Source organism: Phyllostomus discolor, chromosome 5, assembly GCF_004126475.2.
Source record: "Phyllostomus discolor isolate MPI-MPIP mPhyDis1 chromosome 5, mPhyDis1.pri.v3, whole genome shotgun sequence".
Classification (NCBI taxonomy): Eukaryota; Metazoa; Chordata; class Mammalia; order Chiroptera; family Phyllostomidae; genus Phyllostomus; species Phyllostomus discolor.
The window spans coordinates 15,521,576-15,662,248 of NC_040907.2; the positions used below are offsets into that span (position 1 = coordinate 15,521,576).

Sequence of the window (140,673 nt, forward strand, 5' to 3'; positions counted from 1 at the left end):
GAGAATCACCATACAGCTTTAGCAGAGAACTGCCACTCGGCATTGGTAGAGTGGCAACCCCCCACCCTTGCAGCCATTGCTCAGGGGGAGAAGCATGCAGCTTTGGCAGAGTGGGGACTCCCGGGGCCCTGGGAGAGAGGACGACGTGCCTTTGCCAGAGCGGGGACCCCCGAAGCTTTAGAAGGGGGAACCGCCACCCGGCTTTAGCAGAAATCCCAGTGACACAGCTGATGGTGCCGGGAACCGAGGGAGGCCTATCAGCCAAGACAGATTAATGAGAAGAACTGGGGGCTGCCTGAGCCACGGACTTCCATTTCTTTTCCTGAGATACGGTACCCCAGACTGGGCAAATTGGGAAGGAAGGACTGTGTCTGTTTGTGGGTGTTTTAAGAGACTTTGGGATTTTGATGAAGACATTAGGTCACTACGTTAAGTTTGTGTAGCATTAAATAAACATTTCCTTTCCTTTTCATGAATCTCTGGCATTGAGAGATATCTTTCCTACAGGCGGCGGACATAATGGACCTGGGGGTTTCTTTCAGTAATAGCATATCGTCCCAGGTCCCCCTTGTTTGTTCTGTAACAGTACTTCAACCCAAAGGGAAATGAACCCAGACAGAAGTCTAGAACTGGGAGGAAGAATGAAGAGCATTGTAAAGGGTGAATATGTATGTAAGCAAATACAAAATAAACTTAAACAATAATGTCTTGAAGGCATACTCCTTTATAAAATATACAATGCAGAATTTATATGAGTGGTAGAGGGCGAAGGAAAATAAATCAAGTACTTGTATGATCCTTATGTTATTTGGCAAGTAAAAGTACTAATTTAAGAAAACCATAATACTTCCGGCCAAGATGGAGGTATAGGCGGACAGGCTGTGCCTCCTCGCACAACCAAAAATTAAGGACAACAAAATTGAGAAACAAAAAAACAACCAGAACAGACAGAAAATTAAACTGTACCGAAGTCCCAACAACCATTCATCCAGACCCGTAAGAGAGGTGGAGTCGGCGGCCAGTGGAGAGGTGTCCTGGCAGGAAAAAGTTGTGGCTGGCAGACCCCGGGCACAGGGAGGCAACGAGCAGACCCAGTGAGGTGCGCAAGGCAGCTGGCTGTCCAAAGTCACACATTCGTGCACATTTAAACCAGGTGAAAACAGGCAGTGAGACAGACCGTGCAACTCAGAGCCACAGCGATGAGAAATAAAGCCTAAAAGCACTGATTGAAAACACCTATGCGGATTGAGGTGCTGGGAGAGACTCCTGGCCTCACAGGAGAGTTGATTGGAGAGACCCACAGGGTCCTAGAACGTACACAAGCCCACCCACCTGGGAACCAGCACCAGAAGGGCCCAATTTGCTTGTGGGAAGCAGCAGAGGGGACTGAAATCCGGCAGAGAATGGAGCAAGTGCCATTGTTCCCTCTCTGACTCCGCCCCCACATATAGTGTCACAACCTGGCAACTGGGTTGCCTCGCCCTGGTGAACACCTAAGGCTTGATCAGCGCCCCCCCCCCCCCAAAATGACTCAAACAGAACAAATCAAAGCTCCAGAGCCAATACTTTTAAGCAACCGAGAGCCAGACTATCAGATGCACAGTTCAAAGCACTGGTAATCAGGATGCTCACAGAATTGGTTGATTTTGGTTGCAAATTAGATGAAAAAATGAAGGCTACGCTAAGTGAAATGAAGAAAAATGCACAGGGAATCAAAGAAAGAAAAGATGGAAAGAAAAATGGGTCTCAAATCAATGGAGTGGACCAGAAGGAAAAAAAAAACATACAATCAAAAAAGAATGAAAAAATAAGAATTCAGAAAAATGAGAAGCTTAGGAACCTCCAGGACATCTTTAAATGTTCCAACATCCAAATTATAGGGGTACCAGAAGGAGAAGAGGAAGAACAACAAGTAGAAAACTTGTTTGAACAAATAATAAAGGAGAACTTCCCCAATCTGGCAAAGGAAATAGACTTCCAGGAAGTCCAGGAAGCTCAGAGAGTCCCAAAGAAGTTGGACCCAAGGAGGAACACACCAAGGCACATCATAATTACATTACCCAAGATTAAAATGGAGAGAATTCTAGAAGCAGCAAGAGATAAGGGGACAGTCACCTCAAAAGGAGTTCTCATCAGACTGTCAGCTGATTTCTCAGAAGAGACCTTGCAGGCAAGAAGGGGCTGGAAAGAAGTATTCCAAGTCATGAAAGGCAAGGACCTACATCCCAGATTACCCTATCCAGCAAAGCTTTCATTTAGAATGGAAAAGCAGATAAAGAGCTTCTCAGATAAGGTCAAGTTAAAGGAGTTCATCATCACCAAACCCTTATTATATGAAATGTTAAAGGGACTTATCTAAGAAAAAGAAGATAAAAAATATGAACAGTAAAAAGACAGCAAACTCACAGTTATTAACAACCACACCCAAAACAAAAGCAAACTAAGCAAACAACTAGAGCAGGAACAGAACCACAGAAACAGAGATCACATGGAGGGATAGCAACAGGGGAGTGGGAGGAGGAGAGAGGGGGAAAAGGTGCAGAGAATAAGTAGCATAGACGGTAGGGAGAAAATAGACAGGGGAAGGACAAGAATAGTACGGAAAATGTAGAAGCTAAAGAACTTATGACACATGGACATGAACTAAAGGGGGGAAACATGGGTGGGAGAGGGGGTGCAGGGAGGAGGGGAATGAAGGGGGGAAATGGGACAACTATACTAGCATAGTCAATAAAATATATTAAAAAAGATAAAACATAAAAAAGAAAATCATAATAAACCATAGGTAAATATTATAATTCTAGGATAACTACTAAGATAATTACAAAAATAAATAACTTTAAAAATCTAAGATTCAAGGGGAAAATGGAATTTTACAAAATATCTAGTGACTTCAAAAGAAAGGGCTAGGGGACTAGGTGAGCAAAGGACAGAACAAGCTGGAGAAGGGGCGGCAGGTTCTTTATGGCCCTGCGTCATCAGTCATCAGTAGTCACGTGAGCGGAAGTGGACTGACCAATGCGACGACAAATCAGAGAGCGTCGAACTGGATTTTAAGGAAGCTAAGCCCAACATGTGACATTCATAAGAAACAAACTTTGTAAGTGTTACAGAACACAACAAGGGGGGCCTGGGATGATATACTATTATTGAAAGAAGCCCCCAGGTCCGTTATGTCCGCCGCCAGAGGAAAGACATCTCTCAATGCCAGAGATTTGTGAAAAGGAAAGGAAATGTTTATTTAATGCTATACTAACTTAAAGTAGTGACCTAATGTCTTCACCAAAATCCCAAAGTCCCTTAAAACACCCACAAACAGACACAGTCCTTCCTTCCTTCCCCCTTTGCCCAGTCCAGAGTACCGTATCTCAGGAAAGGAAATAGAAGTCCATGGCTCAGGCAGTCCTCTGGTTCCTCCCAGTTAGTACTCCATCTTGACTGGGAGACCTCCCTGGGTTCCCAGCACCCTCAGCTGAGGCGCTGGGATTTTTGCTAAAACCAGGTGGTGGGTTCCCTTCTAAAGCTGTAGGGGTCCCCACTCTGTCAGGCCGCGTGGTTCTCCCTCTCTCAGGGCTGCGGGAGTCTTCACTCTGCTAAAGCTGTATGGCTCTCTCTCTAATGGCCGTGATCCTCTCTGCACCTCCACAGCCACATGGTTCTCTCTCTCTCAGGGCTGCGCATGGCTCTCCTCCCTAAAGCAGCAGGGTTCTCCCTCCTAAAGCAGCATGGTTCTCTCTCTCTGGGATGCGCATGGTTCTCCCCCAATGGCTGCACATGGCTCTTCTTCTCAGGACTCCGCATGGCTCTCCTCTTCAATGGCCGCCAAATCTGGGTTTTAAATCCCCGCAACCAATCTTCCTCTGCAGCCTCATTTCCGACTCCTCCCACACTCGGCTTCACATGCCAGAACTGGTGTCCTTCCAGCTTTACTGGGCTGCCATCATGAGTTTGGGCAGGCGTGGCCCCGTGTCCTGGAGCCAATCCTCTCTGAGCTCCCACGCAGGCGCTGTAACTCAGGGGACCCGCCCCCCCAGTTACATCTGGGTGGGGAAGTTACTTCCATTCCCCCGGCTTAGAGCTGATCACAGCTACTTAACATATCTATGCAACCAGTCAAAGGTTATAGATATGCCAAACGACCACGCCAGAGCTTAGCTGCAAGGCTGTTGCTATGCTAAACAGCTCTCAATGGACCTGCTCCATTTGTCCCTTCCCCCAACCCACACCCTGGGGGGGGGGGGATGGAGACATCCCAAAACCTCCTGGACACCTTAAGTTCTGGACCCCATTTCAAATGCCTATTTGGGCCCCCCCCCCTTGGCTGCACCCTGTAACATAAGGACATGTAAGGTTGAAATGAAAGGTTGGAGTAGTCCATCCTTTGGCAGAAAAAAAAAGAAAGCAGATGTAACCATTTCTTCTACAAAGCGGGCTTTGAGGCCAAAAGTGTTACTGAAGATGAAGAAGGGCATTATATAGTACATGTATAATGTCCCTTTATAATGATGAAAGCTTTCTTCACGAGGAAGATGATAGCTCTAAATTTATGTGCATCTAATAACCTTGAATACATACAGCAAAAGTTAAGCTAAAGGAGAATTAGACAAATACGTGATCATAACTGGAGATTTAAAAAAATATTTTCACTGTATTTTTTTCTAGTTTTCTCCTTTTATTTATTTTATTTATTTATTTTTAGAGAGGGAAGGGAGGGAGAAAGAAAGAGAGAGAGAGAAATATCAATGTGCGGTTGCTGGGGGCCGTGGTCTGCAACCCAGGCATGTGCCCTGACTGGGAATGGAACCTATGATGCTTTGGTTCTCAGTCTGCGCTCAATCCACTGAGCTACACCAGCCAGGCCATAACTGGAGATTTTAACACAGTTCTCTCAGTAACTGCTCCAACAGGCACAACCCTCGCCACCCCCTCCCCTGCCCCCCTCACACATCCAGTCAGGAGTAGCAGATCTGGATAACAGAGTTAACCAGTTTGACTTCATTGACACTGGAACACCATATGCTACTGCAGCAGAACGCACACCCTTTTTTTCAAGTGCCATGGAAGTGTCAGCAAGTAGACCATGTGCTGGCCCATATAGCAAGCATCAACGAGGTTTAAAGGAATGAAATCATACAAAGTATTGAGTTGGCCAAAGTATCCATTTAATTTTTTCTGTAAAATAAAAGATACATTTTTTCATTTTCACCAATAACTTTACAGTTTGGGGTATTTTGAGTATGTCGGCCATCTCCTGCTGTTGGTTTCTAGTGGGTAGAGGCCCAAGGTGCTGCTAAACATCTTCCAATCTGTAAGACCAGCCCACAGCAAAGAATTATTTGGCAAAAATGTCAACAGTACCAAGAAACTTTGAAAAAGTTTGCCAAACTTTGCCAAAAATGGCAAACCATTTTTGACACACCCCATCAGTCATAGCATCTTCCCCATACACTGCATAAATCAATCTTCCTTCCTTCCTTCCTTCCTTCCTTCCTTCCTTCCTTCCTTCCTTCCTTCCTTCTTCTTTCTTTCTTTCTCTCTAAGATTTTATTTATTTAAATAAATAAAAGGGAGGGGTAGGGAGGGAGAAAGAGGAGAAAAACAACTAATGTATGCTTGTCTCTTGCATGCTCCCTACTGGGGACCTGGCCCACAAACCTGGCGTGTGTCCTGACTGGGAATTGAACTGGCAACCCTTTGGTTTGCAGGCTGACACTCACTCCACTGAGCCACACCAGCCAGGGTTGCACAAATCTTTTCTTGTGTTTCAGGTGCACTTTTACCTTTCTTGAAATAATAAAGCATAATATGCCAAAAATGTTGTGTATCTTCTTCCATCTTCAGTATTAAAATGGCTGCACAAAAATTCAGCAATTTTGATGTTTTTTTAATAAATCTTTTTTAAAGATTTTTATTTATTTATTTTTAGAGAGGGAAGGGAGAGAGAAAGAGAGAGAGAGAGAAACATCAATGTGCAGTTGCTGGGGGCCGTGGCCTGCAACCCAGGCATGTGCCCTGACTGGGAATTGAACCTGCGATGCTTTGATTTGAAGCCTGCGCTTAATCCACTGAGCTACGCCAGCCAGGGCTAATATTTTGTTTTTTTTTTAAATGCACTCTGATATTGACATGACCACCAGCCGGCAGTGAGCGCGGAACGCTGCAGATGGCTCGTCGAAACTCAAGAAAAACATACACAGAGACAACCAGGTCCTATGGGGAAGTAGGAATGGAATGGCCACTCTCTCTGGTGGGGAGAGCGCCCCATTCCCCCGCCGAAGAGGCTTTCTATTGGTTTTGTTTGCATAAGAATTCAGGTAAAGCTCATTACTCATTCCTAGGAAGGATCAAACAATAGATAACGAGGAAGTCTGAGGGCCTATTTTGAGTCAGGGTCAAAGAGCTGTAAAAACTTTGAGGAACAAACTCACTTCTTCCCTGGACCCTCATCATTCAACTGAGAGCATTCTAAACAAAGCAGGTTTCACAGGATTTTACATACTCTTTCTTAGGCCTGATCACCTGGGGAACCCGCCCTTTTCAGCACAGGGCTGCACCACCCTCTGTCATTGTTTCAGGCTTAGGTGGAGCAAGAGAACTAAGGCAACCAAGAAATAAGGAGATTTTCTCCCAGATGATGAGGACTCAGGCTATGTCAAAGCCGAGGGGCGAGGGTCCATCATCCCCTTTTGCTGTAGCCCCCCAAGGTCCTTCCTTGGGGGCCTCCCGTGTGATCATGCCAGTCTTAGGTCATTCCCTCCTTGGGGAACCTTACCCGTCATTGGCTAACCAACCAAGCATTGGGGGCCAGTCAGGGTGAAGTAAAAGGAGCAGAAGTGGTGCTCCTGCCAGGGAGATAAGCTTTTGTCTCCTTGCTGGCTTATGGTCCAACGTCATTCATTCAGCCTTAGCCTTGGCTGGGGTTACAGCTTCTGATATCAGGCAGGGCGGTTCCCAACATGATATGACAGCTATCACAATACAATCTAACAAAACTGTTCCGAATGAAATTCGAGACAACTAAGCACTACTAGAGCCATTGTACGGAAAAAACTAAGTGAACATTTTGGCCAATGTGTTTTCTGATCACAGTGGAATTAAACTAGAAATATATGACTGAAAGACAGCAAGAAAATCCCCAGAATAAGGAACCAGTTACAGTCATTGCAACAAGCCCACGACCTAAACTGAAATTAAAAAATTTTAATGTAACAAACATGTGCAAAACCCAGAAACTATTCTTGGCACTTTCCATAGAACTCAGTCTCTAACGAGCTTGCAATAGAGATTCTGATTCTCATTTTATGGATGAAGAAACCCAGGGATACGAAATTTATTTGCTCAAGGTCACACTGCTAGTGATGGAATCAAAATAAGAGCCCTGTAGCAACACGCAGATCATGCTCTGCCATCTTTGGAAGTGCTTCTGTTTTCCTCATTTGGGTGGACTTGGCTCCCTGAGCCCTGATCGCCCAAGTGTGGATTGCCCAGTAAGCAGAGCTCCGGCTGGAGCAAAAACATCTTTGTGTTTGTCCTCCGGGGCAGGCCCTGTTGCACGGAGCGGAGGGCAGAGGCCCCGGGCACCCAAGCGTGGCGGCCCCCAGGCCGGCTTATACCACCTTCTGCGGCAGGCGGCGTTAGCGTGCCCTTGTCCCTACAGCCAGTGCTCGCTTTCAGTTCACCAGATGGGTGTGGCTCTGCAATGACCAGCAGGGGGGCAAGCGCCCCTCCTTTCGCCCGGGGTTGCAAACTTGCCGGTGACAGCTGCAGGGCCTCGTCAGTTTGGGGAGCTGTCAGCTCGGTTCCGCCGCGTCGCGGGTTTCCTTCCTCTTTATCAGATCGGTCAGGGCTGCTGCGCGATGCGAAGGCACCTCCGGCCTCCTTCCCTCCTTCCTGTGCAGAACCGACGCTCCCCGGCGCAGCCACTGATCGACACCTTCGCTCGCCGCTTGCCAAGAGCTGGACCAGCCCCCTCCCCGACCCAGCTCGCACCTTTTGGGGGCGGGGCGGGACCCCGCTTTGGCTTCCACCGGCCCAGGGCCGGGGTGCGCCCGATGCGTGCAGACCTTTATAGTACTTCTGCCCTCCCTTAGTTCTCGTCGGCCCGCAAGGCAGCTGGGGGAGGCAAAACTACCAGGTGCGGGTGGCAGTTGGGTCGAGGGAGAGCGAGGGGTGTGGTGCTGTTAGTCCCGAGGCTCCTCCCGCTCCTCCCGGGCTCCGCGAGCGCAAAGGCCTCTGAACGCCCCTGCGACTGAAGGCCAGTGCCCAGGAGCTGCGGCGCGCCACCACCGCCCAGGTTCTGGGTCGCGGGGCTCCGGCAGGTAGACCACGCCACCGACGCCCAGCAGGTCAATGCAGAGCAAGATCAGGAGCCACCTGGGACATCAGCCAGGCCGGGAAAGCCTCTCTCGGAAGAGGGGCCCTGCGCTACGGGTTGCATGGTGACACCATCTCCAGGGAACAAGTCCGCTCTGCAGACTTCCCCGGGGGGAGGAGTGGCGTCGAGGAAGCCGAGCTGGTGCCGGGGGTCCTCTCGTGAAAACAAGGGAGAAAGCCAGTGATGTATTTCGGACCCAGCTCGGATCTACTTCAGTGTCTTCAAATGCTCCCTCTTTCTCCGATTGCCTCAGCCAAATAAGAATGAACCATTTTCATTAAACACTATGTGCCAGTTAGCGTACTGAACTTGTATGCATATATTATAAATACATTTTTAAAATGTGTGTTTCAAATCTTTTAATCTTGTCAACAATCTATTGAGGTGGGGATGATTATTAACCCCTCCCCTTTTTTTAGATAAGGACATTGAAGCGTAGAGAGGTTCAGTAATCTGGCTCCAGAGCTTAACCACCAGGACACTTGGGTTCCGTGCTGATGCTGTCCCCTTCCCTATGCGGGGAGCAGCTCAGGTGGGGTTCGGGAAGGCTGATCTCTGGGCCCAGCAGTGGAGCAGCCCGGAGGTCCCCAAGAAGACTGTTTCTAGCGGAAAGCTCAAGGGGTTCGCGGCTGTGCCTGCCCAGCTCCAGCCTCCAAAGCACGCAGAGCGGGGGCAATGCAAAACAGGGCTGGAGGATCCAAGGCGCCAAGTGCACTGGTGTGCCATTTCTGTGTAAAAGGGGTGTGTTTGGGGGCGTGGGAGGGGGGGATCCTGTCTGGTGAGAGCGGATCCTGGGAGGCGGGCAGAGCAGGAGGGGCCTCTCCTCCGCGGCAGCTTGGAGACAGCTGTGCGTCTCCCGGTAGTCTGCAGAGGTCACTGTAAGCCAGCGCTGGGTGAACTGGAAGTTTCCAGATCGCGGAAGGAGCAGAAGTCCAGGTCCCTCTCCATTTCCTTCCTTCACGGGAAATGGTCATTTCCACGATGTCATCTCATGCTCTTAAGTAGTTTACCGCCAAGGCATTGCTCCTGATCTTTCCTAATGCTTCAAGGATTCTGTGCCAGAATCTCAAGGTTGCCGATTTTAATTATTTTTTAAAACCGGGGATAAAGACAAAAATGGAAATAAAGGGAATGGGAGTCCAATTAACTGGTGCGCCGTGTTGATTTGATTATCAATAGAGTTTTTTAAAAATATTCTGCAATGTTCTAAAGACACCTTTCAACATAATATTCTAAACCAACTTTCTCTCTCAGATGCTTTTTAGAAATCCTGGTGACGGCTAGCTAGAAATGCTCCAGCATCTTCGCTCATCAGTGAAGGAACTGAGGGTGAGCGACTCGCCCCAGGCCCCGGAAGGAGCTAGCTGCAGGAAGGGGCCTCCTCCAGGACAGAGTTCTCGGGACTGGACAGCAGATTTGGCCTAAACCTGTGAAGACCACCCGATAGGGGCAGAGTTGCAGCTGGAACTGCATGGTGATCCCCTCTCCTTGGTGTTCAGGGAGTTCCCTGACCTCAGAGAGAGTGGGTTTAACAATCCTCGGCACCCAGAGTCTTTATCTGGTGTGTAAAATATCTATCTCATGTTAAAACGCTCTTAACCAAATGAGATGCCCAGTTCATTATCAACAACCCAGTTGAGCAGCCTCCTGGGTGCAAGGCACTGGCTGGGTGTGAATAAATGGGGACGCGTGGTTTCTGCCTTCCAGGAGCTTCCAGGGTCGCCAGGGAGAAGAGACATCAACACCAATCACCAGGCGATAAAAGCAGAAGGTCAGAAACAATTCACAAAAGACTAAAAAGCCCTGTGTGTCACTGACTCATGGGTGTGACAGAGCCTACCTGTTGCCAACTCACAGAGGGGACAGTGGCTTGGGCTTGTCCCCAGGGGTATCAACAGTGCACCAAGGAGGATGATTTTTTCACAGTTTTTAAGCAGCTGTTTATCGAAGTAATTCTGCTCATTGTAGAAGCTTTGGAAAGTACAGAAAAGGGTAAAGAAGCACACACACAAACTCCCCCCCAAATTCACCACCCAAGAGGCAACCCATTTGTGTTCTTCAGCCTATTGGCTAGGATTTTTTTTTCTTTAAGAATTTTAGCTCAGTGGATTGAGCGCGGGCTGGGAACCAAAGTGTCCCAGGTTCGATTCCCAGCCAGGGTACATTCCTGGGTTGCAGGCCATAACCCCCAGCAACCACACATTGATGTGTGTGTGTGTGTGTGTGTGTGTGTGTGTGTCTCTCTCTCTCCCTCCCTCCCTAAAGGTAAATAAATAAAATCTTAAAAAAAAAAGATTAAAAAAAAAGAATTTTAGGGCTGACTTTCCATCACAAATTCATTATATCATAAGCATTTTTCCTCATCATCTGGAGTTCTTCATTATTACGGGCCGATTATTACCCCACGCTGTCGGTCACATGCACGCATCGACATGGGCTCGCCCCTCCCCCAGCTGCGGGGCGTTTAGGTTGTTTCCAGCTTTTCGTTATTACTCACTTCCACTGCGGCGGGCACCTCCGTGCAGGCGTGCAGACGTCCGCAGCTGGAGCTCAGCCTCCGGGCGGCGGAGGAAACCATCAGCAACGGGGGCCGAAAGTATGAACGTCTTAAGCAGATTGATAAGTATCATCAAATTATTTGCCAGAAAGTTTTGAAGGAAACGTTTTTATAAAAATAGATGGACAAAAAGTAGGAACATTGTTCAGGCTTCTGCCAAATGTCATTAAGTGGCTCGTCGGGCGTGTCTCCCCGGAGGACACCCCCGGCCCCCCCCCCCCCCCCCCCCCCCCCCCCCCCGCCCCGTGTGGCCGCCACCTCTCTGTGTGGCAGCCAGCAGCGAGCGGTGTCTCTGCCGACCTAATGCTGCCCGATTGCTGTTTGCATTTCTCTGGCCCTTGGAGAGACTGGACACTCTTTGCTTTCCCCCAAATGTGTATTGACACTTATATTTGCTTTTTATTATGTCCTTTGCCCTTTCATCCATTGTCTCTTTGTGTGTATGTTTTTTTTTTTAAATTGATTTATGTGGGTTCTTTATCAATTAAGGGTTCTAACCAGCTGTCTGTGGCATTAGCTACAAACATTTTTTTTTTTACGGTTGTCTTTTAATTTTGCTTGCATTTTTTTAATCACACCAGAATTTTTTGTTTTTGTGTAGCACGGGTCTGGTCAAGCATTTCCTTTGTGGTTTCTTCCCCAGCTCTGAAGCTTAGAAAGCCCTGCGCCGTGTGAGGACCACTCGGCGAACAGAGTTCCCAGGTGAGGGATGCCCTGGGACCTTGGTCTGGAGGCCAGAGGTGGCCCAGTCTCAGGTGCATGGATTGCCTTGTAGTTTGGGGACAGATCAGGGATGCCTTTTAAGGCTATACGTGGAGGGTGACAGGTTGGGGAGCCACTGACAGGTTCTGCCACTGACACGTGGGAGGGGCTGCAGGTAGACCGTGTTCAGGACACTGCCTACGTATTGGAATGCGTCAGTTCTTTGGAGAACACTGGGGCAGCTATCCCAGAAAGCAATTGTGGGAAACCCAACGTTCAGAGTTCAGGGAAACTTGAAGATTTCTCCACGTCCTTCTGAGACTGCACCCATTTGGGGATTTGGGGGAGATGCTTCTGTTCTGATTCTGTGACTGTCAGTGACTGCGTTACCGTCAGGACCGGAGAGGACCCTCTGTGCCACACACTTCCTTCTCCCCTCACAGCAAAGTGATACTTACCGCCCTGTTCGCCCGCCGTGCCGCCGACACCTTCTCGCCCTGCCGGGCACGGTGTCACTGCAGCCCAGCCGGGCTGCGAACCCCGGGGGCAGGCCTCCACTTTTCTGCTTTCATGAAAACGGTAGTTTCAGTCACCGATTCTGCAAGAGAAACCACGCCTGAGCAATTTGGAAAATCTCTGGCAAGGAGTTATTCTGGGTGGCCACATTTTTAGTGCATAAAAAGATCCCTCCTTAGAGGACTGTGTTCTCGTTTCTGGTTAGACACCCTGTGGAACCGTAGGACGCCTCTGGGCTTTTGTTTTCTTCATTCTCCTTGACGAGGCAGTCTAATACATTCTTAAAGGAAATACGTGAAGACTTTAAGATGACCTGGGCTCCTTGCTCCACAACACAGACGTCTCAGTTCTCTCCATCTCGCCTCCCCCAGGGGTGGGCACTCCACAGGCCAGCCCACCATCCCGCAGGCTCCCCTGAGGTTGGGCCCTGTTCGGGGACTGCAGCTGGGTCACCGGTGTCAGGAGCTCCTGCTGTGCCCACAAAGTCGTTGTTTTCAAACATGTTTGTGTTGAAATATGGTGCACATACAGACTAGCGCACCGACCACACGTGCTCAGCTCGATGACCTTTTGCAAACGAAGCACGCACGTGACCAGCAGCCTGCAGACCCGGCGGCAGAGGCTGGGAATGCCCGGGGCCCAGCAGCTGGCTCCCAGCCCCTCACTCCCCCTGCCCCAAGGTGCCCCGATGGCACAGGTTCATGCTGAGTGTTCAGCTTTGGAATCAATAAAAAGTCACCAAAAATGTCCCTTTGCTTCATTCACATGGTCACGGTGAAGTTCACCCAGGTTGTTGAGAGTAACAGCAGTTTATTCACGTTCAGCGCTGTGTGGTATCCACGCACTGTTGGGGCGTCGGTTCTTGGCTGCGGGGCCGATCACCCCGACACCTAGGGACCCAAAGCAGCACCACTGGCTGTCCCTCAGCGATCCTGTGCGGGGCAAGACCTTCAGGAGCAGCTCGGCTGGGCTCCTCCTGAGGTGGTGCGCGGCATGTCAGGCAGGGCTGCCGTCCTCCGAAAGCTTGGCTGGGGCTTGTGAGTGTCTGTCCCCAGGAGGACACACACGCACGTGGCCAAGGGCGGCAGACTCCAGCCCCCACCCCCACCCTGACGTGGGCCTCTCCGTAGCACGGCTCCGGTTTTCTCAGGACATGGCGGCCGCCTTGCCCCAGAACGAAGGATGGAGAGACCAAGGTGGAAAATGCTTATGGCCTCTCCTTGGAAGTCACACGTGGTCACCGTGACCACATCCTGTAGCTCCCCGAGTCAGCCCTAGCCAGCGCTGAGAGGGGACGTCATAAGGGCGTGACCGTCCGGAGGCGAAGTGCATGGGGGCGTCTTGGAGACCGGCTGCCACGTCCGGACAAACTGCCCGCTGTTGCAAGGTCACTGGTCGCAGCACCTCGCACCACGTGGTTGGATTATAAATGGCTCGCCGTTGTAGTTCCTGCTGCCACGAATGGCTTTACGCACGTGGCTTTCTGTTCCTGCTGAAGGAAGTCGTTCTCAGAAGTGGATCCCTGGAAACGGAACTCCTGAGTCGAAAGCGTTCGACCTGTTCACAGCTCTTGTCCACCGTCCCCTGCTGCTTCCGAAGGACTGTACCACCTCCAGTGCTCCCGGCCACCAGATGGTGGACTGAGACCGCCTCACCTTTATCTGCATGAGGCATTAACGCCACCAGACAAACCTTTGTATACATGAAACATAGAACAACCCTCTGTCATTAAAAAAAAAAAATGACACGCAATAGTCATCGGTCACTGTTCTGGGCCACAGTACAGCAGTGACTGGAGGGGCAGCTGTGTCGTGAAGAACCAGTGACCCCTCCCTAAGAGGCCCTGGGTAATAGGTCCTCTGGATGTTTTTAAAACACACTGGTTTTGAAATTGCACTTTCTGCCACCTCATGGGAAGGTGCATGGGGAGTGGATAAAGCTAGGCACTTTCCCTCTGCCTGCCTCAGTATCCTGGTCTGTAAAGTGGGCACTGCGGCGCTGCACCCCCAGGGTGGTCGTCGGGACGGAAGAGATCACGGGTGTAGCGTCCCTAGCACCAGACTTGCCGCAGAAGTGAGCGCCCAGCAAATGCTGGTTTCCCCTCTCTCCTTCTCCCATTTCCTCTTCTTGGTTTAACGAGGGCCACACAGTTTACTCTCACTGGCTGAAATACTTCCTGTGACACGTCTTTGTTTTCTCCTCAAGAAAAAAAGAAGTACATTACTTTTTTTCTAATTGCAATAGCCAGGCATGATCACTGAATAAAAATTTGGAAACTGTGGGAAAGTACAAAGAAGGAAATAAAAATTGCCCACAATTTCACGCCCCTGAGCTGCCACTGCTAACATCTGGGTGTGTCTCCTTAAGAGTCTAGTGCCGCTTCTCATTCTCAGAATTATAAGGTGCGGCTCTGGGACAGCGCGGCAACTCTGTCCAGGCCCCCACGATCCTGGGGATGGGGTGAGCCCTGGAACCGTCAAGGCCCAGCTGGGACCGGGGTCTTCGGGCTGGACCCTCCTTTTCCTGCACGTGTGAAGCAGGTAGGATTTCAAGACTCAGTCCTCATTGCCTGCAAACAGCAGGACCAGGAGCCCCACCGATGACAGGACGGGCCTTGACTCTTCCCCTCTCCCCCACCGGTCCCTGGCCAAACTCATCCACACTCTGTCTCTGGGCCTCTACGTGATATAATGGAGTTGCTACAGCACTGTTGGTAGAGAGGGACTGCCCAGGTCCTACCCCTACCTCCGCCACTTACTGGCTCTGTGGCCTTGGGCAAGTTACTTAACTGTTCTGGGCCTCACTCATCTCTAACTGGGAAAGACGGTAATAATGTGTGAATTAAATTATGTTGATCAAATGAGCCAATATGCACGAAGAATTTACAATAGTTCATAGCACATAGTAGGTGCTTTGTGAGCATTAGGTAGCATTAGATTGTCTGACATGTAGCAAGAGCTCTGAGGTATGCGCCATTCAGAATTGTAAAACAGATTCCAACAACGCACAGGCGTTCAACACGAAAAGTGAAAGTTTCTCTTTGTCTTCACCCGCCACATGTGACCTCTGGGAAGAGTGCAGTGGGCCACCTTCCAGATCTTTCTCTAGAAACACACAATGATCTTCTAGATCTGGTGTTTTCTTCTGAAAACATATTATACAAATTTCTCTGCGATTGGCTCGTTCACTCAGATTAGCACGGACACAGCTTTACGTCAGAATGTGAAGATAGACAGCTGTTCAATGTACGCCCCCAACCCCCCACCGATGGACAGTTAGGTTATTTCCATTTGTATTACACAACCTACAGCAGGGGACATCTTTCTCTAGAACTTCTCACCCTGAAAGGAGTAACTTGAGAGCGAGAAGGTGATGGGGACGTGAGCTCCTTGTCCCTGTTCTGGAGGGTGATGGCCCAGCCTTCTCAGGTCACTGGTTTCTGAGTGGCCCTCGTGTGTCCCCCTGGGAGGAACCCCCACTGTTGCGGCTACTGGCTGGCAGTGACCGTGGAACACTGTGGATGGCTCGTCGACACACGAGAAAAACATACACAGAGACAGCCAGGTCCTGTGGAGAAGTAGGAATGGAATGGCCACTCTCTCTAGTGGGGAGCACCCCCTTCCCCCTCCAGAGAGGCTTTCTATTGGTTTCGTTTGCATAAGAATTCAGGTAAAGCTTATTACTCATTCCTAGGAAGTAAGGATCAAACAATAGATAACAAGGAAGTCTGAGGGCCTATTTTGAGTCAGGGCCAAACAGCTGTAAAAAACTTTAAGGAACAAGCTCACTTCTTCCCTGGACACTTATCATTCAACTGAGAGCATTCTAAACAAAGCAGGTTTCACAGGATTTTACATATTCTTTCTTAGGCCTGATCACCTGGGGAACCCGCCCTTTCCAGAACATGACTACACCACCCTGTCATTGTTTCAGGCTTAGGTGGAGCAAGGGAACTAAGGCAACCAAGAGATAAGGGGATTTTCTCCCAGATGATGAGGACTCAGGCTATGTCAAAGCCGAGGGGGGAGGGTCCATCACCCCCTTTTGCTGTAGCCCCCAAAGTCCTTCCTTGGGGGCCTCCCATGTGATCGTATCTGTCTTAGGTCGTTCCCCCCTTGGGGAACCTTACCCGTCATTGGCTAACTGACCAAGCATTGGGGGCCAGTCAGGGTGAAGTAAAAGGAGCAGAAGCGGTGCTCCTGCCAGGGAGATAAGCTTTTGTCTCCTTGGTGGCTTACAGTTCCAAGGTCATATTCTCAGCCTTAGCCTTGGCGGGGGTTACAGCTTCTGATACCAGGCAGGGCGGTCCCCAACACCCCACTCCCACAGGAGGCCAGGGTCTACCCAGGAGGGTCCCTCCAGGGAGCAGAGACAGAGCACAGGTTGGGAGAAAACAAAGTGACTGCACGTAGCCCCAGAACCCTCTCCCCCATTTCCTTTTTAAAAATTATTATTTCAATGTTTTTACTGTGAAAAAGATGCAAGAATAGCCCAACACATACCTGCATACCACCTGTCTCAATGTGACATTGGTGACACTGGGGCATATTTCTTTTACTTTCCTATATTAGATCTGTAGCTCATCTTATCTATATTTTGGCTGAAACATTTCAAAAATAAGTTGTAAACACCATGACACAGCTCCCTAAATAATCCATCTTCTAAGAATATGGATTCTTTTATATAACCAGTGCCTAAGGATCTTAACGATCATTTTCTTATACCATCTAATAATAAACTGGTTTTCAGATTTCCCCAGTTGTCTTCCCAATTTGTACATTACACACAGTTTCACGATCCTAGCGGATCACCATTTTCTTCTCTCCCTAGCTGAGCCTGCTCCTGCAACCCCCATTGGTGACAGTGACCGTGTCGGGCAGAGACAGCGAAGTCTCCACAGCCTGCGTGCCCCGTGGAGGTGGGGCTGTGGGGCAGGGCTGGGGACAGGCAGGTTCCTGCCAGGGAGGGGCTGGGAGCCAGACACTGGCCACCGCCTCCTCAGATGGGCTGAGCTAGGGCTGGCGCACAGTGCTGGGCACACGTGGACCCGGAGCCCTTGATCGGCAGCAGCTGGGGCAAGCTGGGCCCAGGCTCCTGAACTCCGGTCATTCCCTGTACGGTGCTTTGGGGCAGATTAGGAAACTTGCCCCTCGGCCACATGGCCACAGCAGTGCTGCTTCTGGCGTCTGCTGGGCATTCGTTTCACGCCCTGCCCTGAATGTTGTCCCCAATTTCTCCTAGCTTCTCAGTGCCATCTGTAGGGGAAGTGCCAGTATTATCCCCTCTTCAGGGATGAGAACAGAAGCTTAGAGAGGTTTGATTATTTGTTCAAGGCTGCACAGCTCATAATGTGCCAAACCAGGGCTCCATCCTGGGAGTTGTGGCTCCTGGGACTGCGCCCCACAGTCAGGGGCACAGCTGTCAGGGGCCTGGGAGTCCGACTCAGGGCCAGGGCCCTGGGGATCCTGCACACTAGGTCTGGGGGGGGAGCTGACGCCGAGTTCAAACAGGTGCCTCCCACCCCACTGGGTGACCTTGACATGTCCCCATCCTGGCTAAGAACCACTCGGTACAACAGCACACGAGAATCCAAGGCCCCTGACCTCTCTCAGCCACCGTCACTGTTGAGCGCTATGTACAGACCTTTAGGTCCCCAAGGAGCAGTGTGTCACCTGGAGGTGAAGGGGGGCCAGCATCAGGTGAAGGGCAGAGTTGGGGGGAAGGAGGCGAGGTCGGGTGTGTCCCACACAGCACCCAGCCACCCCAGCTACCCCGGTGAGAGGAGCAGTCCTGGATGGTTGGGGAGCAAGACTTGCCCTGGGCCCCCCTAGAAAATGGGGGTGATATCTCTGGCCCTCAGCCTGGGCCTGTGGGGCTGTGCGGGTTGGTGGCGGATGTTGTTGAGGATTCTGGAAGCCTCCAGCTCACATTCCCTAAAGGGGCAGGGGGTTCGGGCTAGGGGCAGATTCTGAGGCCACTGGCCCTGGTGACGGTCCCCCCCCCCAGTCCGTCCTTCAGACGGTGGCTCATGTTGCTGCGGGCCCAGACCCGCACTTCCTTCTGGGGGAACATGCTATTCACTCTGGCAGGCTCCCTGCAGGGGCCCGGCGGTCCAGATGGGCTGGGGTGCACCCTGAATAGTTTGGGGTCTGCACTCGCCAGTCTGGGACCGGCCTGATCACCTGTGCTCCTGAACACAGGTCCCGCTGCAGCTGCACCGGAGCTCGGCACGGCGCCTCAACGGCCGCACGTGGTCAGGTGGTGCGCCTCTGGGCCTGAAAGCGATCAGGCAGGGCTCAAAGGAGATCGGGCGGCAGGACCAACAGACACTTCGACTGTGACTCCTGCTTGTTTGTTTTGGAAGGAGAGGCCGTTAGCAGAAATTGTTGGCTGTTGCCCCCGTTATGGAAGGAGGCTCTGAGGAGAGGAGGGGCGGCCATGGGTGAAGCGAGGCAGTCAGAAACGTCAGACGGAGCCACAGACCTGTGGGGAGATGGGACCCCCAGACTCCCAGGGAGGAAACTGAGGAGCAGAGGGTTCGGCAGTGAGCCCACAGTCACACAGTTGGAGGCAAAGCTTCTGCGCATGACTGCGTGGACACTGGGCATCTTTCCAAGCCACCCCGACCCCTCCTTCTGGAGATGGAACCTGCAGTTTCCACTCCCACGCTCAGCAGCGAGTGCACGGTCCCCGTGGCCCCCTCCGTCCTTGCTCTTGCCCACATCCAGCTTCCCGTCTGACTGCCAGTCTGGGCGAGCTGAGCCGCTCCAGGCCCGCACCCCTCCCTCCGCTGCAGGAGGCCGACCCTGTAGCAGACCCTCCCTCCTGGCCCCTCAGGCCGCACCTGCATCTCTGCGGGACCCTGTTCTGCTCTCCCTCCCTGAGCACTCCTGCTCGGGCTTCCTCTGTCCCTTTTGTGCCCCCCCCCCCCCCAACACACACACAGGCCCTCCCGAGGTCCCTGTTGACGATAATATCATGACATGAAAAGTAACGCAGCCCATTTGCCAGGACTCTGCAGCGGGCACAGTGCTTGGTGCTTACAAGCATCATCGGCCCGCCTACAACGCCAGGTGTGTGTGGCAGGGGGTGGGGTTTGGGGGGAGCATCTAAGCGTCTCCTCCTGCAGCCCGGAGCTGGGGACCAGCAACTTTGGAAACAAAGAGGACCTTTGGATGGTTTGGATGGTTGGCCAAGATGCCCTCCACCCAGAGGAAAAGAAGTTGAAGTGGGGGTGTGTGTGCAGGGGTTGGGGGCGGGGGGACTAGGCCTTGCACCAGGTTCAGCTCCCAGGCCCTGCGGGAGGGGGAGGGGAGGACAAGGAAGTGAGACTCTGGTGCTCCCCACGGGTGGCTGCACCCTGGGGAGTTTTCTGGGGCTGAGCTGAGCCTCTGACAGTGGCCACCTCTCCTTCGCTGCCCGCGGCCCCTGACCATGGGACGTTCTAAACCAAGGGACTCTTCTTGGGGTGGTTCCTCGAAGAGCCTGTTTTCTCCCCCGACTCCTTTTGTGTGTCAGTGCGCCTCTGTGTGTGTGAGTGTGGGTGACTGTGTGTAAGTGTGTGCGTGCTTGTGGGTATGCGTGCATGTGTGAGGTGTGCAAGTATGTGAATGTGCTTGTGAGTGTGAGAGTGGATATGTGTGAGAGTGTACATGTGTGTACATCTGTGAGAGTGTGTGCGGGCACATGTGCATTTTTGGCCACTTTAACCGATTTCCTGCAGCTCCCCTGACTCAGTTCCCCAGACTTTCCGGAGTCTTCCTCGTTAGCGGGCCGTGAGACTCGCTGTGTGGGGCATTTAGTGTTGCTCGTAAAACACCACTTCACGCTGTTTTCTTTTTTCCCCTTTTTCTCTCGGCCCCTCCGCTGTGCAGCCTGGGTTTCTCCCCTCCGTTTGGCCAGATACATAAAATAAATACATCCACTGCAGGAGGAAATGACCTCTGGGTTTCAGGGGCCTTTTTAATGGCCTGAGCTGCTGACAGTTCCCCGCTTCCCTTTTACCACTTCATGACCTGAGATGTCACCTGGGAGCCGGTGTCTTAGATCCTGGGGGTTTGGGGCCCCTCACTAAGCCCTGAGTCACCCAGTCTCCCATTTGGCTTTACCTGGCCGGCTGTGCCGCTGTCTCTGGACTTCCATTGGCTTTGTGTTTTTTTATCTTTTTAGTAACAAAAGAAATGCATGTTTGTCTCTAAAACTATAAACAGTGCAGACATGAAGATGCCCGTGGCGTCTCCTCTCCCCTGCTTGCTGGAATCTCTCTCCCCACAGGAAGGACGTGACTGGCACTGTCCTGGGAGCAGCTATAGGTTTCTCAACCCCCTTCTGGAATGTCAGTTGCTCCGGGCCAGTTTTAAACTCTACCGGAGCAGGAGGCCCCAGCCGCTGGCAGGCCCCCGGCAAAGGCTGCGTGAATGGATGAAGGAACGAATGGAGGAAACTGGGCCGAGCGGTCAGTCCCTGAGTGGGCCGTTCACCCCAGAGGACATGTCTTCAGCCGTCACCGAGTCAAAGATCCTGCTTTGGGATGTGGTTCCACCCCTTCCTTCTGCATGACCTCGGACAGCTGTCATTTACTCTTTGGAACTTCAGTTTTTCCACCTGCAAAGTGGAGATACTACCTGCCAGCTCTCATCGCAGACGGGCGAAGGTCAGAGTGGAAGGCAGGAGGGAACACAGGGGCATCTCTGAGACAGGCGGAGCGGGAAGATCGAGTTAACCCCACATGCAATGGGATGGTGGTGCTCCCCTCTTGCTCCCCTTCTCTCTCCAGACGAGGAGGAAAAGATCTGGAAATCGTCAAACCGACCATGGTTGCCAGGAACTCTTCAGCTTTGCTTGCAATGTTTTTATTTTGTATAACGAGAACGTACCGAGGTTCTACTTTCGTGTTGGAACTATTTTAACAGATATGTACATAAGTAAAATAACAATGATAGTCTCTGTTCACTGAACTCCGACTCAGTTGGAGGCTGTGTGGATGACGATAATCCCCAATCTACAGATGAAAACACCGAAGCCCAGAGAGGCGAGGCAAGGCAGACGTAGGTAGACCCTGAATGAATGCCCTGTGGGGAATTGTCAACTGGAACCCGTGTCGGCGACAGCAGCTGCTGGGGGACTGCACAGGGGTTCACGCCAAGGGAGGAACAGCTCAAAGAATGGGCCAACAGGGACAGGATTTATGACGTTGAAGAACAAGAGATATGTCAGAAAGACATGGGATCACGTCTCAGTGCTGCCACTTCTTGGATTTGTGATGTCAGGCAAGTCTCCTCGCCGCTCTGGGGTTCACTTTACTCATTGTCAAAAGCAGGGGGCGGTGGTGAGAAACCACCAGCCCTTAGAGGCTCGTGTGGACTGAGTGTGTTGTAGGCAGGACAAGACTCTGCAAACTGTGAAGAGCTGCTTACTCATTTCTGAAACGAGTATGTATGCCACCCTCTTCTCTCAGACCTGGGGGTGCAGCAGCAGACACGACAGATGCTGAACCCCAGGTCCTGGTGGTCCTGGTCCCCGGAGATGACTTTCCCTCGATCAGGGCCAGACAACCAGCTGGGAAACCAGTGAGACAGTGTGGGGACGGGGATGAGGGTGAGGCAAAGGAGGAGAGGAGCTGGAGCCCCAAGAAAAGGGAGAGCTGGTGTGGGTGAGGGACAGAGAAGACCAGGGCGTTTCCTGCTGGCAAAGGAGCCTGGGAAACGCAGCCCGAAGACACAAGTCCCTGCAACACAGAGAGGGCACGTATTCGAGGCAGGAGGCGGCAGTCTGTGAGCGCCTCTGGACCTGGGGAGCTCACTCGGCAACTCGAGAGGGGGGAGCAGCAGCCTGTCTCACTGCCAGCTGAGCAGCAGCGTGGGCTCGGAATAAGGAAGAACGCTGGTTTCCCTGGAACTCCTGACCCAGGGGTTCGTCTTTGGAGCACGAGCCCTGTGAGTAGGACGGTTGGTTGCGACATGCCTCCGGGCTCTGCTCCTGCAGTCACATCCCCAGGAATGCCCTTCCCGCCCTCCATCGTGCACATCGCGCAGCTAACCTTTACCCATTGTCTGATGCGATGCAGCTCTTCCAGGAAGCCCTCCAGCATCCCTGCTCGGGGCAGCAGTGCCCGATGCCCTTCCGCAGCACTTGGTGCTTCCCTCTCTGTGTAGCACAAACCAGGTCACATGGGATGTGATTTTCCCTGTTGGTTCCACCGATTTTTCGGGGGTGTGGAGCATGGTGGACTTGACTTTGTCTTCCCAGTGCTGGAACCACGTTACAGGGATGTTCCCCGAGGCCCCTACTGTGTGTGCCTGACAGACATCATCTGATTTAATCCTCCCGACGGCCCTGAAAGTAGGTTTTTACCGTCCCTGTTTCTCAGCAGGGGAATCTGAGGTGCAAAGAGGAGAGTAGTCAAGGTCCCAGGGCCAGTGGGGGGCAGAGCTGGGCCTCTGACTGTGGAAGACCCTGTCCTTAGCCCGGGGGCCACGTGGTCCGGCCACAGCAACAGCTGCGCGTGGAGGGGGGGCGGGGCCGCAGGGGGGGCCTCTCTGGGAGCGCTTTCAGTTCGGCTTCGGGCGCCCCTCCCTGACCCTCTGCCCGAGCCTCCACGTCAGCCCTTTACAGACGAAGAGGCTGTTCCCATGGCCACTTCTCCATTCCGGAACGGCCAGGAGGCCAGGCTGGGACAGCAGGTCTGACCACGGACCGACAGATGTTCCCAAGAGTGGAAGTGGGGTTTCGGCCTCGATGCGTGTTTTCGCGGTTCCCTTTTCACTTTTTCCCTTGGGCGGCGGGTCCGGTCCGGGCCTTGTCGCCCTGGTGTGTTTCGCGTCCGTTGCCCACAGCCTGCAGGCTGCTCCTGACAACGCCTTCCGCGAGCAGAGCACCTTCCCGTTTGCAGGACGTTTTCACCAGCTCAGTGGGCTTTCCCAGCAAGCCTGGGGCTTGGGGCCATTGGACAGAGGGAGACTCGGAGAGTCTGGCGGCAACAGCGACAACGTGCAGCCGCTTCTGTTGAGCTCTCAGTGTGCTCTGCCTCTATTGTGATGGCAACTGCACACCATGCTTCCCGCAGTCTTCCAAGCAGCTACATGAGACTAACAGTATTATGATTATCCCTACTTCAGAGGTAGAGCAAAGGAAGCTGAGAGAGGGTAACTGACTTGCCCAAGGTCACACGGCAGCAAATCCAGACCTAGAACTCATCTGTTGATTCTTGGTTCAGTGTTCTAAGCAACTCTTGAGAATAGTCATAACCTCCCCCCGCCAATTACTATATTTCAATAAATCCACACCACCATTGAATATGGACATGCCGCTATCTTATACGCCACCGGAAGTAAAAGTCCTGTCAAATAAACTAAGACAATACTTTCTTATCACTTAGAATTTTTTATTAATAAAAGAGCTCTTTTATTAAACTAAGATGCCTATCATATATGTGTGTATTTATATATCACTCTTGTGCATACATAAAAGGAATATTTATATGAAATAAAATGAAACCTATATGAAAATAACCTTTACATGTAGAATCCTGCTTTGACCCAGCGTGCTCATGCTTTTCCTAGTCTTGTCTTCTGGGCCCGCAAGTGTCGGCCACTCAGACTCCTCTCTCTGTTTTCAGCAACAGCCAGCTCAAGCTGACGTGTAACGCAGCGCACACATTAGTGCCTCTGATGAGTCTTCATCCATGTCCGAGCCCCTCTGTGATCCGTGGCGTGCTGATTGTTAAACATTCAGGAGTTCTGCAAACCATCTTTAAACTGTCAGTCACCCCAAATCAGCCCCTCTGGGAAGACTGACACCATGGGAATCGGCAAATGCTACGATACAGAGCTTTTTGTCCCCTTCCATGGCACACCCCTGGCTCTAACTGGGGCTGGGTCCAACTCCCCCAGAAGCTCCTTTGTGCCCTCCTCTCGCCCTCTGCACCACGGGGACGGCTCGGAAGCCCACTTCTGAGAAGAACGCAGAGCAGGGCCGGGAGCCAGGGCGCTGGGCCGTGACCCGGCTGTGCCAGCATGCGGCGGAGCCCCCCGCTCTGCCCCCCACGGGAGGAATGCTGCCGAACACGTCTGCTTCCCCACCTCCCCACCCTGCGCCCACAGCCATGGCTCCTCTCAGCTAGAAGAACACTCCTCTATTGTCTCCAGGATTCTCTTCTGAGCCGCAGAAACCCACACCACACCACAGCGACGCTTGGCCTGAGCTGGAAATGACAGCTGCATCCAGAGGCTCCTCCTGGCCAGCGGCCGTGGTACAGACACACCCCAGTTTCAGAGATACTAAAGTGAAAATGGTAGCTCTTAGAGTCGCCGGGATGCAGCGCATTGCTGCCTGCCCTCTTGAACACCGTCCCTTGCTGAATGGTTTCCTCAGCAAAGCAGCGTGTCTTGATGATTAAGTCCCTGGGCCTGGTCTCCTCACGTCAGCAGCCTCACAGGCCAGCTTGTTCCCACACAGCTGGCGTCCTGCTCATTTTTTCTGGGGTCAGCCAGGTGCCACTACCTCTGGACCCGACCTGGAAAGAGGACCAGGATGCTGTGGCAAACCCCTGGTCCTTGGGCTGCTTCGGGACAGTCCTTCTGGGTGCCCACCAAGCCTGGGCCTGTGCCCTCTGGGGACTGATGGTTCAAGCTGTTCTTTATGGGGTCACACCTTGGACACACCCCTGGATGACTGTGTCAGGGTCAGGGTCGCTTTCCCAACCTGGCTGTGACCTTGTGCAACTGGGTTTTAATCACTTTTGTGTTCCCTTAAAGCCCAGCACAGCCCTGGCCTGGAGCAAGTGCCCAGGAGGCAGGTGAATGAACTGAGCCCACCACAGACCCCCTGCCCTGACAAAGCCGCTTCTCTGTAACACTGACAACAGCAATGAGATGACGTGCAAAGTGGCTCCCCATGAGCTCTGAGGGCCTCACTGGGAGTGTGTTACACGGCTCCTTTGGAAACCTGGGGCCTGCCCCTCCCCTTCCTTCTGTGACTGTTTAGGCTGCCTCCCCACCACAACCCTGCCTGCCAGGGCCCAGGCCTGGGTCTGGGGAGGGGCAGGGAGTGGCAGGGAGTGGCAAGGAGGACCGGGCTGGGACTTGCTCCAGGGCTGGGAAGGGGGTGGCAGGAAGTGGTGTCCCCAGTGAAATGGATCCAGAGTGGCAGGTTCAGATAACACCTCAGAGCGCCAGGGAGATGGCAGGGCGTGTGCTGGGAGGGCAGGGAGTGTGCTGGGAGGGCAGGGGAGGGAACGGGAGGGCGGGAGCGCAGGTGTCTGGAACGGGCCTCACCCGACCTGTGCTTCAGAGGGCGTGGGAATTTGGAGGGAAGTGTGCTGGCTCCCCGCCAGGGAAGAGTCTTCAGCCTGGACCAGGATCCCTGGGTGCAAGTCCCACCCCTGCCACCTCCAGTCCCGACGACTCCATGACTGCTTTCTCTGGGCCTCAGTTTCCCCAACTGAAAAACCAAGATAATAACACTGGTCTGGCAAACCTCCCAGTTCCGGATGTGGGGATAATGAAATTGTGCTCAGGCGATGCCGAGGCCTTGGTGGGGGCCAGACACAGAGCACATCACGTGACCTCCTCCAGCAGTTCTCAGAGTGGGGTCCAGCAGGGCCCTGACCCCTCGGGAACTTGTTGGCAATGCCAATTCCTGGGCTCCTGCTAAATGGGAGACCCTGGGCGTGTGGCCAGCCGCTTGAATTCTAACAAGCTCTCTTGGGGACTCTGCTGAAACCTAGAATTTGAGGGTCACGGCGTTACTCTGAGGCGCGTCCCGTTACCATGGAGAGTAAATGCCTCCGTCATGCCAGTGGGTCCCCGTCTCTCCAGACCTGAAAGCAGGTTTCTTAAAAAAAGATACGATTCGTATACCACACAATAAGCCCTTTTGCAAAATATACAATTCAGGGGTTTTTAGTATATTCACAAGGTTATGCAACCGTAACAACTAATTCCAGAATATTCTCATCATCCCTCCCTCCAAATTATACTCTCCAGCCGTCATTCCGCTTCGCTTCCCCCTTTCCCCCAGCCCTTGTCAATCACTAGTCTGCTTTCTGTCCTTACGGATTTGTTCATTCTGGACATTTCGTATAAATGGATTCATAGAATATGCAGCCTGTTGTTTCATGTAGCCTAACGCTTTCGAGGTTCATCCATGTTGTGGCACAAGTCAGTACTTCACGCACTTTCGTCGCAGCAGAACCGTCTGCTGTACAGATGCACCCCAGGTTCTTTACCCGCTCACCCACTGATGGACGTTTGGGTTGCTTCTACCTTTGGGCTGTTGTGAATAGTGCTGCTGTAAATATTTGTGAACAATTACTTGCTTGAATACCTATTTTCTTTTCTTTTTTAAAACATTTTATTTATTTATTTTTAGAGGGGGGGGAAGGGAAAGAGAAAGAGAAGGAGAGAAACATCAATGTGTGGTTGCCTGTTGCACGTCTTCTACTGGGGAGCTGGCCTGCAACCCAGGTTTGTGCCCTGACTGGGAATTGAACCGGTGACCCTTTGGTTTGCTGGCCAGCACTCAGTCCACTGAGCCTCAACAGCCGAGGCTGAATACCTACTTCCTTTCTTCTGGGCATACATCTAGGAGCAGAACTGCTGGGTCATGTGGTCACTTTGTGTATAACTTTTTGAGGAGCTGCCAGGCTGTTTTCCAAAGGGGCTGCACCATTTCATGGTGGGAACTGTCCTGCCTGGTATCAGAAGCTGTAATCCCCGTTGAGGCTAAGGCTGAGGGAACGACCTTGGAACTGTAAGCTACCAAGGAGACAAAAGCTTATCTCCCTGGCAGGAGCACTGCTTCTGCTGCTTCATTCATAACTGGCCCCCAATGCTTGGTCAGTTAGCCAATGATGGGTAAGATTCCTTAAGGGGGGAACCATCTAAGACAGGCACGATCATGTGGGAGGCCCCCAAGGAAGGACTTTGGGGGCTACAGCAAAAGGGGGTGATGGACCCTTGCCCCTCGGCTTTGACATAGCCTGAGTCCTCATCGTCTAGGAGAGAATCTCCTTATCTCTTGGCTGCATTACTTCCCTTGCTCCACCTAAGCCTGAAACAATGATAGAGGGTGGTGCAGCCCTGTGCTGGAAAGGGCTGGTTCCCCGAGTGATCAGGCCTAAGAAAGAGTATGTAGAATCCTGTGAAACCTGCTTTGTGTAGAATGCTCTCAGTTGAATGATAGGGAAGGAGTGAGTTTGTTCCTCAAAGTTTTTTACAGTTGTTTGACCCTGACTCAAAATAGGCCCTCAGACCTTCTTGTTACCTATTGTTTGATCCTTACTTCCTAGCAATGAGTAATGAGCTTTACCTGAATTCTTATGCAAACGAAACCAATAGAAAGCCTCTCTGGAGGGGGAAGGGGGTGCTCCCCACTAGAGAGAGTGGCCATCCCATTCCTACTTCCCCACAGGACCTGGTTGTCTCTGTGTATGTTTTTCTCGTGTGTCGACGAGCCATCCGCAGTGTTCCGCGGTCACTGCCTGTGGGTGGCTGCATCAATTTCACATCTTCGCAAGCCAGGTATGAGGCTTCTGATTTCTTCCTTTCCACCAATGCTTGCTATTTTCTTTTTTTCTATAATTCTAGCCATTCTAGTGGATGTGAGGTGGTTTCCCGTTACAGTTGTGATCTGCACTTCCCCAGTGATTAGTATTGTCCAGCATCTTTTCATGTGCGACAGTCCCAGAAGGCCTCTCCCTTCGCTACCACAGTGGCTTTGCACGCATGCACGCACACACATGTATACACACGTGCACACACAGCCACTTTCATAACTTGTCTGGAGAAATGTTCATTTAAGTCCTTTGCTCATTTTTGCATCAGGGTGTTTATCTAATTGTCGCTGAGTTTTAGGAATTCTCTATACATTCTGGGATCCCTCATCAGATATGAAATTCACACATATGTTTTCTCAGTCTGCAGATAGTCTTTTTGCTTGGTCAATAGTGTTCGTTGATGCTCCAATTTTTTTAATCTTGATGAAGTCCAATTTACCTATTTTTTTGTTGTTGGTTGTGCTTTGGTGTCATATTTAAGAATTTTTTTTTTTTTTTTTTTTTGCCAGATTCAAGGTCATGAAGATTTAACTCCTATGTTATCTTCTGGGAGTCTTACAGCTCCAGGCCCTTGCTGCAGTTTGAGCTGATTTTTCTGTACGATGTGAGGTAGGGGTCCAACCTCATTCTTCTGCATGTGGTATGTCAAGTTGTTGAAGAGACTAGAAAGAGGCAACATTTTAAACAAAAATGTTGAGGAAAACACGAGTTCACTGACACGGGCCAGGTAAGGCAAGAAGTGAGAAGATGGTACTTGAGTGAGCGAAGCTGGGGAGACACCATTCCTAGTGGATCCTTGCTCTTTGAGGGTTTCCTCTGGCCTGGGAGACACTCCGTTCAATAAAAGGTAACAGAATGGAGGTGATAGGGCTGCCGGTGTCCCACCCAGGGGGACAACTTGGCAAGACCCCTCTCTGCTCTCCCTCCATCTACATTCATGAGCAAGGGGCCTCTGGGAGCAAAGGGCAGAGACCCCGCCCTTGACTAGTCACCTGGTGCCCAGCTGCTCCCTCCTCGTCCCCCACCTGGGCCTTGGCCCAGCCGCCAAGCCCGACGCCTCTCCCATCCGGCCAGATGTGGTTCCAAAAACAACCTCGGGAGCACTGGGGTACGTTCCCCAGCCTTACCTACTGGCACTGCCTGGACCCAGCTTCCTGTGGGGGGGAGAGGCAGCTCCTTGCCCCCTGGAAGGTAGTGGAAGTGTGTGGTTTTTCCTTCTCTCATTCTGGAACGTAAGAATCTCCCTGAGCCCCTGCGGCCGAATGATGACGTGCAGGCCCGTCGGTCTCCCTGGCAGAGCTCAGTGGCTCCCAGTGCTGTCTCTGTTACCTGTCACCTAGGTGGTCCAGGAATATTCATTTCCTGGAGCTGCCATAAAAACACGCCACACACCGGGTGACTTAAAACAGCAGAAATGTATTCTCTCGTAGTTTTGAAGGCTGGAAATTTGAAATCAAAGTGTTGGAAGAGCTGGTTCCTTTGGAGGCTGTGAGGGAAAATCTGTCCCGGGCCTCCCTTCTGGCTTCTGGCGGCCACTGGCAGTCGCGGTGTCCCCTGACCTGTAGGTACATCACTCCAGTTTCTGCCTCTTTCTTCGCCTGACCCCTTCTTCCCGTGGCTTCATGAATTCTGCGTCTCCTCTCCTCTCACAAGGACGCCAGTCTCAGCGGACTAAAAGCCCGCCCGACTCCAGCATGCCCTCATCTTACCCGAGCTGCATCAGCAGTGACCCTATACACAAGTAAGGTGACACTGAGAAGGACAGGAATTTCAGAGGGGACACTCTGCCACCCAGGGCAGCAGGAAGCGTGGAGGGCGTACCTGGGGAGGAGGCTGGAGCTGACACCCATTTCTGTGAGCCCCTCCTTTGCTCCTAACAACCTGCACCTGTGACTGTCTTTGGAGGCCTCCCCTCAAGCTCCCAGAACTGCTTTGCACCCACGCACACAGCAGCCAGAAGTGCCTGGGCGTTTGGGTCCCCTGGGGCTGCCTTCGCATGATAATGACCGGCCAGCGTGCAGGCAGGAGTATGAGAGCCCAGAGCACTGAGGGGTCTCCCACGCATCCGGCAGGCCTCCCCCAACCTCAACCCCTAAGATCGTCTAATCCTGTTTTCCACGCTGCTGACCGACCAGCCGGGAGTCAATGCTGGTGTGTCTCCCTCCTTCCACCACATGAAGGGATGACCACACCTTTTGTTCACCATCCTGTGTGCCAGCCCACGAACCGGACCTGTGTCCTTTACCCCTCTGACAGCTGACCATTCGGGACTGTGACCGAGAGGCTACACGTGTGTTGCTGAGGGATGGGCATCGAGGCAACAGAAGTAGGTGGTGACAGGGGCACCTGGCACCTCTTCGTGGGACCTACTTGAATTCCTGGGACTTGCCCTGTCCTGATTCCAAACGCGTCACTTCCGTCTGTAACGGTTGCTGTAGCGCCCCCCACTCCCCCAAGACGCCCTGCTGGCTCTGATAATACCCAGCCACGATGGAAGCTCAGGAAGGATGGCTGCTTGGTGCCGCGTGGGCAGGCGCTGTCTCTGTTACGATCCAGTTGCTCGCCGAGGTTGTTTCTCAAAGGGGGGATAGTTCTTTGCTGCAGAAAATCCCAGGAGTCTTCGCTAGCACTCTCCCACCGGGGTTTGCTGAAGACTCCGCCCAGTATTCCTGGCCATCTGTCTTCTCGGTCACGTGGCTTAAAGAGCAAGGAAGCTTGCCCTGAAGCTTGGACCTCTTTCTTTGTCTCAAAACTGGTAGCGTTGTGCGGCTGTGTGGGTGAAGGCATGGAGAAACTGGAACCCTCGTGCACTGAGCGTGGGAGTGTCAGTGGTCCAGCCACCGTGGAAAACAGCATGGTGGCACCTCGAAAATTAAAAATAGAAAGAGTGTATAACTCAGCAATTCCACTTCGGGGTATATAACCCAAAAGAATGGAAAACGAGGTTCTGAAGAGACACTTTACACCCCTGTTTATAGTAATGTTACTTAAAATAGATGGATAAGCCCTGGCTGGCGTGGCTCAGTGGATGGAGTGCCGGCCTGCGAACCAGAGGGTAGGGCCAGGTCTCCAGTGACAGGGTGCTGGAGAGGCAACCACAAACTGATGCTTCTTTCCCTCTCATTCTCTCTCCCTTCCTCTCTCTCTAAAAATAAATAAATAAAACCTTTAATAAAACAAAATAAAATAGGATAAGCAAAATGTTGTGCATCTGTACAATGACATGTTCTTCAGCCTTAGAATACGAGGAGATCCTGTCACATGCCACAGCACGGGTGAACCTTGAGGGCATTATGTTACATGAAATCCACCCGTCACAAAAAGACAGCGCTGTCTGATTCCACCGTATGGGACAGAGTCATCAACGTCACCAAACAGAATACAGCACGATGGCTGCCAGGGGCAGGGGAGAGGGGGATGGGGGTTCCTGTTCCATGAGCCCAGCGTCCCGGCTGTGTAAGATGTGAGGGAATGGATGGTGGTGGGCACATAACAGCGTGAATGGATTTAACACCCCTGAACCGAGCACTTGGTCAGTGGGGATGGTAAGTTTCCTGTTGTGTGTATTTTAACACAATGAAAAATTGACAGCTTGATGATCTCCCAATAAACAGGTTGGAAGAGTGTGGCATGCGCCGCTCCAAAGCTCAGAGAGGCCCAAGGGGTGGCTTAGAACAACAGAGGTGCGTTCTCCCCCAGTGCTGGGGGGTCAGAAGTCCGACATCAAGATACTGGTTCTGGACTCTGCCTCTGTGGTCACTTCGTATCCTCTTCGTCCTGTGTGTCTCTTATATGGACATTTGTCATTAGATCTGGGACCTGCCTGGGTCATGCCCATCTCGAGAGCTCAAACCTAATCACACCTGTCAAGACCCATTTTCCAAATCAGGTGAAATTCATGGGTTTCAGGGATTAGAACACCGACATTTTATTGGGGGGGGTACTTTTTTTGTCACTTGCAGTAACTCATCTCTTATCTTGGAGGCAATGGCTCGGTGTGGGGGTCATTTTCCAGCAGCATCTACGACAGTGGCCTTGATCAGCCCGACACCCCACAGACATGGCCCAGGTCCACCACGTGGACACCGCGTGAGTGTTGGCCGCTAACAGCTCGCATCTGCCCCTTCTCTGGAGCACTGATGTCTGCCCAACAGCAGGGATCTTACCAGGGAGGTCACACCCCTGCAGGGGGCCGGCCAACCACTCCGTCTGGCTGACTGCCCTGCGGTGACTGCCCTGGGGGGCAATTCGTGGTGAACTTCATGCCCCAGAGGCCTGGAGAGGCCAGCCCCCAGCCGGAAGACACTGTGGGTCAGCTCTCCTCCCTGCTCCGCCCCACTCTCTGAGGGCCCACCCCGCACACGCAGCGTCCCTGGCAGTGATCCTACGAGCGGGAACAGCGAGCAGAGCCCCCTGGGCAGGGCCGGGAAGGTGCTCACTGCCCCCACCACGGACAGGCACACTGCTCCGTCTCCTCTCTGCTGGTGGACATCGCGAAGAAAATCTTTGCCAAAACCAGTAGCGGCTCCCCAAATTCCGGACGCCCTGCTGACCTGCCCCAGGTAAGGACCCCACGTCCAGCGCAGTGGCTGAGACCCGGCCGTCCTGGCTGCATGGGCAGCCTGCGGTCCCCTCGGAGAGGGACGGCTCTGACCACCTTACCTGACGTCACCCGCCCCCACCCCCGCCGGCTTCCTCCGTTGCATCCTCCCGTTTCATCGTCCGCAGCCCTGACTGCCGTCTGGACTCGTGTTGCACCTGCCTTTGTTCGTCCGTCTGACTGTGGCCTCCGTGCCCTGGGGGGGCGTTGACCGATGCACGGCTGCGCCCCAAGCACCCGGCACCGCAGGAGGTGCTTCACCAGCGCAGGGCGCACGGGTGGAAGAGCAGGCCCACGTCCCTCCACGGGAAGCGGACGGAAAGGGAGAAAGAGAGTTTTCTGCGGAGACTTGAAAGCGGAGGCCGTTTCCGAGGGTCACTGGGTGGGCCAAGGCAGGTCGGGTGGTGAAATCCCCTCGGCCCCCACCAGCCCCTCCCCGGCCGGTCTTTCTGTTGGGTCTGGCGCAGACCTCAAGGAAACACAACATTTTTAATAAAACCTCAGAGTCAATAAAGCCGAATGGTCTCGAGTGACCCTCCTGCCGGCCCCGGCTGTTGACTTTAGAAGTCAAGAGGTTGGGGTGTTGCCCAGCGCCCGTGCAGTTCGGGGAGATATAAGCTGGAAGGGCCTGGCCTGTTTTACATGAAAAAAAGAAAAAGAAAAAAAACACAAAGCAAAACAAAACTCACCGGGTCCTGGAAAGATTCCACCGCCAGCCAGAATCAAAGGTGCATTCAGAGCGACAGAACTCTTCACATTCGCTGCTAATGAAAACCAAATTTCGCGTCCCTCCGAGCATTTCCCGGGGCTGCAACTGGAAGGGCTGCCGCGCGGCTCCCGGCCGCCCCGGCCGCCGCCGAGAGGGCCCCACGGTGTTAAAATAGTTTTATGATAATATGGGCCTCGTATTTTTCTAATTTCAGGCGTCGGTGATTTAGGACTGAGCTGTTTCCATGGAAAAAGAAATGGAACTTGTGTGAGATGAGGGGAAAGGCTGCCGCCTCGGCCGATTCTCCCACCGTGCGCAGACCCAGGCGGAGGGGGCCGGGGCGTCGCACGCAGGGCATCCCCTTGAGTGGGGCAGGACGGGTGGGCGTCACCGCAGGGTCCAGGCACGGTGAGCTCTGTATTTGGACTTCAAAAGTTGTGGAATCTTAGCATCCCAACTCCGAGAGGCAGACACAATCACTGTCAGAAGCAGAGAAAGGGCTATAAAGACTGTGTCCTTTCTGCTTCCGTTTTTTTTTTTTTTAAAGGCATTTTCTCATTTCTCTTTCCTTTCTTCTTCCCCTTGGTGATCAGTCTTTGTAGCCAGTCTACATCGTGGTGCACAGACTCAGGGGTGCAGGAAACATCATGTGTTTTGTGACGTTAATTTAACCCCTCCTTTGGGTCTCCAATAACCTTCAGCTGATGGGAAACTTAAATCGGACCTTTTCAGGTATTGCTCTGCCCTTGTTAGGGTGGAGAGGGGAGTCTGTCCTGATTCCTCAGTTTTCTCATCTGTAAAACAGGGGTAATGGTGGTATATGCCTTAACAGGCTGAGCTAGAAATGGTAAAATATTCCTACAGTGCCTGGCATGCAGTGTTTGTTGTTATTCTAAAGACAAATGTACAGAGAAGGCACTGAACCCAGCATGGGCTTATCAGGGAAGGCTGCCTGGAAGAGGTGACACATCAGCTAATGTCAAATGAGTTGGTCCAAGCACGCTCTTGAGTTCTTCTGCTTGGATATTTATTGAGGTGTAGAAGTTAAAGTTAAATACACTATACCTTTAACAAATGTGCTCAATTCAGAAAACTTGGAAAACACCAAAAAATAGCCCTGGCTAGTGTGATTCAATAGATTGAGTGCCGGCCTGTGAACCAAAGGGTTGCCAGTTCGATTCCCAGTCAGGGTACATGCCTGGGTTGCAGGCCAGGTCCCCAGTAGGGAGCGTGCGAGAGGCAACCACACATTGATGTTTCTCTCCCTCTCTCCCTCCTTTCTCCTCTCTCTAAAAAGAAATAAATAAAATCTTTAAAAAAAACCCACCCAAAACATAAAGGACAAAACAACTATAACCCTATCTTTCAGGTGATTTCATTCTACATTACTTTTATTTTATTTTTAAATTACCTTAATTGATATACTGTGTATGCATTGCGTATCTGGCTAGAAAAATGTTTATTCCTATGAAAGCATTTACATATTTATAGAAAATAAAGATCTGAATGGGAAGAAAAATGCTGAAATATTAACAATGGTTATCTTTGAAGGGGATTATGAATAATTTTTCTTGTGTTCTTGTTGGCAATCTATAATATCTTTCTCTCCCATAATTATGTATTATTTAGTGTAATTTTTAAATGTGACTTTATCGAATTTTTAAAAAGATTTTATTTATTTATTTTTAGAGAGAAGAGAAGGGAAGGAGAAAGAGAGGGAGAGAAACATCACTGTGTGGTTGCCTCTCGCACGCCCCCTACTGGGGACCTGGTTTGCAACCCAGGCATGTGCCCCGACTGGGAATCGAACCAGTCACCTTCTGGTTTGCAGGCTAGCACTCAGTTCACTGAACCACACCAGCCAGGGCTAAAATGTGATTTTAAAATGTGATACATAGAACTTGGGAACCTCAGACTCAGGGTCTTACAGTCATTGCACCTTTGGGCTACAGATGGAGAGCAGTTGGGTGACTGGACCGGAGTCTGAGCCCTGGACCTTTTAGAAAAGTGGCTGCATGTGGCCCCAGGTGTGGTCAGGCAGTTGTCACGAAGCAGGACATGAAACTTCACTAAAAACCTGGGGGTGGGGGAGTCAGGGGGAGGGTAGGGCTGGTGGTACTGCACAGTTGGCAATGACAGAAACTATTACTACAGAACCGTGTCCGCAGTGGTTCCATCAAATGCCACGGCCCCGAGGAACCGAGAGACACTGAAACCTGAGGGTGGGGGCACGGGGTCCTTCCTGTCACTTCAGTGCTAAAGATGCCTTGGGGACACTCAGCTCCCCTGCATGCCGCTTTGCACAAGCCTCACCCTCCTTCGCCTGGACTATTGCAGCAGCCCGTGGACAGGTCTCAGCACCCCCACGCAGCACACGCTCCACACTGCCGTGGCACTCCCCTCTCACGAACCCACCAGAACACACCACGGCACCTCACCTGGGCTTCCCAGTGCCCCCAGGACCAAACCCGAGTCCCTCAGCTTGGCCTCAGCGCCCGTGACCTGGCCCCGCTCACCTTCCCCTCCCATTGCTGTCACTGCACCTCCCCCACGGTCCTCTTAGCTCAGCCACACTCCCGTCCTCCAGGCCGCGTGGTTCCTTCTGCTCAGAAGGCCTTCCTGCTGCCTCTCTGGAATGTCTACTCATCTCCCCGCATTGTCTCACCCCCCAAGCATCCCATGGGGTTGCACTATCTTCCTGTCTCTCTGCCCTATGAGCTCCTCGAGGGCACGGCTGTGACTTGTGTGCCTTTTCTTCTTGCTGCCTGGCACCTGGGGGTGGGGTGCGGCTTGGGTCTATGTTTGGTGAGTGAGGGAATGAGCCCTGGCCAAGGCCTCGCAGACACCAGGCCCACAGTGCCGAGTAGGGTGGCGCGGCCCAAACAGCTGCCACCCATTAGGACACCCACGAGGCCACGCTGTTTCCAGCGGTCGGCGTGGGCACAAAGGAAGGGTGGCCCCAGAAAGCTGGCTCGAGGGCTGCTCCCCGCCCTTCCGCAAGAGGGCTTCCTACGAGCCGGCCCAGGGCAGGCCCTCTCTGCGGGTGAATATAAATATATAAAACAAACAGCACGCATTTAGCTGCAAAACTAAAAATAGGAAGCCTGGAATCCGGCTCGGGGCTCCTCGAGCCGCCGGACCACACAGTGTGGGTGCGAAGGTTGGGGATACGGCCCCTCACCCGCTTCCAGCTCCCCAGCCCTCATGGGGGGGATTGGGAGCGCTCTGGGTTTCCACAAGGAACAGTTCATTCTTTCACTCTGGCTCCCTCCACCCCCGTCCGTTTGACAGCTCATTTCATTAATGACCCCAAAATGAGCCGACTGCTGAGGCGCATTCCTTGCTCATGTGGTTGAGCAAGGGTGTCTGGTGGGGCTGAGAGCTGGCCCATGGGCCCTGCTGGGGGGACCTGGGTGGCTGCATTTATGGGGCGCAGTCTGGGGCAAGGGAGGAATGAGGCCGGCCAGGGTCTGTGTCCAGCCCGGCATGACACTGGGGCCGGCCCAGCCCAGGGACAGGCCTCCCAGCTGGCTCCTCAGACCCTCAAAATGTCCTCCTTGGGCACACACCGTCCTCTCAGGCCTGCAAAACCCTGCCAGGACTTCCCTTTTTCAGAATAAAAGCCAGAGCCACCCTCGGGTGAGAAGCCTAGCGGTGCAGGGTTGCTCCCCGAGGCCAGGGGGGCAGGCCCACCACTTCACGCCTCAGGAGGTGCCAAGCACAGCCCAGGGTGCAGGAGGTGCCTCTGGGAGCCCCAAGGCCTGCAGCACTCTCCCAGCCCGTGGCCAGCCAGTCCTGGGCTGTGGGGGCTGGGGTGGGGTGCTGGAGAAAATTCCAGCATGGCCCAAGCCAGAGGGACCCCCAGAACCTCTGAAAGTTCTGGGGTCCAAGGGCTCCCGGACTCTGGAACGAGGTGGCCTCCTCACCCTGGACCGGCTGCTTCGTGTCCTAGGCTCCCACTGGTGGCCCCGGGGAGGCGGGAAGGCAAAGCCAGGGCTCCAGGAAGCTGGGGCTGCTGGGCTGTAGGTGTCAATCTTCCTTTCAGACGGGGCAAACCCCTGTCCCAAAGCAGGGCCTCTAGGGACCATGGGACCTGTGATTCTGCCACACACTGGGAGCACAATAGGTGCCCATGTAAGATTTGGGTAAAAAAGAGGCTCAGAGGGCCAGGGGCTCATTTAGCCACATATTGTAGCTAAAGAAGGGGAGAAAACACTTCTTCCACATCAGGACATTTGCCCCACCCTTCCAGGGGCAGACCTCCTGAGGTTAGGAAGTTCTTCCTAATACCTAACCTGAATTCCGGCTGCAATCGAGGCAGGAGAGGAATGTCCACTCTACCCTCCTGCTGCCACCTGCAGGCCACTGTAGTTACTGCAGTGCGTCCCCCAGCAACCTTCAAACTGTGTGACCCCGGGCAAGTCCCCGATTTCCCTGGGCCTCAGTTTTCCCACGAGGAAGCTGGGTGCACTGGTCTGTGTCTGGTGGGGTGAAGGTGATGGAGCTTTGAGTCAGGGGCTCTGGAGCACGCAGTTCCTCCAGCTGTGGCGACAAAGTGTGGCTGGTGGGGAGGGGCTTGAACTGTGGTCACCCGATAATCCCCATCATCCCTACCCCTACAGCGTGGCCCCAGATAAACAAACACTTGTAGGGGAGGAGAGTGTCGGCCTGCAGATGCTGCTTCAGGGCCTGCCCGGCTCACCCAGGCAGATGCAACTGTTCCCCGAGAACCTGCTGCCCCCTCAGGCAGAGCGGGTGCTGGGGGTGGGGGTGGGGCTGGGTTGGGCTGGGGAAATGGAACTTCCTGTTGGGTGTTGGGTTTCAGGCAGACCGACCTAACTGAACGGGGCTAAATCTTGGGATTAGTTTTTGAAGTGGGCACTTTCACCCAAAAATAAGGTCTGTTTTATGAACATTCCCCTCCACAAGATCCAACTAGACAAGCATGGTGGGCCTGGCCTCCTGGCGGGCAGGGTTGGGGCGGGGTGTACTGGCAAGACAGCCCCCCCACACACACCCTCTGTCCCCCCCACCAGGCTGCGGTCCTCGCTCGGCCACAAACAACTCCCGGGACGTGCATAGCCAGATGACACTCCTTCTTTGCACCTCAGTCACTTCGTCTGCAAAACGGGGGAGCTGACAAAGCTGCTGCTTTGCAGTGCTGACTGCTGCTAACCTGCCGCTGTGCGGGCGAGCGCAGGTCCCAGAGGGGCGTGCTCTCGCTGAGGCGGCCTGTGCTCCGCCGGCCTCTCCCTCTCCCCACCTCTGTGCCTGGGGACAAAGTGGAAGAGCTGCACCGTTTCTTCTGTTTACTCGTGAAAAGTCAGAGGCCACTGGTGAGGGGAGAATCGGTGGTGGCACCTTGAAGACCTACCCGCCATTCCTCCGGCGTCCCAGGCGCGGCGGGAGGAGCCCCACTGGCTGCCCTGGCCTGGGTTGGGGTCTGTGGTCATTCCTGACGGAGCCAATGGGGTCAGAGTCGCCACAGCGGTGGGCTTAGTCCAGCTCCTGCCCCGAGACCCTGCCCCCTCCTCCGCGGCCACAGCGTGGGGGGGGGGGCGTCTCCACCCTCCCGCACCTTCCACGCACACAGCCCTAGAAGCCTGGTATTGGACTGGAATCCTTCAACGTGTTTCAGTTATATTAACAAATAAGTCAAAATTCCATTTTACAGTTAAATATTACAAAGGCATAGACCATTTACTGTTCAGGTAATTGTGCATTACAAACAAACACACCAAGCAAATTATAGTGCAAAGCAGTCCCCGCCCTCCCCCACCCTCTTCCCAGCTCCGGGCGGCTCACGAAGCCCTGAGCCCTGCAGGCACCAACACTCAGCATGACAATGTGTCACAATGGACCTGCGCCCACCACCGACGGGCTTGCAGTAGGGTGGTCTCAAACCCCGCGCTTTTTTTTGTGCTTTTCTAACAATCAGTGTGTTTGCCTAGTATAACTTTAAAGTAGCCTTATAAATGAGGACCCATTTCTACAAGCCCAAGCCATCTGCACCCACCATGGGCCTTAAGACAGCATGGCTGCGGTCACTTTGAGTCTGGGGCTGCGGGGAGGGTCCATTTATTTCCTGTCCCTGCCCCTATCAAGGCTCGGATGTCAGGAACAGGCAGAAATCTGGGGTGGGGCTACAAAGTGCTGGGCGCTGGGAACCCGAGGGTGCCTCCCACACAGGCCTGGGCCAGTCCACAACCACAGAGGACAGGAATGAAGACGATACAGGACGATGGGTTTGTAGCTGCTTCCTGAGAAGAGGGGGGAGCCCCCGGGGTGTATGGCGTCAGCGGGACACCCCCGGCAGCTCTTTTGAAGAGATGGAGACAGCTCTTTCCAGTGCGGGCAGGACGGGAAACTGCAGCAGGAAGGGCTTGGATAATGGATGCGATCACCACGTGGACTTGCCAACCTGCCGGTCAGTGGGTACCCGGTGTGAGCATCTGGCTGCTGGTACAGGCTGGGGGCGGAGCGGCAGGCCCAGTGCAATGGCAGACAACCACGAAGGAGCATTCTGTAGGGGAGATTTCCACATCCAGAGGATGTGGCTGAAATAACTGCTAAAAACCACATGCCGTCTACCCCTCGTGAGTTTTGCCCCTTCCTAACATCACCCTTCCCGGAACTGAGGACCTCAGGCTCGGGAATCCGTGCAGCCCGAACCCTCAGGCAAGGCGTGTTTCCCCAGGTGCAAGCTGAAGGGGCGGCGCCTCGCCTCTGAGCACGTGGGGTTGGGGGGAGGGGTGCAGAGCCCTGTCCACCGTTCTGCCGTTACCTGGCCCCTGCTCTGCATGTCCCGCACATGCCACCCACCTGCACCAGGGCACGCAGGGCGTTCTCTCGGACAAGGGTCTGAGAGCCACACACGTGAGATTCCAGCATCCCACCAGCGTTTCCCTCGGCCCCCCTCGGGGCCAGCTGCTGGGGGATGTCGGGGGGATGATGCCAAAGGAATGCGACCAGCGAGGAGGCACCCGGGTCCCAACAACGCCACGCTCGGGCGAGGGAAGGACCTTGTTCATTACGATGGGGCTCCACCTATGAGAGGCTGTGGGTTGGAAAATGTTTGCCTGAAGCTTCTTTGTCTAAAACCAGCTTTAAAAGCTACTTTTTGTCCAGGACGGCTTTGGGACCATAGAGTGGTCCAAAGTGAGAGGCCGGGAGGCGCGCTGAGGGGGGTGCAGAGGTGCACAGCTTGGCTGGGCCTGGGTGGGACAGGTATGCTCACATCAGGCCCCAGCTCTTCCTGCTAGTTCCTGCCTGGTCCCTGTACTCTCTCCAAAAATGGCAGCTTTGAGACCAGCATGGGGTGAGGGGGTCCTTGGCCAACCCCCCGCCCCCCGCTGTGAGAACAGCGGGTGAACGCCTCGGGCTGGTAAAGTGCCTGGAGGCCCGGCTGCTGGTGCCATTCCCGGTTGTAGGGAGCTGCTGCCACAGCCTAGTCTACGCAGGGGCTTGGGGCCCCGGGGGCAGCTAGGTAGGGACAGGGGCTTCGTGGGGGTACGGGGTGGGGGTGCCTTCATCCAATCTCTGCCTGTGGTTTTTTGGAAACTCTGGGTGGGTCCTTTCCCCATGTCTACAACGAGGGAACCCCCTCTCAGGGCGGGGCGGACTTTCCAGTTCGGCCTCAGTTTGTGTAAATGAGGAGGAAGGGCTGGGCCCATGGGTGTCTGAGGAAAGTGGGGGTGGGGAGGTCCTCCCAGGGCCCTGTGGTAAGGAGACAAATCATGTGGGCCCTGTGACAACCCCAGGCCTCACTGGTGACAGCGAGGTCACCAGGGGAGGCGGCAAGGACGATGCTTCGCCCAAGGAAAGTGGGAGGGATGGCTAAGCCGTGGGCCGGGGCCACCCCACTGCTCTGTACAAAGCTGTGGCTGGACTGGATGCTCTCTGAGCCATCGCCAGCTCTGGGCCTGTGACTGCCCCGAGCCTCGCAGCTGGGCCGGCCACTCGCCGGGAAGGTTCCTGGGGTCCCCGCTTCCACTGGGAGCAGTCGCTTTGACCTGGGAGGTCAGTAGGGCCGCCACACGGCCTCGTCCATGCGGCCCGGCGTGCTCAAGGCGGTGGGCGAGTTGCTGTGGCTGCCGTCCGCCTCCACGCCGTCGCTCTGGCCGCCCAGGCTGGGGTTCATGAGGTTGCCGGCGGCCACGGAGGCGGCACTGCTGGTACAGGAGGCCAGCATGCGGGTGGGCGAGCGGTCACCCCCGCCGCTGCTGCCGGCCACCATGGAGAACTGGTAGGAGCCAGAGGATGCGCCGTAGTAGAGGTGGTAAGGGGACGGGTTGGCCTGGAAGGGCCCGCTCTGGTTCTGCGGGGCCCCGGGGTAGGGCGGCGGGAGGTAGGTGTGGTGGAAGCGGCTGGTGGCCGGCATGCTGGCCACGCTGAGGCTGCTGATGCTCGTGCCTGAGGGTGTGGCGCTGTAGGGGAAGGCGGCCGACATGGCCCCCGGGTAATGCATCCTGGGGTCCGGGAAGCGGCTCTCCGTGAGGGTCTGCAGCGCTGGGAAGGAGCGGTCGAACTGGCGGGGATCGGAGAAAGGGTTCAGGTCCGAGGTGCCTGGGGGAGAGCAAGAAGGATGGTCAGTCACAGCTGGATGCCACCCCGGTGGCCTTTTTAAAGAACCACCTCAGTGGACAGGGTCCAGTGCACGGAGACGGGAGGGGGCTGGGCTTCGGGTGCTGAGCACACCATGGAGTATACGGACACTTGAAATCCATGAATCTCGTTACCCAATGTTGCCCCAATAAATTTAATTAAGAGAACGACTGCAGGGTTCTGGTTCACAGGCCGGGGGTAGGGGGATCCCTGGTCCTACATCTGCCTCTGCCCTTACTGCCTCAGCTGCAAGGAGGCGGGGCTGTCCTGACTCTGACACAGCCCTGCCTGGGGAGCGGGAGGGAGCAGGCACCTGGGCCGCAGGTGGCCGTGGGGGCCTCCCTGCGCAGATGGAGGAGCGGGGCCTCCTCTTTACCTCATGGACTGACTCCTCTCCACAACCCAGCAGTGCAGAGGCTGACCAAGGGGTGAAGGTGGGCCCCACCAGGGCTGTTAGGGGTGCGGGGGGCTGACAGGGACAGGGCAGGCCTGGCCTGGAGCTTTTGTCTCCCTCCCTCCCGGTGGAGGGCTGGCAAACATGTGGGTGTGAAGAGTGTTGCCACGGCCCTGCAGAAAGGGATTCGGAGCCTGCTTCTGCAGATAGGGACACTGAGGCCAGAGGAAGATGCATTTTCCAGATGCTGCAGAAAGGACTCAAACTCCTCGTGAGGCCTGTGCTGTCTGCTCTTTGCCGGGGTGCTGTGCACGCCCGCACCTCTCCTTCCTGGGCCCTGTGTCTCCAGGGCTGCCCTGCAGACAGTGATGGGAGGCCACCTTCATTTGCCTCAACAGCAAAGTGAGACAGCAGCCAGAGGGGCTTGGTAGCCTGAACCCTGCCTTTGTCAGGGTGACACTGAGTGTCCAGCCCAGGCCCTGCCCCAGCTCCTCCAGTGTGGCTCCGCACGGGACTCTAAGAGCCCCTGTCCCCTACTTTTGGATTTATTGACCACCAAAACCTCAGCATTCAAAGGGGCTTTGGGATTAAGGCTAACTCCCTCAGTAGCAAAACTGAGGCCCAGAGAGGGTGAGGCACTTGCCTAAGGGTCACACAGCACACTGGACCTGGCGCCAAACCCTAGGGTTCTAGTTCAGAGCCCTGCTGTGGGCCTGACAGGTAGCTGTCCCATCTCTGAGGCAGCACAGCACAAAGGCCAACTGAGGGGTCCCTGCAGCTGGATACTTATCTTGGGTCTGACACTTCCTAGCTGTGTGTCCTTGGGCAAGTCACTTAACCTCTCTGTGCATCAGTCTTCCCTCATGAAATATGGAGACAGGAACCGATCCTAGGAATTACACTAGTTAATTCTTGGAGTGTGCCTAGACTGGGCGGAGAGCAGAGGCCTGTGAGGTCAGTATGGCTGCAGCAGCTGTGACACTTCTTGCTCTGGGTCGCCAGGAGAACCGGCCCACCCAGGGCCCTGCCAAGATGATCCCCTGACCCTGGGCGTTCCTTGTGCCCCGACCCAGGGGCGGGTCTGGCAGCAATGAGGACGTGGATGAGCCCCCAGCAGTGGTACCAGGGGCAAGTCTGTCTCCCCCAACCCCACTGTGTCACCCCACCAAAGAGGGGTCAGGGAGACCAGCCTCCGCCCCTGGGGGGCTCCGGGTCGGCAATGCCCTCTGTGACTGAGGCTTGTCTGAGGACGGAGAGCTGCGGCTGCCCTCGGGCCTCTTGCCTCCCCAGACCTGCCCGAGGTGCTGCGTGACCTCAGGTGAGACTCTCGACTTGTCCAGGCTTTGAGGTCTTCCCGACCCAGTGGGGGGGGTGCTTCCCCGGCAGTGGGCCCCGGTCCTGGCTGTGGATTAGAATGCAGCAATTCTCCTGGGCTCAAGGTGGGGGGCTGTGGGGAGCAAGGGTCCTCCTGGAATGTCTGGTGCCCTCCCTACCAGGTTCCTTGGCTGCTCAGCGCTGCTGTGGAGCCTCAGGGGCCAGGGGTGGCTGGCTGCCCCTCAGAGCAGCAGGGGAGACGGCCTTGTGGCAGTGCCTAGCACCCCAAACACAGCCAGCACGGGGTGGACTCCGCTCTGAGCCCAGGAAGTACGTGTTGCCCACCCGACAGGAACCCCGTTCTCAAAGCAATGGAACCCCAAAGGGCAGTCCAGGATGAGAGAGCTGGGCTGCACCAGGAAACGCGGGCCAGGCAAGGTGTGTGAGGCCGCTGGAGTTCCCATGGGCCACGGGTTCTGAGTGGGCCTGTCCACAGTGCCACTGTCCCCTCCTGCCCCCCTCCCAGGGTGGTGGGGAAGCGTGTGCCCTCAGCACCCCTGAGGCTCCTGCCCCCAGCCCCTCCCAGCCCAGTAGCCCCAGGAAACTGGAGCAGGCCGGCTGTCGAGCCGCCAATCCCAACACTGGAAGGAAATGTTTATTTTCTTCTCCAAATTGCCCCAGCTGCTGCATGGTGGCTGAATGAGGCCTTTGAGCTGTTAGAAGCCCCCATTGTGGGCAGCCGCAGCTGGGGGGGCTAGGGGCTGGGGTATAGAGGGGACGGAGCCTTGGCACTGCTTGCCAGTGACCAAAGCCGGGGGGTCAAAGCTATTAACAGGCACCAAGAGAAGTGGCGGTGGGTGTCCTGAAGGGATCCCCAGGATGGAGTCTGAAGGCAGAGGCTAGTTCCACCAGAAAGGGAGTGGCTGTGACAGGGCCCCAAACCCAGCCTTGCTGATGCTCCTTTGTGGCAGGTATCCCCTTCTTCCCACCTTGCAGATGAGAAAACTAAGGCCCAGAGAAGTGAAGTAACTAGCCTAGGAACACACAGCCAGTGCCTGGCAGGAGCCGAATTCCAAGCCTGGTACGTCTGACTACAGAGTTCATCCTCCTTCCCCGGTCCTGCATGTCCCTCTTGACCCTTCCTCTCACCCCAAAGGGGACCAGCCTGGGATGGGGAGGCCACCTCAGCAGCCTGAGGCCCAGCAGGGAGGGGCTGAGGGTCCTCCCAGGGTGCAGCAGAAGGGGAAGGACTGGGTCAGCCACGCCCTCCCCTCTACTCCAGGCCTCCCCTACCTCTCCTCCCAGCCCCAGAGAGGAGGCAGGGACTTTGCCTGCTGCCTGGCTAGACCCTGTCCTCTGGGACTGGACAGAGGGTGGGCAGCCTGCCTCGGGCTCCCTTAGGGTTGAATCCCCAGCCGTGTCCACACAACTGGGGGAGGGCAGAGGTGGGCTCTCCTTCCCTGAGAACTGCCACCTGCTAGATTCTGGGACTCCCTGGCTGGGGCCCAATACCCCCTGGGAGTATGTCTGCCACCGGCCCCACAGATGCCACCGGCCCCACGGATGCCACCGGCCCCACGGACAACTCATGCCCCAAGGTAACGGGGGCACTATGAGACGAATGCCCCCTCCCGGGGGAGAGGGAGCACCTTCAGGGCAGGGATCGTGCCGGTTCCCGTGGGTGGGTCCTGGGGCCAGGCGCCGGCACGGCACAGGGTGGGTGTGGGTAGACGTTTGCTGTGTGAGTGGATGGCGGGCCTCGCCCAGGCCCGGGCACCGAGCACCCCTCCGGAAACACCGTAGGAGCAGGTGGGCGCGGCTGCCTCCCTTGTAACCCGAGGGCGACGCAGCCAACAACCTCTGGGTGAGCTTTCGGCCTGGAGCACAAGGACCACATCTGGGCCCGCGCCACCCTCCCGCCGCCCCGCCGCCCGCGGCCCCTGCCCTGCTGTACCTTGGATGGGGGTCTGGGCCTGGCTGTTGAAGTGGCTTGTGGTGCTGAGTGAGCCGCGGGGGCTGGGCATGCTGGGTGTCACCCGCATGCGCACCCGTTCCAGGTCCCCGAAGCGGTCGGAGAATGCCTTGGTCTGGTCCTCCAGCTTCTGCCGGTGCCCTGCAGAGCACAGGGAGCCCATCAGCAGCTGGTTTCCAAGCGCTTCAGCGGGGCAGAACTGCCTCGCTCCCAGGGAAGTTCCCCCTGAGGTCTCCCTTAGGCCTTGCAGGAAGAGCCTTACACCAACCTCTGTCCTCAGGTTCTCCAGAGACTTTCTAACAGACCGCAGTCACACATACTGCCCCGGGCCGCCATCGAGGCCCCACCCCTGCCTTCTGGAGCAGGGACACTCTTCCTCACACCCCGAGCCTCCACAGCATGCTGTTGGGCAGGAGTGGGGGACTCCAGCAGGCTCTGGTGGGGAATCAGGGCCAAGATCCAGAAGGGCAGCAACCCTCAGCCTCCCAGCACCCCAGGCCCCGCCCCTCACCCCTGGGAGGCAGCCCTGCAATGGGCTTGCCACCCACCCCCTCCGGCAATGAGTCCCCTGGTACCCACAAGCCTTCTCCTCTCTGGGCCACGGACAGAAGGGAAAGTCACCAGGAAGCCGAGAAAAGGCCCAGGGCACTCACTGAGGGGCTGGACTCCCGGTTCCGACTGGGAGCTGGGGACAGGGGACCAGTGCCCCTGCCTTGGGGCACTGCACCTGGAGAAACCGCCAGCACTTCCCACTGCCCCTCTGCCACGGCCCACACGGGAAGGACCCCAGCCTGCCCCCCAGGCCTAGAGGTGCTGGCGGCACGAGAGCGGCCATGCCCCGGCTTTGTGCAGCTTCGTGAAAGGTATTAGGCTCACAGGGATACCACACACACACACACACACACACACGTGCACACCGCAGTTTCTAATGAATCATTTCACATTTCACAAGCAACGCATGAACATCTGCAAAAATAAAAGCATTACAGGTAAGGCAATGGCCCCTTTGAGCCGCCTAAAGCCCCTTCTGGAAGTCCCCACACGCAGTCTTTCCTTCCAGCCTTTTTTTTGGTTTCACATGCATGGGAAACACAGAGCAAGCTTCTCATGGAACTTTCTGGAATGGTGTCAGCCTGCCTGGATCATTCTATTACTTGCTCTTCCAGCAGCACACCCTGGAGCGCCACCTCAGTTTTCTCATCTGTAAAATGGGGAGGGCGAGCCAGCCCCGTGCAAACAACAGTTCCAGCAAGGAGCCTGCGGAGGACCGCCCCACTCTGCTGGCGGCCTCCCCTCATGCCTGCTGGCCACGTCCACTGGACACTGGGTCTCCTCGGCCATTCTTCTCCAATGGGCACTTAGGCTGTTTCCAAATGTCCCGCATTAGCCCCTCACAGGCGAGACCCCCAGGGACACCCTTCTTCACACCTCCGTGTTCCTGGGGATTTCTCCAGGGCAGACGCTGCCCAGCCCACCTCCAGGCCGGCCCGTTCTGCTCCACCCGACCGTGAGGGAGGTGGCCAGGCAGGCACGCGGCCTTTTCTTACAGGCAAGAGAAACTTTCGAGAGGTGAAGAGGCGTCCCCGAGGTCACCGAGCCAGCGAGAGTGAAGGGTTTCCTGGTTCTGGGGTCTCTTGGAAAAGAGGTGTAGGGAGGGGCTAAGGGACAGGGCAAGGCTGGTTTGAGCCCTTAGGTCTGCAGTGACGTGCGGAATTTTCTAGGACTGACAGGGAGAGAAGAGAGAATTGGTGGGAGGGAAAACAGAACTCCTCACCGGCCTTCCTGGGGCCTTGGAAAGTGCTGACCCCCTCCAGAAATGAGGGGCAGGCAGGAATGGGCCTGATTTCTGGTTTTCACAATGGGATGCAACGGATTCTGGGACCCCCGGGCCCTCACGCTCTCTCCACGCCCCGCCACAAGCTCAGACGGGCATCCCACAGCCCTTAGAAACGGAGCAGGCAGTCCCAGGAGCCGCAGCGGGCTCAGCAAGTCACCAGGAACCGGGAACCCACTCTCTCCTGCAAGGGGCTCCAGGCCGGGAGCCCAGGGGACACCTGGCAGCTGGGGTGAGACCACGAGGCCTCAGCAAGGCCCCCCAGTGCTGCCTCCCAGGATCCGTGGCAACAAAGAGCATGTGAGTTTGGCCGGAGGGAGTGTGGCGGAAAATGCAGATGCCTATGAGGACCAGGCAAGCCAAGTAAATGAGGCACGTGGGATGGGTGGAGACTGGGGCAGACCAGAGACACCGCTCCTTGCTAGAGGGGTAGGTGGCGTCTGGACCAGCTGACTGGTGCTCTGACGGGGGCGGGCCCAGTGTTGCCAGAGCTTCTGGCTGACCAGGAGAGACCATAAACCTGCCGTTACACGAAATCTCCCATATTTTGTATGTTGGCAATTAACCCAAAGACCAAACAACAACAAAAAAAGCCAAACTGATCACTTGGTAGGATGTACCCCGCCCAGGGGCTGGCAGGTTGTAATCTCCAAGTTCAAACTTCATTATCTGGGGAGTTGTGCAACACCAGCCACCGAGAGCTGGCCAGTGGCTGCCCCTCAGGAGGGAGGTGCTCTCCAGGTGGGGGCCGGAAGGCTCGGCCTCAGCCCTGGAGGAAATGCCGCCCTTGCTGCCGAGGCCGCCGAAGATGGCACAGCAGGCAGACAAACTGGGGGCCGACGGATTCAGAGCAATCTCTACAGGCAGGAAGGCGGCGGATGGACCTGGAGACCGCAGGCTGACCTGACAAGCAATGGAGGCACAGAGGGTCGGGGCACCTCAGTCAACCACAGACCTGGAGGGGGCTGGTGGGGCCGCACGAGAGCTGGTGCGAAACCTCAGGCCCCGTGACGATTGTCCCCGGCAAACAAAGTCCCGTTTCTGAGTCACACTGTGTACCGAGCGTTCACAGGTGCTCTTGTGGCCCGGCAGGACGAGGGCGGAGTTCACAGCAGGCTGGGGTTCCAGGATGGGCCCCGCTGCCTGCAGGCTGGTGGCCTCCCTACAGTCACACTCCCCTCCCTGCACCCCAGGCTGCAAGCACCCCCGTCACAGCACCCTCACAGGTGTGGTGCTGGCCAAACAAGGCATGTGCACGCTCCCCACCCACACGGGTCACTGTCATGTTGACTGGACCTGCTACCCCACCTCATTCCAAGGGGGGCAGGCTGGTCATCCTCACTGCAGAGACCAGGGCATGGGGGGGGAGGGCAGGATGGTGCGTCCTGTCTGGGACACGGAGCCAGGGCGGCAGAGCCGGCGCCGTCATCCAGAGCTCCAGAACTAAGGACCACAGACGGGACCACTGAGGCTTCGGGCTGGGGCCCATGCCGAGTGCGTCGTCCAGGACATCAGTCGGGTCCCCAGAGCACAGGCTCCCGCCAGGTGCTGCTCCGCCTTCACGGAGGCAGAGTTTCGGGAGGAGGGAGTTTTAACAGCACGTGGGGAACTGCTCCTGCGCTGCCAGGCAGCTCCTCGTGGCAGGGGTGCCAGAAAGTCTGGGTGCCCTGGGGCCTGCGCCCTCCCCCTGGAGCAGGAGGGAACTTCCTGTGCCCGGGCAAAGAAGATGGGCCTGCAGAAGGGACCTCCTTCATCTGGCCGCCCACGGTGGGAGCGGAGCGGGCATCTCCTGCCGTGCCTCAGTTTCCCCTCTGCACAGGCTGCTCCTTGAAGCCCCTCTAGCTTTGGAAGTCCCTGACTTAAGACTGCAAGGATCGGCAGCTGGCCGGAGAAGGGCCCCAAGGGAAGAAGGTGGGGGGTTGCTTGCTCCGGGGCTCAGCCACCACCGCCTGCCGCTGTTCCCAGGGTTTCTCTGGCATTCTCTGGCTCCCACACTTTGGAGCCACAGCCCAGGTGCAGCTGGGCCAGGAACGCTTTCCTGCCCTCTGGGGGCTCAGCCCGGAGCCTCCCCGCGAGGAGGCCCCCTTCTCCTGGCGCTGAGCCTGCAGCCCCTCTGCAGCCTGAGAGCAGTGGCAGCAGCGGGAGCGGCACGGAACAGCAGCCCCGCTTCCCGGGTGCTTCCTTCGTGCCAGGGTCTGGGCGGGGGTCACCCACTGCCACGTTTCACCCTGCACTGTCCCGCGTGCAAGGTCTTCCTCTGTCCCTGCTTCACAGGTGAGAAACTGCAGCTTGGAGACGGCCAGTGACATGCCTGAGGTCACACAGAAAGCCCCTGGCCCCCTTCTCTGCCTGGAGCCTGTCCCGCAGGGCAGCAGCCTGGGATTTGAAAACCTGGGGCTCCAGACAATGGGTATCGGGGCCCAGCCCAGGCCCAGGGCTGAGAGAGGCCCCCTGCAGGTCCTGGAGGGCGGGCCTGGGGAGAGGATGGCAGGGTCCGAGGGGACCTGGTCAGGGCCCTGCCCAGCTCTGACCCACAGGGCCCCTCTCCTCCTCCGGGCCCCTCCCAGGCCTGTAGGATGCTTAGCATACTGTCAACCCCCTCCCCCCGAGAGTGAGGAGAGCTGAGGACAGACCTCAAGTGTTTAAAAATACAGCATTTTGGCCCTGGCTGGTGTGTCTCAGTGGATTAAGTGCTGGCCTGCGGAGCAAAGGGTCGCTGGTTTGATTCCCAGTCAGGGCACATGCCTGGGTTGCGTTCCAGGTCCCCAGTGATGGGGCATGTGAGAGGCAACCACACATTGATGTTTCTATCCCTCTTTCTCCCTCCCTTCCTTTCTCTCTAAAACTAAATAAAACATTTAACAAAAATACAGCATTTTACGGGGAGGATGGGGAGAACCCTGGCCCACGGGACCTGGCTTAGCCTGCCCGTCAGCCTCCAGCAGCTGGGCTCAGACCCCTGGCGGCCCCTCCAGCATTACCAAGCCCTGCACCAAGTGGCCCAGGCACATTGTATACACAGGCCACAACCCTGTGAGAGGCTGTTACGGTCACCCCTTTTTTACAGATAGGAAGGTGGGGGGTACGTGGTCACGGTCAAACAGAGAAGGGCTGGCACACTGCATGGAGCTTGGCTGCTAAGGTCCTGACTTCCTCAGACCTCCGTGAGAGAGGAGCTGGGCTGCCCGGCGAGGAGGTCTGACTGGCAGGAAGGCAGCTCAGTGTCCGGCCTCAGCTGGGTGGGGGGGCCAGGAGGCCAGCAGGGGCAGAGAGGAGGGCGTGGAGGAGCCAGGCAGGGCCACAGGAACAGAGTTGTCTGGGGAACAATGTGGGCCCCAATTATGGGGCCCCTCGCCCATATGAAGCCACTCAGCTGCCTCCCCGGCTGCCCGGCGCGGCTCTGGTGCGGCCACAACCCAGACACAGCAGCCACTGTCTGCCCAGCCGTGGGGTGGGGCACCCGGGCCCTAGGCCCGCTCTGCGGCCTGTCAGGAGATTTACACCCGACTCTTAACAACCGCGTGGAATCGCGGGCGGGTGCTGGGCCCGGGGTGGTCTGCCGTGAATCGGCCCCCTGTGAGCAGATGAAAGCCGGTCGGGGGCTGGCGGGGGGCCAGCAGGCAGGGAGGCAAGCAGCGCCTTCCCAGGGCTGCAACTGGGGCTTCCAGCGGCCTGGGCTTGATTAGGGGAACCAGGGAGGTCTGAGGTTAACCCCTTCCCTCCTGCTGGGTGCACGCCCCTGGGGATTGTGGGGGGCCAGGAGTGGGTGGCTCTCCTCCCCTGGAGCACCCCTCTGCCCACACCTGGAGCTGGGGACAAAGCTGTGGCGACCGTAGAACCCTCAAGGCCCCGCTGCCGGCGGAGGGTTGCTTTTCCTGCCCAGGCCGCCCGGAGCCTCCAGCAGCCACAAGGGCTGTCTGCTCCCTGCCCTCAGGGCCCTGCTCAGATGTCACCTCTTCAGGAGGTCTGCCCTGTCCCCCACCCTTGCCATGTCCCTTCCCCTACACTGTGGCCCCTTACCCCCAGCTTTGCTTTTTCTCATAGGACTTCACGCGACCTGAAACGGACTAGCTAATCATTTGTTTATTCTGTTTATTCCACAATAGTTACTAAGCACCTACTAAGTGCTCAAGACCGTATCCTGGGGTCCGTGCCAGTGCCTGGCAAGGCAGAGGGAAGAGCCTCCGCCCTGCGGAGTGTATCCAACAGTGGGGGAGAGGAGAAAGGAACAGAATACATGAGCGAAGCGGAGAGCCTCTCAGACGGTACTAAGTGCTTCAGGCAAAATTAAAGCTGGGAAGCGTTAGAGGAAGTGGGGGCACTCCTGTGCGGCTGCGAGCTGAAACAGGGTGGCCAGGAAAGGGCTCACCACAGGGTCTGAGGAAAGACTCCGGGGAGGGATGGAGGGCGCCGTCACCTGGGGGCGTCTGGGGAGGAGTGTTCCAGGGGAGGGGAGCAGAGGGCAGTGCAAAGGCCCTGAGGCAGATCTCAGACCAGCCAGGAGCCCGGGGTGGGGTGGGTGAGGAGGAGGTGGTTGAGAAGAAGAGAGGAGCAAAGGCACAGGTCAGGAGAAGCCTTGTTGCCATGGTGACGACAGAACTGTTTAGCTTCTCTCTCTCCCCCCGGCTTCTAGAACAGTGCCTAACACATGGTAGGTGCCTAGGAAAATATTTGTTGAAATCACTCCTTGTACATTTTTGGGAAGGGCCTCACGCCAGAAGGCGGGGCTGCCCCGCCTCTGCCTCAGGCCGGATTAAGAGCCTGGGTCCTACCCTTTCAGGTACCGCCACCTGCTAGGCCTGGAAGATGTGGGGTGAACAGTCCCCACACTGAGGTCCACGACCGAGTTGCCAGGCCCTGTGCTGCCCCCTGCCCAGCGCCTGGATCCCGCTCAGCCACCTGCTTTGTCACTAGCCCCCAGTGACTGTGAGGGACGCCAGCCTTGAGAACCTCAGAAACCGAGGCCACACAGGCAGGAAGCCACCAAGCCAGCCTTCAAACCCGGCTGGCCACCTGGCTGCGGGTCGGGCATGCTCTGCAGGGCACCGGAGGGGAACAACCCAGCCACAGAACCCACAGCGGCCTCAGGGATCTGCAGGCTCCACTGCTGGGCTCCCTGGACCAGCCCCCACTCCCACCCCACCCCACCCCACCCCACCAAAGGCTCTGCCCTCACACGGGGCTGGAGGTTACAAACCAGGAAAAAGAGCCAGAAAGAAAATCCTATGATAATCCATGAGGGTTCTTGGTGACTTCCTGCAGGCTGGGCAGCTGTATGTTGGTTTAATGCTCACAAGAACTCCCCAGAGAAGATGCTAATGTCATCCCCATTTTACAGATGAGCGCACGGAGGTGAGAAGGCCCTTCCAAGTGGCTCATTTTCCTGAGCCCCAGGCAGGAGCCCTGGGGGCACCGGAGCTCGCCTTCCCCTTTGGACTTGGGCTTCGCCTCTTGGCCTGTTTCCTCCTGGGGCTGCTAAGGATCAGTTGACAGAGACTCTGAATGGGGCCTGGCACTCTGAGAGGGCCCAATGACCAGCAGTGGTTAGGCTGACCTCATATCTCTTATAGGTAGGGAAACTGAGGCCCTGAAAGGGGATGGGTGTGTCTAAGGTCACAGGCCAAAGGCCAGGCTGGGACTGGAGCCCAGGGTGCTAGGGAGACCAGCCCTGAGGGCAGGGTGGGTTGGGGTGGGGCAGGCAGGTCCTTAGGACTGGAGACCTGGAGACCTGCCCGCCTTCCGCTGCTGCTCTTTTCCAAAAACGAGCTTCCGCTAAGCTTTCGTTTGAATGAGCCACTTTAAAAACACTGAGCTGGCCTGTGCTGAGTGAGGCCCAGAGAGGGATGCCATCTGCCTCAGGTCACGCAGCAAGCCTGGCCTCTGACTAGGGCTTATCTCCAGGCCCAGCTTTCCCTTCCTCTTGCTGCCTCTTCCGGTGCCACCCCTCCCCCGCTAGCTCGCTGCAAGAAGGGGTTGCCTCAGGTCTGAGAGACCTCGAGCAAGAAGAGCAGGCAGCGGGGTTAAGTGGGAGCCAAGTCTCCCCCCTTATCCAGGGGCCTCTGTGAGGGCCAGTGGGCAACTCTGGGCTGGACGGGCTGGACATGGAGGGCTCTGGGCCCCGCCTGGCCCCTGGGAACTTTCCTGCCAGGCTCTAATCCGCCCCCTTCCCCACTCCCATGCCTCTCTGCACGGCGGGGGGGGGGGGGGGGTGCTCACTGCTTTGTGGAGTGGCCCCTATGTGCTGCATCATCATACCGAGCCTAACTGTGGCTCCCGTCCATCCCGATTCTGCCCCTGGAGACTCAGAGTAGACTATCACCTCCTTCCACAGAAACTTACACCTCTATTGCCATGCCCTCAGGTTCTCAGCAGCCACCCGAATGGTGGTGGTGGTAGCGGGAGCCCAGGGGGACGGCCAGGTACCAGGGGTAACAGAACACCATCCAGTGACTCACAAGGAGGAGCCTCCCTCTGCTGCAGCCAGAGACTACCCACCTGTGGACACTGGCTGCCAGGCCTGCAGGGTGGGTGGTCTCTCCCTTCGTGGAGGAGGCAGCTGAGGCCCTGAGAGGTCAGCAGCTTGCCCAGGGCAGGCGAGCTGGCTCGGACCCTGCTCTCTGCACAGTGGCCTATGGCTCACAAGGGCTTCTCAGCCATCAGCACCTTGAGACTGCGGGCATCCCTGACCCAGTTCACGGATGACAAAACTGAGGCCAAAAAGGAGATGTGACTTGTCCAGGGCTGTGAAGCCCAAGGCCAAGGCATGGGCACACCCATGTCCAATCCTGGTAGGAATCTGGCCAGAATGGGAGCTGACTGCCCTGGGGCCTGACAAGCACGTGCAGGAGCTCAGGGGAGGCCGAGGGAGGCAGCCCTGAGAGGCGGGACGGAGCACTTCCAGAGCCACCGGGCCCAGCTCTGAGCCTCTCCCAGTAGCCAGATACTGCGGTGGGCCCAGGAAGCAGACAGATGGGCAGCCAGGCCTGCCCGATTCCCAAGAAGGGTCAGGCCTGGGTGGTCTCACTGACCCTGCCCTGGCAGAGGCGCTCTCCTGTTCTGAGCCTCCTGGGCACTGGCAGAGACCACGAGCTTGTCCTGCCCCAGGCCGGCTCCATCCGGAATCAGGATCAAAGGCTGCCTCTGGGACCCTGGACGCCGCCGCCCGCCCCCCCCCCCCCCCCCGCCTCCACTAAGACAGTGTGAGGCCCCAGCCAGGATCTCAATGTCCCCAGGCCTGGATTCTCTCCTCACTGGAATTGGGCGACTCTTTGGCTCTGGCTGTCACGAGGATCCCACATGAGACAGATGATAAATGTGAGAGGGTTTCTGAACTGCAAGGGGCCACAGTTACAAAGAAAGAGAAGGACAGGGCAGCTCTCGGTGCACCAGGCGAACGAACATGCGCGAGCGAGGGACAGCCCGGACCAGAGCTCCGCTCAGAGCTCAGGACGCAGGCAGGCAGTGCGGAGATGGCCCTCTGGTTCTTCGTCTCACTCACCCACTCACCCACCCACTCACTCACTCGCTCGTTCATCCAGGGAGCACCGGCCTCTGGCCCCCCCAACCTGACTCGGCGAACTCCTCCGGCAGGCAGAAGCAATTAAACACCAGCTCTCTCTGATGCTAAAATGCAAAACCAGGGCTCCCTACACTTAGTAGGTGCTTTGTGAACACCTGCAGAATCAAATCTGCATTCCTGCTGGTGAGAGTGTGGGTCCTGGGGTGCAAGTGCCCGGGCTCTGTGAGACCCGAGGAAGTCCCATCCATACCAAGATTCAGAGAAAGACCTTCCGAGGAGGGGTCTGGCCTCCCGCAGCCACTGGCAGAGGCAGCTGGGGTGGAATAGGGCAGGCACGCCTGGTCCAACCTCCAGCCCCAAAACACACACACACACACACACACACTCTCTCTCTCTCCAGCCTTTTCCGGACGCTTCCTTCCCTTAATGATGCAAGACCGTACCCCCCAGCAGGCCCCCAAAGGCAGTCTCCCACCGCAGAGGGGCTCAGCTGATCCTGCTCGCTCCCTGCCCCAGCCTCCTCACCGGCCTCCTCAAGTCTCGGCCAAGCAGAGAGGGCCTGGGGCTTTGCCGGCAGACACACAGTGTGTGGAGGTGCAGGGTGGCGGACCGCAACCCCCCACAGGGGTGCTTCCAGGACCCAGTGCCACCTGTCTGACCTCAGTGGCTGCCCTTCCCCCTCTGGGCCCTCTTCCCCACCCCCACCCCCTCGCCCCAGGGGACTCAGCGGCTCTGGCACTTACGTCTGGGCTCCCGGGGTCCGTCCACAGTCACCTTGATGGCTCGGTGGTAGGTGGCCACTTGGGTGGGGTTGGTGAACACGGTGATGGTCAGTGTGAAACTCTTCCCTGCAGGGAGTGAGGGAAAAGCAGGAGGTTGGTGCCTGGAGCCATTCAAAACACACTGGTCTCCCATCTTCTCTGCCTCCCCAAGAAGCCCCTAACCTTCTAGAAGGGGTAGGTCTCTGTCCTCGGAACCTGGGGAGAAGATGGGGTTCGGGGTCAAGTTCCAGCTGCTGGGGTTGGCATTCAAGGCTCCGGCAGGGCAAGCACCAACTTTACTACCCCCACCTCCCCCGCTGCTCTGGCTTCTTTCCTCCCTGTTTCTTGTCCCTCTTCTGCTGTTCTCCTATCCAGAGACCTTGCAATTCAGGGATGGGGAGCAAGGATGGGTATGTATCTTTCCCTCAAAGTAATTAGTGATCTTTATAGAAAAATCTGAGAACATAAAAGATATAAAGAAGAAGAAAACACCCATAGTTCCACCAGCCAGAGATAAACCCTGTTGCTATCTGGGTGTTCTCCCCTCTGATCCTTCTTAGGGGTGTGTGTGTGTCTTCAAAGAGTTGCAGTGATTCTAAAATACGCATTTTTGTACCCTGCCTTTTTTTCACTTCACATCACATCCTAAGCACTTTCCCGTGTCGTTAAAAGTTCTTCATAAACTTCACTTTTAATGGCCGCGAAATATTTCGGCCCACAGGAGCCCCGTCTTCTATTTACCCATCTCCTTCCTCTCGGGCAGGGAGGTGGCTGCTAGTCTCTCGCTGGCGTGTGCGGCCGGGGCTGGCGAAGGGCTGGTTGGGAGCTGCAGACGTTTCATTTGCAGACACAACTGTTATTTCCAGAACTCTGTTCTATTTTTAAATAGACAGTTGGCTCCAAAGCCTCCATTCAAAATTCCTCAGAGGAGAAAAAACTTTTAAAATAATAATAATGTATTTTTTGCCATTCGAAATAAAATGAAATGACCTTCTGTTTATAAAAATGCCTCGTCCACACCTCTGCATATTTCCCGAGCATGGATTCTAAGAGGCGGCGAGTGACCTCACGGCGTCAGAGGGTGGGGACGCAGCAGTGAGCGGGGACCAGGGAGGGGCGCTGGTCTCTCTGGCGAGGTGACTCTCGGAGGGAGGGTCTGGCGCGAGGCCGCGGGGCCACCGAGGTGGAAGGTCTTTTATTTAAACTCTCGTGACCGAACTTGCCTTTCTTCTGTTCCCAGTGAGAAGGAAACTGTTTGTAGGTTTATCGTCAGCCCTAACGGAACCCAGATCACAGCTGCGAGCTCTCTGACCCTGCCCTACCGAGGGTTTAGTGCCCTTCGGACAGCACTCAACAACATGAGCCTGGCCAACACCGTCCACCTCCTGCTCGGGGCCGCCGGCGTCCCAGTGCGCTGGTCATCACGGTCCGCTGTCTGCCTCCGCTCTGCGTGCTCAGTCCTGCCCCGGCTCCCGATCCGCGTCTCGTTTTTGTGTTTGCGCAGGTTCCCCGTGTAACGGGCAGAGGAAGGATTACCTCTGACCGGCTGTGTTCTCTCCCCTTCTGCAGCGAATTCCTTGACTCCGCTGGCTCGAAGGGCAGGATCTCTCCTCCAAGGGCAAGCCCGGGTTCCCCAGCGCCTTCCCCGGGGTGAGAGCACCCGCCCCCACCGACCGCTCTCTGTTCTCACGAGCGCCTCCGACGAATGTAATCGGAAGGTGTGGGGGAGCTCTGCTGACCCCCAAGTCCAGCTCGGGCTCCGGTCTGAGCTGCCTGTCCCTGGACCCCAGTTACAGGCTTGGGGACTGACTCCCTGAGGGCAGAGGCCAGGCCACTGGCTCAGGGCACCTGTGTCCCCCAGGGCTGGCCCAGGGTGGACACTGGAGTGGGGGGCTGCCCAGGTGGGCCACTCCGCTGTCCCTGTGCTCCCAACAACTCTGCAAGGCCAGGAGGCGGGTTCTGCTGTCCCCACTTCACAGGTGGGAGACCACCACTCGGGGCGTGGCTGACGGCACAGTCCTCTCTGCCGTCTTTGGTTCTTTCTGGGTGCTTGTCCGTCCAGGGGTCAGGCGAAAGCCCCAGCCCCTGGAACAGGGGACTCCAGAACCAAAGCACACCAGCCGGGCCGCTGGGGCCACATGGAGGAGCCCAGGGGCTCCGAGATGCCAGGGCCCAGGAGGACGGTCCTGCAGCTGAGGTGGGACGGGCATGGAAAGGATGAACGGGGCCTCTCTGGAGGGTTCTCCTGAGCCAGCCGGCTGGAGGCGAGGGCGCGAGTGCCGGAATTCACGCCTGCCCCTGGAGTCCTGGGCCCGAGGGACAGACGCGGCCCCGCTCTCTCAGACCACAGGGACACTCCCCATGGCTTCTGGACACAGGCCGTGCAGATGGGCTGAGGGAACCCTGGGCAGGTGGGCTCCGGCTCCCCGCCCACCCCCTCCAGGGGCCCCTCCTCCTGCTTTCCCTCACTCTGAGGTCCTTTCCCTCCTGGACACCCCTGCCCTCCACCAGTCAGGCACACTCTGGGGGCCGCGGGGCCGCTTTGTCCCGCACCTCCTCGGTGCCGGTGCCGCAGGGCGCTGAGCCACGGGGAGTTCAGGTGGACGGCAGCGGAGCCGAGGGCAGCCGGAGGGCCTCCAGGCCGGATGGGCCCCGACCCCTCCGAGTGCTCCTGTTTGTCAGCTCAGCTCCCTCAGGTCTCCACTGAAAGGCGGGGGCCCCCCAGTCACTTTATCGAGAGTGGGGGTTTTGAACTTGGTATCTGTGGCCTCCTCTTAGAGCTGAGTACGCCCCTGAACTGGGATAGGGCAAACGAAACAAAGTGGCGATTGTACTGTGCCTAACCTCCAAATGAGATTTAGCATCTCTCTGGAGTATGGACACAGGCAACAAGCCACAGAGCATTGCAGAAGTCCCCGCGACCTTGTCACAGCAGACGTCACACGGAGTTTCAGCTCGCGTTACAGGCATCGCAGACTTCTCCAAATACCTCTTCTGCCCGTCACAGCTTCAAAGTCATGGTCGTCATCAGCCCCGCTGCTGGACCTCACGGTTTAATGTGCTAACAAAGCAGCACATTTATCACAATTTAAAAGACGTCTCGCTAACTATGTTTTCACATAATTGGTTTTCATTGTAATCCTCTGTGTTTTGTTTTGTTCCCCAAAACGCATTATTCTGAGACTGTCAGAGGGGTCCGTGGGGTGAAAAAAGATTAAGAGCCTCAATCAGAAGCATCATAGACCCCCCACTCCCACTCTCCCTGCTTGAATTTCCCCTAAACGCTTATTGTGTCTAATAATTCATCAACTTATTTATTTTGGTTGGTTTTTCTCTATTAGACCGTAAGCTCCTTGGGGGCCGACCTTTCTGTGTCGTTTCCTGCTGTTTCCCCAGCCTCTGGAGAGTCTCCGGCACACAGTACGTGCTCAGTAAATGTTCATTAAATGAATTAGTAACAGAGATTACCGCTCCCATTTTATAGAGGAGAAAACTGAGACATGGCACAAGGAGTGATCCAAGTTACCCGGCACCCAGGCAGGGCTCACCCAGAGAGGGGAGAGCGTGCCGGGGCCAGTCCTTCCACACAGACGCTAAGGACCCGCTGCGAGACCCGGCGGCACAGCACAGGCCACTCCTGGGGTCACCAGCCTTCCTCCACAGCTGCCTCCCAGTTTCCAGGCCTGGCACTACCCCTCCTGGGTACTCCCAGACGGTAGGGAGGGGGAGGAGAGGGAGGGAGAGGCTGGGACCGGGAGCAGGAGTGGGAGGGCGGAGCAGCTGGCAGGTGCCACTGGAGGCAGGGACCCCATGGACCAGGGGTGAGGAAAAGCTGTCTTCCTGAGTGCCCCTTGCCCCTCTCGGTGGCCTGGCGGCAAACCCACCCACCATCTCTCTCCTCCTCTTGGAGGAGGAAGCCGCAAAGACAAAGGAGGTGGACAGCTTTGTGCAGGGCCCCTGGGGAAAATGTGCAATCAGCCAGGAGTCTAGGAACTGCAGACCCAGGCACTCCGAGGGCTAGCCCTGCTTGGGGGACGAGAAGTCCTAGTCTGGAAAGAGCTGCGCCTCGGGGCTCTGAGTGGCCCCAGATGGTCCCGAAGGACCTGGGGCCCTGGATCACGCAGCATGCACCACTGGGTCTGGCAGCGCGACCCTGGGCAAGTCCCTGTCCCTCTCAGCCAGGGTTCCCATGTGGGATGTCCCAACCATGGGGCTCCTGGACAGTGGGAGGGGACATGTCTCAGGGAACCTCTGGGTTTTCTTAACACTGGCCAAGAAGCCATCTATCTCCTCTCCATCAATGGTCCCCCCTAAGCCTGCAAGCCACGCGTCACCCCAAATCTCTCTCCACCTACTATGTTTTTTTTAAACCACTTATCGACAGTTCAGGAACCCCTGCCCTTCCCACTTTTGCCTAGGCCCACGGCCGCCTCCTAGAGGGGACTCTAGGGATTTGTGGTGTGTGGTCCTCAAGAGCGGGGTGTGGGGGCAATGAGAGAGTCCGGCACCACACAGGGCAGTGAGGTATTCTTTCTGCCTGCGTGTGAAGATTTGCTCATAAAGACTCTCTGAGCTAAGAACCTAACTACATTGTGCATAAAGCAAGGCACATTTCTTTTTTTGTATGCTTTTCATGTCTATTGAATTTTCCAGGAGGAAAGACAGGTTTTAAAAAAGGTTTGTTAAGAACTTTGCCAGGAAATGTTCCCAACTCCAGAAAACCGCGTCGCCGGCAGCAGTGCCGCGTTCCCACTCCGAGGCGCGGACACCTCGCCGGCTGGGCTCGCTGCGGCTGTCACCCGGCTTCTGCCCGGGGTGTGAGCGCCTGCCCACCAAACAGTGTGGTCTCACCCAACATTTGCATATTCAAATAGGTATTTGATTATAAAGTACTTCCCCCCCCTTCCATTAGACCTAAGAATTATACAGATTTTGAAACTGCACATAAGCGGACAGGCTAGGTTATCTATGCATTTCACTGTGGGAGAGTAAAAGGAGCATTTCAATTTAGGAAGGGGGCGGTGTGTCAGTGGGGGGGGGGGGGAACCTCGGCCTTAATCACTGCAGGAGACACCAGTGACTCGGTTTCCTTCCCTCCCTTTTCTTGTTTTGCACCCTCGGGCTAACCCTGAGCTCTGGGCGGTGGTATGTGTCTGTCTTTCAGAGAAAGGCACCATCCTGGAGCTGGGACAGAACCAAGGAACAAAGAGCAGGGGAGCCCGCAGATGTTCCCACCTGGCTTCTTAGTCCTGGCGGAAGTCAGAGAGCCGGGGGAAAGCGCCGGCTCCCGAGTGCCAACCTGTCCCTGCTCCCGGAGCGGCCCAGCCCGTGTCAATCACTGACTTGTTCTCTCGGCGGGAATTTCCCGATGGGCAGGCCGGGCGCACCCCATGCGCCGCTGCTTGCCACAGGACCCCTCCGCCCTCCTCCTCACCGCTGCCCGCCTCCACTTCTCCCACTCACCAACTCACACCTTCTGGGTTTCCCCCACCCCCACCCAAACCGCACCAGAATCAGAGAATCAGTGACAGTCACCACTCAAAAGGACTTCAAAGGTCTCCTCTGGTCCCAGGCATTTGAAGTAACAAAATCTCTAACACGCATCCAGCTCTCGGTCTATGCCAACTGAGACACCTGCACCAAGTTCCTTAATCCTCACAAAATCCCACGAGGTCACCATCATTATAATCCCCATTTTACAGATGAGGAAACTGAGGCACAGGGAAATTAAGCCATTTGCTCAGCGACATCCAGCAAGTCACTGGTGGAGCTGGGCACTGAAATCCAGGTCAGCTGGTTTTAGAGCCGCTGAGGCCTAAAAGCCGAGTCAAGTTCCGTGGGCATCAGAACCCCCACCGAGGCCCCTTCCTGCCACCCAGGACCACTGGGGCTGGCGAGGGAAACTCAGCCTCCTGCATCTACTCTCCGGAGCCACACTCTGGCCTCGGCCAGCTGTGCCCGCTCCACAGGTGTGCTGTCCAACAGCGCTCTGGCCGCCCACCGCCCTCCAGGCAGGCCCTGCGGGGTGGGTGCAGGTCTGTGGGCACAAATGCCGCAAGGAAATCACGTTTGGCAGCAGGATGGCCAGGCAAGGTCTCAGGTAGGTCAGAGAACCATCGTCTCTTCTATGTCGCACCCCCTAGAAGAGGCGGATACGCCGCCACATTCCTGGTGCCGTGCAGGCCTCTGGGGACCGATTTTTCCCTCTGCCTGCCTCCCAAGGGGCTGGCGCTATGGAGGGCCCGCCTCATTGCCACCACTCCTGGGCTGGCAGACGGGGCCACCACCCCGCAGTCGAGCGGCACTCAAGCAAGCCACCGCCAACCAGTGGCAGCTAGGGACTCTCTATTCGGGGCTGGGGCTGGGATTAAGTTGCAAGAGGCTTGAGATATTGGGGATGACAAAAGGAGCTTGGAGACTAATTAGGAGCAGCAATGAAAGCTTAATTCATAAAAGCAAACATTTTCCATCCATCAACCTGCAACCAGTTACGGGCAACGTTTGAAAGAAATCTGTGCGTGGGGAAGGGAGCCAACAGGAACAGGAAATGTCTGAAAGAATGTAAACTATTTCAGTTTCATAAAAAGTAACAAGTAAACAGTTATTACATGCAAATAATGCCCTGGTTTTAATTAATGCTGAAAAGTCAAAATATGTTTGACATTTGTATGTATACATTGAACGGCTGAAGGGGGAAAAATGGTGCCCAGATGCCCACTTCTGAGCAGGGCTGGCGGCTTGGTCGGAACTAAGACCTCGATAAGGTCCTGTTTGTTGGTGTTGAAAAGCACAATTCTGCCTCGGCCTCTGTTGAGGCTGGGGGCAGAGGGAACCTGGCTTACTTTCTTAACAAAGCTGGCCCCGCAGGCCAGGTGCTTGGGAAGGGCACTCCCCTGTTTTCAGCAGGATGGTCTTAAAGGGCCAGCGAGCCCTCAGTGACCCATTTCTGCAGTGCAGGGTTTCTAGGGCTTCTCAGCCTGAAGTGGCGAGGTGATGGGTTTCAGGTCCTAGCAGCCCCTCCTCCTCCACAGCCCCTGGCGGCAGCCACAGGGAGTCTGGTCCTACCTTCCTTTGTGCTGCCCGAGGGGGATCGGACGGGCAGGCACATTGGCCTTGACCGTGGGGGTGAGAGGTGGCAGCCTTTGAGCCGCACTTTCCAGCATTCGGCATCCTGTGCTGGTTGTTTCTTTTCTAAACCACGCTAAGGCTCAAAGGGCTGGGGAAACTGTGGCTTTGGGAGACCACAGCTGTGGAGAGGCAGCCTCTGCCTGTGGGGAGAGTCTGCCCCCGAGGGGAGAGGAGCCAGGGCTCTTGGGCCCCGCAGACCGAGGATTTGTTCTCCAAACCACCTGCCGAACAACGTGCGAGGCCCCTTACGGAGCCTGTCAATCTTCCCCCAGCGTCTCCCGTGAGAGCGGGGCACTGGATCGGGAGAGGGGCGGCAAGGCAGGTTCAGGAACTAGTAAACCCCAGAAACTAGGAGAAAATTGTGTTGTTGTTTTTTTTTGTTGTTTTGGAAAGAGACCCTAACATTCTTCACATCCTCAAAGGGGTCTGTGAAGAATGTTGTTTTAGACAGAACTGGACCTGTTTTTGGGGCTCCCCTGTGGACCCCAGGGCCCCCTTCTCAGCTTCCTTCCCCCCAATCTTTGCGGCCGCCAGTGCAGGGCAGGCGCCGTCTCCCTTCCACTCACCTCGCCCACTGCGGCCCACGAAGCGGAGGTCGTTGAACCTGGCCACTTGGTTCTTCATGACGGCCGAGGCGTTGCGCAGTTCGGCGGAGTAGTTCTCATCGTTGCCTGCCATCACAGTCACCACCGTTCCATCTGGCACCTCCCCCAGCGCCACCACCTGAGGGCACGGGGCAGAGGGACAGGTCAGAAAGGCAGGGGGAGGCAAAGGAAGGGGGGAAGGGCTGGGGCAGGCAGCTCCCCTAGGTCCCAGGCGCACTGCGGATTTCTCAAATGCAGGGTGGAGAAGAGGCTTAAAAACAATAGGGACCTTCCTCCAAACACGACAAAAACAAAAACATCTCTACCTCTCATACCCAAATCCTCGACAACTTGGTTAAGCCATGCCCTGCAAAATTATTCTTTTAATTCAATTAAATCTAAGCGAGAGCTGGGGACGAGCTCAGTCATGATGTTGAGTGCAGTTTCCTTTTTCCCTTTGCTTGAGCAAAAAAAAAAAAAAAAAAAAGGGAATCAATATTGCCTCTAGCAAAGTAAAAATAATATCAACAACAATAAAAATGGGACTCAATGCAAAAGCCGTTTGGGGTATGAAATTGGGCCATGAAATGTGGCCCAGGCCCAGTTTATCGGCTTCTGCATAGCCTGAATTCGTTATGCAGGCAGAATGCAAAATGCAAAACAAACCGGCATTTGGAGAGGGTTTGTGCAGAAAACCCTTTTAAAGTGGGAGAGGAGCTTTTGAGAGCAGGAGGACGCACCTGCTGGGGACTGCGGGACGGGGGAGGAGATGCCCCCCCCCGGGAGAGTGTCCCCCAACCCTCGCCCAAGGAGCACGCAGAGGCGGATGCCTTCTGCAGAGGGATCAGACTGCACACGCAGTCACAGCCATTTAAACGTGGCCACCGCGTGTAGGGACTAGGGATCCAGATGGTAAAAATTTCAAGGAGAAAATGTTTGGGGTCTGATTAAAAAGGCCAGATTTCCTGTCAACATCCTGTCTTCTTTTAATTTCAAAGATTCCTTTTAAGCTCCAAGTGACAGTAAAACCTCCGATCGGAGGATTAAAGTCACACGGGCCTCCCCAGCACCCCCCTCCTCCCCAAGGAGATTTCCCCCACTGGTATTTTAAGATGTCACCCGGGAGACCTCAAAGAGCCACTCATCCTTTTTTCCAGTTCGGAGTCGTCTTAATGGGAGCAAGGATGGACTCAGCTGCCAGAAGCCGCCGTTTCCAGCCACCTCGGGCACCGCCACCCCCAGCCGCTAGCCCTTCCTGCCCTGCTCTTTCTCACGGCAGCTGCGAGAGGTTTAGGGGAAAACCAAGGCGTTTTCGTTTCATCTCGCTGCCCCCTTAAAAAAATGAAAATGAAACAGTCGCCTACTCCTTGGCAGAGAGAAAAAGATCTTCTGAATGACTGGGGGCTGGCAGGGGGGTGAGAGCGCCCCGGATCTTCGCCTGACATTTGGGATCCCAGCCGCAGCCGTTTAGGGACAGTCTCTGATCGGGGCCCACAGTCGCCCGCCCGATGTAAAATTTCTGCAGCCAGAGTTGGAGGGTGTGAGCAGGAAGTGTTTCTGAAGCGGCGCAGGAGGAGGGTGCCGGCAGCCGAGGGTAGGCCCTATCCACCCTCCACACCCCCCCTCCGCGGTCCTCGCCCTGGTCCCCGGCTCCTCTTCTCCCCTGCCCGCGGCTGTGTCCGTGGGATGCGGGTTGGAGGGAAGCCCGATGTGCCCGTTTCCATATCAGTGTTTCTCCGCACGGCTTCCCAAAGGTGGAGAAGGGGCAAACCTCCTAAAATCACCCGTGCGGGGTGTACTCAAGAGGGAACGCCGAAGAAGTCTCCGGGCGGAACCCCCGGCCAGACCGAGGGAGCCCTTGGCCCAGTGGCCTGGGTCTCGCTGCGGGGTCGCAGGCACTTCCCCTCCCCTCCGTCTCCCCGCCCGGGCTCCGGCAGCTGGGACGCCCGGAGCCCCGGGGCCGGCGTCCTCCCTCCCTGGGCCCCGTACTCACCTTAAAGGCGACAGGCAGCGTCTTGTTGCAGCGCCAGTGCGAGGGCAGCACCGAGCAGAGGAAGTTGGGGCTGTCCGTGCGCACCAGCTCGCCCGCGTGGTCCGCCAGCACGTCCACCATCGAGCGCACCTCGGGCCGGGTGCGCCCTCCGGGCCCCACGGCCGCCGGTGCGCTCAGCGTCCCGCTGTTCTCGCCCATCTTGCCGCCGCCGCCGCCGCCGCCGCCGCAGGGGAAGGCCGTGGAGGGAGGTGTGAAGCGGCGGCTGGTGCTCGGGTCTACAGGAATACGCATAACAGCGGCCGTCAGGGCGCCGGACGGGCGGCGGCGGCGGCGCGGCTCCCTCGGGGGCAGCCGGCGCGGGCGCCTCCTCGGCCGCCGCTGCCGCGAGAAGCGGGAAAGCAGAAGCGGCCGAGCCGGGACCTCAGATCGCAGGGGGCGGCGCCCGGGGACGCCCCGCCGGGGTCCTCCCGCGGCGAGGCCTCGCAGCCCCGACGGCCGCGCGCTGCCCGCCGGCTAGTCCCGCCGCATTCTGGGCGCGCGGCCCGACTGCGGCCACCCCTCGCGGCGGTCCCGGTGGCTCCGGCCGTGGCGCGGCCCGCGCGGACTGTGCCGCCGCCGTCTTCCGCCCCCGCAGCCCGCTTGCGGCAGCCCCACCAACTGCGCGGCCGCAGCCCCAAAACAAATCCTCGAGAATCAAGTGGCGGCGCAGCGGCCGCCCGCGCGCGGGGTTAGTACCCCGGGGCCCGCGGGGCGGGGCCGCCCGAGCGACGCGCTGCGCAGCCAATCGGAGCCCCCATCGCGGGCACCTCGGCCGCGCTCGCAGGGGGGGGGGGCGGGGGAGACGGGGGACCGCCGAAGGCCGCCCCACCCGGAGGGGCGGAAGGCTTCGCCGCGCGGAGGACACCCGGGGTCGGATACCCCCGCGCGACAGCCCGGGGCTCCGCAAGGGTTCTGCGGAGCCGGGGCCGGGGCCAAAAATGTGTTTGAAACGTCCGAGTCCTACGGAAGGCTCGTTTGCCGCCGGCTCCGGGGCCGCGCCTCCCTTTCTCTCCCCCTTCCCCGCCGCCTGCGGTCGAGCCTCCCCATCCCCAGCTGCTTTCGGCCTGCACTGCCTGCACCCTCACCGGGGAGCCGCGGGCGTCCCAAGGCGGGTGACAGCGCGCGGGGAGCTGCCCAGAGAGGCTTCTCACTACCCCGCCCGGAAATTAGTTTGACCCAAGAGCCTCCACCGCACCCGAGAGGACGAGCGCGCCAGCAGCCTCTGCAGCTCCCAGCCTGGTGCGGCTTCGGTCCCGGCCTCGCAGGCCCGGGTGCCAAGCCGGGGACAAAAAGAAGGGTGTCCCCCACGGGCCCGCATCCGTCTTGGGGGCAACTAACCCCGTTTCTCTTGACCCTCCCCTCAAAACAACGGCCAGAATCGCGCAGGCCTTGCGGCGTCGTTCTTCGTTGTGGAGGCCTGTGGCTTCTTGTAAATCACGATGGAGCCCGAAAAACGCGAGTGCTTTTCCCCGATCCCTGCCTCACCCCCCGGCCCCGTGCTTATAACCACGGTCCTGCATTGTGGAAGAGGACGCCGGTTCGTGGCGAGAAGAAAACTGTGCGGAGAAGGGGACTGGCCTCAAAGCTAAGGGCCCCGGCTTCCAAAGGAGGAAATTTTCTCCCTCCACGTGGGTGCCAACCGGCTCCCGAAGGTCCAAGCCCACGTCTTCCCCGGCGGTGCGCTCCGGCTGCGCCGCAGGAATGCAGACGGCTCTGCCGAGGCAGGGTCTGCTCGCTGGCCCCGGATCCTCGCTCCCAGTCCCCGCAGCGCGACCAACCACTCCTGGGGCTTCACGTCAAGCAACCCCTTCCTCTCCTGCACCCCAGGCCAGGCAAGCGGGCCTAGGGAACGGCTATGGAGAAGGGGGGAATAGGAAAAGCCCAAACCCCATCCTCTCTGGGTTAGTGCCCCGGATGCGTCCCCTGGCGTCTGGGGAACGAACTCTTGCGGAGTGATCCCGCCATTCTGGAGACTGGGTTGGATATTAGTTGTTCCCGTCCCTTTACAGGTGCAAAACGACGAATTCCAAGGCTGGAGAGCAAAGACGCAGAGGATCCGATGAGGACTGCAAGATCGCGCCCTGGATCTGACCTCGGCCCAGCGCGCGCCATTTCGTCGTGGACAAACGAAATCAAGCCCCGCGTGTCCTGCAGAGCAGACGGGACCTGGCCCAGCCTCGCCCCCAGGGAGACCTGGTCCCCACCCCTCTCGGAGCCTCCCATCAGCTCCTCAGCCCATTTCGAAAGCGAGGACTGCGAGGGCCCCTTGCGGGACTTTGTGCGGGGTCTACACCAAGGCCCGCGCTCTCGGGGGCGCTGGCACTAGCTGCGGAACCAGGAGAGGGCGAGGGACCCGAACCTTAATGTGTCCGACCCCTGGGAGCTTCCCAACGAGAGGCCCACCGCGTCGTAGCCAGGTAGGGCCCGGGGCCTGGGAGGGCGGGCCCCGCGTGCTACCCTGGAGCGGCTGTGGGGCCAGGACCCCTGTCGTAGGGGGGGGGGGGGTTGTAAATTCGATTCGTTTCATGGTGTCGGTTTACATCCGTGCCATCACTTGCCCCTCCGCCTGATTTCTCCCTCTCATCCGACAGCGGGTTCACAAACGGGTTTCCTGAGAACGGGGCTCATGTGGGTCTCGGCACCTGGCACAGCACCGGGCTTGGCACCAGCCCTCGGGAGGGCACTCGCAGAAAGTGGGCGCCGGAACCAGAGGACTTGGGCTGCTGGCGCTTGGGTCTCCAGCCCGAGGTCACCTGGGGCCGACGGAGCCTGAGCAGTTCCGGGAGCCACCGCTAGTTGGCGCCTGCACCCTGCCAGCGGCGGAGTTGCCCCTGCAGGCCCTGCGTACACATGTGCGCCAGCTGCGGTCCCCGTGTTCAGGAGCCGGGGGTCATCTCCTAAGAGCTGCCCTTTCTGGACAGACGTCCTGTCCGACTCCTCAACATCTGTGCGGCCACGTCTCGAACAAACCAAAGGCTCTGTGTTATACCCAAGGCTGACCTCCCTCCCCTCCGTGGACAAAACGCTTTGACACTGGCGCTTTTTTCATTCGCATCTCAGACATCCGGGGGTCCCCGCACCCCTCGACCCACAGGACATTCCTCCCGACAGAAACGCAATCATTTTCTGCCCCCTTCTTGGGTCGGGGTTGAGGAGGGCGCACAGAACAGACAAGCACATTCCTTATTTCGACCTACTTCTCCATCCTGGATGGAGAGACCGAAGGCTCTCTCTCTCTCTCTCCCATTTGGAAGACAACTGGACAGTTCCCACCCCTCTGTCCGTAACACAGGGGTACCCTCTCCCTTCCCCGTCTTAAATGGACAACCATCTCCTCTCTCTCTTCCAGGAGACTGAGGGACAAGCACCCTGCATTCTCTCCAATGGCTCCCACCTAAGAGCGCCCCGAGTGGTCTGCAGCCGGATGAGGAAGCCCGGAAGTCTGAGCCTACTTGGGCCAAGAGCTGGGTACACAGGGGCCTAGCCTGGGGCCTGCAGAGTCCTGATTCTGGTGGCTGCTCCTTCTACCAGGGTCCTTCGCTCCAGGGAGAGGATCTATGGGGTGAGAATGACCCTCTGTCAGGAAGCCCTCCTCCTGCCCCTAGAGGGTGGCGTGCCTAGGAGTGCCCTCTCTGCGTGCTTCCCTGGTAGTGAGGTGCTGGCCAGAGGGCTTTCAAGGGAAGATCTGATTGTTGGAGAGTCCTGGTGCTTGGGGAGGGTGAGGAACCCCCGTAAGTGCCAGGGAATGGGCATCTGTGCTTTGGAAAGCCTTCGTAGAAGTCCCCTGGTTGTGAAGGGAGCCTGGGCCTGCAACGCCACTGCCCGAGTTTTTCCTCTTCCACCACCTACTCCGGTCTAGGGAAAATGGCTGAAAACCTCTTCGAGCCTCATCTGTGTTATCTGTAAAGTGGGGTCATCACAGTGGGCTCTTCAGAGAATCGTGTGTGAAGGGCTTAGCACAGACCTGGCACGTAGCGGGTGCTTCACCTGTGTGAGCAATCACTGTTATTCTGTAAAAATAAGGCCTGATCACTCCTTGTCAAGGGCCTTTGGCAGGTCCCCTCCCCTGGCTGGGCCTCACGCTTCCCACTGTGAAATATCCAGTTCTTATGCCATCCTGACCCCTCGGTTCGCCAGGGGCTGCTGCCGGGCTCCAGACAGAGGCAGCTCACAGGAGGGCTGTCGGCGTCCATCACAGGGCTGCCCGGGGATCTCCGCCTTCCTTAGGCATGCACACCCTCACTCTAGAAACCTGCTGGCCCCCATCTCTCCCCCCTCCCCCACAGGCACTCTCCTGAGTAGGAACTGGCCTCAGCGGACACTGTCAGCCACCTCCCCCTCCTGCCCTTCCTAGGAGGCATCTGTTCACTTTATCCTGGGTCTCACAGGAGCCGCAGCCCAGCGGCTAGTACAGAGGACTGTCTTCTAGAAGCTAATGGTTTCTCCCACTCTAGTCTCCACACCCCAGCTCCAGAGGGACACGTATCACCATGTCACCCTCCAGCCTGGTGCCCTGGAGCTCAAGGTGGGACACTCCTGTCCCTTCCTGAGCCTGAGTTCCCTCTCCTGTGAATGGAGGGTGTTCCAATCGCTCCAGTTTACAAATCCAAACCATTGAAAACCCCCTCTAGGAGGAGAGGGGCACTGAGTGTCACGGATCTGAAATACCACCGATTGTTCCACATGGAAGGAAGAAAAAGAACAAAACCGCTAATTAAACCAGCACTTGCCTACATCCTGGTTTTAGATACACATATTTACACACGTATAATTATACATTGTATTACATATGTTACATTCTAACTATATATAAGGTTAGACAGGGTCATGAAAAACCTGCAAAGCTTATGTTGGATGGGTTGTTGCTTCAGGGTTTGGGGCCCTCACCCCAGAGATCCAGCTCTGAGCCATCCCTCCTGGGCCGCCTCTGGAAGGCTCCAGAATGTGCGGGCAGACAAGTGCGCTTCTCAAATTACCTAGTTTTGTTTTGCAAGGGGCCAGACTCCGCAGGGAGGAGAGGCGTGGGGGAGAGCACTGTGGTTCGGTACAGCTCCTGGCTCAGCCATGCGCTGGCTGCTGGCTGCTGGCTGCTGGCTGCGTAAGTTTTTCGTCTCCCAAGCCTTGGTGCCCTCCCCGAGCCTTGGTCCCCTGGCCACTATAGTGGGAAGGACAGTGACAGCCACAGTTGCTGAGGTGTTACCGGGCCTGGGTCCTGTGTTTGGGCTTTAAAGCTCATCACCCCATCCTCAGAGCAATTGTATGTGGTAGGTGTTACACACGTTTAAATGAAGGGGAACGTTGTTGCCCAGGGTGTCCTGGGCTAGGGAGAACCCCGGCCAGGTTAAAGGCCCCACCTGACTCAGGATACGGGGAGCTGCGGCCCCACCTGGTTATGCACATCCTCCCCCTGGGTTGAATACAGTAACGGGAGGAGCCCAGTACCCAGATGTTTGCTGTTCTGATGGTGGCGGAACTAGAGGCAATAGAATCGGTTCAGCAGCCACCCCTCTAACCCAGGCTGGGAGACAGGAAGGGCGCTGCAGGGGTCGCCGCTGAGGCCCTCCCACCCTGTGCTCTCCTTCAGCCTCAGAACCACCGGAACCACCGGGGAGGAGGTGGACTGAGCTGCAGTCCCTGATTTACAGATGGGAATGCTGGGGCCCCGGAAGCGGGAGAGATGTCACCTGGGTGACCAAGAAAGAAGCAAGAGTGAAGCTGAACTTGGGCAAAGCTGGGGGGTAGGGGGGCAGCATGAGGCTGCCCCCGATGGGGGTTCTGACCTCTGCCTGCCTGGGCCCAGGTGGAGCCTGAGCCAGGACCCACACTATGGCCCCCAGGGTGCACCTCATGGCCGGAAGCGGCCCCTGAGTGCCCAGCACTGGAGGGGGGCATGCCAGAGTCCCCACCTGAATACAGAACTGCACTTCCGTGGTGGCTCTGGGCACCAGGCGGGCTCCCTGAGGGGTCCCAGCTGAGTGTCCCCGTGACCACAGGTGGAGCCTCCCTGACCACTCGCCAGCTCCTCAGGCGGCATGGCCCCTAGCATCGTCAGCGGAGGAACCCACAGCTCCCACCCCCACCCCACTGTAGGTCCATCAGGAGGGTGCCCAGCTCGGGAGTGAGAGAGCGAGGAGGGGAGCAGGGGGAGAGGCAGCCTTGGTGGGAGCAAGTGGTGCAGGGAGGGGAGGCAGGGAGGTGTGCCCTACACTGAGCCGGCCCTCCGGTCACCGCCCTGCCTCTCACGCTGGCCACCCATGAACTACAGAAACAGTTCTGGGAGAGCCCTCTGGTCTGTCACTAGTAACTGTCCTGGTTTGCTGGGCTCTGGTCCCGTGCTGGGAGTTTTGCCCCAATTATTGCTCTCCCTCGTGATACAGATTTTACCCTCTGCATTGTGCAGACGGGGAAATCGAGGCTCAGAGCATGAAGAGCTTCTTGGCTCCAGACCTCGGAACCTCAGAGCCCTTCTTTCAGCACCACTCCATCCGAGCTCCCTCCCTGCCCTGCCGGCCGGTCCCGGAGCCATGGCCTCCCCATCCACAGCCGCGGGCAGGAGCAGAGCAACCTGCGGGCAGAGCCGTCAGGTCGGACCGTTCTTCTGTGGGCAAGGCAGGGGTGGTAAATGGGAGATACATGGGGGACTGGGCAGCTCCCTGGGCAGCCTGGGACGGGTATGCCCTTTCCCAGCCCTGGGATGGGCTCCATCCAGCTCTGGCATCCCGGGAGAGAGAGCGGCCCCTCTGAGTGGCTGTCACCTCTCACCTCCCCGGGAGTGGAGGACGGACAGGAGGACGTCCAGGCTCAACATGCCTCCAAACCCCAATCACATAGCAAGAATAGGAGCCAGTCAGAAGCCAACTTTTGAAGTAGGATCGGAGCCGCGGGAGGCGAACCCGGACCACGGTCAGACTCTCCTGATAGCAGGTCAGCCTGTACGGGACGCCGGGCCTCATCCCACACCTCATGCTTGCTCGTGCCTCCTAGTAATCTCCTGGGGGAGGTACAGTTATCGTCCCCATTTCACAAGTAAAAAAACTGAAGACAGAGAGGTCAAGCAGTTTGCCCAAGGACACACAGCTGGGGAAGTGCAGAGCTGGGACTCCAACCAGGCAGCCTGGCCTCAGAGCCCACATTCCTGGCCACCACGCTCTGCTCTCACGGACGAGAATCAGATGCTGGAAGTTGCAGTCATGGAACAGAATTAGGATCCTGGCAGGAGCCTTGTGGGCAGGATTCAGGATATTCTAATGTCAGACTCCACAGGGCTCTGAGATATCCTATCTAAATCTCCCATTTAACAAACAGCAGAGCCGGGGCCCACTCCAGGTCACAGCCCAGGCCAGGGGCGGAGTCTGGAAGCCCCTCCTGGCTCCTCCCACTGACTCTGGTCCCAGATGCCTTCCCCTCCACGGCAGGCCCTCCTCGCCCCACCACCCACTCAGTGGCTCCCCGGCCCTGCCGGTCCCATTAGGGATTTTCCACCTCCCCAAAAAGGTCCTAATGACTGTCAGTCCTTGTGAAGCCTTAATTAATCTCAGAGGCCGATGGCTCAGAGGAGAGCAGGGGCTTTGGCCTTACGCAGATGAAGATTACGGCTCCATTTCATGTGGTGGTGAAGGAACGCCTCAGACATTCCTCCCAGCAATAAAAGCCACATGGCTTTCCAGCGTCGCCCTTGGAAGAGAAAAAAAGCGCAGCCCTTTGCGGAAAGAAATCAACTATGTGCTGTGTGCATGGCAGGAGATAAAACCGGGGCATAAGGAGGTGGAGAACAGTCGGCCTTTTATGCTGCCTCTGATGGCCACCGAGAGTGGCAGGACCCCGCAGTCACGATCCCAGCTGCAGCCCTGGGGAGAGGGGGTGGCCCCCACGCAGTGATGGAGGCCACTGTGGAAGGGCCTCAGCCCCTTCCCGTGACCGGGCTTAGAGCTGCCTCCCACGCCACATGGGTAGGACCTGGGACCCACACGGTCACAGTGAAGGGCCCCATCTCGGCGGGTCCTGCACGTGGGCCCAGGCTCTGCCATCGCTGCCTTACATTTCTGAGTTCTTTTTGAATCAGGGGCCCGCCGTTTCACTTTGCACCGGGCCCCCAGGTTATGTAACTGGTCTTGCCCACAGGTTACCCCATCAGCCAATTGCCACATGTCTCCCGGGCCCTACCGCGTGCCCAGGCCTGGGGGGTACTGTATTTAAGCACCTGTTTTGCTTACATTACCTGACATGAACTTCAAAATAACCTTGTGCATTGAGCAGCTGTGGAAACTGAGGCTCAGAGAGGCTTCTGGGTGGCAAGAAGGCCAGGGACCTCTGACTCTAGAGCAAGGGTCTGACCCGCCCCACATTCTGCAATATCCCTGGGTGTGGAGATGCGTGTGGTCAGGCTTCTTTGTACCCAAGTAACAGAAGGGATAACTGAGGCCGCAGAGGCCAAGGTGCTGAGGGTCAGACACAGTCAATGAGGAATCATTGAGCACTCAGTGCCAGTCTGTGCAGCCGTGAGCCCCCCGGGCTGGGGCTTGGATCCGCAGGGCCGGGGGGTGGGGTGTGTCCTGGTGTTCTAGTTCTTTGTTCCACTTGCAAACTTACTAGCACCCTCCACGTGGCTCATGGTCCCCCTGTCTCCGTGGGATGCAGCACGAGCCCTGCCCCCACAGCTCTCCTTCCTGAGTGTCTGCGAGCCTGTCTTCGTGACCTCCTCCACTCTTCCTTGGCCCGGTTCTCCCCTGCCGCCCTCATGGGCTGGGGACACAGTTGGGCCTTGTACTTCGATCAACTCGAACGAGTCCCAGTCCCCCAGGGGTCCCAGAGTGTCGGTGCTGAGTGGGCCCTGAGGACAGTCGGGACCAGTAGCCTGGGCTGGGCCTGAGGCTCACGGGCTGGCTGCCGGCTCCCGGGAAGCTGGCCCTGCTTCTGGCTGGGTGGCCCTGGGAAAACCCCTTCCCTCTCCGAGCCCTGGACACCTCATCAGGGAGATGAGTGCATCGGACCACACTTGATCTCCAGGGGCATCGTCCATCTTCTAGGATCCCATGCTAATCCCTGACAGGCCTGGGAAAACTGAGGCCCCAGAAAGGTCTCACAGGACCTTTCTTGAGCAAGGGACTGGCTCAAGGTCACACAGGATGCTCACTGGCAGTGGGACCCGACTCCGGAAGACTGCCTGCAGGCCTGGCTGCCCTCTGCACAAGCCTTTGGGGGGCCTTGCCTTGGTCTCGCCTCCCTCCCCCGAGGCCCAGCCCGTCTCGGCCTGTCCGGTGCCCTCAGTGCCCATGCCTGGGACCCACAGCCAAGGGCCCCGGCAGGGACTGGAGACTCACATTAGAAAACACGTGCCCAGGGATGGCCGCAGCTTTATTTTCCCCGTTCACATCTAGGCCTCTCCAAGTCTCAGTTTCCTGCGTCATCGGTTCCGTGATAAAGGCCCCTCTTCCATGGGCTACACTTTGGGTGGAAAGTGGGGAGGAAGAATCAGACTCTCAGACCCGAGGGGCAGCTGAGGGAGAGAATGCTGGGAAACCAGGATGGGAAAGACTCCGCTGGACCCCTGGCACTCGGGGTACACACGCACACACCCCTTCTCGTGGACACACGCATGCACAGCACGTCACGCTTGTGGGCACACTCACACACACTCAATGGCGACTCACACAGGACCCCTCACGGAGGCCAGTGCCGTTGTGATGTGGCCACGTGTGCAGTTACGTGAGTGTGTGTGCAGACACTTGCACGGAGACACACAGAGATGTGGAGGTGCAGACAGGCCTCCGTGTAAAGCTGTGCGCACACACACACACACACACACACACACACAAGGTTGTGTTGGCACAGACAACACTGTGGACGGACCCACACACAAACTTTGAGGCAGGTGTGGAATGGGATCTGTGATCCAGGTCATCCCTGGCAGGCGTGGAGCCCTGGCCATGCACGTTGCCGCTGCTCCTTAATTCAGGGGCACTGACTTTCTAGGTAGTTTGCCAGCCTCGGGGTTGCGGGTGCTTGCCCAGCGCCTGACCCTTAACTCTCAAGCCTGCCCTGCTGGTCCAGAGAACAGAGGCTGTAGTAGGAGGGCTGCTCCTGGGGTTCCCCCAGGCAGAGGGGGCAGAGCATTGGCCTGGGGGCCCCAAGCTCTGGGGTCAGGGCCAGGCAGAGAGGCCCTGGGCAGGACCCCCGCCTCCCTGTGCCTCAGCCACCACGCCTGTAAAATGGGGGGTAATTCCTGCTGCTCAGAGCGGGTGAGAAGGGGCCGCTGGCGGGCGGTGGGAGCTCCAAAACAGCAGCTGTCACCGCTCAGCCACCCCTGGAGGACAAGGCAGGCCGAACCTCTCTGTGGGGGCCTAGGTGACACCTCCAGGGACCTCAGCGTGGGGAGCAGTATCGAAACCGTGTCACATGGTGAGCTGCTGAAACACCTGGGGACTCTGTCCTGGAGGGGAGCAGGCCTGGGGGCGAAGAGCTCCACTTTCAGATCTGTGAGGGGCTCCTGGGCGGCAGGGGACCCCGTGGGTGCTGGGGACGGAGCTAGGGCCAGCCGTGTGGGCGACATGCAAGGAAAAGACGCATGACAGCCAGCTGGAGAGAGGAGACACAACCCTCCGGGGGCAGGGAGCTTCTGGTCATGGGAGATGCTCAAGGTGAGGCCGGGACATCGTAGAGGGAGTTCAAAGTGTTGGCAGGGGCCGGGGGCTGGACCGGATGCTGGGGTCCAGCCCAGGGTCGGCTCACAGTAAACGCTTACTGATCAAACGAGATGACGACACCAAGGCCCCACGACAGTCTGCAGTTCAGTGCATCCCAGCTCTGAGTTCCCACCCCGGTGTCTTCACCTTCTGGCTGTGTGACCTTGAGCCTCCCTAAGCCTCAGTGTTTTCATCTGTCAAATGGGGAGAATTAACCATCTTTCATCCTCCTCCCCCTACGTAGACTTCTTCAGCAGCTTAGTGGTTCACATTCCCCTATTTCTGGCTTTCAGTTCATCCCCCAATTTTTGTTCTTATAAGTGGAAAATGAAAGCAGAAAGCATGCAGTCATGCAGGAGAATGATTAATGCAAAGACCGGGAGAGTGGTCCTCCCGCACGCTCCCTCCGCCGCCCGCCACGGCAGGGGAGGGAGGGCGAAGGAGGGATGTGACTGGGGCAGGGACACAGGGGAGCCCCAAGTTCCTCCCAGTGGGGGTCTTTAAAGCTAGGGGGTGGGCATATGAATATCTGCTTTATTCTTTTTCTCTAAACAATGTTTATACTCATACATTCTCTGTTACTCTGTTTTACAGTAAACTATTTAAAAAGAAAAGCAAAAGATTAAAATACACACACACACACACACACACACACACAGAAAAAGCTCCCTTCCCCAAACCTCTGAAACAAGAATGGACAGAAACACCTGTATTTGCATACGGTCACAGGGCCCCCCGGGCACATCCGAGCTGCGGGGTGTTTATTCTTGGCCGGGTCCCTGTTCTAACCAGGCTGCCTGTCCGCCAGATCGCTCACTGCCGGATTGCCTGGTGGCCCCTCTGGCTGTCCTTGTTGAGGCTGCCCCACGTGGAGCATTTCTGGACACCCAGCCCCTGCTGAGCCCACTCCTCCCTCCTGAGCCTCCTCAGTCTTACCAGAGCCTTCCAGGTACACGTCACTGGGCTGCTTTATAGGAGAGGAACTGAGGTTTGTGGAGTAAGTCCCCTGAACCCAGATAGGAAGGGTGGAGCTGGGACTTGAACCGAGGTCTACTGATGCCGACCTTGTGCCCTGCTATCTGTAGCAGGGCCAGGCCCCTGGCTTTACATAACTGATGCTGTCTACATTTTACAGCATGGTATTTTATGGAATCCTCGCAGCCACCATTACATTATCACCCCCATTATAACACTGGGAAAACTGAGGCACAGAGAGGTTAGTAACTTGCCCCAGTTCACACAGCAGGTGAATGCCAAAGCCGAGCCTTGAACCCAGGCAGCCTGTGCTGCTCGGCCTGGACCATGGGGAGCACAGACACCATGGAAACAAGACACAGTTATGGCCCGGGGCCCCCAGATGACCCCCAGGGACCAGAGGCCAGCAAGGGTGGGTGGCTGGGGTGGGGGGTGCAGCTCGGCAGATCTGCCCCCAGAGTGACGAGTGACGCCAGCCTGTGCAATGAGCTGTGTCCCCTGCGTGTGATGAGGCCCGTGGCCCTTGGGGAGGTGCTGAGGATGTGGGCAGAGCTGAACAGACGCCAGAACAGGCTCACAAACCCCTGCCTGGCGTGTCTAGGCCACAGGCTCCGACACGGGGCACTTTGTCACTTGCTGCGGGAATGACTTTGTCCCTAGGCAAGAATGTATGCGTCTCTGGCTGCCCCTCAGTCGGCTTCTGGAAGGGGGTCACAGAATGTGCTGAGACCCAGGGAAGGGGCTGGGCCCTCTGACTGCCCCACTCCTGGTCCTCAGTCAAATCAGGGGTGGGCTTGAGAGTCTCAAGGTCCTTCTCACTGAGGCCCGGCCCCGGGCTTGGGCACGCTGGGGAGCCCTGCCCCTGGGGAGCCTTGCACTTGGTGGGGGAGGAGCTGGGATGGGGAGGAAAAGGAGAAATAAGACAGATGGAGGAGGAGGCCCCAGATGTGTTCAGTTGACAGCCATTCATTGAGCACCTACTATGTGCCAGGGGTTCTTTCAGGTGCTGGCTTACAGCGAAGGACAAGAAAGCCACGGACCTCTGTGGAAATTTGATAGCATCTTCCGACGGTGAGCAAAACAGACAGGGGGAAGAGGTAGAGAGAGACTGGGTGGGTGGCTGTGGTGAGGGGTGGTCACCGGTACTTTAGACAGGGTGGTCAGTGACGGTCTCTCGGAGGAGGCAACCTTGGAGCCGAGACCTGGAGGCTGAGAAGGGCACGGGTGCAGGAAGGGAGGGGGGCCTGGCAGGAGGGCCCTGCATGGGGGTGGGGACTGGCTTCTCCACAGACTTTCTCCCCCACTTCTGCACCCGCACGGCCACACAGTGTCTAAAACTGTGGTCTCCCTTGTATCCTTTGCTTCTCCACAGCAGCCCCAGGTGGGGTGAATTTAAGTAGCCCACTGACTGATGAGGAAACTGAGGCTAGAGACCGGAGGGGCTCATGTATCATTACTTGGTGCCTGGATGCCAGGACCAGACCCGACCCCCACCTCTGGCCGGGTGCTGCTCGGGGCCACCCCATGGTCCAGCATGTTCTTAAACCGCCCGCGTCCAGACAGGCTGCAGCCAGTGTGGAGTCCGGCTGTGGGCACCTCTCCTCAGGGGTCACGGGGCTGGACGCGTGGGCTGCTGGGCAGGGCCCGGGAGGGGCTGGGTGGGGGTCCGGAGCGGAAGGCGCCCGGCGCTGATTGGAACAAGGTGGCGGCACTGGGAGCCCAGCCGGGCCTCATTGATCTTGCCCGGTGTTCCAGCCACCGGGCGGGGCCAGCACCGGGCAGGCTGCCGGTTTTCCCAGGTGTGGGGACACCCTGGGGGAATGGCTTTTCATGTGGTTCTGGGGCAGGCCTGCCACCCAGCACGTGGGGGAGGCCAGGGCGTCGGGGGCATGCTGGCAGTGGGGGGACTGGGGACTTGGAATCTCACAGCCAGCAAACATCAGCCTCCTGGAGACTGGGGACTGCGGGCCTGGCTCCAAGGATGGTTGAGCCTTTGTCGTCGGAGCCTGCGCTGGAGCGCTCGCCAGGTGCCAGGCCCAGCCCGGAGCACCCTGGGGCTCCGCACCCTTCAGCCTCACTCCACCCTAGGACTGGGGTTCTATGGTCATCTCCACTTACAGATGGGGAAACTGAGGCTCGGCAGGGTGGAGCAACCTGCCTGAGGTCACACAGAGGCAAGGTTTTGTCTAGAATACCCGATGCCTAGATCAGAGAGTCTTGGAGGGTGGGGGGCACCGTGGTCAGTGCTGAGAGGACCCTGAGGGGCCTCGAGTCTAGCTCCCTCGTGCTGGAGAAACAGGTCTGGGGAGAGGACATGGCTTCTTGAGGTCACAGGAGGACCAGGAGCCAAGGGCAGCCCCATGCCAGGACCCGCCACTCCTCCAGGTCATGTCAGGAGCTTGGCCAGTCCCTGAATGCGAGGTCCCCGAGGGCACTGGCCCCCCTGGCCCCCAGGGAAGACCTGGTCTGCTACGTGTTACCAGTCTTTCTGGTCCGTAATCAACAGTTTCCTGCCAGAAGTCCTTCTACACATCTGATCTGAATCCCTCCTGGGGTGGGGAAACCCTGTTCCCCTCCTCTTGGAGTGGGCGTCAGCTCAGCAGGACCGGAGGGGGCTGGGGGCAGGGGCTGGGGGCAGCTGGGAGCCAGGAGTGGGGAAGGGCATTGCCAATTCTTCCCTCCAGTTAGCCCTACAGGGGTCTCTCTGTCCCCATCTCCTTCCGTTCTCCCCGTCCCCCATTCCGCTGTTGCCACACCGGACTCCTCCCTGGTCCCTGACACACCAGTCCCGCCCTGGCTGGACACCCCGTCCTGAACCTCCGCCTGCACGGCTCCACTCCCCGCCTCGTGCGGATCCCTGCACCCACTGTGAGACACCTTCCCTGAGCCACTATGGTCGGAGGGAGTAGCGGCCCCCAGGGACGTCCACACCCTGACCCCGGAAACCTGTGAGTATGCCGCCATACATGGCAAACGGGACTTTGCAGGTGAAGGTTACGGACTTTTAGATGGGGAGGTTATTCCGGATGGCCCGGTGGGCCCAGTGTATCCCGGGGGTCCTTACACGTGGGAGAGCAGGCACGCAGGACAGTCAGAGGGAGACGTGATGTGGGAAACGGGTAGAAGAGGCAGAGAGACAGCAGGACCCGACCCGGCGTTGCTGCGAGGGCAGAGGAGAGGCCACCAGCCAAGGAGAGTGGGTGGCCTTTAGAGGCTGGACAAGGAGAGGACACGGGTTCTCCCAGGACCTCCCAAAACACAGTCCTATCAACACCCTGCTCTTAGCCCAGAGAGGCTCATGGAGGACCTCCGACCCCCCGAACTGTAAGACGAATACATTGTGTTGTATTGAGCGTGGTGGTCTGTTGCAGTAGCGATAGGAAACGGATGCACGCCCCTTCCCTGGTTTATCCTTCTTCGGTGCACTTATCACCGCCTGGGAAGCTGCTCCCTCGCCTCTGAATCGTTCTCCCTCCTCCCTGGAGGGAGGGCAGGGTTTTTGTGTGTTCATTTGGCATTGCATTCCCAGTGAGAGTTGCCAGATTTACTAAATAAAAATACAAAACACCCAGTTAAATTGAATTTCAGATAACCAGAAAGCATGTTTTTAAATTATAATATTGTTCCAAATGTTGGAAGTATTCATGGTTTGTGTGAAATTCAGGCAATTTGCGTGCCCTGTATTGTGTCCTGCAGCTCTCTCCCTGGTGCCTAAAAATGTGCTCGGGTTCACTCTGGGATCTCACTGAATATCTGTGGGATGAGTGAAATGAGTGAATGAATGAATGACCATCATTTCTAGCTTAAAAATCATTTTGGCTTCCAGAGTGCCTGCAGGTGTAAGTGTAAATAAGAGCAGATAATAACAGCAAACAGCTTCAGAGCCCTTCTTGCCTACCAGGCACTGTTCTGAGTGCATTACAACTTTTCATGCACTCAGTTCTTGCAGGAGCCCAATGAGGTCATTTACCCATTTCCCAGATGGGGAAACTGAGGCCCAGGAGGTTGAGTGACGTGCTCAGAGTCACACAAGCATTAATGGACACAGCTAAGTCATTCAAGGCATCTAAAGAACCCGGTTCACAGAACAGTCTAGCTTTATCTCCTAACACATTTCCCCAAACACATCCGGTGCTTTCTTTCTCATAGCTCATGACACCTTTGCAAGGGGTGCTGTCCCCCACTCTCTGGCTGCAGAACTCTTGCTCGTACACTGAAGCCCTGCCCTAATTTCCCTTTGTCATGAGACCGTCTCTGACACTCCCAGGAGGAGCCGGCCCCCCGTGGCCCCTTGTTGGAGTGCACTTTGAGGATTTGCTGCTGTGTCCTTCACTCCCCTAGACTGTGACGTCCCTGTGGCCAGAGATGGGTCACTTCCAGCTCTTTGGCCACAGAACTTAGAATTAAGCCTGGCTCTGGGTGGGCCGGGGGTGGGGCTTCCAGAAGCGTTTAAGGATGAATAAATGAATGAATGAGCAAGTGAATGAATGGACATCTTTCCCACGCTGGGCTTCGGTTTTAGAGTCTGTGAAAGGGGAAGAACAATCTCTAACCTCCCATTTCCCATCTCTTGAAAAAAAAACACTTTTTTTTCTGATTATAAGAATAATACACATTCAGCCCTGGCTGGTGTGGCTCAGTGGCTTGAGCTCCAGCCTGCGAGCCAAAGAGTCGCTGGTTCGACTCCCAGTCAGGGCACATGCCTGGGTTGTAGGCCAGGTCCCCAGTAGGGGGTGCATGAGAGGCAACCACATATGAATGTTTCTCTTCCTCTCTTTCTCCCTCCCTTTCTCTAAAGATAAATAAGTAAAATCTTTAAGGAAGAATAATACATATTCATTAAAGAAAAATTAGAAAATAATAAAATTAGGAAGAAGAAAATTAAAACCACCCATACTCCTGCCACCCAGAACAATTGTTAACATTTTGGTGTTTAGCCTTCTGGTATTCTCACTGTATGTATAGATTTAATTTCTTCTCTCCCTTCCCTCCTCCCTCCCTCCCTTCCTTCCTTTACAATGTTGGGGACATATAGTGCGTGCTTTGAACCTGCTTTTGAAACTCACTAACATCTAATGTGCATTTCCCCACGTCATTAACTTTCTTCCTGAGGGCAGGGGGTGCAGCTGTGCTGGTTGGGCATGGTGGGGATGGGGGTGTGGAACCCCCAACCCCCACCGCACCAGCAGGACCACTGTGGTGTCCCCCTGAGGTTGGCCCTTTAGGGTTTCCCCCTGAGGTCCCCCTGAGGCTGGCCCTTTCTGGAGTTCAGTTATGAAAACGCCGCCAGGAGTACCCTGGTGTGGACGTCTTAGTCACATCCCCGATTCCTCCCTCCCTCAGGACGAGTTCTGGGGGCGCCCAGTGTGGGCACTGCTGGGCTCTTCAGCCCACTCCCACCCGCGGCCTTGGCCTCTGGGCTTGGCAGGAAACCCATAAGCTTGTTTGCCCTCCTCTGGAGAAAAGCCCCATTCATATCCAAGACCTCACCGGTTGCATTTCTGCCGCAAACACCCATCTACTCAGCCATTGTTCACCTTATGGTCTCAGGCTCCTGGTTTCCGTGTCAGATGCTCGGTTCCAACCAAAACTGCCTCAGAGATGGCCACGGACAGAGGGCACGCATGACCGCAGCCCTGTGTGGACCGCACACTTCTTAGTGACTCACGGGCTGAGCTCCCCTCGGACCAGACCCCGTGCATCTCGGTGCGCCTCGAAATCACTCTCGGTCCTCTGAGGGCTGCCGACCCCCCTGGGCTGCAGACCACGGACTCTGCCTGCGTGGATCACAGAGCTGTGGGCCTTGTAACTGAGGGACGCAAAGACCTTGCTCCGCTACACCTGCTGCCTGCCACCTGGGGTGGATGGACACCGTCCCTGTGTCACCAGGAAGCAAAGACTGAGCTTTGGCCTAAACGCTGGGTGGCCAGATCCCACCCCCGTCCTGACTCCACACATGTCCTGGGAGGTCACTGCGCCTCGCTTTCTCCCCCTGTCACGTGGGAGACTGGGGCTCAGGCAGTGGCCACTCGGGTGGGCCAAAGGGTCGCTGGTTCGATTCCCAGTCAGGGCACATGCCTGGGTTGTAGGCCTGGTCCCCAGTAGAGGGTGCATGAGAGGCAACCACACAATGACATTTCTCTCCCTCTCTTTCTCCCTCCCTTTCTCTAAAGATAAATAAGTAAAATCTTTAAAAAAGAAAGAGGAGCGGTAGGGGTGCTGAGTGCTGAGTCAAAAGGAGAAAGGACCCTGTCATGCAGGTCGATTCGTCACAGGCAGCCACGCCTGGTCTTCGGGGGGTTGGAGCAGGCCGGTCTGGGTCCCAGGCTGTGCTGCGAGGACCTGACATCTGCAGATGGAGCTGGCCCCCTGAGCCCCTACAGATGGGAGGCTATTTTTTAACTGACCCCACAGGAAGGCGAGGCCAGAAATGAGTTTAAGGGGTTAACCCGGGCCCCTGGGGACCCCTCCTATTTGCATCCTCTCTCCCCTGCCAGCCGGGGAGCTGTGTGGCCTGCACTGGAGCTCTCCAGAGCCTTCCAGAGCTGCCAGCATACCCGACTGTTGGAGCTGGAAGGCTCCTGACTGGCCCAAGGGTGATGGGGGAGGAAACCAAAGCCCAGAGAGGTCTGACCAGGCCTGCCGTCCTCGCTGCCACCTCTAGGTCTGCCTCTGCCTTCCTGAGGGGACCCTGCCCCTCCCAGCCCCAGTCTCGCCACCTACCAGGCGATGCGGCCCCTCTGGGCATCAGTGAGGCCTCTCCCAGATAGGAGACCTGCTCCGGGCCAGGGCCTCCGTTCTGTCCCATCAGTCCTGGGTTTCCTCCAGGAGCACCGGCCCCATGGACAGCGGCCAGTAGAACGTGTCTGGGGACCCCCAGGAAGGAGAGGGGCTTCCTGAGCAGAGAAGTGGGGACAGTGGATAGGAAAAAGCAGCTTCCCCCTGCGGCCTCCCTCAGACCACACCACCAGGTGTCCCTTGGTCCCCACAGGCAGAGGTTCCTGAAAAGTTGGCTGTCTGCCACGGTGGGCGCGGCCTCGGAGGTGTGTGATCCTCTGTGAGTATGTGTGTGCACGTGTGGGGTGGCGGTGGGTGGAGCATGGGGGCGCGGTGGGTGCAAGGTGGAGGTGGGACAGCTTGTGGCAGAAGCCCCTCCACACCCACGGTCTCTACCCAGGCCCTCTCTGCTGCTGGTGCTGGTCTAACCTGAAGGTGGGGTGCGCGGGGGGAGGGGCACACGTGGGAAGGTGCATGCAGGGGAGGGGTGCATGTCGGGAGGGCACAGGCACAAATGCTGTGAGGGCCTCTAGGAAGCCATGACCTCTGTGAATGCTTGAGGGGAACTGACTCTGACTTGCTTCCTTTTTTTAAAAAATATGTTTTTTTATTTATTTATAGAGGGAGAGGAGGGAGAAAGAGAGGGAGGGAAACATTGATGTGTGAGAGAAACATCCATCAGTTGCCTCTTGCACGCCCCCAACTGGGGACCTGGCCCCAAACCCAGGCACGTGCCCTGACTGGGAATCGAACCAGCAACCCTTCGGTCCACAGGCTGGTGCTCAATCCACCGAGCCACCCCAGCCAGGGCAGCCTCCTTTCATTTGCTGTCCATTTAAAACAATACAGTTCATAAATGACAGTTATTGAGTCACACACACACACACACACACACACACACACACTTGATACAAGTAATATAAGCACAGTGAAAATCACTTGGAACTACAGAAAATCACTTAAGAAATGCTGAAGCCTAAAATCACGGAGCCAGAGTGAGCATCTTTGAGGGGATAGGGGTCTTTGGGGTCTTATACAATCATATTAAACATTTCATACGGGCTGCTGGCAGAGTGAAGAGCTTTAAATATTGCCCTACTTAATTCTCTATACTGTTATTCTCCCCATTGTACAGATGAGGAAACCGCATGAAAGGGAGGTGGACTATCTCCCGGGAGGAGTAAGTGGCAGAGTCAAGATTCGAAACCAGATCTGGCTGATTTGCACGTACAGCTCCTCTCAGGGTCCAGGTCTCAATCCCCGGGCAAACTGTGTTCTCACATCCATTCCTCCTGTAGTACCTACCAAGCACCGCCTGTGAGTCAGATCTAGGTCAGCCCTGGGTACTCGACCCTGAACAAGACAGACAAGGCCAGCTTCAGCCCCTATATGGCCACAAACCAAGGCCAACCTTGACCACAGCTTGATCCCAAGTCCAGTGGCTGAGGGGGCTATGATCCTACCTCCCCCACTCAGCAGGAGCCTCTGCGAGCTTTTCATCGGCCACGATGTACCTGAAAGCCACGGTCAGGTGATGCACCTCACCAGGTCCATTGTACACGTGGGCAGGCAGCCCGTCAGCCCACACCTCAGGCCCATTACTCTGGGCCTGGACTCCCCGGGGCAGGGGCTTGGCTGCGGCCGGGAGTGGCCTGGGGCCTGGCCTGGCTGGGGTGGACTTGGAAGCTCAGACCCCCTCTTGAACTTGGCCAAACGAGCCCCCGCCCAGGACTGCCCTGGGAGTGTGAGCTGGTGCGCGCCTCCCAGCAGCCCCAGGCAGCACTGCTGAGCTCAGGGCAGCCACTGGGGGGCTTCCACGTGCCCAGGTCCTCAACCGGGGCTCCTCTTCCTGACAAGGCCCCAGACGCCGGAGGACACCCGAGGAACTGCGACTCCTTCCACTCACTTGGGAAAAAGCAGCACGGCGGGTCTGGCTGGGCTCCCTCCCCACCTGCACCATATCTGGGGGGCCCTGAGTGTTCTCCCCCATCCTCGGCCAAGGCCAGCTACCTGCTTTATGGCACCCCATGCGAAATGAAAATACAGGGCCTCTGCTCAAAAAGAAGGAAAAAAGCATGTTGCTTTCTTCCACAGTTTCTAGACCTGTCATGGTGTGCCGTATTTGCTATTTGATGTCACACTTTCCTGGGCCTGGGGATGCTTGTGGGGGGAGTGCAGACCCTCACAGACACCTGGGGTCCTGCCCCAAACTTGGTGTATGGGTCACAAGCTCCTGTCTTCCCCAAACCCATACTCCGGCCCAGGCCCTGCCCGCGGTGGGGGTGAGGGCACTGTTGCATCGCACTTCACTTACAAAACGCCGATCAAATGATACAATTATTAAGAATTTCAAGATAGCAGCCGCAGAGCATTAAACCCATGTGTGGGGCCCCCTTCCGAGCTGGAAGCCCTGTGACACCCTCTGGGTTGCAGCCTGAGAGGGGCACCCAGCTCAGACAGGAGGGTCAGCCACCCAACTCCCAGCCTGCAGGGGTGCAGGGAGGGTGTGTGGTATGCAGTCAAGCACATGCATTCAGGAGCTGGGGGACCCTGTGGCAGTGGTGAGCAGAGCCTGGGTTCGAATCCCAGCTGCACCACTTACGAGCCACATGAACTTTGGCGAGTGGCTTCCCTTCTCTGGGTTTCCCTTTCTTTTTCTGCAAAACAGGGACAAAATACTGACCGTGGGGTTGTGGGAGTTAGCAGTGGTGTATATACAGTCCCCAGCGCGATGCTGGCACACGGCTGATTTCAGAGGCGACGCCGGGTAGGCAGGCCCGAGGGCCCACGAGCAGGGGCAGAGGGATGTCTGGGTGCATGTCCCTCATCACACACGGGGGACCTGGGAAGGGAATTCCAAGGGGCCTCAGCAGGACGCCCGAGGCAGTAGGCCTGGGGCACAGTGCCAGAGCACACGGAGCCTGCACCAGCGGGGAGGGGCCCCTGGGAGACCTGGGGGGCTCGGGGAGAGGGGCCCACGGGCAAAGGCCCCCACCCAAGTGCTGTTGTGAGGAGGATACCACGGGCCCCTGCCCGTGAGAAAGAAGCCCTTTGCTGTGGACCTGGGCCAGCCACGGGGTTTTTGCTGGGCTCCTTGGGGTGCCCGCCAAACTCAGCTCTGATGGCGCCCTCCTCTCTGTGTCTCAGTCTCCCCAGCTGTGCTCTGGCGAAGGAGAGGACCCCCACACACCAAGTGCCTGCGGAGTGGGCCAGGCACGGCGTTGTGCTAATCTCCCCTCCCCTGTCGCTCAGTGATCGCTGGTCCACTTTTCCGATGAGAAACCCGGTTCTGATCGGCCAGGCTCATGGAAGCACCACTTCCTCCCAGGGAAGGGGGCCGGTGGGAGCCAAGGGGTGTTCCTTGATCCAGGGGAACCTCAGTTAACTGTAACTCGATCAGGTCCTGTGCCGTGGCGAGGCACACCGGCGCCGGATACAGGCTACTGGGGTTTGAACCCCAGCTGGGTGACCTCGGATGGGGGTTTAACTTCTCTGGACTTCAGTTTCCTCATCTGTGAAATGGGCTTCATAATGGCCGCTGGCCTTTGGGGCTGTGAAGACGAAATGACCAAAACCAGCGAGCCCTTAGCACCTGGGGTTAGTGAGCACTATGTGAGCGTTTGCTGTTAATACAGTAACTATTTCAGAGTTCAGTTGTCATTATTTATGTCTTCTAGGCAGCTGTCTCCAAACAGTTTGCTGCAAGAATTGTTAAAACATGCACTACCTGGCTATTTATTCAGGGTCACTGGCTTCTTTTCCCTTCAATTGTCAAATAAAAAATGACAACGGCCAACACGATAATAGTCGTCCCATGTGAGTGGACCAAAAATTATACCTATTGTTTTTGGTCAGGTCGGCGAAAAACATAAATAATTTTTGGTGTGCCACAGAATTGTAGCGATTAGTTTACACGTACTACACGTAAATTAGTTTACTTGTGCCATGAAGTGAAAAAGGTTTGAAAATCACTGTTCTACACAATGATGCATTTACTAATTCCAATTTTGTCCTTTTTGTATTTAGGACCTAAAAAACTTTCCTTTCAAGTCTCAGACGACCTCTTAGGTCCTTGAAAAGATCCTTCTCTGCCCCCACGGCCGCGGTGAATGGCACAGCTTTTCCCGAAGTGACCGGCCTCCAGCCCCAGGGAGCCGGAGAGCGCGCACAGCTCCGGGGAGGACAGGCCGATGTGCACTAGCGTAGCAAAGGCTCTGGAAAGTGCTGCCGCAGCACACTCTGTCGAACGGTGTTGGATACAGCCATTCCCGTCCTTGTCTGGCCACCGAGCCCCCCGCGTTTCCGCTCAGCACCTGATGGCGCTGCCAAACCCACGCTGGGAGAGATGCCCCTGGTTTCCTTGTTTCTAGGAAATGCAGACCAGAGTGAGCGCTGCGAGCACCCCCCCACCCCCCCGCAGAGATAAGCGGTTTCCCTCCGCAGAAGTCATCTCCCGTAACCAGTGCTTCCTTCGCTCCGCGGTGGCCCCGGGTTCTCGCCTTCGCTGTCTGATCCGTTCCCTGCCGCCGCCGGGGAGGTCAGCAACGTCAATACTCCCATCTTCCAGATGAGGAAACCGAGGTCCACGGAGGTTAAGTGGCCACACAGCCGGTAAGTGGCAGATCCGGGAGACAGACCCACAGCTTCTGATTCTAAACCCCACATTCTTTCTTCTGGACATTAACAGGGAAAATAAAAATAGATCCCATTGTGCCACAATCAATCTTCCCCGGTGATGTGCTTTTAAAAATCTGAAGCATCCCTCCCCCCTATAACATTGACTGTGTTAAAAACTTAAAAACTTCAGGAGCTTTTTTTCTGATGGCTAAAAGCATCCATTCTTGTGATATATAAGACTTTTCAAACCTTCTGAGTTGGAAAACGAGAAACTCCATAATCTCATCCCAAGAGATAGCCTGGGTTGACCGTTGGACAAGTGCCCTTCCGGATCCGCGTGGTTCAACGAGGTAGCCATTAGCCTGGGTGGCTGTTTCCGTTAAAATAATTAAAACGAACTGATGGAAAATTCAGTCCCTCAGGTGCCTACGCCGCGGCCCTGCGCCGGCACACGCAAGCACTGGGTATTCGCACGCAGAGAGTGGCTACAGCGTTGGACGGTGTGGACGTAACATGTTTCCATCATCGCGGACAGTTCTGTGGGGCGGGCTGCTCTCCGCTCTTGCTAGACCCGACCCGACACAGGCGTACAGTGATCACCGACATTCTCGCTGAGGTTCCTGGGTGAGCCGTAAGTCTGTGTGTGGTCTCCCCCACGGAGCCCCAGGAGTCTCCACAGGCAAAAAAACAGACCCTCGGGGAAATAGTCTGGAAGGAAACACGCTGAATGACAGCGGTGTCCCCTGGCGCCGGGGTACCAGGCTTCAGCTCTGCATTTCCCCAGGTCCTTCAGGTGAGCTCCGACTCAACTGCAGGTGTGGGGGGGATATTGCGGGTTCGTGTTCTCCCTAAGGTTCTAGCTTTTCTAAAGTCTTCAAGGTCAGATCGCGCCCAAGGCTTAAGTTATCGTTATTATGTTTAAAATTGTGGACCCATGAAGAACAGGACCTGCACGAGTCAAAGACATAAAGGGCTAAGGAGGAAGAGCGGGCGGAGTCTGGCTTCCAGCCCAGGCAGGCAGGGCTGCTTCCTGGGCACCCAGGCCGTGCACCGCCCAGGGGTCCCTGCTTAGAAGGGCCCCGCGCTTGATGTGATGTTTAATGTCCTGAAATCCTTAGTGGTTTTTAACAAGGGGCCCTGCATTTGTCTTTTGTGCCAGGCCCTGCCAACTGTGTCACGAGCGCTGTTCTGGGATTCTCCCTGGGACGGGTCTCGTTTTGACTGCTCTGCCCCTCTGCTCTGGTCCTGGTCAGACCATGGACATGGTCATCCACGGGGCACTGTACGTGCCCGAGGACGATGCGCTCCGGATGCGTATCTAGAGAGTGGTAAAAACAGGGTTTTCGAGCAGGTGTAGGAGGGCCCCTGTGGTCTCCGTCCACACACGGACATGCGCTTGAGGTGCACGTCTACACTGGCCTGTTTTACCGAGTGGCAGAGTGCACCGTGGGAGTCTCGGCTCCACACCACTGCCCAGCTCGGAGCCTGCCTGGATCCCCAATCCCCGAAGGCCATGCCCTACCTCCAGGCCTGGCCCACCGCCTCCCCAAACCTCTTCCGGACCCCCGCCATGCCGTTCATCAGTCTGTCTGGACCACCAGTGCTTCTTACTTCTCTGCTGGAGCTATTCTAGAGCCATGTCAGTTTCCACCCTTTTGGGGAAGACTTCTGGAATTATTTAAGAAGGATCTGAAGGTGCTTTGGTGGCATCCAGGAGGATATGAGTCACCTTGCCTGGAGGAATCAGGGAGGGCTCCATGGAGGTAGTGAGTCTGGACCTTAAGGAAGATTAGATGCCTGCCAGGTAGAAGGGAGAGTTTTGCTGGGCTGGCTTGGATGTCAGACAGACCCTGGCGTGAGTCTGGGCTTTGCCTGTTATTAGCTGCATGAGTTACCTCCCTTTGCTGAGCCTCAGTTTCCCCGACTATAAGATGAGGATGTTCACAATAACACCTACTATGTAGATTATTGAGAGATTTAGTGAAATGAGACATGCTTGTCAAGGAGCCACCGCAGTGCCTGGTAAGCCATCAACAAATGTGGTTCCCCGCTCCCTTCCTCATTGCCTTTTCTCCCCTTAAACGATGGTGTCAGCAGGTCGCCCCATCACTCTGAGTCCATTTGTCATTTCCTTGCTGCAGTGGAGGTGGTGACGCCTGGCACGCAGAGCTGTGATGAGGATTTCAGGGAGTGACGGGACCGTCTGCAGGAGTCCCAGAAAGCTCAGATTCTGCATCGACAGGAAGGGCACGAGCCGCAGGGCTGCCGGCCTCTCTCACGGGGGCGCTTTCCTGAGGTGCACTCCCCGCCACACGGCCCCAGAACCTCAGCTCCAGGAGGGCGGCTCTTTGTCCATTTTGTTTGCTCCTGACTCCCCAGTGGGTAGAGCAGCACGTGGCATGCAGTCGGTGCTCCATAAATGTCTGTTGAATGATCAGCAGCACCAGCTGGCCTGTATCACACCCCAGACCTTGAGCACCGGGAATGTGAGGATCCAGGGAGACCCACGCTTTCCGGGGAGACCATCTCTAGGTTTCGACCACAGGGGGAGCCACGTGCATTCCCTGAGCACCTGCTGTATGCACAGCTCTGCCTAGCCCCAGGCAGACCCTCGCTCCACAGCCCGATAGGGTGGGGCCAGGGAGTGAGATGGCGGACACCACGACTTGGGAAGAGGAAGAGAGAGGAGGGGTGGCCAGAGGGCCTCGGCTGGACCGGAAGGGGCCCACTCCCGGCTGCAGGCCGGCCGGACAGCAGGCCCAGCTCACCTGATCCTGGGAGGGTGGGGCTGCCTCATCCTCTTCCTTTCTTTGAAAAATAAAAGTTTCCCCCCTAAATCTACAAGGCATACATGGTTGGCATGTACAGGCTTGGAAAACACACAATTACCAGGAGAATTAGAAATCAGGCATTAATGCACCGTGCAGCACTAACTACGACATTGTAGTGTTTTCCTTCCCGTCTTTTTTCTAAGGTGGCGTTGTTCCTCCCCCCGGGGAAGGGATGTGGCTGCTTGTAGAGGAGGACCAGGCTCTTCTGGGCCTCACCGCCCTAACACAGGCCTCCTCCGTACTCCAGCCATTCTGGACTCGACACGTCTTCCTAAGACGTGAGGCCGCAGAGCTCCGGGGGGGGGGGTCAGCAGCTCTAGCCTCCTGTCCCACTTCCCCCCCGGGGCGGGAAGACAGGTCCAAACCCCTGCTCCCGCCCCCTCCACGGGGAGGGAGAAGGCCTAGCCTCCTGCCCCTGCTTTCTCCGTGGAGCAGGGGCAGAGCTCAGGTTCCCTGAGGGGGCTGCCGGAACACCCTCAGGGAGGGGACACTCCCTGGTGCCCCGGAGTGTCGGTCCTCAGCCACTGGGCACCCAGGTGAGTTGAGTTGGGGGCGGGGGCACGACCCTCTTGGCACCCTTTATATCTCACCCTCTCGTACATTCAAGCGCCCCGACCTCTCCTTCCCTTCATCCTGGCCGCCTTCCCCTTGTGGACAAGCGAGAGCAGCCCAGGCGAGCTCAGAGACAGTGAAGTGGGCATGAGGAGGAAGGCCCTGCGTGTTTAAAAAGCCCCGACGTGCCGTGCTTCAGTCCAAAGGGACTGCGTGCTCGCGGTGGTATTTTAGTCACCGCGTTGCAGCGAAGGATGTTTTGGGGGGGGGCTGGCTTTGGTCACCTCTGCAAATCATACGTTATGGCGTCTGCTCTTTCCGCCCACACATACGTCTGAACCTTTTGCCAAAAACACTTTTCCCAGACGCACAAGAAAACCCCAAAGAGGAACCTAAACCTTCACGCTGCTGCACCGATTGGACGCTGGGACGTGAGAGCGCAGGCTCTCACCAGCAAGCGTTTCAAAGAGCGAGCCAGACGGCCAAGGGGGAAGTGAGGGGAGAAGCGAGAAACTTCTGGGGCTGGTTAGTCGCTGGTTTGTTGGTCCATTCATTTGTCTGTCCATTCATTCCCCCCTTTCCTCCATCCACTCAGTAAGAAACGGCCCCTGCTCCGCGGGGCTGCCCTCCTGACAAGTGGGAGGCGAGGGGTGCAGGAGGACGGGGTGGCCTCTCCAAGGCCTGCAGGGGAGCAGGGGGAGGACCTGGGAGGCTCCCAGAGGGGCTGGGCCTTGGGAGGAGGGGGGCAGGTTTCTCGCCTTCCCCATTCTGCTTGCAGTCAGAGGGCCTCTTTTGCCCCAAGGAGGGAGAACGTGAAATAGTAATTATTGAAGAGTAAATATAGAATTTACGAAGGGCTGGCCTCTGGGTCAGGCCCTGTAGTAAGCGCATGATGTACACTATCGCATTAAATCCACCCAGCAAGGCTCGAGGTGGGTACTGTTTGTTCTCCCCATTTAACAGATGAGGAGACTGAGCTCTGGGAAGGGAAGCACTCTGTCTAAAGCCACACAGCGAGGAAGGGATAGGGCCTGGGTCTCAGCATGGCAGTTCATGTGGCCTCCTTTCCAAAGAGCGCCCCCTTCCTTGCCCCCATTTCCGAAAGCCACTGAAAAGGGCCCTGACAGTGTCGGAGAGGGAGCAGGGGCTGAGACGAGGGGACATCTGCCAGGTGGCGAGTAATCGAACCGGAGACACGCTGAGTGGCCTGGAGGCGCTAACCGTGCCCCGTGCGTGCTCACTGCGTATGAGGTGCCATGCTTGGGGCCTCAGGGCAGGCCGTGTCCACTCCGTGCAAGTGCCCTTTGAGGTCAGTGCCCCTAGCCTCATCTTACAGAGGCAGGAACAGACTCAAAGGGGTGAGTTAACATGTTGGGCGACCCAGGTACAAACAGCTTAAATCTGGTCTGAGTCCTCAACCACGTGCACAGCAGAGGGCTGGCGTCAGGGAGCCGAGGAAAGTCAGTTTTCCTGCTGCTGATTTCGACCTCATACAAGACCACACCCCTGTCTGGGACTCAGCGCCTCTCCTGAACTTGCTCACCGTTCCTGACTCTTGTGACTGCCTGGGTGCCCCTGAGCCTCACTCCCAGCCCCGGTCCCACAGTTCCTAAGCCCCGCCGCCGTGTGCAGGTGCCTCCTCCAGCAGCCGTGGTTTCAAGGCTGGTGATGGAGGCCGGGGTTCCGAATCCCCCCGGGGCTAACGCCCGCCTTCCCTCCCTTTGTGCTCACCAAGGAAGACAGGCACTCAGCACTAAGGTGGGGACGACTGGCTGAGACCCAGGCTGGCCCTGGGACTGAAGCTCAGAGAGGGCCCGGGCTCCCTGGTGGCCGCAGGTGGTCCTGGGGAGACTCCTGGCAGAGCGGGGATCGAATTCAGTCTCAAAGTTTGGACGAGACTCGCCAGCCACTCCGGGCGGTGCTCATGAGGACGGGTCTGCAGACGGGGCCTCCCCAGGAGACTGGAGCAAGAGCTGGTGTTTCAGCTGCCCCCTGAACCTTGGGCCCGGCCCCCTCAGTCACCCCATCGATGGAGAGGTCTGGACTGGCACGGGAGTCAGGACACGGCACCATCTCCCTGCCTCTCAGAGCCCTCTGGAAGGTCAAGCTTTCAGGCTGTTAGTTGCTCAGGGTCATCCGTCTCCTGGCCCCCGCCCGCCCTGCAAGCTCCCCACCCCCTCAGGTAACGGAGCAAGCCTCAGCTTTGATGCGGCCACCTCAAGGCCGCGCTGTCAATGGGCCCTCTATGTGACCAGTGGGGCCGCTGGCCGTAGTGGGTGCGGTGAGGCCCAGACACACAGCCCCACTGTGTGGGGCCGGCCCATGCCCGCCCAGACCCTGTGGCTGGTGGGGGGCTCTCAGGAATGCCCTTCCAGCCTGGGGGGCACTTTGGACAGGCAGGGTGGTCTGGGGAGACGGGCGTGTGAGGGGTGGCCTCAGGAGCCGCCATCAAAGGGCCCGGCAGGGGTGGCGCCAGGCAAGTGCCATAGTGGTCGCGGGACGGCTGGAGGTCAGTCCATTCCTCCCCCGGGGTTGGTGGGGGAGGGGATGCAGAGAAGTGGCCGCCACAGGTACACCACTCAGGGTGACCGGCCATCCTGGGGTGCCCGGGACTCGAGACTTGCAGCGCTAGAGCCAGGAGAGTCCCCTGCCGTTGGCCCCTGCCCAGAGCTTAGGAAAGCACACAGTGACTGACCTCCCTCGTCTGGGCAGCTTCCTTCCTGTCCAGTGACCTCTGAGTCAGCCCGGCCCGGCGAGACCTGCCCGGAGGCACAGGACAGGCCTGCCTCGCGCCGTAGGCCATTTTCCGTTTGTCCCGGGTGTTTTCGGGGGAGGAGCTGCCGGCCAGCTACCCACCCAGCTGCTGCTAAGGGAACCTGGGCCGGGCAGCCGAACCGTCCCAGCCACCGCCCCGCACCCCGACCCTGCGAGGTGCCCTCCAGCCCTCGTAGTGGGGCGCCTGCAACCTCTCATCCTCGACGGCCTCCACACCTTCGCCAGGCCACTCCCTCGGCCTGGGACAACTTTCCCCCATTGTCACCTCCTCACCCTGCGAGACTCAGTGGAGTGTCACGACTCCAGGGAACTACTCTCTCTGCCCGGAGGTGGGTCCGTGCGCCTCTTTGATCTCCAGCCCCAGTTCTCCCGCCCATAACGCGCATCACACCCCAGGGCGGTGTTCGGTTCATGCATCTCTTTCCGCACCAGCCCATGTGCTCCTCCAGGGCAGAGCGCCCCACCCGGCCAGTCACCCTGGTACCCAAGGCCCCAGCACGAGGCCAGGCCCGTGGTCATGGAAACATGTATCTGTGCCAGCAGGCTGCTCGCTTCACTCTTTCCAGGGCCCCGTGAGGCCCGGGTAGTCATCACCCCCCTTTCACAGATGGAGAAACAGAGTCACAGAGAGGCGAAGTGACTTGCCCCAGGCCACACGGCTAGTGAAAGGCGGGGTCAAGGCTCGAACCTGGGGAGTTGGATTCCAGAGCCCAAGCGTGAGCCTCGACACTCTAGTCCTCACTAAGCTTTTCCAGAATTAATGAATAAGTGAAAACCTTTGTCTCTCCAGGGTCTAAATCCTGCATGTGCTGGTCGAGGGCTGTTTTCTCGGGTTCCCCTTCCTGGGGAGGGCACTTTTGCCTGTGGGGACGAGTTCAGGTGAGCCGTGAGGGGGACCTGCTGGGAGGGGTCACCCCAGGGGACGCAGAGAAGAGCCTCAGGGGGCTTCAGGACGAAGGCCCTCGCCAGAGCTGTGGAAGGGCCCTCGGGCATCCTAAGGCCACTGCGTGCGTTTGACAGCTGGGGAACCAAGGTCCAGAGAGAGGAGGGGACTTGCCCATGGTCATGGGGTATGGCCGAGTCACAGCCATTAGGTCTCAGCTTCCCTACTTGCCAGAGAGAGGATCAGGTGCCCCTTGTCCTGCCTGGAGAGTCCCAGACGCGGAGACAGGGGGAGGACGAAGTGCCGAGGGCCCAGCAGCTCCCCAGGAGGCCCCACGGCCCCCTCAGGCCTGCCATCCCAGTGTCTGGAATTCCGCCCTGTCCTTGTCTCCTCCTCCTCCTCACCTGCAGGCTGGAACCACACGTCTCCCCCCTCCCCCTCACTTCCCAGGCCTCTTCTCCACAGTGAACTGAGAGGCATTCTGGTCCTTGGCTCAACCTGATGTTCCCGACTCTCCTAAGTCAGAGGAACCCAGATGAGGCATGTACAGCGGGGGGTGGGGGGGAGTTGTTGGATGTCACTCACAAAAAGTCAGAGTCTGCAGTGGACCCAGGGCTCTGCCTTACTGCTCCCAAGAGGCCCCTGGGCCCAAGAGGCCCCTTGTCCCTAGTTGGCTGTAGATGCAGGGGATGCCTCAGCCTCACCCTGCCTTCGCCAGTGCAGACAAAAGAGTAGTCACCTCCCTTTCACCTGTGGGGACACAGGTAGCAGGAGCTCGGTGCTGGTGACCACCCTGGGCGGGTGGGGGCGTGGGAATAGTGAAGGCCACACTGGGAGCTGGGTCACATCCAGGAGCATCAAATCCAGCTCACTCGTCCCCTTTTACCTGTGAAAGAATGGCGGCCCAGAGATGGCAAGTGACTCAGAGGGGGGTCACACAGCACATGGGTGGCAGAGCCAAGCGGAGTACTGGGCCCCTGGTTAGTGGTATCCAGACCTGCACAGAATCACCTTGGGGGGACGCTCAAAACAACACGTGCCCAGGCACCAGCTCAAGAGATTCCGATTCCACAGTCACAGGTGGGAATGGGGAATCCAGGTGTTCAGAAGCTCCCTGGGGTGGTGACGCTCTGTATCCGTGGGCTCCATCACCGCCTGCTGAGGGACTGGGGTTTGTGCTCACATAGAATTCAGGGGCGCCCGTGAACTTGGGCAGGGAGCACACGGACTCCTTTCCTTCCACTGATCTCTAACTGAAATTTAGCATCTGTTTCCTCTGTGACTCGGCCACAGTGGCAATCACAGGTATTCTCCAGTCTCATTAGGGCTGCCACGGATGATCCTGAAATACTGTTTACGCTCGCCACCCATCACCGCTGTGTGCCGGCAGTTGCTGGGGCTGCCGTGAGACCTTTTCACTCACCGTGGTGCTCAAGAGTCCCACGGTCCCAGGCTCACAACCTGGCTTTTTTATAGTTTGCTAGCTACATTTCCAAAGATTTGGTTTCCTCTCTAATCCTACGCATGTCGTTTTATGCATTTAAAAATGCGATTTTGAGGAGTCCAAGGACCTCCTGGGATTCTAGAAAGGTCCATGGGCCAGAATAGGTTAAGGACCCTGCGTGGGGCAGCATGAAGCCGAGCTCTGCAGGACCCAGGGCTTGGACTTCTGTAGGGACAGAATGGGCAGCTACAACCTGGTGAGCCTCCAGAGACGAACTGGGGAGACAGGTCCCCCAAAATGAGCTGTAAGTGGAGTGTGGGGAGCAGACCCGGGCAGGAGAGAGGGTACCGACAGGGTGGCCAGAACTCCTCCACGGGGTTGCAGGGAGAGCCTCGGACCCCAGGCCCCAAGCCTACAGGGCACGTCAGTGTCCCTGCTCACCAGCGGCCTCCTGTCTCTGGGCGCACACTGGGCCCCCACCCACCGGCCTCCTCTTCCTCTCCCTCTGCGCTGCCGTCTGCCAGCTCCCGGGCTGCACGCACAGCAGCGTCGGGAGCCCATGCTACGTGGGTCAGCCCTTGAGTCCCGTCTCCCAACGTTCCTTTGTTCTAAACTCCACATTTCTTCATTTTGCTCATGGAGAGAGAAATACAGATTACAAAGACCCAGCAAATGGTTTTTATAAACTCTTATTTTCTTGCCACAGAACAGCCTTTAATTAGCTGCAAGGACTACAAAGGGAACGGCGTTATAATGGGAACCGCTTAAAGGGAAGAGCCTGCGGCCCTCGGCTCCTGCACTGGGGCTGCTGCCACCGCCAGCCACAGCCAGGTTTGGTGGGAGTGACCCTCCTGCCGGGGGGATGGCAGGTCCCCCTGTCCCCCCATTCAGGCCCCGTCTGCAGCGGCACAGCCTGCCTCAGTGTTTCTCCCGAGAAGTAATCCTGCCATCAGGCAAGCCCTTTGGATGAGAAGCACCCGAGTGTGCCTTGGTCCCTGACCACAGGCAGCCGCCCAAAGACCATTAGCCAGCCCGGGGACAGGCAGAGGGGCAGACAGGCAGAAGGGCAGGCAGACTGGGTAATCTCAGCTGGGTCAACGGTACAGCACCAGCCCCCCGAACCCTGGAGTTCCAGAGCCTACTCAGCCCCTCTGTTCGGGAAAAGAGCTGGCTTCCGTGTTCAGCCCAGAGGCACTGCCCTCAGACACAGTCCATTCTCAGCCTCAGACCATCAGCATGTCACAGCCAGAGGGGCCTCTGTTTGGGGCACAGAGAGGTTAAGTGACTTGACTAAGGGTGCTCAGCAAGGCGGCACCTGAGTTAGGACTCAAGCTCGAGGCCTCTGGCCCCCCAGTCTCAGGTGCCGCAGGCCCATCTGGGTTCCTGCTGGAGAAGGGGGTAGGGAGGCAGCCGGGGGTTGTCTGAGGTCACAGCACATCAGCCTCACGACCTAAAGAGCCAGGGAACGTCTCCTCCTGAGTTCCAGTCTCAGTCAGAGGTTCTAAGTTGGAAGTCGCGGACCGCTATCCTTGTTGAGGGACTCAGTTCAACCCAGACCTCTGGGTCCCTTTAGGCCGCGCATGGAGGCCGGAGCCGCCCAGAAACACTTTCTCGTCCCCCATAACCACGTTTGCAAACCTTCCCGAGGCCCGTTCCCCAGCTCCAATCCAGTTTCACCGCCATGCAAGCTCACAAGTGCTCAACCAAAGCCGGTAGCCTCCTGCTCCTCCCGCTGCGCCCCTCGCCCCAGGGATCACGTGGAGTACATGGGATACGGTTCCCAGGGGGGGTCTCAGAAAGGGGCAGCCTTGCTCCTGCCCACTGCACAGCCCTCAGAAGCTGGCCTGGCTCTGGGAGAACTAAGTGTCTCCTTGAGTCCGGGTCTGCCTGAGCCCCAGGGGAGAGGGTCCGAGCTCTCTGGGAGGGCCCGGGGCTGGGGCCGCAGGACCCAGGAGCCCTGTTAGTGAGGCAGGAAGCCGAGGGTCACAGGGACACCCCCCATTCTTCTCTACCCCGGGACCCTCCAAGATCTGCCCTTTGAAGTCTTGTGGCCTCTATCGCCCCTACCACTAACCGTCCCCGCCAGCTGAAGACAAAAAAAGTACACTTTGCTCCGGGAGACCACGGAGGCCACCATCCCTCTTCCCACCTCCGGCTTGCAGGGGCCAGCGGATTTGGGTGGACTGGCTGCGCCCTTGCAGGCAGCCAGCATGGTCGGCGGAGGGACGTGGTCTGGGGCCTGGCCACAGCTGCCCACCCGGAACGACCAGCCCAGAGCCCAGGGCAGTCGTTAGGTACTCACCGCGGATGAAGGTCGGCGTGTAGGTCGGGAAGGAATCGAAGATGCTGTTTGATGCCATGCCCCGCGCTGAGGAAGGCGAGAACTCGACCCTTCAGTGGGGGTGGGTTGGGATTGACTCGGTTGGCTGCTGCCGGATTTTTCCCTAGCTACTTTTGCAAATAGAGGGGTGGTGGTGTGTTGCTTTTTGTTTGTTTTTGTTTTGTTTTGCCTCTTCCCCCCCTACTGCTACAAAAAAGAAAAAGGAAAGAACGCGAGAGTGTGTGTGAGCGAGAGAGAAAAAAAATCCTCCCCAAGGAAAGTAAGTTTCTGTTTGTACCCAAGAATTTGGATTCTCGGTCCCACAGGAATGTCTAGCCACAAATTCTCAACAGAAGCGCATGCAGAGTGTATCATTAGATGGCGGGAAGGGGCCTTCGGCAGCCAGGGCGGAAGAGCTCGCAGGGCAGCGAGAGCCAAGCCAGGCCAGCATCAGCGCCACGGGGAATGAATGAATGAGGCTCACCCCCCGACACCGCCCAGGCTTCAGTGGGTGCGAGGGTGGCCCCGGGGGTGGGGAGGACCGGGAGCCAACCAGCTCCCGAGCAGGGCCCTGAAGGCAGCTGAGGGCCTGGCCTTGTGGTTCTGTGGTTGAGGGACGAGGCCTTCACAGTGTCAGCCCAACCTCAGCTCACAGGATGCAAGAAGCCAGCTCGCGGCCTTGGCCCATTGGCTGGGCTGTGGTCACCTGGGCCGTGATGTCACGGCCTCTTAGCTGATCTTGTGGCTGTCTTTCTCGCTTTTTTTGGAAAAGAAAAAAAAAGAAGGAAAGGAAAGGAAAGGAAAGGAAGAAAGGGAAAGAGAGAGAGAGAGAAAAGTGATGGCTTTTATTTGTGGGGCCGGCCTCAGCACACTGCCCAGAAACAGAACTGAAAGCAGTTGGAGAGGGGGCGGCCGGGGCCGCGGTTTGGATCCTGTGGGAGAGTCCTTTTTAATTAAGGCCAGCGTTGGCCTGGGCGGGCTGGGAGCCCCGAAGGGCCCTCACCGGGCACAGGGGCACGGGCCCACCAGCGGTCAGAGGGCTTCCCTCCACGCTCCCCGCTCCCCACTCCTGGGCTGTCGCCAACGCCACCATTGTCCACCACCCCTGCTGCCGGAGAGGGGCGTCCACATGTGTGGCTGGGTGGCACTTCGGGGGGGTTTATGGGAGCTGGGATTAAGTACAAATAGGAAACACATGAAACGCCGCCGTCGCCAGCACTCACGCCCCGCCGCGGCCCGCCCGCCGAGGAAGGCGTCGCTGTGACAGCCGGCAGCGCGGGCGCCGCGGGGCCCTCCGCGGAGCCGGGCTCCTGAGGCCCGAGCTCGTCGTCGAAGGCCTGCTACTCATTTTGCTCACCTGTGCATCCCCTCTGGGTCTCCCGATCCAGTCTGGTGTGCCCGGGCTTTCCTGCCTCGTGACCTTTGCTCGTGCCGCGCCCTCAGTGGGCCTTTTGTCGGCTCCTTCTCGAACCCCGCCTGTCCCAGAGGGTTTGAGGCTCAGAGGGACTCAGACGTAAAAAAGACACGGAGGGTGATGATTCAACCCTACACTTCTGTTCCCAGAAGCTAGGTCAGGCGTGGAGGCAGGAAGGTGGTGGCTTTTCCTCTTTCCTTTGCAAGCTCCACCGTCCCATTTCACAGGCCAGACCACTGAGGCCCAGGACGCTGAGGTCAGTCTGTGCAAGGCCTCAGGACTCTGAGTGGGGTTAGCACGCCGGGCTCTGACTCGCCAGCCCCGAACTCAGCCGTGACCACAGCGCCTTCAGTGCCCTCTGACGCTGTCCTGAGACGTCAGAAAACCCTCCGCAGCCCGGGCCCTGTCCCCGAGGTGGCCCTCGCTGGGGGCCGTCACTGGGAGCCAGGCCCCAGCACCAGCCTCAGGCTCATGGTGGTCTCCGTAGGCCAACAGGGAGCAGGGGGGCATCCGGGAGGAGGAGGGACCTGTCCCGAGTCCCACAGAGACTTGTCTCTGGCCACAGCTCCACTGAGTCACCTGGGAGCCGGATACCCTCGGACACTCACTGTCTGGGCCCCATGTGTGGCTCCGTGAAGGACAGGGCTCAGTCGTCTGTCCCCGAGCAGCGAGCGGGTGGTGGCGGGGCTCTGCTTTGCCCAGGGAGGAAGCAGGTTTATGGTGAAAACCACAGGGCTCTGGAGTCACATTTCTAGACTCCAGTGCCAGCTCTGCTGACTTCCACTTGCAAGACAATGGGGCTAGTCACTTCCTCTCTCTGGGCCTCAGTTTCCTTCCCTGTAAAATGGGGATAACACATTTTGCAGAGAGACAGGCGACTGGGCGAGGATACAGTAAACATTGGTTTCCTTGCCTGAGTCTCAGTGACGTTAGTCTGGGCTCCGTTATGAGTAAGCGCAGGTAAGGAACCATCACAGCACGTAGGCGGACAGACTGTCCCCGGTGTAAACTCGTCGTCTGGCCAGGCCTGGGCCGGGCCCGGGGCTCAGCAGCCCAGATGGAACCCGCCAAGGGGCCCCTGCCTCCTGGTTACATTCGGAGAGTGTGGAGTCTGCCATGTTGTGGACGAGGTCAGAGACGGACACAATTGGGAAGACCCCTCGAACAGGAGCAGAAGCCGAGGCCCCCCAGGGGGCAGAGACTCCGCCCAGCTCACGGTGAGTCAGTGGAACCCAGGCCCTGCTTCCCAGCCCAGGAGTTCTTTCCACTTCACCAACACCACCTCCAGTTTCTAATGTGCGCACTTTGCTGGTTTTTTTTCCATACGTAAGAATAGGCCCCCAGCAACACCTATAACTTGGTTCCCCTGAGGGACTCTCCCTGCCTGGGAAACTGAGTCCAGGCCCAGGAGCGGGAGGGGCCCAGGAGGCTGGGGGCCCAGGGGTGCGTCTGCCCAGCGGTGGTTTAGTGCATTCCTGGGGGCAGGCAGCAAACGCGTCCTGGGTACCAGGTTTCATCCTTCCCTTGAGAGGCTTATAACAGCCACATGCCCCCTCAAAAGCATGTGCCAGACTTTGAGTGAACCCCTGGCGCCTGTCTGGGGAAGCAGAAAGAACATTCCAGAAGCCTGACTTTGGTGCTTATGAGCTAAGAGATCATGGGCCAGAGGCTTTATTCTTCTGAGCCTGCTTCTGACAGAGCTGTGAGGTGGGGCCAGTTGCAGAACCCACCTTCCCAACGTGCAGAGAAAATCAAACGAGCAAATGTGGAGTGTGCCTGGCCCACCGTGGGGGCCCAGTTCCCAGCGTCTCCCTTTCTGACGGTGCCTCTTCGTGGCAGGCAGGCAGCGGGCAGCCGGGCTTCCTCTTGTTCTCCATTGGACAAAATGATCTGATACCATAGAAATATCTGAACCCGTTAGATCAGGTTAAACCAAAAACGTGGTTGAAAAGGGGAATCATAAAAAAAATAGTAGTTATGTTCCTTAAACTTTTCATTTTAAATTTAAGCTTATAAATGTGCCTTCAATGGCTTTCCTCTTGTTCTTCTGGCTTAAGCCGACCCAGATGGCATCTCCTGCGATTTCCAGGTTTGGCTCCTTTCAAGTGGAACGTGAATGTACAGATTCTTAAGGAGCAGTCGGCATCCAGCGGCATCTGGGTTTTGCTATTTCCCCCGATCCTTCACAGTGCCCCACCCATACTTAATTCAATTTATTGTTTAGTAACTTGCCTGTACCGAATCTTTCCAAGGTCTTCAACCTAGTTTCCACAGAAACAGACACTCCGGTTTCTGCATTGTATCATGGGTAACATAGCATCATCATCGGTGAGGGGCCAATCAGGATCAGAGGAGCCACTCGAGTGTTGGAAACTGAGGGGAGGTAAGTCGGGGGTTATGGGCAACACAGGCGGCGGGAGAGCTCTTCCCCCCAAAGATGGCGAGGAGCCTCAACATTAGCCACAGCAGGAAGTCACTGCCACTCCTTGTCACCAGGACGACAGGGAGAGGTGTTGTTACCAGGGACCCCTAGTGGGAGAAGGGTCATGGTGGAAAAGTTTAGCATGCATTTGCTGGAGCCGCAGAGGAGACTCAGCCACTGTCAAGATGCACCCGAGACAGAGAGTAAAGGGGCCCCTCCCTCCTCCCCATCTTTCAGGCCCTCCCAGTGCCTCCTGTTGGTCAAGCGGAGCCGGAACCTGCTGACTTAGTGGAACCAGAGCCCTGGGCTACAGAGCCAAAGCGGGGGCGGGGTAGACTGGGTCTGAGGGCAATATCCAAAGAAGCTCTGTAACCATGAAAACCAAATGGGCATCAACAGGTTTGGGAACACACCCAAGTGATTTTTGGCCAGTGGACAGCTCAGGGAGCTAGTGGAGCAGAAGGGGTGGACCCTAGTGAGGGACCTGCTCCCCAAGGGTGTCGACTGGCGTGTTATACCAGAGGGGCCAGGAGCCACCAAGCCGGTTGCATTAGGGGTCAGTGAAGAATGCACCCACTGTGAATGGCAACGAAATCCATTTTCTTAACTTGTGTGTTCAGGGCTGATCTTCCCACCATGGCCTCGGGTTACTGTGGCCGGGGAATTCAGTCACCTGGCATGAGCACTGGCTGCAGGGCCCATCTGTGGACGCAGGTGTGTGCAGAGGTGACACGCCTGCAAACCCACTGGGCCCTCCCAGTGACCGCTGGGACAGGTGTGACTCTCCCCACCTTTCAGGTGAGGAAAACACCAGCCCCAGGACTGACCCCAAGTTCTAGCTGCCCGAGTCCGCGCAGCCAGCTTGGATCAAGTGGGGAGCAGATCTGAGGTGAGCCCTGGTCCTGGAGCCCAGATTCTGGCTTTCCCCCAGAACACCACAGTGCTGGGCCCAAGAAAGGTGCGGGAGCGATGCGGCCACCTGCTGCAGGCTGGCAGGGGGCTCCGCCTCAGGGCCCAGCACAGAGACACCTATATAAGGTGCCCCCTTCCGTCTCCCCACCCCCGAAGCCAGGCCCGCCTTCTGCCCTGCTGGAGCTCAGGGTGGGAGATGAGGCCTGCAGGCCACACAGCTCCCCCAGGGACCAGGATGCTCAGGCCCAGCCCAGGGTCATCGGCTAAGGACCTACCACATAGGACACACACACTGACAGCTTATGCACAGTATCGCCAGTGGTGGGCTCGGGACAGCCAACCATGCTAAGCGGCCTTCCTGCCGGTTTCCAGGGCAGTCAGAGAGGCGAGTTCTGGCCCAAGGGCACCCCGCCTGCAGGTGGGGGAGGCAGGATTCAAACCCACTCTGCCCTCTGCCTGCTTTCTAGGCTCCTCTGCCCTCTTCACACGCCCCACCCCTCTCTTTCCTGTTCCTTGTTTTGAAAGCTGCTCCTCGTACCCCCTTCAGAGCCAAACCCCACCCCCCTCCACTCCACCTTCCCACCTCCCCCCTTCTCCAGGACCCTCCCTCGTTGGCCTCACCGTCAGCCCATCACCTATCCTAGTGGCCTTGAGGACTGTCTGATGACAGTTTTAGCCTCACCAGGGACCCCGACAGCTCCACTCGTGGCCTTTCTTCCCACCTGAAACCCCCCTTAAGTCACATCTGGGTTTGGACACACACACCCAGGTACGGGTTTAGCCACGACCCTTCTGCTGAGAAGACAGAGGGGCCTCTGCGGGGTGGCAGCCCCCTTGGGAGAAGAGCGCAGGCGGGGGGCCACCCAGCTCCCCCGGATGGACATGCTGCCTCTCTCTCTGTGGACTCCCGCTGCTTAACACGACCATCCGCGCACCCCTCCACGCCACTGCCACTACCCACAGAGCAAAGCGGGCAGACAGCAGAGACAGCTCTCCCTGGTTTACAGCCAGGGAAACGGAGGCACGCAGAGGGCCTCGCGCACAGCCCCGTGGTGAGCGAGGAGATTCAACTGCAGGTGTGCTGCGGCCACCCCCAGCCGCCCCAGGGCGCCTCTGGATTTCCCTTCTCTCTCCATCGAGGTTGGGGAGCTGGGGCCTTGGAGTTGCAGGAGCCGGGTTCAGATCCCAGTTTCGGCACTTCCTGGCTGTGCAACGTCAACCGAACCTATCAGAACCTCGTTGCACTTACCTGTCGGATGGGGACGGTTAAAAGCTTCTCTTGCCCTGACCAGTGTGGCTCAGTTGGTGGGGCTTTGTCCTGCAAAGCAGAAGGTCGCCGGTTCAACTCCTGGTCAGGGCACATGGTTGGGTTGTGGGTTCAGTGCCCAGTGAGGGCGCATACGAGAGGCAACCAATTGATGTTTCTCACACATCAACGTTTCTTTCCCTCTCTTTCTCTCTGTCTTCCTCTCTCTCTTAAAATAAATAAACAAAATCTTCAAAAAAACCCCACTTCTTTTCTCCCAGGATGTGCAGGTGGGGAGGGAACCCTGGGCAAGGCATGCAAGCTCATCTGCTGCCGTTCGGGTGCTGGCAGCCTGGAGCCTGGGGCAGCAGTGTAAGGGCACTGAGAGGGCAGGCGGCTGGCTCACAACTTCCCTGGGGTCCTCGGTGCCCCTGCCCAGCTGCCCTCCCACCCAGTCCCACCAAGGCCCCTACTCTCCTGGCTTCCGGAGGCTGGTCCCCGCACAGGCAGCCAGACCCCAGGTCCCAGGCTGCAGGGCACCGGAGAGGCCACCTGGCCCCAGTGCGTCCTCCCTGAGATGCCGTCAGCCCAGAGGCCTCTCGTGGCCCTCGGAGCCCTAGGAAGCCTCCCCCACCACATGCTCCCTCCCTCAAAGTCCCAGGCCCCCCGGAGGAAGAAAGAAAACCCCAAGCTACAGCTCCTTTTGGCTCATAAAATGGATCTTTCTCTGGGTCTTTTGGTGGAATAGTCTATTTTTAGCATCAAAGAGCTCTGCTAGGGGCTCAGACCTGCTGAGGGACCAGCTTTGTGAGACCACAAACCCAGTGGAGGCCGGCACTTCTCTTGGGGTGGGGCTGGAGGGCAGCCACCCACGGGGCCCACAGGGCGGGAGGGGCCTCTGAGGGCCAGACTCAGGCCCTGGGGTCCTGCCTGAGCGTTCAGGGAGCCCTCAAGTTTGGGCCCAGGCCAGTGCCTCGGTTCCCTCCGCCCCCATTTCCTCTCGGTGCATTTCCCCCATAAACCGAATAATAATAACCGTAGCGAGAACCGTGAACTGGCACTCACCATGTGCCAGGCACTCTTCCAAGGACCTCACATAAATTAACTCACTTCATTCTCGCAACAATCTGATCTTTTAACAGATAAGGAGTCTGAGACTCAGAAGTTAACCAACTTGCCCAGGTCAGCTCAGACAGGGTGGCGCAGGGTTGGAGCCCAGGCACTCCCTTTTATCTTGATTTCATCTCATTTCACAGCTAAGGAAACAGAGGCTCAGAGTTGCTCAAAATAACCCAGGTCCCAAAGGGCGGGGCCAGGGTCCCTGCCAGGTCTGTCTGGTCCAGGATCTTGGGCCTGAACACTCACCCCTACTGACCTCTGGGTGTCCAGGGCACGGCACCTGTGACCTCAGCCAATTCTCCCAACAGAGGGTGCGCGTGTGCGCACGTGTGTGTGCATTCTCCCACCGCCCCTTTGACGGAGGGGGAAGCCGAGGATCCAAGAGGAGAAAGGACGCCCCTCATTTTGCAGAGCTGGGGAGTGGAGGAGCCGGGACTGAACCCCTCTGCTGGAGGTCCTGAAGCCTTTGCTGGGTCTCCATCCCCATCACCTCTGGCCCCTGCTGCTTCCCTGGAGGGGGCTGGGCCCCAGGAGAAGCACGAATTGGGTTGAACGTTTTAAAACATGATTTAATGTTTCCCCTCCTCTCCATCTCCCTCCCTTTCTGTCTTTCCATCATAATGACCCTGTTTGCAGGGGTGTGCCGGCCAGCAAATTTGCTGAGCCAGGCAAAAGGAGGGGGGTGTCATTATGTGGTTGGGAAATGGTGGGGCGTTTTGTACGCCACCGACCTAGCATCCCAGGAATCTCAGCAGCCCTCAAGAAAATGAGAGAATTAGCTACCACACGGGGCCATGGCTTCCTCGTCGCGGGGTGTGTGCGCTTCTGTTGGCTTTAAACTAGGACCCTTTAAGATCTGCACAGAAGAAGCCGCATTGCAGGAACAGGAGCTGCCCAGGGGTAAGGAGAGAGCCCTGGCCCGTGAGAAGGCTCAGGCCAAGGCTGACACTTGGAACAACCTGGCTCAGAGAGGGGCAGGAACTTGCCTCAGGCCACACAGCTGAGGCCAAGCTCCGTATCACATGACTTGTGGCCTGATGCTCTTTCCAAGACGCCAGGCTCTGCAAGTAACTTGCTGTGTGAAATCAGACAAACTCTTTTCTCCTCTCGGGGTCATTTTTCCTCATCTGAAAGGAGGGGGTGAGATTATTGTCTTAGTTTGGGCTTCTGCAAAGACAGACCTGAGTCTAAGGAATAAGGGGTAAGCAGTTCATTTGGGAGGTGATCCCAGGCAGCAGGGGTGAGGGAGGGGAGGAAGTGGCACAGGAAAGTGGCCATACAAGGTGCAGGAGCAAGCAGCCTACCGCTGTGGGCAGCCGGAGCTCCGCCCCCTGTGGCCCCTCTGAGGCCCTGGGTGGGGCGCCACAAGAAGTGCTGCCCTGGGACAAGGTGGTGGGGTCTGTACCCACTAACCCCACCTGTCACTGGTTGTGGGTTGTTCTAGGAATGATGACTCTACCAAAATTCTAGTCCCTGCCCTCGGGCAAAGTTCACCGGGCCAGAGAACACCCTCAGGCCAACTCGCCCTTTCGGGGAACTTGCCATTCTATTTGGGCAGGGTGCTTGTGTGGCTTCTAAGGTGTCTCTTGGCTCTGAGAGATGAGGGTCCATCATTTCACAAGCATGTCATCAGAATCATCTTTCTGATGAAAGCTTGGTTCTCCCTCTCAGGGGCCATGCTGCCAGGGAAGCCACGTGTCGGCCCAGTAAGTGGGGCACAAAACCAGCTCCTCGCTGCTTGTGCGGGGCCACCCCATTCATGCTCCAGCACGCTGGCCATGGGTTTTTAAATGGCGTTGCTGGGGCCCCTGGGAGGCAGTGCCTTGGGGTGCCCCTGAGGAGGGTGGTGCCCGGGGATGGGCAGCATGGAGGGAGGGGCCGCTGTCCACTCCTCTGCTTCCACCGGAGAAGCCTGCCTCGTCTGTGTTTTCATGTTAGCTTTCTTCCCACCAAAGTTATAGTTCAAGTCTCACAGTTTAAATAGTCAATTTTTTATAAGGCCCTCCTTAACCACTCCTCTGAGAAAATCACTTCCAGTTCTTTTTAACCGTTTCTTCTAGTATTTACTCTATTTCTCCAAATGACGGGCTTACCAGGCTCGCAGCCGTTTTTCACTCTGAGGCATTTCCCTTGACCGCCCACCAGGGAGGAGGCTCTGGCTCCTGTCGCCCAGCCCCCTCTCCACCACGCTCCCTTCTGTCCTCCCGGGGTTGTGGTGCTTTGGGGCAGACGAACTGCTGGCATTTATCGTTTCACCGCTGGAGAAACACTTCTCACAGCTGAGCCATAGAGTCGACTCTGATCCGTTCCCTTGATCGAACAGCTTTTTGTTTTCCCTGGAGCTGTCATTCGTTTAGCTTTTGCTTCCATAATTTCCTGTGTACTTACCACTCATCCATCCCCAAACTGTCCGGCAGTTGTCCAAATGCCCTGCTAGGAAATTCAGTCACATCAGGTAGTCTGTTATTTTCTTCTTTTCGGAGTCACCCTTCCTGCGGTTCCCTTACCAGCTTCAGCCTGGACTGGCTTCTCTCCCACCTACTGCTCAGCTGTCCACCTGGGGTGACTCCCCTTCACTGTCTTCCTGGGGTTCTCTTTGCCCCCCTCTTACACTGGAGCCCTTGTTCCCTGGGTTCCTTCTCAGTTCAACTTCCTTGTTTTGATGGAGCACATCTTCCAGAAGCTTCCTAAGAAAAGATGTATGTATAGGAGGTAGATTTATTTGGGAGCTTATTACATTTGATGGTATTTTTAGTTATAGTTCATGGGTAGTTCAGCTGGGTATAGAAGTTGTGGTTGAAATCATTTTTCCTTCTCCAAGGTATTTTTCCATTGTCTTCTTGTTTCTTGTACTGTTGATAGGTGTGAAGACAATCTGTTCTTAATCGCTGAAAATAGCTTATTTTTTCTCTCTCTAAAAGCTTTGATGATGTTTTTATGTGTGTCTCTCACGTGTTCCGAAATTCCACGGTGAGAGGCCTTTGTGTGCATCTGTTCTCGTCCACGGCCCTGGACGTCCGGCCAGTCCTGCGAGCTGCACAGTCACAGTGATCAGTCCTGGGTGGGGGTCGTGGGTTTCTTCTGCCATCGTGTTCTCTCTTCCTTTTTCACCATCCTCTCTTTCTGCTGAGACTTCTAAAACTCTGAATAATTTAAGATTCTAGTAAATTCTAAAACTCTTATTCTCTTTACTGTCTATTTCTTTGTACTGGGTTTTTATAGTCTCTTGGGAGGAAATGCCTTTATCTATTTCTGTGTCTCTATTGAGTTTCTCATGTTTGTTATAATAATTTGAATTCATACTTGTTGGTTTTCTAGTTATTATATTGCTAACCCCCTACTCGTATTATATAGATGCAGTACCTTCTTCCTCGTACCTCTCTGAGGATACAAATGATAGAATTTTTAAAAAAGATTTCATCTCCCTGCCTAGTGTGTTTTCTTTAATGTACTTTTTTCCCTTTTATTTTGTCATCTTTCCTGGTAGAGGCTTTCTTCATATGGCTGATGCTCCTTGGCCGTCGGCCCCATGTAACAGCAGGCTGCTGACCTCGGGAAGCTGTGCGATTGTGCGGGACCGCCCGGCTCTGGCCCTCGGAGAGGAGGTCTGGCTAGGTCATCTACTTAGTGGGAACCTTTCCTTTCAGCCTGCTCCGATTCCCTGCGTAGACTCTTCTGATCTGATCAGAAGGTGTTGGACTGGCAGCCGGTGTCCTGGGGCAAGAGGGTTGAAATTGCCTGCGTGTTACATTGGCTCGATCCTTTATTCACAGTGCAGTGGCCTTTACCTTTCATGTGGCTGGCCACCTGCTGTCCAGAGACCCTCTCTCTCTCACAAAATAAAAAAAAACTTTAAATATTCTTCTGCGGGGGAGAGCATCTAGGGCTTCAGGTGCTTCCTATAGACTTTCTAATACCTCTCTCATTCTCAGTCTCTTCTTCACCCCCATTTCTGAAAATATCTCATACTGCCCATCGCTGGGTCTTGGGCGGGTTTGCTGTGTAAGGAGCTGAGTTGCTTCCTGGCCTTCCCCATGGCTGTGTCTGTGGGGTTCATGTCTCTCGGGCCGGCCAAGTCAGTGGCTTCTCGTACAGACGCTCTCCAGGTTCCTGCACTCTGTCTCTGTTGCTGTCCCCTCATCCTTGCTGACCTCGTAGACTTATGCCCTAAAACCACACCGCCAGCAGCCATCCGCCAGCAACGGGTCTTTACACCACAGATAGGGAGCAGAGGTGAATGCCTGCCTTCAACCCGCCCCTTTCTGCTTCCTACATTGTGGGGAAGATTTTCCCGAAATAAAAATTCCAGAATATGCCTTGGTTGTGTTTGAGAAGATTCCATTTTTAAAAAGGTGACTTCTCCCCAAATCGATTTATAAAATACATGAACAATTCCAATTAAAACCCCAACTGGACTTTTTTTTATAGAACTTGACAAACTGTTTCTAAACTTTATGTAAAAGAATAACTGGCCATGAAAAGCCAGGGCAATTCTGCAAAAGAGAAGCAAGAAAGGGTGGGGGTAGGGCTGGGATTACCCCACCCAATATTGGGATCTAGGATGTATTATAGTCATGAAGTCAGAGAGGGACCCACATGAGACTATACAACTAGGCCAATGAAACAGAATAAAGAACCCAGAAACTGATGCCCCTAAAAGCGGACACCAGTCAGGATTCTGCAGGAAACAGGGGGTCCCCTCAAAGGTCCAACTGGGGAGTATTTAGTGTGCTGGCTCTTTACGGATGTGTGGGCAGGGTTAAGGGAGCCACAAGGGATGCTGATGCACCGAGATCCCATAGCAATGGGAAACCATCACCACATGGTGCAGGGACTCAGCAGCTCTCGGCCAGGGTCTGACTCAGGGAGGAGGAGCAGGTACAGACCAGCCAATGGCTGGCCCACTGGGGAGGGAGCACCTCCTGCAGTGCCTCCCCCTGGCTGAGCCCAGATGGGAGGCAGAGACCAGGCGAGGCCCGCCACAGGCGTCAGCCTGCAGGGGTACAGAGCAGGGAGAGAAAGGTGCAGAGCAGATCTGAGGGGGCGGGGGCGGAGAATAACCGATACCTATGGACATAGCCACTCAGAGGTCCCACAGACAACACAAATGTCACAGCTCCCAAAGAGACTGCCTCAGCTCCCCATTCTCCTTCCATGAATGGCACTGTTGTCCACTTTGTCACCAAGCTGGATCTTGGGTCACTCTCTACTCTGCATTTATTATTTAATTTGCCTTCAAAATAATCTTCCTACTGCCTCTTATCTATCTGGTGGGAGGAGCTGCTGATCCCAGCTGACAGGAGGAGGGGTCAGTACCCCGCCTAAGCATTCTCCTCCCCCTGCATCCCCCCCCCCCCCCCCCGCCGGTCTTCCCCCTCCCACCTCAGCCTCCCAGACCGCGTGTGGTGTCTCCAGCGCTCCAGTCAGCTTCACATCTCCGTGACTTTGACCCTCCTGCCTGCCCCTGCACAGCTCCCTGTCCGGGAGCTGTCACTCCACGAAACCCTGCCTCCTCCAGGCCCCTTGCCCTCTCCACGGGTCTGGCCACTTTCATTCCTATGCCCGGCCCCCTCCACTGGTCTGTGAGTTTCCACAATAGGAAGTGTGTCTGTGTGTCTGTGTGTCTGTGTGTCCCCAGCTGCCAGAGCAAGCATCTGTGAATGTTAGTTGAATGAATATACGATTGGATGAGCAAATAAGGGACCAGATGAATGCCCCTGCTTGTCAGAAACACTGAAGAAAAGGGAGTGCGGGTAGCTGGACTTGACATTCATGTTATTGACTCAACAGTTACGTGTGTGCTCTTATGACGGGTCACACCCCATGCGGGTGCTAAGGACACAGCAGTTAGCACAATGGATGTGACCCATGTCCTAGTGGGACTTGGTGTCTGATGGGGAAACAGGCATTCAATAACAACTTCACAAATAGTTATTTTAGTCATGAAATTCTTCACAGACGCAGTGATTTTCATCCATGAGTCAGGAGTGGTGGCAACCCAAGTGGGGGAGGGGGCAAGGTCTCAGGGGGAGTGGACCTGGGGGGAGTGGAGATACGACGCGATCAGATCTGCATGTTTTCAGTTCTCTTTGGAGAGTGAGTTGAAGGGGCCCTGAGAGCTGGGGTGCCTAGGCTTGTGGCCCTTCACAAGGCCTGGCTGCCACGGACCCTCAGAAAATGGTCCTGTCCCTGGCGTGGAAGGTGCCCTCCAGGTTTCTTCAGGCATCGAGGGGAAGTTGCCCGCCCCCCATCCCAGCTCCCACCTCCACCCCTGCACCTCCTGCAGAGTTTGATTCCTCCCTTTCAGGGAAACAGGTTGGAGGGGCTGAAGCTGCCCCCTGAGGCCTGGGGCAGGAGGGGAGCGCTGACAGGTGCGGGGCAAGCTCTGTTCTCCCTGAGCCCTACACTCCCCCTTTGCGTGCCTTACCCCTGGTCCTTGCTGGGGATGGGGTGGGAGTGGGACCAGGGGTGCTCCACTGGCCTGACCCCTGGGCCTCCCTCTGCACCTGGACTCGCTGCCCAGGCCCGGGACTAAACGCTTCCTCCTCTCCCCTCCTCTCCCTGTGGTTAGGATCACCTTCCTCCATAGTTACAAAAGTAACACAGGTTCAATGTTGAACGGTTGAAAAGACTACAGAAAAAATTTCAAATTGCCCCAGTCCTATTACTATGCAGAATTAAATGCTGTCAATATTTGGGTGTGTATCTTTCTCTCGAGTCAGTATCTGTCTTTCTCTCTCTCCTTCTTTTTCTCCCCAAATGTCACCACCATGCCTAAATTTTCATGAACCTTCTCCCATATGGATAGATACTGTGCTTCAATAGGTGTTCTTACCTGAAATATGAGGTCTGTCTGGAAAAAGCCCAACCATTGTAAATATAACGAGGACGGTTTGCATGACAAGGAGAGGGGGTGTAATGTGTGCGCATGAACAGTGGTGACCTCACTGTACCAGTCCATGGGGGCGGTAGATACTACTGACTGAGCATGTGCACTGTGAGGCCATCGAATTCAAAATGACTGAGCAATAGAGCAATGAATTGCATCAAACTTTGCATTAAACTTGAATATTCCTCTATGGAAACTATTCAGATGATTCAGAAGGCCACAGCTATGGGCAACTGGTGACTGGCAGCTTCATCACAACAATGTGCCTGCTCATGCATCCCATCTCGTGCAGAGTTTTTTGGTGAAACATCACATCACCCAGGTGACTCAGTGCCCGCTACAGCCCAGATCTGGCACCCTGCGACTTCTGGCTTTTCTCAAAACTAAAATCACCTTTGAAAGGGAAGAGATTTCAGACCATCAATAAGATTCAGGAAAATATGATGGGGCAGCTGATTGGAGAAACTGCGTGAGGTCCCAAGGTGCCTCCTGTGAAGGAGACTGAGGTGTCATTGTCCTGTGTGCAGTGTTTCTTGTACCTTCTTCAGTAAACGTCTCTATTTTTCACATTACATGGCTGGATTCCTTCTGGACAGACCTCCAGAAGGAATCCACCAGCTTCAGGATGTCCGGGGACCCCAGAAAACCTCAAGTAAAATTATCCAAAAGATGTAGTTTCCCGGGAGGGAGTCTCCAGCTTTTATAAAATTCCCAAAGGAGCCTGGGGCCCAGGTAAAGGTTCAGATCCCCTCCTGTGCCCTCTGGCCGAGGTCAGGGGTGTCCAGGAGTGGGTGTCAAGGCCTGACACCGGACAGTGCCTGTGAGGAAGAGGAAGAGGAAGAGGAAGAGGAAGAGATGGGTTCAAGAGACCTTTGAGATGCGGCATTGAACAAGCCAAGAATGACTCTGGGTTTGTGGCCTGGAGACTGGACAGATGGGGGTGCAGAGCATGAGGGTAGAGCCTGTGAGGGCGGTGGGGCATGGAACATGTGGTCCCCACGTCTGAGTTCTCCCGAACCTTCTCCCACGTGGATAGGCACTCTCCTCCAGCTGGCACTCTTACCTGGAGTGCACAAGCTCTGGAGACTGTGGAGCCCGGAGGTGTGAGGGGTCCAGGGTAGCCCTGCCATGTGTGAGAAGGCCACCCGGCGGAGATGTCCAGCAGGTGGATGTACAGCTCTGGAGCCCAAGAGAGAAGGCAGAGATGTGGGCATCGCCTGCCCACACAAGGCTGTGGGGATGTTGGGGTGAAGAGATCAGACCAAGAGCAGGAAGCTGGGGTGCACCAGCCCGAAGGGTGAGGGAGAGGAAGGTGAGCTCAGAAAGGTGACTCACTGGGAATGTAGGTGTGGGTCCGAGGGAGGGTTTGGAAGGAAGGTGTCGTCAATGGGGGTGAATGCTGCAGGGACATTCTGAGATGTGACCATTGGATATTGGTGACCAGGATGCTTGGGTGATTCATCAGGTGCCATTTCAGGTGAGTGGGGGAGGGGCAGCAGGAGCCAGACCACACTCCTTTATCCACTCAGCCGTTCACCAGTTTATTCATTCTTTTTTTTTAAATTTATTTTTAGAGAGGAAAGGGAGGAAGAGAGAGAGAGAGAGAGAGAAACATCAATGTGCAGTTGCTGGGGGTCATGGCCTGCAACCCAGGCATGTACCCTGGCTGGGAATCGAACCTGGGACACTTTTGTTCCCAACCTGCACTCAATCCACTGAGCTACACCAGCCAGGGCTTTAGTTTATTCATTCTTTCAGACTTGGGACTGAGAGACACATGGCCCTCCAGGAGCGAAGGGCCGGAATGGTTGAGCGGGTGTGACCAGGAGCCTGGTGAGGGGTCACAGGGAGGGTTTGGCCCAGGCCATCAGAGGGTTCAATAGGAGAAGAGGGGGAAACTGTCTGGGTCGGCATCTGGAAACAGCCTTGACAGTGGAGAGTAGACAGAGAGGTAGCCTCTTCTGGAGGACTGCATGGAGGCAGTGTCCCCTGGGAAGAGCCAGGTTTGGGGCAGGTAGGAGGTGAAAAACCATTCCCTGCAGATCTCGAATCTTCAGGCAGCTGGCGAACCTTGCCCTGTGGCAAGGTGGGGAGAGGGGCTGGAGCTCCAGCGACTGGCAGGGGGACCCTGGGCCACACGTTGGCAGAGATTGCTTTCAGGAGTCCCAGGGCCCTAATCTGTCCCTTACTCTGCCTGACTCTTCCTGCTTCCTCTCCTCCAGAATCCCCGTGCATTTCCATCCTTCTCCACCAGAATCCGTTCCCAGAAAAGAAGAGAAATGCCTTCCCTTTGAGGCCTGACGGACCCCAAGCTACCTTCCCAGCGGCCCCCCGCTCCCCTCCCCATCTTGGCAAATGAACAGAGCAGGCATTAGGCTGAAGGGGAGGCAGCTGACACGATTCGGTTTTAGGCAGTGGGGTGCAGAGGAGAGAGAAAGATCTTTCCAGCATCGCAGAGCCAGCTATTACGACGGCGTTAGGGGCCTGGCCCGGATGTAATTCTGGGGCCTGCCACTCCTGGTGGCCCAGTAATGGCGGCCTAGTACACCCTCCACCCCAGCCCCAGCTGAGGCTACCATGGTGTTTCCAAGGCAGAGCAACCAGAAACAAGAGAGAAATCAAGACACTTCCCTCATCTGCTCTGTCAGTTCTGTGCATTAAGGCACATCAGATAAGCATCTTGTCTTCTATGTGGTCGAGGTGTCAGACAGGCCGGCCGCCATCTGCTTCCCTCCGTGGTTCTCACTCCTCGGCTGGGCCTCAGGGAAGCCAGGGCAGGGCAGGGGAACATGCCACTCTCCCATGGAGCCTGAGCTGGGCTGGAGTCCTCAGCCCCATCGCAGCCCCAGAGGATGCGAAATGCCTGGCTCTCTCCTAGGCTTCAGCCTCTCTCGGCTCCCTAGGGCGCACAGCCTCACCTCCATGCTCCTCGCCTGGAGCCCGAGGCTTCGGGGTCATCCCCTTGCTGCTTCTCATCACGCAGGTCACTCGCACTGGCCAGGATGGAATACGCTCTGCACTTTTCAACCTCCAGATCGTCCGTTGTTCACAGGGATTTCTCCTCCTGGAAGTCCCGCCCTTCCTTCTGCCCTCGTCTGAATCCTGCCCAGGTAGCTTCGGTGCCCTTCCCCCTGAGGTCTCTGCCTGCCAACCTCATTTTTCTGTTCTTTCCGCAGCCGAGAGGTCAGTTTCTGCTTCTGTCTGCCCCTCGGTTCCTGGCACAGGGTGGTGTGCAGCACGGGTGTCAGTGAATGTTTCCATTGAATGTCCTACCCTGTTCAGAGTTAGCTCACATGTATCAAGCACCTAACCACAGGCAGGGCTTCCATTGCACATAGTCGGCCTCATGAAATCTGCATGATGATGTGACAGTCTGTACTACTGTCTCCATTTTCCACGTCAGGAAACTGAGGCTCAGAGAGCTGAAGGAATACCCCCCCACCGCCCCCCCGCAGCCACCCAGCCAATAAGGACCGGAGTTGGGATTACCCTGGGACCTTCCTGAGTTCAGAATCCGGGCATTTCTACTCCACGCTTTTCCTTCCGCTGGGACGCCCCGTGGGCCTCCTGCCAAGTGGGGTCTTAGAGGAAGCAGAAAGGAGCGGTCTGCTGTTTCCATGCTGACTTAGATTTCAACCTATTCTTGTCCTTTATTATTTTTTCTTGTAACAGAAGAAACGTGTGCTCTGGTCTGACTTTCGGATCCAGTGCTCTTTCCAAGATGCTCCCTTGTCTTTGTTCCCGGTGGAGCCCTGGAGCCAGAGAAGGACAGAAAGGCCCCCTGGTTCATCCCCCTGCCTGCAGGCAGGACTCCTGATTATTTCGAGTGATGGAAACCCAACCGGGATGGTTAATATCCTGTGTCGACTCGGCTAGGTGATGGTACCCAGGTATTTGGCCAAACACTGGTCTAGGTGGGGCTGGGGAGGCAGTTTTTAGATGGGATTAACATTTAAGTCAGTAGTCTTAAAGCAGATTGCCCTCCACAGTGTGGGTGGGCCTCACTCAATCAGTGGAAGGCATTAAGAGGAAAAAAAAAACCCAACTTCCCCCGAGGAAGAGGAAATTCTACCAGCAGGCTGCCTTTGGGCTTGAGCTGCGACATCAGCTCTTCCCCGGTGTCCAGCCTGCTGACCTGTCCTGCAGACGCTGGACTTGCCAGCTTCACAACAGAGTCTGCCGATTCCTCAAAATCAGTCCCTCTCTCTGCTCCTGCTGCTTTCCTGCGCGTTGGCTCCATCCACGCACTGGATCTCCTCAGGGCGGGCAAAGAAAGCGGCCAACAGTTCTAACATTGTCTAAGCGTAGCAAACCATAGAAACGGAGGGTTTAAAAAAAATAATAATTCAGCGGAACTTCTGGGCTTGACACTCATTGGCTTGGCTCAGGGCACGTGACCATTCCGGAGCCACCCGCGGAGAAACCGACGGGCCTGCAGGCCGGGTGGCCCTCTTCTCTGTGGTCCGACCGTGATTCCTCCATGCTTGCTTGCTTCCTGCCTTGAGGCAGATCCAGGGAGCTGGATCGGCCTGAAATCAGAACTGCGGATCTGAGGAAAAGGCAGCTAGTGTGAAGGAGCCTGAGGATTCCTTCGAAAGGGGCCAGGGTGGAGCCTTTGCAGAGCAGTTTGGCTGAAACTGAAATCTCGGGGAAACTGGTTCATGACTTGCTCCCCACCCCTCCTGGAGCTCAAGAGTCCCTGGGCTCCTGCTTCTACCCAATGCTTGAATTCCTTTCATAGCGTTCTCAAGTGCTTTTATACCTCCAGTGACAGGGGGCTCATGACCCAGGAAGGCAGCTCACGCGTGTTTTGCTGGCTCTAACTGAAAGTTCTCCCTCAGGTCTGGCTGAAGTGTGGCTCTGTACCTTGGCTCATCAATCCCACGTCTGCCCCTGCGTGCTCCCTGTCCTGCCCCGTTCTCCGTTCTCCCTTCCTGACCCAGATCAGCACTGCACTAATCCATCACACACACCGCGATCCTCCAGGCCTCCGAGTCAGCAATTCTACCAGCTGCTCTCCAGGTGCTGAGCTGGGCACAGTACTCATGTTATCTCATGTCCACCTCTTTGAGCTGGGCACTATTGTTGTGTCCATTTTATGGAGGGGGAAACTGAGCCCCAGAGATGTGAAGGAGTTTGCTTAGGGTCACCTGACTAACATGGGGCTTAGGAAGAGGACTTTATTTTTACTCCAAAGTCCATGTTCTTTTTGCTACTGGGCTACCCTGCCTTCAGCTGGCCCTCAAAATGATGTGGTTTCGAAAAGTCCCTGATATTCTTGGAAACTTTCTTCTGGTCATGGTCCAGTAGATAAAAGCTTCTCAAAGTGGGGTGCCCAGGACCGAATGGTATTGGTCAGGGCTCTTGCAGCTCCATATTATGGAAATAACTCTCAAGCTGGATCCATTATTGTCTCACCAAATTAAACATTCCAGGGAGATACAGCTTCAGGTATGGCTGGGCCCAGAAGCTCAAATGCCATTATCTGAACTCAGACTTATTTTCCTTCTGTAGCTCTCCAAAATGCTATTCTCTCTCTTGGTCTCATTTTCAGACAGGCCTGTCTCCTTAGTGGACTTCAGAAACCAAAGTTTTGCATTTTATCTGTTTAGCCATCCCAGGAGAAAGAGCTCCCCCTTTTCATAGTTCTAGGCAAAGTCTCAGGACTGGTCCTCAGGGAGAGGGCCGTTCCCCAAAGAATAAGGGTGCTGTTTTCAGAAGAAGTGAGAGCGTTGGGCAGCAGGCACAGACACAAAGGTGCACTCAGGAACAAAACCTCCCCTGTTGCCAGGGCCTGGGGTATGTGTGAGCCTGGCAGGGGAGAATGTGACTCTCACCTCCTTCCTCTGGGAGCCCTACCTTCAGGGATGCAACCAAAAATCTCAGTGTCAATTTTAGCAGCCACGTCACCCAGTTAATGCGCCTCCCAGTTCCAGTGCCCTGCCTCACATTCTGCAGCTCAGGCCAGCCTCTTCCTGCTGCACATGCGGCCCAAGTCCAGCACTTGCACATGCACCCCTCTGACACTCTGTCTTGTTACGCTCAGACGAAAGCTCCACATTGGCTGGGATCTTTGCCTGTCTTATTCTCTCTTGTGTCCCCAGCAGCAGAACAGTGCCCAGCCCATGTTGACACTCGATGCATGTTTGTTGAATGAATGAAGGATCTCCAGCTCGTGGCTCCAGCCAGGTGCAACAATGCAGCCACTTTGGGCCTCTGTTAGCTTGGACCCTCCCTGTCAGGTTGCATATCACAGTTGAACACCAGCAACTACCACGTGCTGAGCACAGGCCACACACTTCACACCCACCATCTCCTTACTCCCCCACCCCTCAGAGCCTCATGAGGCAGGTGTGACTTTCTTCTTTGGCAGAGGAGGGGCTCAGAGGGGTCATCCAACTTGCCCTAGGTCACACAGCCAGGGTGTGCAGAGATATGATCTGAACCCACACCGAGGGACAAGGCTGGACCCCTACCCCACATGGCTGCCAGTGACAATCATGGCAAACACCTATCGCATGTCCACTGTGTCAAGCATCATACTAAGGGCTTTACCTGTATCATCTCAGTTCTTTATTCTTTATACAACTCTGCAGGGTGGATGTTATTCTACCCCATTTAACTGATGAGGAAACCAAGGCTCGGAGAAGGTAAGAGACGTGCCCAAGGTCACATGCTGGTAAGTGGCTGAGCTGGGATGTGAATCCAGGATTGTTTGATTCCGGGTTCTGCACAGCCACCCCAGCAGTGTCCCCCACACCACGCTACAGCTGACCCCAATCTGATGCCCACAGGCACTGCTCCAGACAGCAGAGACACAGCCAAACCCCTACGGCCTGTCGGGTGGACGGCATCCCTGCCCTCACAGACAACACAAGTCGGCCAGTCAGAGAGAACTAATGAGCCCCAAAGCCCAAACGAAAATGCGACGTGTCAGACGGTGCAGAGTGTCAAAGAGGAAACGACACTCAGGGTGAGAAGACTGCTGGTCACACGGGAGTCAGGAAAGGCCTCTCCGATGAGGGGACATCTGAGCAGACACCTGAGTGACATGAGCACGTGAGCTGTGCCATGGGATCATGGGATCAGGGGGAAGGGCTTTCCAGGCAGAGGGACAGCACGTGCAAAGGCCCCGGGGTGGGAGCTGGCTCGCTGTGTTCCAGGGACAGTGAAGAGAGCAGGGCACCAGAGTGGGGGAGGGGGAAGGTGAAGGGGAGGTGTCAGAGAATGATGCAGGCCAGACCGTGCAGGGCCTGAAGCCCATGAAGAAGATTTTGTCTTCTCTTCCCAGGGTGGTGGGAGCCACTGCAGGAGTCTGAGCAGAGGAGCGGCCTGATCAGACTCACGCTCAGGTGATGGAGCAGCGCGTGGAGGGAGCAAGGAGGAGGGATGGTCCCTTACAAGGAAACCCAGACAGAGATTGCTGTCAAAGGAAGGGAGGATGGATGCACAGGCGTCCCTGGCAGAGGGGCGGCAGCAGCCTGGCTCTGAAGAGGGGGGCTGCTGTGGGGGACAAGGCAGTTCTGGGGTAAGGGAGCGGGTCTCCAGTGACCACCTCCTCCCTGTTTCCTGCCTTGGCACTCAAGGGCCAACTTCTCCAGTTTTCCTGACCACCTTCCGGCCACTCAGGCTCATTACTTCTGCCCATGCTCTGCCCAGTCCAGCCTCCGGGCCTTTGCGCTCGCCATTTCCTTGCCCTTCAATGTCCTCCTTGCCATCTCCACGTGCTGCAACCCCTCTTGCCAGCATGGGGGGGCCACCCCACACCCGACCTGGCTGGCGTGGGCCTGTCTCCCCCACTGGCCTGTGAGTTCCTAGAGGGCAGGGGAACATGTTGTTTTTCTGCATCCTCATCACCTCGTCTGGGCAGGGAGTATTGATGAATAATGAATGATGGATGAATAAATTATAATTGAATGATGGAAGGGAGTGGGAAGGGAGGGAGGGAGGAAGGGAAAGGCAACCCAGTTCCAGCGTGACCTTCCTGGGAGCCCCCTGGTTTCCACGTTTCGAAGTCATACGTCATTTATTTCTTAGCATCACTTATGGATGTGCTGCCTTAACCTCTCCTTCCTGGGACTCCAGGAAATACATCAGAATTACCTCTTGCCTCCCCATCCCGTCCCCATGTCCTCTGGGGCACGGTATGCACACAGAGGGCTTAATCGCCACTGAAGTGACATGACTAAAGGCCTTATGGACGTACCAGTGTCCGCCCTCACCAGGAAGACCAGTATTTTCCTACTGAATGAGGCCAGGGCTCAAGTGCATCTTCCCATAGCTGGGGAAGCCTTAGACATACGGGGAAGTGAAGACGGCACAGGAAAGCCTTCTGAGTTCTCCGGGGGAAGAAGAGGGGATAGACGCTGGGCACCTGCTGTGTGCAGGTGCTTCCTTTAGACTCTATTTACCCAGTAGCCCTGTGAGATGGGCATCAGTCTTTTACCTGTGCAGGTAGAGAAACTGAGGCTCAGAGAGGTGGAGTGACAAGACCAAGGTCCCCTGTTAAGAAACATGGCTGGAGGTGGACCCCAGGCAGTGGTATGCTGGTAGTAAACTGGTTCTGAAACAAACCAACAACAACACAAAAGCTCTGATGTGCAGTGTTTGCCAATTCCTATGGTGTAAATACTCCTTCCAAGGCCAGTTTCAAGCTACCAACAACAGGCCTGCAAAACTCCCAAATATTTCTCAGCTGCCTCCTGCAAGCTCGCAGCAGCCAGCAGAAGCCCTCTCCAGCACACCACCGAAGGTCTGTCTGACTCCCAGGTGACAGTCCCCACCTGGCGGGGTGTGTCCGGCTCCCAAGGGAGGTGGGAGGACAGGCTGGTGGGGCTGAGACGGGGGCATGGAAGGCCCCGTGCCTCTCTTGGTCTCGTTCACTCTGCTGTCTGCTCTGCCATCTACTCCTGATACTTTCCCACACTAGGTCTCCCTCCCAGAAGCCTCTCTGCGTGGTCTCTGTTTCCGATTCTATGTCCCTCTGGTATGTTTTCCCTCCCGTTTCTATCTGCAGGTTTCTCTGCCTCTCCTCGTCTTGAGCTCTCCCTCCCTCTCAGGAAACGTTTCAAAGCCTGTTTGAAAAAACAACACCGTGACTGACTTTACAGGTTTTTTTCCCCTCTTCTTGAGAACAGGACGTGAGAAGGCCAGGTTGAATTTCCTGTGTGAAATGATGTGTGGGGTTTCTGAGCAAAACAAGGGTCAGGCTGTGGTCCTGAAGGAGCCCAGGCCAAGGTCACCTGGAATCAGGCCTCCGACAGTGCAGCCCGTGGGGTGCCCGGCCGCTCCTGCACACACGCCCCAGGGCGTGGTCCCGGACCTGTGCTGGGACAGAGCTAGGATGGACTCAGAGCATTCCACCCCACACCGCAGTTCTGCCGCATTTAGTGCAGCCCTCACCCCTGGGCGAGAGGGAGCCCTTGCCAGTCCAGGCCCTGCTCCACCTCTTCCCGCTGTGGGTGTGGCCCGGGGCAAGCCTCTCTGCCTCTCTGAGCCTCAGTTTCCTCACCTGTCCCGTGGGGATGACGAGGCCGACTTCAGGGTTTTGCTAGTGAGACTAAGTGGAGGTAACGCACCCAGCAGAGTGCCTGGCAAGTAGGTGGTGCTGAGGTGACATCGGTAATCTGTCCAGCGGGGAGGAAACGGAAGGGAGGTGTTCCGTGCAGAGGCTCACTGAAGTCCACGGCCTTGGGCGAGTTCCTAAACCTGTCCACGCCTCAGTTTCCTCACGTTAAATTGGAGCTGATAACTGGACCTGCCACACTGGGGTTGCATGAATTCAGTGAGTCAACACATGCAAAGTGCTTGAAAAACAATGCCTGCGGCACAGTAAGTCCTTAATCAACATCAGCTGTTATTATTAATTTACACATCCCCAACAGCCATTCAGCGTCACAGAACGCTGACATTTTCCGGTTGTATTTAAGGAGGCCTGTGATGGGGACAGTCCCCAGAAATTTTCCCTTCACCAGACATCATCGGGAGTCTCTGAACCTCTCTGTGCTGCCTGGTCTGCCGACTGGCGGGGAGTAACCGTCCCCACCTGACAGGGCGTGTCTGAGCAGCCAGTGCTGGAAAACAATGGCGATGATTATTCTTGCTCTTCCTGGTGGCGCAGATTCCCCGTGCTGTGAACACCGGGGTGTTGTCTCTCTGTGCCACATCCTGGCCGGGGTGGTCCGGTTCCTGGGGCTCAGCAGGACCTGGCCACGCCCCCACGTCCAGGGGGGTAGCTGACGCAGACCTGGCCACCCAGGGCTTCCCTGATTGGTTTGTGGCTGGGCACGTGACCCATGCTGGGCCAATGAGAGCCCAAACCTCTGTCCAGGTGCAGGAACCCAAGCAGGCTGACCTTGTTGTGCCTGGCATTGCTCCAAGCAAGTTTGTGTAGGGTTTTTTTGGTGCTTCTCAGCATTATTCTCCCCATTTTACAGGTGGAAACGAGTCAAAAAGCCTCATTTGAGCCACTGACTCCCTTTGTGATTCAGAAGAGGTCCTCTCATTTTATTTCCCCACAATTACTCGCATGTCAAGTACTGGGGAATAATTGCCGCTAACATTTATTGCCCAGTGCTGCTCTAAACACTTAACATCCAAGGGATATGCTATTATTCCCATTTTACTGGTAGGATAACTGAGCACCAAGAGTTCACACAGCAGAGAATGGTGGATCTGCGATTTGAACCCAGGAGTCTGATTTGTGGTCCATGCCCTAAACTACTAACGATACCACCTCTACCACCGCCTGGGGACCGCATCCTTGCTCTCACAGAGCTAGGGTGGTAGCTCTCGGCCCCTCTCCCTGGTTTCCCAGTTAGCTCTGGCTTTCAGGAGGCAGGAGGAGCTGTGTCCCAAATCTGGAAACCCCAGCCCTGGCCTCACTCCCGTGTGGCGGCTGCAGGCCTTGGCTCCTCTCTGAGCCTCAGTTTTCCTTTATCGATAAGGTGGGTTCTCAGTGAAGATGCTCCACATTCTTTCCACCTCCTGAGCTCTTAGCACCTCTCCACCAGCCACCCCTGCCCCATGCTGTCCATTCCTTCCCTCCCCAAAGCCTGGTCCCTCCTCTGAAGACTCGCTCTTAGAACTAGTGGGCTGTATGTATCCTGGCCTCCCTTCCTTAATGGGGAGAGGCAGACAGCCGGGGCAGGCAGGATCCAAAGGTCCAGGGTTGGTATAGATCCACTGCCCACCAGCCACGCAAGCCTGTCTGGCCCGGTGATGGGCAAGGCTGTTGCTATTGATCGGCACCGTCAGCGTGGGGAAAGCAGTTGTTTTCCACCAAAGCTGAAATCGATGGAACTCAGCTTAGCAGATGAGGATGGAGGGCTTGCAGCCAGGAAAGTTACCCTTGAGTTTCAGGAACAGTTTGCATGGGGGGTCAGCTGGCATGGCAGGACTGCAGAGCATGCTGGGAAGTCCCAGAGGCCTGGGCCAGGGGTCACCCTCCCAGTTCAGGGCCCACTGAAATGCTTTGATAACTTTCTGCTTCAACTCATTGCTATTCTCCTTCAGCCCTTGAACCTGGTGAGTAAGCCTGGTGATATGAGCCTGACAGCCCTGGGCTGGGGTCATCACCCTGGGTGTGGCCCCAGCTCTGACGTTGACCTGCTGTGGTCTTTGGCATGTATCCCTTCCTCCCTCGGCCTCAATTTCCCCAGGGGTCAAAGAAGGAGGTCAGAGCGAAGGAGGAGGATCGTCCAGCTCTGCCCTCAGTGATGGTGGTGACAATATTTCCTCCTGTCTGGGCATGTTGCACTTCCCATGTTCATGGGTTCATGGGGCGGGCATGTCCTTTGTGAGGGACATAACTGTCATTTCACATCCTGGCCCTTGCATCCCAGTGTCAATCACTATTCCTTTTCTACACACACTTATCCCCCCTGGCAAGTTCCCTTCAAAAGGCCTTATGATATCCACCCCCCGCCCTCCATCCCTGAGGCCTGCCTGTGTCTCCTGAGGAAGCTGTAGCCCCCGTGGGGCCAGGGGCTAAGCCCTGGGTCCTTGTGAGGGTAGTGCTGCCCCTCAGGAAGGGGGCTTCGGGAGCTGGGCCTGCAGACAGGGTCCCTACAGTGGCGTTCAGAGCTGGGCTGCAGTATTTGCTGGGTGAAGAACACCAGGCTGGTGGGCTGGGCTGGGTCCTGTGCCCTGGACACACTGGTTTCCAGGCCTCGGTGAGCTGGGACAGCATTACGGGTCCTTCCAGGCTGATGTTCTCCTGGGTGATCTCTCTCCGCTCTCCCACGTTGTCTCGAGTCCCCTCCTTTCTCCCCTCTCTGCGGCTGCTCCCAGTTGACATCTCCTCTTACAGCCTGCCCGCTGCATCCTCGAGGCCTCCCAACCCGCACTGGCCCTTCTCTTGCCTGTCCCACTCTGTGCTTTAAGATGAACCTTTAAAAGCACGTGTCTGCTTAGATTCTACCCTGCTCCCCGAGAGATAGAGACCTAGCCCTCCAGGCAACACCCAAGGCCCTCCGAGCTCTTGCCCAGCCCGCTCATCCATACTATCCCCAGCACTCCCTGGCACTCCCCAGCACGCCTCCAGCTCCCCAGCCTTAACACATGGCTTCTTCTTGGCAAGTAGGACCCAGGCTTTCCCACCTCTGGGCCTTCGCGCTTGCCCCTCCATCTGCCTATAACGCCTTTTTTCCCTCTTCTTTCTGTCAAAGAACCCTGTCTCTTCTTCAATACCTGCATGTGGATCATGTCAGCCATGGTCCCCGCTGTGTCCCTCAGAGCTGCCCAGCCCGGGCTATAGCCTCTCCCGCCTTGTGGGCCTGGGTCAGGTCCAAGGCGGCCCCCCGCAGTAGGGGGTCTCTCCATGGCATGAGGCTGCTGCCTCCTCCCAGACTCAGGCCCTCTTCTTCCTCACTCCCCTTGAGCTTGTTTAGTATTGGAGAAAAGTAGCTGCTTAATAATAACGTGTTGAGGGCTACTGGGCCAGGGCACCCTTTCAGGAGAAAAGAACTGGGCTGAATGAAACAGGGGTGAGCCGGTTTGGGAGGATTTGTCCTAAGCCAGGCAGGTTTACGTTGAGTTCACTGGGATGGTCACCTAGTCAGGGTTGCATTGGATTATTTGGGTTCAATTGAATTAGTCAAATTGAGTTAATAGGATTGGGCTAGTTAGGAGAGTGGGGTTGGCTCAGTTGGTTTGGACTGGTTAGGGGAAATGGCCTGTTTAGCTGCAGTGTGCCGAGTTACTTGGACTAGGAGAACTGGGTTGGCTCAGGCTGGGTAAATTGGGTTGGTTTGGGCTAGTTGAGCTGGGCTATTGGGTTGGCTTTGTTTAGGTTAGTTCAGTTGGGCTGGTTTGGTTGGATTTGGCTGGTTAGTTGGATTTGGCTAGGTTAGCTGGGTTAGGCTGCTGAATTGAGGCTTAGGTAGTTTGGGCTGCTGATAGCAAAATGTCATAGACTGAGTGGCTTAAACAACAAACATTTATTTCTCGCTATCTCGGGGGGGGCTAGAAGGCCAAGATCAGGGTGCCAGCAAGGTCAGGTTCTTGGTGAGAAGAGGCCCTCTGCCTGGCTACAGATGACCACCTTCTTACTGTGTCCTCGCAAGACTGAGAGAGAGAGAGAGCTCTGCCCCTCCACCCCCTTGTGGGGAAACTGACCCCACTCTGAGGTTCCCCCTTCATGATCCAATTATCTCCCGAAGGCCCCACCTCCAAATGCCACCACGTTGGGGATTTAGGCTTTAACCCAGGAGTTTAAGAGGGGCACACAGACATCCAATCATTAGCAAGCTGGGCTGGCTGAGTTGAGATGGGACAGTTGAGCTGGGCTAACTAGTCAAGGAGGCTGGATTAGGTTTGTGGAGCAGGGCTACTTGAGGTGGTCGGGTTGGTTGAATTAGGCCTGGTTAGATGGGTTGAGCTCATCACTTGGGTTGGGTTAGCTGGTTGGGTGATTGGTTTGGGTTGGTATGGTCAGGGTTAGTTGGGTAGAGCTAGTGGGATGGGATAGGTCACTTGGGTTTCTAGAACTGGGCTAGCTTAGGTAGTTTGGGTTGGTTGGCTTGTCTGGCTCAGGATAGGCTGGCTTGGTGGCTGGGTTATGGGCTGGCTGGGCTGGCCCAGGTTCCCAGCCGGCGGGGGAATAGCCGCAGTGCTCTGAGTTCTGTTCGGGCTCCAGCGCCGAGCGGGGCGGGTGGGGGGTGGGGGGCGTTGTGGCCACAAATAGCTGTGGGGAACACAAACAGTTTGGTGTTCAAAGACCTCAGTGGTGGCGGCTGTAACTTTCCACACGGCCCCAGCAAGCACGTCTCTAGGCCTCATGTTCGGGCCCAGCTGCCGCTTCCTCTGTTAGCAAACCACAGTGTGGGGGGCGGGAGAGGTGGGGAGCTTGGGGGCTCCAAACCTCTCCTTGCCAGGCATCCCCCAGCTTAGACACCAGGTGCTCTCTGTTAGGGAGAGAGAGAGAGAGAGAGATTGACCCATGGCGGGGCAGTATTCCGTCCCTGCAGCCCTGCACAGCGGTTGCGCCAGGCCTGGCAGGGGTGGGTCAGACTGGGGAGGCCTTAAGGAGGCAGGAGCCGAGGTGGGTGATGGTTAAACGACAAGCCTGAGAGAGCTCAGAGGTCCCTGAGACATTGGTTTCTGCATAGCCATGGTGGGAGCTGGGCTGGCCATACACTTGTTATTCATTCATTCATTCATTCATTCAAAAAACGATTTGTTGAGCACTCACTAAGTGCAAAGGCCTGGCAGGCAGAAGTCAAAGGAAGCCGTGATGGCGATGGCTGCAGAGACAGGCTTAGGCTTCCTGAAGGGCTGCGCGACCCTGCCAGCCCTTGTTTCCTCCCTGCCTCTGCTCAGCCCCTCTGCTCTCCTTTGAAGGCACCCACTGTGAGCGGCTCAGAGCCCTCCTGAGCCCAGACAAGATATGCTCTGTGGGCAGAGGTGTGATGGTGGCCAAACCCAGCCAGCAGGCCCTGGCACTCACCGCCCAGTGCTCCCCTCCCCCCGCTCGCCGTCCCCCCAACCACTTCCCTGCCTCTGGCCTTGCACCACCTCTCACCTTCCCACCCATGCCAGCTGGTCCCTGGGAAGGCAGAGCATCTGAACCCAAGGGGCCTCACAGGTTGTCACTCTCCAAGCCCACACTTTAGAGATGAAATCAGGCCCAGAGCTGGGGAGTGCCTTGCCTGGGACGCACAGCACGTGGGAGGCAGAGTGAGGGCTGCAGTCCAAATATCTTGCCTCCCGGGCCAGGAGCAGCCGCATGGCCCCATGGGAAGTCCGCGTGTTGGTGACCCACACGGCCCCAGGCTCGCTGTTCACCTCCCTGTGGCGTCGGGTCAGTGTCTCAGCCTCAGCCTCAGTTTCCTCCAGGGCAACGGTTCTCAAACCGGGGTGACTTTGCCCCTCAGGGGAACGTTTGGAAATGTCTGGAGACATTTTCAGTTGTCACAACTGGGGTGTGCAGCTGGCATAGAGGCTGGGAATCTTTACGAGCACCCTGCAGTGCGCAGGACAGTCCCCCGACCGAGAATGAGCTGCTTCCAGAGGGCGGCCGTGCTGAGGCCGGGCAGCTCTGCTCTATGCCGGCCACCTGTCCTGGGACTGAGGGGTTTCCTGGGCCATGAGACTCTCTGCCCTAAAACTCGGACAGTCCAGGGCAACCAGATGGTTGGCCACACTAGCTTCCCCTCTGGAAAAGGGGACCATCGTTCCCTCCCCGCAGGTTCTGTGTGTCGAGGGCCTAGCACAGAGCCAGGCCCAGGCCGGCGCTCTGGAATGGAGTGGGCGTCACTAGCAAGATGTGTTGCTTACCAGACTCCTCCCTCCTGAGGTTCTTTGCTCTGACTCTCCCTGGTGGACACTGCTTTTCCCTCCTCCCTGCCTGGCCCATGCTCCCAAAGCTCCCAGACTGAGCTCCTGCAGGAGGCTGTCTCTGAATGGTCCATCTACAGAGACCTCTCCCTGCTGGGGCTTCCGGCTACTCCACTGTCTGTCCCCGCCCCCGGCAGAGCACCAGCCCGTCGGGTGTCCTGTTAGCTGTCAGGGGTTCTGAGGGTTAAGGGTCTTTCTTCTTCCAAAGTGGTTTAACACACTGTCCCGGAATTATCTGCCCGTGCCCCAATGAGACCGAGAACTCCCAGGTGCGGGGCCTGTATCAGGTGGGTGTCTGCGCCCCACGCCCGGCTCAGGGCCTGCCACAGATGAGACAAAAGCAAAGGTTCGCTGGACAGATTTCACCAGTTGCCAGGCCCCACCCTCTGCAAGTCCTGAAGACACTGTCTTTTCTACCTGTCTCCCCCACACACACCCCCCCCCCCCCCCCCCCCCCGAGGTCCTGCCTGGCATGCGCTGGGCACACAGCAGAGGCCCAACCAGGCCTGGGTTCCAACAGCCGTAAGAGATGTCAGAATTGAGGTCAGTAGTGTGGCAAGAGGTGTGCAGCACACCAGATGGGTGTGAGCGCATCTCGGTAAGCTGCATTCACAGGTAGGACGTGTTTTCTTTATATAAACATGTACTTTGGCTCTTGAGGGCAGAGGTGAGAGCTAGACGTTGGCAGGGCCTGGCCGCTTCCCTGCTGTGTAGCTCTGGACAAGTTTTTTAGCTTCTCTGGGCCTCAGTGCCCAGCCTGTCGACTGGGGGGTCTAGTAATGCCTCCCATCCAGTCGGGAGGGTCCGACGAGATAAGGCCGCAGAGGGCCAGCATGTGCTCCGCACTCCATGGGGACAGCCGCTCCACGGTTACAACTCTCAGGAGACGCTCAGGGGCCGTGAATTCCTCTTCTTTTCCATTTCCACCCCGCCTCTCACCCCGCCCTGCAGTGCCCTCAATCCAGGCCCCCCTCAACAACAGACACCCAGCCTGAGGGCGCGTGTGGTCCCTGGCATGGTGCAGGGGCTGTGGGCTTGTCCTCGGGCACCGTGGACAGGCCCCAGGACTCCACGGCATCTGCCCTGGTTCTCCCCAGCTGCCCCTCCCCGGCGCTCCGCCAAGCCCGCCGGAGACAAGTGAGCCTCTCTGCACCGGCTCGGGCAGGGAAAGATGGATTTATTTACTTTGTTGCCAGTGCTGGTTTTTCTGTCCCTGAGGTGAAGACCTGCTGGTTGCCCGTGCTTCCGGCCCAGGGCTGGGGTGACACGTCTTCCAGCCGCCCCACCCTGGATCCCCTCCACGCTTGCCACAAGCTCTCCCTCCGTGCCCCCTCGCCGGCCACCGGAAATCAGACTCAGGAGCCTCCAGGGCCCCTCCGGTCTTCCTCAGAGAAGCAGGCACCCACAGGAAGCTGGCTCGGGCCCGGCCACCCTCTGGCCCCAGCTGAGGTGGCCGCAGACAACACACTGGTCAGCTTCATGGAACACAGCGGAGACTCTGTCCTGCAAGGTACTGCCGAGCAGCTAGATCTACAAAGAGATGCTTTCTCTGTCTCTGCCTCTGCCCATTGTTGGGGAAGCGGGTCTTGAACTTGTCTGGGGGCAGGGGCCCGTCTCAAACTCGCTGCCTTTTGGCTTGATGACTCAGGAGGAAACAGAGCCACACCCCGCAGTTTTGGGCGGCGGGCGCCTCTGTGGCGAGCTGTCCACCCAGAGATGCTTTTTTCCAAATTTCAGTCATTCCGGTAACAGCTTCAAGACTTTTCTTTCTCTAAATTCATATCCTACATAATACTCCTTGCATAGGTTGTCCTTAATAAATGTTTTTTAAAAAGTATTCATTCTTTTTACTTAAATACAGTCTTATCCTAAGAAATCTTGCCTATGGAACCACAGGTTTGATTCACTAGGCTTTTCCCCCTGAAACATATTTAATAATTATGAAAATAGCAAACGCTGGGCAGGGAATCTTCTGGAATGCCATCCTTGGAGGACAATTAAGAGGGGTGTCCCTGTAGGGGATCCCTGAGCCCGTCTCTTGGCAGACCCCTGAGAAGACACAGCCCGGCCTCTCTGAGCCACCCCCAGCTACAGGAACTCAAAAGATACTCAATGTCCCAAGAGGTGACTGGGGGCTGAGCTCCCTTCTCCCCAGCAGCCCTGAGCATGGAAAGAAGTTAGGAAGTCCAGCTTGGCCTACCTCAGGAGGTAGGGCTGCGAATCATGACCCCATATGCTAGCACAGCCCTTCACAGGCTGCGAGGCCCATTCTCAAATCTGAGGCTCGACGTGAGCGGCCTAAGCCCACAGAACCAAAAAGGACAGAGCCAAGATTGGCGGTCCAAGTCACAGAACGTTATCACTGGCAAGGCCCAATAGTCGCCTGCCTGCGCCCCCCAGAAGCTGCTCTGAGAGGTGGTTTGGGGGGGCCCTGACTCTCCGAGTGAGAAAGGAGGGCCCTTCACCATTCCTGCTCCTGCTTCGATTGCAGTCAGGGCGGAAGTTGCTGGAAGGTCTTTAACTCCTCTCTCGTGCACACTGGCCTCCCATCTAGACAGAAAGCCTTGGGGTCAGACCACAGTATCTAGCTGGAGTTTCACAACATTTGTGGTCGACAGCATTCTAAGGTGGCCCCCAAGATTCCCTCCCTCAACGTGCACGCCTGTGTGATCCTGCTCCCTTGAGTGTGGGCAGAATCTGTGATGTGACTGGTTCATCCCAGGGAGTTTTTCCTGGGTGGGCCTGGCCTAATCAGGGGAGCCTTTAAAAGAGGGTGAAGTGTCAGGAGGTATGCTCCTGCTGGCCTGGAGGACAGCCCACAGCCACAGCACAGGTGGCCCATGGCAAGGAGCTGTGGGCGGCCTCAAGGAGCTGTGGGCAGCCTCTAGGAGCTGAGGGCAGTCCCTGGGTGGCAGCCAGCAAAAAAGCAGAGACACCATCACACAGTCATGGCAAACCGATTTCTGCCACCACTGAGTTTGGAAATGGAACCCGAGCCCCATCCGCTGCGCCAGGACCTGGGTTCCAGCCTGGTGAGACCCTCCCTGAGTGGAGGGTCCAGCTAACCCGTGCTCGGACCCCTGACCCAGGGGAACTGTGGGACAATGAATCTGTGTTGATCAACTGATACATGTGTCACACAGCAATAGGAAAGCTTTTGTTTCCTTACATTTATTTTGTAATTCCTTGACATTGGTGTGGACATGACTATTTATCGTGGAATTAGAAGGTTTTCTTACAGTGTTAAACAATTACATTCACTCCATTGGAAACTAGTGTGGCAGATTTTAAAGTGGCCCCAATTCTTTGACACTCGTGTCCTCCGGAGGGCTGCACAGCTCCCCTCCCTGCATCTGGGTGGGTCCGCGTCCACGCCCGCTAATGAAGTATGATGAAAGTGACACGATGTGACTTTCATTTAGGTCATAAAAGGCCACGCAGTTTCTGCCTGGTTCTCTCGGGACCACAGTGTTGGAAGAGCCAACTTTCATGAAAGCTGTCTGCCTACCCTGAGGCCACCACGCTGCAGAGGCCACCACGCTGCAGAGGCCACTGGCGCTCCAGTCGCCAGCCAGCTGAGCTTTCAGCTGACAGCGGCGTCAGCTCCCAGCTGCGTGAACGAGCCGGCGGGGACGTCCAGCCCAGTCAGGCCTTCAGATGAAGGCAGTCCCGGCCGGCGTCCGACTGCCACCGCCCGAGAGACCCCACGCGAGAAGAGCCCTGCCGTGCCCTTGCTGAACTCCTAACCACAGCTTCAAGAGCAAAATAGCATGGTTTGTTTAAGCTCTTACGTTTCAGGGTAATTTGTTATGGAGCAATAGCAACTGGAACAATTAGTGACACATTCATGTGGTTCAAAATCAAAAAGTTCAAGATTGTCTGAGATCAGCTGTGGCGGAGGCCTGTTCAGAGGCTGGGGCTTTGATGAGCTGCTGCAGCCTCTCCATCCTCCTCTCCGCCCACGGTACACTCGCCGAGCATGTACTGCAGGCCCTGTCTTGTGGGCAATGGAGGCATTCCTAACAGAGGCATCACGGAGGTGGGGCAGGGAGGCTCGAAACCTGATTCGAGACAGGGCACAGAGATGAAGTTAACAAATCCCAGCATGGGGTGCACTGCAGGTGCTCCATCAACGTTTCTCGCAGTGAGCTGGCTTGCAGGGCAGCTATGCTGAGAACTCATTCATTCACTCACTCATTCATTCATAAACCCTGTGGGGCACTGTGCTGGGCACCGTGTTCACTGAACGAGAGATCTGTTCCTGCCCCGGCACTCGTGTCCCATGTAGTATGGAGGGTCACTCCTGCTGCGGCGGGAGCCTCATGGGCTGAGTTGTCTGCAAAGGCGTGCCGTCAGTGGAGATCATGTGGACCTCACCATTACTTTTAGTAGTTAATGTCTTTAAATTATGTGCATGACTTTAAGACACCATTCTAAGTATTTCAGCATGTTTAAATCTCCTCACAACCAGGAGATGATGTTACTATGATCTCTGTTTTCAGATAGGGACTCGGAGCTCAGAGAGGTGAAATAATTTGCAGGAGGGTGGTAGCAGAGGGACCGGAATCCAGGCCTTTCTGGGCCCCGAGCCTACACCCGTATCCACAGCCCTGTCCTGCCCTCCCAAGGAAGACCGAGGCTGAGTTGGCAGTGGAGCACCGCAGACAGAGGGAAGCTGCAGGAGCAAAGGCTTGGAGGCTGGCGTCTGCTTCCCGGAGCGTGGGGCAGGTGAGGAGGAGGAGCGGGAGCTGTTGCAGGGCTCAATGCCCAGGCCAGTGGTCTGCATGTGGCTGTGATGTTTACGGAAATGCCCGAGTCGCCAGAGTCCAGTTCTTCTCCCTCCCTCCCTCTCTCTGTCTCTTTTTCTGTTTCTCTCTCTCTCCTGGAGCCTGACTTTCTTTGCAGGAATGACTTTTTAATATAGTGTAAATAAGTTTATGTACACACACGTGTATATGTGTGTGTGCATATATATGTATGTATGTATGTATACACACATATATAGAAATGTATACATATATATATTTAACAAGGTAAATGTCTATAACCAAAACTGGCATCCCCCTACCCTAACCTTCCGCACATACCCGCCCACCCCCCACCCCCCAGCAAAGGTACTTCAATTTGTCAAATGTGTAAAGAAGCTGAAGTTGTTTTCTGGTTTCCAGCTTATGGATCGCTTTGGCCCAGGAAGGCCTTCGTGATGGTTGGGTTTATGGGAAACAGCCTCCCTGGAGGCCAAAGCCAAGCGTGGCCCACAAGGAAGGGCTCGAGCACTGGGCCAACAGGTCAGGCCCTCTGGGCAGGGCACGGTGGGGCCCCTTCTCCACCCCCAGGAGGGGGTCCCGGGCCTCCCTCTCTCCCCAGAGGCATGAATGAGCCTCATCTATCAGAGCCGGAGGGGTCCTCTGATTTCCTACCCAGACAGGCTGTCTCTACCTGGGGCCATACTACCAGGCAGTGGTTGAGACCAGACCAACCTTGAAACAGGGTCCTCCCGATGCCTCTGTGAGGGATGGGAGGAAGGGGGGAGGGAGAAAGCAAGGCTTCGCTGGCCTTGGGAGTCGTGAGAGAGCTCATGTGAACGAGTCAGATGTTCAGAGGGACACCTGGGGCTCCGGGAGTAGCGCTGGACGGCGAGCCAGTGGTCCAGGGGCTGGTGCGAGGAGGCCGCGGCCTTCCTCTGTGAGCTTAGACATCCATTGCATCTACTCGGTGAGCAGTTGCTGTGGACCTGCGTGCTTGGACTGGGCTTGGAAGGGGGAAGGGGTGGGGGGAGGAGCTCGCTGCTCATCAGGGAGAGAAAGCTTGGGGATGTTGTTAAAATAGAGAGTTTGGGGCTGGGGGAGAAAGTAGAGAGGGAAGGCTGAGGGGGCCGGGCGGGAGGGGTGGGAGAGACAACTGGTTGGGTGTGGCGTGGGAAGGGTGTCCCAGGTGTGGGTGCAGCCCGGGTGAAGGCCCAGCAGGGGGTGGGGGGCGGGGGTAGTGTCTGGTCCTGCCCTGCTGGAAAGCAGTCCTGGATCCTGGGGGGGAAGTGTGCTGGGAACCAGGTCGGAGTGGGCCTTGAATGACCAGGGGTGTGTGTGTGTGTGTGTGTGTGTGTGTGTGTGTGTGTGTTTGACTTTATTCTTAAGGCAGGAGACACTGAAGGTTTTTGAGTGAAGACACATCCACGGTATGTGAAGTGGGAGGAGTCTTTTTTTTGAAAATGCAATGCCCCTTCACTCCTTCCAGGCCCAGCTTCCTCATCGGTAGACGGAGGGAACTGGACTGGATTAGAGATGGCAAATACCTACCTGGTACCTGTATTGTTACTTCCACATCAGCATCCGTAACAGGCAGCACTAGTCGATCCCCGCACTTTCTCCCCTGGAGCGCCACAGTCGCGGCTCCACAGCGCCCCTGCCGGCCTCTATCTGCCATCACACGGGATCGGCCCGAATGATGGTGTGGATAGGCCGGCTCTCAACAAGGTGACAGTGGTGGTGCGAATTACAGTGAAGGCAGCAGCAGTTTTCCTCCTACAGAGGAGCTTTTGTGCCATCTCGCCTCCTGATTGGCTCACCACTCAGGGCACTGTTACTGGCTGTGGGGAGCAGAGGCTGACAAAAGGCCACTCACCTTCTTGCAAAAGCCTCTCCCAGCGTTGCATGCCAGCACCAAGGGTTCAACCCCACTTCTCAGCTAAACGCCACGGCCTTCCAGGCCAGAGGGAGGAGGGCCGATTTAGGGGGCACCTCCAGCCTCGCCACTGTCCCGAGGGCTGCTGGGGGCTCCCTCCGGGTCTGGCTGCAGCCCTGGTGGTCCTAGACACAGTGTGAGGAGCTCCTGGAATTGTTGGCACAGGACAGACGCCCAGTTAGTTAGAAAAACATGTGGCTTACTCTTCCCTCTCGGGCCCCCTCCAGCCGCCACCACCTTCTAATTCAATTTCCCTTGAAAAACAATGGTTTCAATGAAGGGGGAAACAAGATTTTCCGAAACTTCGTAAAGTTTTGCAAAATAATTACCCCCCAAACTGGCAGACTCCCCCACCTTCCTCCTCAAATAAACGCCCTCTAGGACAGTTTTACAGACCTCAAATTCCAGCTGGATTTGCCCGTCGCCTCCCCCCCACCCCAAGTTGCCCACCCCAGATCAGATCCTGGGCATCAGCTGGGCATGGGGCCCGTGCGGGTCATAGCCCTCCCTCCGGGTTGCCCACTTCCTCTTCGAGTGAGGCCTGGCCTGGGAGGAGAGGCGAGGAGGGAGGAGAGGAGAGGCGAGGAGGGAGGAGAGGGTCTGGATGTCCCCCGGGCCTGGCCAAGGCAGGGGCCCAACCTCTGGAAGAAGCTCCTGAGCTGGCTCGCCAGTGACGGTTCCCCGACGGTTCCCCGAGGGTTCCCACAAGGCAGCAGCTGAGCACCAGAGAGGCGGAGGAGTCTGTCCGGGGTCTCAGTGTGACGCAGTGGAGGACGGAGCCAAAGTTGGACCCCAGACCCCAGGTCCTTCGTCCCAGCTGCCTCTCCCAGAAACTTCCAGTGGCCGTCCATTGTTGGACTGGAGGCCTCCTGGGCCTGTGGACTTTTGGCTGGTCATTTTCCACCTGGGGTTGTTGCCAACTCCTCAGGCAAAGTGGGAGCTCCTCCTTCTTTCTCCACTTCCTCCAGGGTGCTAATCGAGGGGCCTGGGGAGGTCCTGCTGCGGTGTTAGCTCTGCTGGTCACTGGTGGGCCTGGGACCCACCCGCCACCACACACGCTGTCAGCCGGAGCCCACCGCCAGGACCGGGGCTGCTCTTTGCCGCACCTGTCCACTTTCACGCCCTCTGCCCTCTCCTGGTGCCCCCACCTGGGCACCTGGTAATCCCCCAATGACCCTGAGCAATGGGGAACCTCTAAGCCCTCCCCTCCCTATCTCCCTTCAGGGGCCCCATCCATATGCTGCCTGAAGTGTTCCTTTTTTAATGCTCCCTCCAAGCAGTCCCCTCTGCTCCTCCCCAAAAAGGCTTTTCCCAGCTGCTCCCTGCCAGGGACTCCCACTAAGTGCCCTGCTTAGCCTTCCCTCCTTACCACTTTGACCTTGCTTCCCACCGGCTCTCATCCCAAACCCCATTCTTTTTCTACTGCCAGAAGGTGAACACGGGTGAACTAATTCATACCAAGGTGTGACTGACTGACCCGCCTAGCTCTCCCAGAGGGAGGCTTGGTTCTGGCTTGAGATCCTGGGCTTTTGCTCTGTAGACATAACCAGGTGCTACAATGAGACTCTGAAACAGAGTCGCCTGCCCTATGCCCTTTGCGGTGTGGCAGCTGAATGGGAAGCACCCTGAGCCTCGGAGCAGCTGAAGACAACTTTTGCTCGCTACCTGCACCACCCACAGCTCCTGGCTCAGAGGACCTCAGAGGCGCCCAGCTGCAGGGCTGTCTCCAAGATGGCCCCAGCGACCTGGCCTTCTGGTGGTCACCCCCTTGTGAAGTCCCCACCCACATGGGGCCAGCGGATGCACCTGCAGTGCCCACTGTGGAAATGACAGAGTATAACTTCTGAGCCTAGGTCACAGAAGACATTGCTACCTTTGCCTTACTCTCCGGGATCACTGAGAAGCCGGCCGCCACGTTGTGACGCTCAAGCAACCCACGGAGAGTCCCACAGGGCAGGGCCTGCTCCCAGCCTCCAGCAGCCCGCCCTCTGTGCGGGGTGGGGGGGGGCTTTGGGACCAGAGCCTCCAGCCCTCCCTGGCCGAGCCTCTGGGGCAGTGCGGCCCGAGCTGATGTACAACTGCGACCTCAGGGCAGACCCTGCCCCAGAACCATGCAGATCAGTGCTTCCCAATTCCCGACCCACAGAGACTGCCACGTGATACATGGTTATTGTTTTAAGTCACCAAGTTTTGGGGGTGCTCTTTAGACAGCAAAAGATAATCTACTAGCCAACTTCTCTGCCACCAGAACTCTCCAGCGGCTCCTCGCTAAAAAGATAATCTGCTAGCCAATTGCCCAGCTTTGTTAAGAAAAATTAAACACCACTTGGAAATAGGCAAAGGCAGGGCAGCGTGTCTTTTCAATGTCACGTTGGACTGTTTATCAGAGTCGCCAAAGTGTTTCTTTATCTCGAGGAAGGTGCCTTTGACTGCGTGTGTGCTAGTCAAAGGCCTGGCTTTAGAAGTTATATGTTAACGTACAGATTTCTGTCTAGTAGAAACCCGAAAAGTTTACGGATTTTTTGACCCTTTAGGACATTGACCAGTTTTGTATCTAACTGAGCCATTTTATTCCAACATTCTTTCTCCAAAATTCTGTAACTCTCCCCAGAGCTCTCCTTTGAATCAGCATTACTGTCTTACTGATTATCTCATTTATGCGTTAGACAAAGTTCTGACATATGTTCAATCTACATCAGAGTGAGAGTCATGCATTTTTTAAAAACTGTACTTGGACAGCTTACATACCCCCAGGAATGGGGAACTCAATACCTATCGAGGAACCCAGGAATCCTAGGACAGCTCACAGAACAGGCTTAGGAGCTCTTTCTTCTCCTCATAACTGCATCCTCTGGCCCTGGTTTCTCATTCGAGGGGAACCTCAGAGGGTGCACGAAACCTCTAATCCCAAGGGCAGCCCTTTACATGTGGTTGTTTCCCGTTGGTCTGCACTGTGGAGTACACACTTCGTAATCAGAAAAAGAAGTTGTTAAGTTTTAAACAAGACTGTGATCTGAAGTTTACTTCTGCAAGTTGATGGGGAGTGGGCGTTGGGGGGAGAGCCATGCACGGATGCTCTGTGTCCAGGCCCGGGCATGCAGGGGGACTGGAGACGGGCAGCGGTCCACTCCGGCCCTCTACCTGACGTCCCCTCCTGGGGCTTTGGAGGGACCTCACTAAGTGAAACCTTCACCCTGGTTTCCTTCTCTGGCTCTGTGGCCTTTGGGAAGAGGGCCACATCCCTACCACAGCCCCCCGCGTGGCCCAGGCCTGCCCCTGCCTCCCTCGTCTCACACCAGGCGCCCCCTGCACCCACGTCCAGGCTTCCACCCCCCTGGGTTCGCAATGACCGCTTGAACCAACTGGCCTTTGCTTGTGCTGTCTGCTCCCCCCGCAGTGCCCCCTCACCTCCTCCTGTCCTTGACCATTCCCCGCCCCACAGAGGCTCTCAGAGCCCCTGTACCTGCCCCTCCTCCAACACTCGTTAAGTGGCAATTTGACGTTTGCTTGTGGAAGGATCTGATAGAGCTGACTTCCCTTCTGGACTGCAGGTCACGGAAGGATATGGGGGTTACCCCTGCCTTATCCTATGTTTTGTCCCCCAAGACTCACGCTGGGCCTAGTGAGCAGTGGACACTCAGCGCCCAGGGGGCCAAGGGCCTGGCACTGAGGGGGCATCAGGAAGAATTTCCTGAGCAACTAAGTGGAAGTCTCAGTGCAGGTGATGGCGGGAGGGAAGGCTAACCCCTAGGTCGCTGGGCTCGCAGCCCAGCGCTCCTCCTGCTGCTCCAAGCTTATGTGGGGGTGAAATGTTTCTTGTTAAACTGGATGGAAATGCCTCGGCCTCTCGCACGCCCACGAGCCGTGACTCAGGTTATACAAAGTACAATCAAATGCTCCCTCTTTTTTCTCTAAAGAGAGCAACTTATGAGCCACAAGAGACCTCTTGACGCCTACTCACACCTCAGCTCAGCCAGAGGGTTTTTTTTATTTAAAAAAAATATGTATATCACAATAGAGGTAAATGCTCATTCAAAAAAATGTGAAACGCTGCTGTAGTCTGGTGAGTGCGAAGTGGCAACCCTCCTGCCATCTCCCTCCCCGAAGTAACGAAGTAATGACTTCCTTCGTGTACACTCTACACGTGCAGGGTAATCAACACGATCACAGGTAACAGTTACATGGGGCTTACCCTGCGCCAGGCTACTTTGTATATTAAGTGTCATAAGAGCCCCATAAGGTGGGTACTTGATTTCCATTCCCGTTTCATTGACGGGGAAACTGAAACACAGAGAGAGGTCAAGTAAGTTGCTTGAGGTCATGCAGCTATTAAGTAACAGCGCTGGGAGTTGATTCCCGGCAGCAGGCTGGAGAGTCTGGGTGCTTGACCCAGAGACCTCTTGGTTTTGCACAGGTGTCTACACCGAGGTCTTAAGGCACAGCTGCTCAAGTGTGGAGTCTGGCTTTGAACCTTGACTCTGATCCTTCCTAGCTGTGTGACCTTGGGCAACTTACTACACCTCTCTGTGCCTCAGCTTCTTTATCCTTAAAGTGGAGATCACAGAGTGGTTGTGAGTTAGTGGGTGGGACGTGCTTGGAGCAGAGCTTGGCACGCAGTAGGTGCTCGGGCCATGCCATAGGCATCGCTGTCACCCACGCTGGGCTGAGTTGTTCTCCGGGCGCGAGGACGTACACTCCCTGCTCACCTGCAACACGCCTCAGCCCAGAGCAGCCAGCAATGGCCCAGCTCCTCCTCTTTACTGCCAGCCCAGGGCCTGAGCCCAGGCTTTCTGAATTCCTGCACACGTTACCTTGAAACACTGCAACAGACGCCACCTGTGCGGCACCTATGGTGAGCCAGGAGCCCTGCTGGGCCTTTCTGACCACTTCGGTCAACCTGGGCTGTAGCGGCTCAGAGCCTGGCAGCCTGATGGTCCTGAGCGCAAATGGGGGCTCTGGCGCTGGCTGCTGTCACACCTTGGACAGTGGCGTTTCCACGCTGAGCCTCGGGGACAAGGGTGCAGCAGGCAGACAGCGAAACAGGCCTTGCTTCCTCTTCTGTGAACAGGGGTGGTGTGCACGGCGGAGCTTTCTGGCCTCGTGGAGTCGAGATGGTGAACTGAGATGATGCACGATGCCGG

General features: G+C 56.6%; 1 protein-coding gene across 1 annotated transcript; it reads right to left on the reverse strand.

Moving 5' to 3' along the window:
- Nucleotides 1–38,680: 38,680 nt before the first annotated feature.
- Nucleotides 38,681–99,484, reverse strand: RUNX3 (RUNX family transcription factor 3). The gene is made up of 6 exons (XM_028512458.2): nt 98,995–99,484; nt 65,118–65,392; nt 63,107–63,263; nt 55,395–55,499; nt 45,281–45,439; nt 38,681–41,579 (listed from the first exon to the last, which is right to left on the reverse strand). The coding sequence occupies exons 1-6, from the start codon at nt 99,050–99,052 to the stop codon at nt 41,035–41,037; spliced, it is 1,299 nt and encodes a 432-aa protein (XP_028368259.1). The 5' UTR covers nt 99,053–99,484; the 3' UTR covers nt 38,681–41,034.
- Nucleotides 99,485–140,673: the final 41,189 nt, after the last annotated feature.

Bases quoted from the DNA above. Each gene is read 5' to 3' on its own strand.
- RUNX3 (XM_028512458.2), bottom strand. From the start codon at position 99,052: ATGGCATCAAACAGCATCTTCGATTCCTTCCCGACCTACACGCCGACC. The intron at 45,440-55,394 runs GTAAGTGCCAGA...TGTGCTCTGCAG, and splicing joins CGGACCCCGGGAGCCCAGAC to GGCACCGGCAGAAGCTGGAG. The intron at 41,580-45,280 runs GTACAGCAGGGC...GCTCTCCCCCAG, and splicing joins GGCCCAGACCCCCATCCAAG to GCACCTCGGACCTGAACCCT.